Here is a 144,179-nt window from a genome sequence, read left to right as displayed (position 1 = left end):
CATTTCATAGAACCTCTAAAGAATCATACAGAACCTCTTACACTGAGTTAGTTTCATTATATAGATGTTTCTATTACCTGATTTAAAATTCAGTTGGCTTGGTACTGCTTTGCTTTTATAACTGAAAACAGAGGATTGGTTTCATTTTTATGCTCTGTTAGTTTGTAGTAACTGCCTCTGATATTTTTCTTCTTTAAATTATAACTGTAAATTTCCTAGTCATTCACCCACTTCTGTGCAGCAAATGAGTGATATATTAATTGTTCTTTACAAGCTTAAAGTACAGAGTCTCTTACAAGCAAAAAATTTTTGGCAAATTAATCTGTCTTGTTTTTTTTTTTTCTCAGAATCAAGTCTCTATAAGTCTCATGGCATAGTCTATAAAATGTGGTCTGTGCATATATTATAATCATCACAGGTAAACTATCTATGCTATATGTTTTTGCCAAATATGCATCTACTTTTCAAACTTAATTCACTCTCTAACAAGTGTCCTAAATGTCTTTGTTTGTATTTATCCACTTATTTTAAAATCTTGCACACTATCCAAAATGTATCAATGTGATGTTTTAATGTCACTTCTGTTTTGTTTTGTTTTTTTAGTTAAGTAGTGGGTAAGTATGATCTCTATAGCTTTTACTTGAAATCACAAAGTCAACCACAAATTCAAAATCCTAAAGAAAACTCTCTTCTAATATAATTCTGCAAGTTGTATCATTTATCTCAAACAATTTTAATTCAGTTGGTATCTAAAAGGACCTATTGGATGAAGCAATTATATTAAACTTGGAAATGTGGAGGTGAAATTTAGCTGTGGCCTTGGTCAAAAGAAATTTGTCGTATGGTCTGAGTAGTCTGAAATAACTGAACAAAGACCTATTTTCTCCCTTTAAAGTGGTAATATCATTAAAATGGGTTAGATCTACAAGATAAAATTATCCCCTATTCTCTGATATCCCAGTGAAAAGATAAGTTAAAATTTAAGAGAAATAAGAATATAAATTTGGAATCTCAAAGAAATGAACTGGTACAGATTTCTTAAAACCATATGTAATAAGCACTTGAAATATTTTACACAAAAAATTATGGAAGCTCCCACTATTTTTTTTTTCCAAAATATATAGTCATCTTATACTACCTTGGTTTTCCTACTTGGATAGAAGCAGAGATGTACAAAAAATATAGTTAACTCTATGATAAACAAATAAAAATATAAAAGAAGGTTAAAACAGAAGGTTGAATGTTTCTAATCACATATATAGAAAGAGAAAAAGGAGGAAAATGAGAGTAAATTTTTTTTCAAAGGAATAATAGAAAATGAAGCCAGGAGCTGAAGGAAGACAGAAGTCTTTAAACTGAAAAGTTCCACAAATGCTGAGCAAGATAAATTTTAAATACAAGCACATCATTATCCAAAACACATCATTATGAAATTTCAGAACACAAGAATAAGAGGATCCTAAAAGCTTATCAGTAATGAAAAAAAGTCTTCCCAATAAAAGAGTGAAAATAACACATATCAAATTTACCAGCAAAAGAGAAAGCTAAATGTAGCTGAGCAAGGATTTAAAGTCCTGAGGAATAATTACTTACAACTTAGATTTCCATGCCTCTCTTGCTATTTACAGTCTATTCTGCAAACAACAGAGTGAGTCTTTGAAAATCCAAGAAAGACCATGTCATTTTTTGTTTAAAATCTTCTAGTAGCTTCCCAGCTCACACAGAATGAAATCCCAACTTTATCACAGCATATAAATCCCTTCACAAGTGGCCTTTGACTAGTTTTCTACAAGACTGGAAGACTACTTTCCTTTTCTAGCCACACTGGCCTACCTTCTCATTGCTCCATAGTCAAGCCTGGCATCCTCCTGATTTGGTAACTGAAATTCTGCAAGTTGTGTCATTTATCTCAAACAATTTTAATTCAGTTAGTATCTAAAAGGACCTATTGGATGAAGCAATTATATTAAACTTGGAATGTTTGCAGAAGAGTTCTAGGGCAGAAGGTAACTCTAAGTTACCTTAGCTAACTTAGAGTTTCTTCTTCCAAATATCCAAATAAACAGCTTTCTTAAGTCCTTTGTGAATCTGCTCAACTGTTTCCATCTTAGAATGTCTTCTCTAACTGCACTGTGAAGGAATTAAGCTTTGGTCTCCTTCAATTCCACTTACCTGCTTAAGTCTTCTTCATTACACTTCTTACCACGTGATATATTACATATTTGTTTGCTCTTTCTCTTTCATTTCACTAGAATCTAAAATCACATCAGTAAGAAATTTCTAGTTTTGATCACTGCTGTACTGCCAGAACCTAAATTATATCTGCTACATACTGTGTATTCAATTAATGAATATCTGATGAATAATGGGTAAGAGCTCTGTTTTATGTCTCTTCACCCTGAGATCTAAAATTTGGAGTTTCCACCTATCTCTGCTTAGCGGGAGGAAAATATTTGGCATATAGTCTACTGGCTTTGGGGATCTTCTTCTCATACACCATGGCCTAAAGCAAGTCATGTGACCCTGTACAATTTCAAATTAGTGCAATTCTACCACATAACCAGCAAATCAAATGAAACATTAAGAATGACCTCAATTTCTTCAATATGATCCTAAAAACAATAGTTTAAAGTAAAATGGAAAGGTAGTGGCTTCCAAGAAGAATGACTGCAGAAAGGACATAACTCATCTTAAGAAATAAATAAAATGAGTAAGAACCTGGGTTATATTAGAGATATGTCTTTTATCCCAGTAATAAAAAATAAAGGCAACAGAAACTCTACCAAAAAGTTAAAAAATATTAAACAAAAAATCCATAGACAAATATAGATCAAATTAAGTATGATTTTGAATAGTGGGTGAAGCATAATGAAAGATATTACATTTAAACATAATAGCAGAAATAGTCTTCCTTAAGTGATCCCAAAATTGGTAGGATAGCACCTAAGAAAGAAATATAATCACTGTGCACTATTTACTTTATACACAATAAACCAAATTTACATAGTCACAATATGTTAAAAAAAGTTTTTAAGCAGAGAGTTAACTAGCTTATAGTTTTCAATTTTTAAAGTGATTCTAGAGATAAAGCATGTAAGATTAGATTTATATTATACAACTCAATGAAAATGTTATTAATGCAGCAGTATAAAATTCAAGGTAACTTGGACAGAAGATGAAAAAGAGAAAGGAGGGAGAAAGAAATGCCCCCCCCAAAAAAGACAAAAGGTGTCAAGATCCTTAATTTACAAATTAACCATTAAGAGTAATTTCTGATGGAACAAGAAATAAATTTTTTAAATCATTCAAGATTAGAAAGCAACAGTAGAAAAACTGTAATAGTAAAATAACTATGAAATGGGAAAGGTTTTAGGGAAGACCAAAAGTAGATAAGTAAACTAAATACTTATAAAAGAGAAAAACAAATAAAAATTTCTAACTTTCACAAAGATACAATAATAAAAATGTATTTGAAAGATATGGAGGTATCTGTAAGAAAATGGTATACTGATACATTTTTAAAACATTACCCCTAAGGAGCAACACAGAAGTGAGAATAAATTGGGAAAGAGAATTTTTGGCTTCCAATATAGACCCTTATGTAACATGTAATTAAATATGTGCTTCTATTTTCTCCATAAGAAAAAACATTTTAAAAAGCACAAAATGTATACATTAATTGGGTGTACAAGCCTTTAGCTCCTCTCATAGACTGTATCAAACAGAGGAAGTTGATTAGTTGATAATGAACCACAAGTCAGGTAATTTCAAAGGAGGGCAACCAAAATTCTAAGCGTGGGGAGTAGGTGGAATGGTGTGTTGCCTGGAACGGACACCTACGAGGTATGAAGAAGAAGGAGACTATTAGACCCAACCTATAATTTTGTATTGGGAAATCTTTGGTGAGATCAGTCAGCTGTTTTAAAAAGACTGTGGGAAATACAAACTTACTAGTTAAATTATATTAAGTAATGGAGTTAATATTTAGAGGAATGAATCCCAGGAAAACCAACTGACTATTTGTTTTTGTTTTGTTTTTAATTCCAGCATAGTTAACATACAGATTTGTATTAGTTCCCAGTATACAATATAGTGATTCAACAATTCTATACATTACTCAGGTTTCATTGTGATGAGGGTATGAATGAATGGTTTTGATCAGGGTCTGATCTACTCTATCATTCTCCAGACGTTTGAGAATTGATTAATCCAATGAATTAGAAATGAGAAAAACAGAGGAAGGTGATCTTTTAGATGAGATGACAATCCTAGAAAGGTATTTTTTAAAGAAAGAAGAAGAAAGTTATAAAATACAATTTTCTGACTCTATCTGGCATTTTTAGAGTAATGCAGTTCTCTCATCCTTACCAACATCCTTAGTTGGGCTTAATACCTTGTAAAAATCTATTCTTAAATAATGGAGCCTAGGGACGCCTGGGTGGTGCAGTTGGTTAAGCAGCTGCCTTCAGCTCAGGTCATGATCCCAGCGTTCTGGGATCGAGTCCCACATCGGGCTCCTTGCTCGGCAGGAAGCCTGCTTCTCCCTCTGCCTCTGCCTGCCATTCTGCTTGCCTATGCTCGCTCTCTCTCCCTCTCTCTCTCTGATAAATAAATAAAATCTTTAAAAATAAATGGAGTCTAGGCGTTACTTGTTGAATAAGATAATATTAACAATGCAACAATAAATTTTGTGATTATAAGCAACTATGTATGATCAAAAATTTAAAAAATAATAATGAAAACTTGCTTAGCTTAGCTTAACACTGCCTTTTGAATAGAAAAATTAATCTCAGATCTTGAAAAGATTTATCAAACAAAACATTAATTAAGATATGGTTGCTTTAGAAATTATGATATATTCTTAAAATGATGGTCTCAGTTATTGCCATTTGTGTGCAATTCACCACAATTGAATGGAATTTTCTGATTTTTTTAAAAGATTTTACTTATTTGGGAGAGAGAGAGAGCATGTGTTGAAGTGCACATGCATACACACACACACACACACACACACACACACACACACAAGCATCGGGAGGGAAGAAGGCGAAAGGCAAAGGGAGAGAGAAAATCTCAAGCAGACTCCCTCCTGAGTGCAGAGCCCAACACAGGACCAGATCCCACCACCCTGAGATCATGACTTGAACTGAAACCATGATTCAGAAGCTTAATAGACAGAGCCGCCTGGGCACCCCAGGGAATTTTCTGATTTTTAAATAATGACAATTGTACATGGGAAGTACTATTTGGAAGAGTTTGAGAATTCTTCTTTGGAGGTCTTTCAAGTTAGAGTACATGACCCATAAATTTATCTGCTTCATTTAAATTTTGTTTTTCCGTGAAGATGATATGAAGAATAATCCCTTCCTGTTCTTTAATTTTGTGTCCTACTTCTGAGACAGCTAAGACTCAACCACATAAATAGACCCCTAAAAATCTTTTGTTGGCAAGGAATTCTCAGGGGAGTGACAGTTTTCACCAGCAGCTGGCTGCTCAAGGAAGCCTCTGGTGTGTAGTAGGTGGTGTTGTACCACCTCCTATTAATATTGTATTCCTTTTTAAAGCCACATTTTCTCTTGGGAATGCCATCTTATTCACTAGAGTTCATTGAATGTCTCATCTCAGTGCAATGTAATAACAATGTGGGAGAGCGCAATAAAAGCAAATTGTGTCCTCATCCTCAAGGAGGTTAGAAGAGGGGTCCATACAGGACACATGCCACATGATTTAGCCCAAAGTCTTAAGAGAATGCCATAGAACTTTGAGTAGGAATGGGAATTCCAACATTTGAATTAGGATCCTTATAAAAACATTAAATTAGTTTTTGTCACTTTGGGTCTATTGCCTCCAGACAAGTGTTTCCCAGACTAAACTATTCATTAAAATCATCTGTGGAGGATTTTAAGTTTAAGGATTTCCATGCCTCACCTCCAGAGATTTTTATTTGATAGCTCCCAGTTGATTCTGATAATTAGTTAGCCTGGGAACAACTGCTAGAGATAATTGGGGTATTGATAGGAAAACTTGTTTGACCAGAAATAAAAAATAACCCTGTAAGGTTCAGCATACTTGGTTCTGTATAAAGCAGGGTGAAAAACCAAATCTTCATATTTATAAATTTGTACATGTCAAAATAGATTTTTAAAAATCTCTGTATCTCTCTCATTAACTCACTTGAAATTAAGTAGCTCTAATTGTAAAAAACAAATTTCCCCACCTTGATTACCTTCTTACTTTCTGACTTTTTTTTTTCTTTTCATCATATTACTATAGGCTTACAAATACTCCTTCTCAAAAATTTCCAAAGGACCAACTCTGGAAAATATTAAACCACATTTATCTATATTTATAGACATACAAACATGCAACTACCACGTATGACATATATAGCAAGGGGCAATCTGTTCCAAATCTATTTCCAGTTAATAATAAAACCTTAAGCCCATAATTCTCCTCTCCCAACAACCCAGCACAGATGCAGAAAAGGAAGGAAGAGACAGAAGAAAAGGGTAGAAAAGAGGAAGGAAAAAAAGTAGTGTTGTTAAAAGATCATGATGCATTGCTAAAAAAAGTAGTAAAGCCAGTTTATACCCAGAAAAGGAGAGTAGTCATTATAGACTAGGTATCAATATCTCCAGTTTTAAATGGTATAAAATGATGTTTTCTCCACAATAACCTGTTCTTTCTATGGTATGCATGGGTGTCAAGATGGTGAGTTTCCACAAGGACAGTTTCTTGTATTATTAAATACTGACCACTTTCTCAGACTCTGTGGATTAATATTCATTTTTATCCCCAACCCTGTCACCCTTGCTCAGCAGAGATCCTGAGGAAGCAAGTACTGTGCTGTTTAAAATTCTTCCAGGGGATCATGATGTGATACATTTCATCTTGATTTCCTCTTGCAACACTGGCCTTTGAAGTAAGCGTGCAGATAGATGAGCGTAAGTAATTGTGGAACATAGTCAAAATAATGCTTTATGAAGTTAGCATTATGCAAAGAATCATGGTAAGAGATTTTTGAGAGAGAGAATTTTGTAAAATATGAAATTAATATCTAAAAAATAAATAACATTAGATACATGAAACACAAGCCCAAATTATCACTTCATTCAACAGACCTAAAATTTGCTCAAACTGCTATAAAAGTTTTTAATCACTTACTCTCAGTTTCTGCATTTGTCCTCTCATGGAGTGCCTGGTCTGCAAACTGCACTAAAAATTTAGCATGAATTTCATCCATTGAGACCATCAGTGAAGGTTTACAAATTCAAGTCTCACATAAAACAATAGGAGGAATTATTCAACTTAGAATTGTATTAAGTCACATGTAAACACTGGATATTTTTCCTCCCAATGGACATAGATAAATATGAAACCTCTCTCTCTTTCTTTTTCCCTGGGTTCCTTTACCATCAAATTCTGCTGCTTCTCTTCCATTTCCTACACTAATCATTACTCACAATTACTGGTCACATAGCTGCCTTTTATTATTTAGATGATTTTTTGTCATTAGTAGTATAATGATTAAGATGACTTTCAATTTTTGAATATGCTTCTACTGACTTCTGTGGACACGTTTCTTCCTGGCAAAATGCTGGTTGTCTGACATAACTAGCCAATCCAAGAACAACTTCTGTCATCTGTATGTTTGCTTTTTGTACTTCCATTTCCTAACATAACCAACCTTCCTTCTGGAAGCAAGAGTTTATTCATGGCTGAGATTCAACCTGAAAAGCCCTTTCCCACCCTGCATTGAGTTTAATATAAATTCAATGCTAGTCCTTGTCTCACACTGCTAAGCCCCTTGAGGTGCACACACTTGCAAGTTCAGGGAATGTTCTAATTTAATGACATCGTGTCCAGGATCAGAAAGCTACAGCTCAATTCAGTGGAAGGAGGGATTAGAAAGTTCCTAAAAATATTTGAAAGATGGTTGCATGAAAATATTTTGAAGGTGAAATATTGCATTCATTTATCTAATGAGATTGAAACAACCATCCTCTCCCTGCATTGCTTTATGTATTTCTGTGCACCCTGCCCAGTGAGACTTTTCAAAAACTCTTATTTGTTAAAGCATTTTATTCCTGTTATACCTCATTAAAATCTAATCATTAGTAAGCACCGGGCATGTTTCTAGAAAAATATTTGTCTTTCTTCCATCTGTTAGCTTAGACAGCCCTTTAGGCAAATCCCTCTTGGAGCATGTGTATGGCTGACTGAGCTCCCTCAACTGCAGAGCTGTGCGCTGCACTGAAACCAGCCTTCTCTAATGACACTGACTCACAGTAGTTGCTTTCCTAGTCCCAGCCTGGCTTCTGCCAAAGGAGGGTGTGATTACAGTAGGAAGTGCCACATGGGTGTAATTCAATCAGCATTTGGCAAGTCCCCATCCCGTGCTGGCAATCAGCTCATGGACTCTCAGTCAGCCTTCTGGATCCCTTACTTCACTCAGGCCAAGAGTGTTTATAGTCACTCTTGAGATATACTTGGCAGCTGCACACCCAAGCACCAAGCTGTGAGATGTGTGCGGCCAGCAGCAACTGTGCCTGTCTGGCTTTGAGAACAGACATTTTCCCCTCGGGTTTTTCCCTCGCTCTGTTGGTGCTTTTATCTTATTTTGTATGGTGGACAGAGGAAGACAGACTAGAGAGAAGGGAATAAGTGAGTTGTTCCGTCGGCCACAAAGTCTTGAGCTCAGAGGGAGCATTATATGAAAATGTATCACTTTCTTCACAAAGTTTCTCCATTATGTTGGAACATAACACTTTTTGATAAATCATATTCCTTTATCATCACTTTCCTGACCTCCCTTTGTTCTTTCCTTGTTCTACTCCTGAGGTTCACGGGGTTTTTTGGTTTATTTTGTTCATTTTACCCTTAGTGTTTGGCAATCTTTACACATATATTCACCCTACTGCTTTAGATTTTTAACAGTAAAAAAAAAATCTTGCTAATTTTTAAAGACATGTCTATTACTTATTTAAATGACACTGTTGAGTTGTAGGCTTTTCATTCTACAGGTGTTTCTTTATGTCCCCTGCTAGGAAATGGTCGGAGCACCACAAGACAGGAAACACAGATAGTCAGCAAGGAAAGACTCCACCTCTTCTATCTTACTTCCCCCAACCGGTCCTCAATGCATACTTCAAACTCTAGACATCCACGTCTCCATACGTTTTCCTGACATGCTCATTCTTGCTTCCAAACTGCTGCTAATGTATTTAAATTTTGACATCCTTAACTCAAATAAATTTGCAAAGTACAAAAAGCCAAGGCTTTTCTATCGCCTTTGCCCTTTACTATGTCCATGCTCAGTGCCAGCTCATGGACCGGTACTCTGATGAAATCTTCCCTGAATCCTCTTCATCACACAATATGAATCATCCCTTAGCATCAGATTATTGATTTATTGCCTAACGATCCAAAAACATTTTTAATTTTAATTTTGATCAGAGGCAGGATTTATAATGGAAAGAACTGGGCTCTGGAGTCAGTGATTCTACCTTACCTAATAAGGTACAGATCCTGGCATAAGTCTCTGATCTGCTCTCAAACTCTTTTCACTGCTGTAAATGATGGATTTGCAGAATATTGAAGACAAAAAGATTTAAATGGAGGTTGTGAATTCTACCAAATTCCATGCATTATTGATTACTCAGTTATTCCAATCCTGTAATCTACACTATCAGTGTACACTGGATTACTGTGTGAGGCTGTGCATGGACAATCTGACTCTGCATTACGTCAGCAGACTCTTAAACTTGTATTCACGCCTGTGCCTCTGTGCACCTGTGTATACTTAGTCGTGCTACTATTTGTGCCGTAATAATGTCTGGTCTCGCTTTTCCATTTCTCCCCAGCAAGGTCTTGCCTCATACATAGAAGAGGAGCTAAAAGAAGTGTAATTACAGTGAAGGAAGCCTCCTGCTGTGTGAGCATAAATTAAGACCTCTTCAACAGACATACAATGCCAAAATGATAATACACTCCCAGAGAGAGATCCTCCTTAAAGCAATTTAGTTTGTATGTCAAAGCAGTCCTGATTAAAATAGACCCAAATAAATCAAGCTAGACATTACCTTTAGATTTGGCCTTTTGAAATAAAGCATTTGCATGTTATATGGAAAAGTGACATTGTATGCTATCAGAAAAACACACAGCATTCCTCTATTATTCAGCAGAAGAGAATAGACATATATTGTGTGTAGGATATAATAAAGCCATTCTTAAAAATTATTTCAAATATGAAAGTCTGAATACTTGTATTTAAAAATAATTTATGGGTTGCTTGGATGGCTCAGTGAGTTAAAGCCTCTGCCTTCGGCTCAGGTCATGATCCCAGGCTCCTGGGATGGAGTCCCGCATCAGGCTGTCTGCTCAACAGGAAGCCTGCTTCCTCCTCTCTGTCTCTGCCTGCCTCTCTGCTTACTTGTGATCTCTGCCAAATGAATAAATAAAATCTTTAAAAAAGTTTATGATCATCATACTGAATTAATACATAATAAAATTCTTTGAAGGAAGTATAACATTGTAATTAATATTGATTAAGCATTTCTTACATGTTAGGTCTGAAGTCCTCTGTGTATCTTAAATAACTATTATCCCTACTGGAGGACAATAAGACACAGAAAAGCTAATTAACCCAAAGTAACACAATTAATATAAATAAGAGGCCTTGCTTTTTATTTTTTTAAATATGTGTTTATTTATGGAGGGGGTGCAGAGGGTGAAGGAGAGAGAGTCCTAAGCAGATTCCATGCTAGGGGTGGAGCCCTAGCAGCTTGATCTCAGGACCAGCAGCTTGATCTCAGGACCCTGAGATCATGACCTGAGCCCAAACTGGTAGTCTGATGCTTAACTAACTGCACCACCCAGGCACCCCAGAGATCTTACTTTTTAATCCAAGCTCCAGAATCCACCCTGCTCTATGCTATATTTGTGTAAAACCATAAAGAATTATGTTACAGTCTTTCTTCTGAAACTTGCAAACTGTAGCTCTTTGTACAAGCTACTTAACCTTTGGGTGCATTGGTTTCTTCATCTCTAGAACTGGGCTGATAATGGTGATAGTGCCTATTTTCAGAGCTTGCTCTGTGAATTAAATGACAACATGTATGAAAAGCCTCCTAAACTTTGCCTTCCATTTAGATGAACTTAATAAATTATACATTTTGCCTATTTTAATATCACAAAATCCTCTGAGATAAGAAGCAGCAAACTGAAAAGAAACAGAGACAGAGTCCTCAAGTTACTCCTCTGAAAATCTTTCTAGGTTCCATGAAGAATAGATAAGCAATTTCTTCCAAGACTGACCTTAAATACATAGACTGCAGTAGGTAAACTCTCCCAGTGCCAAGCTTCTTTGAACTCTGTCTCTCGTAAACCCTGCCCTCTGAATGACCTGGCATTTTGAGTATGTGAACTCTGCCTTCAGGAAAATTATCAGCAGATATTGCCCTGTTGGTGATCTTGATTCCCTCCATCAACATGTTCCTGATTCTGTACACTTAAAGGAAGGAGTAAAATGACATTTATTAAGGAAAAGTGAATTTACCTGGAATAAAATAATAAGAAAGGAAAAAAAAATATCTGGATAGTTTAATGATAATATATTGGCCAAATAGTTCTTTTTCATATCATTTATTTCTGAAACGAAATTGTTTTTGCTCGTGACTGCAGGAAGAGGTAATGATAATGTCATTGACTTTGACATTTTGACAGGCCATAATCTATTCTTTGTTGAGTAAATCATCTTTATCCTTAAAAAAAAAAAAAAAGTTAAAAGGACTTGTCTGTTTTCTATACACTGTCTCATTATATGTTATCACATTTTTATGCTCTCATCAAAAAAGCAAACTTTTCATTACTGCAAATGGCTTAGCATTCTATAATAAAATTACTTCTTCAAAACTAACTGTCTCTCAGAATGTAGCACTACATCATAATTCATTATCAATTAGCCCCACTCTATAAAAGTAGATAACTTATAAAAAGCAAGTGCACAGCTTATAAAGAAAATATATGTACTAGAACAAAGAAAAGCAGGATTGAAGTATACATCGTGATCCACATACCAAATAACAACCAAACTATATGGAAATAAATGTTGTGAGAATTATGCAAATGAAATATGTGAAAAAGATTTAACTACTAATTCATGTCAGTGGGTTTTTGTTTTTTTTTAAATCGGGTGGTTGTGGTGTAGCAGGAAGAAAAAAATCAATGGCGATAAGATAAGCAGATGGATGACTTCTGTGTAGAAGGAAAAAGCGTTTGTCTTGACAACATAATTGGTGAGAAGTAAAATAAAAAGAGACTGGAATTTACTAAGATACGGATGACAGCTGAGATGTAACAAAATTTGTGGATTTACATGACAAGGTCCTCCAAAAACTAACTGATTATTGAAAGATCTGAAATACATGAGTGGTAGTTTAGAGGTGGTTTAGAAAGATGAAAGATGTATAACTATAATAGCAGCTGGGATGTAAGATCACTGATGATGACATGGTGTAGTCTACTTCCAGCATTTACTGGAGCACTCCATGGCCCAGAGCCTATGGACTGCATTTTTTTTTTTAATTTTTTTTACTTGATTATGAATTCACTTTTGTCAGAACTGCCTTATAATTGGGGGTGGAGGGGTGAGAAGTATCCTTTTCCTTAAAGATGTATAAGAAACATGTTTTCCCTTCTACTGTCTAGGATATTTTAAAAAGACTACATAATACAGATTCCAGGCAGGGTTCTATCTGTCAGAAGCACCTAATGTTGATGTTTCACTTGCTTATGAAGTCTCATGGGTCAAAAAAGAAAATCTAACTGAAAAGTCTAAAATTGGATACTGTGTCCTAGTCTGTTTGTTCACAGATATGCCATCCATGTGAAAAGTACTCTTTGTCAATATAAAGCATATTTCATAAGGTATTTTAAAATATATATATTTTATTTATTTATTTGAGAGAAAGGGAAAGAGAAAGAAAAAGGTTGAGTGGGAGCACCAGCGGAGGGGTTGGTGGAGGTGGAGGGACAGAGAGAGAGGGAGAAGCAGGCTCCCAGAGATTTGGGGCTGGATCCCAGAACCCGGGATCAGGACCTGAGCCTAAGGCAGACACTTAATGGACCGAGTCACCCAGGTGCCTCTCTGGTAAGGTATTAATTGATAAATCTATTTAAAACTTAATGTTAAAACTTCCAAATGAAAAAATTGAACAGTGTACTGTTAATGACTACACACTGTCAAAAGATCAGTGGAAAAGAGAGTTTTAGTGCCTATATATCAAGTTTAAAAGGCTATTCCTTACCTCACCAGGATTTCATTTTCTTCTTTGACTTTATCAGAACTTATCTTTACTTCTCTGGAAATCAAAATTAGTCATTATCAATATAAACATTTCTCTCTCTGTGGTTGCCTAGTGGCTCAGAACAACTTAAAATACATATTCTAATATTCTTAAATATATATATATATTTCTTAACAATCCTTATATAGATTTCTTTTCCTAAACCTTTCCCACTGATTCCTAAAATAAAAACAGGCCCTCAAATAATGGTATCTGAACAGATTTAGGAGCATAAAGAATGTCAAAACTTCTCAGGAATTTTATCTAAGAATTTGAGATAAAACTGATGGACAATGAATCCTTAGAGCAAGAAACTGAAAAGTTCTTTTAGGACAAAAAAAAGCCCCTAAAGAGGATTCAAAGAGGAAAACAAAGAGAGTTATTCCAATGCATATCTCTCAGCCTTTTTTAATAATGCAAACTTAACTTGACATCAACTGTAGATGTTATTTTTGTAACACATTTTAGGAATCTTTCATTTCCAACTGTTCATATCCAGTGGATCATTTTCAGCTTTTGAGGGGAGGTAATTTCCACATGCTGGAGAGAAATGTATGCATGTGGGCCTGTGTGTGTCCTTGTGAGTGATAAAAGAAGAGTAAGAAAAGCTGGCTCTCCCAGTGCCCCACTCAACACCTGAAGACCATCCAGTTAGTGACTACTTGGGGAGTAGTTACTTTCCCTGGTCCTACATGGTCAGAACTTGCTACTCTTAGGACTGTCTTGGTCTATAAAACCCATAAAACATTCTTGTATGTGTAATTTCATTTCATTTTGTGTGTGTAATACCATCAATAAAGAGTTATCTGTTATAACAGTTATCTGTTATTTAATAGACATATGCTAGAGCTTCAAATGGTAGGCTCCATGTGTGTCTGTATTTTAGGCAATGGTGATGATAGAATAAATACACCCAGAAAGAACATTTTTAAAAATCCAGTAAAGGCATTTTTAAGGGACTCATTAAGTGGTGCAATTTTGCTCTGCAGTGAAAGTCGGATTTTACGCATCACACTGCCTTTATGAGGATCCAAGGAGGACCAGACTCCTAATTCATTAGGCCGTACCCAGGATTAGATATGGCTTTCCAGATGAAACCCAAACCCTTCACAAAACATTCCTGGTTTCAGATATCACTAGAAACCACCACACTGTAGGAAGGGTCACTGAAAGGTTTCCCGAGGTTCACAGACCTTTAAGTAAACTCAAGATGATTTTTTTCCAAGGACAAATGCCAAGTCTTTAGTTAGTTAAGTTTCATGTGAACTTTACTGGCATGTCAAACCTGGACCAATTAATAATTTTGAGGAAATACTGGACAGATCTTAGTGGTTTCAACTGAAGTCCTGCTATTTTTCAGGCCTTAGATAATAAACATTATACAGATGAAAGAGGGTTTATTATAGACCCCAAAAGCGTAATAAGAAGTTTTCAGGGTTTATTTTTTTCATTTTATGTCTAGTGGGTGATATCTTTGTCAATATTTTCTAAAGATTACTAAGTATCATCTTCCCAAAAGTATGTTGGCATATAAACCGATGAAATACAGTACAATCCCATTTACTGCTCCAAAATGTATTCCTCGCCTTGTACGATAGTCATAGAGCTTCTAGATGGAGGGAGGAATCCTCAGTCCCAGCTGGGTTCAGGCAGTCTCCACAAATCCAGACATATCTCTAGGATGCGATTCACTAGGCAGAAGAGGTTCTAGGGCATGGCAGTTCACCCACATACCCTTTGTCTTCAAAAATCTAAGGGTCTCCATTAGCAGAAGTCATCAGTTTTTACAGGTCTATTGAAATTCTTGCTAAAGAAAAAAAAAATACTGATGTATCTACATTAAAAGATACATCTAGATTTTTTAAATAATCCATCGAGAACAACTTTCCAAACCAAATGGTTTTCATGATGTTATTTGGATAACCACTTCACTTCTCAAATATTTTCACATACAATGTGGTATTTAACACTTCCCAAGTACTCTTATACTTGTCTTTTTTAATTTACAATAAAATTTAATGTGGTGTCATAAAAAGAATACTCAGAATGAAAAATTAACTTTTTAGAAATCCATTGTTGTAATTCAATTACTTGGAATATTTCTACTGTCTTTCCATTAAACATTAAAATATTTATCATATATTTTCATATGTATCATCTTAAGGTTCTTATAATTTTGCATGAGTGCAGATTGTTTTCGGAAGATATTTTCTTCTATGTTAAAAATTATCTTTTATTTTCTAAATATTATTCCAAAGCTAATAAAAATATGCTTTTCACTCACCACCAAGTATAATGATTATTTGGAACTGTTTAAATTGGATTCACTTTTCTTTAGATATGGGGTCATATAAATGCCAGATTACAAAATGTATTATAATATATTAGAACCCAGGGGCCTCTGAAATCAAAGAGTTCTATTTGAAACACTTTTACAGATGATAACATAGAAGATTCTTTGTGCTTACTTGAGTTGGGGTTTCCTAATTCTTAGTATAAAACATTTTCTACCACACCAAATCATCTACATTTATTCCTTATAAACAGCTAAATGCAAAGAGTAGGAATTACATCATGCAAGTGGCTCAGTGGCTAACTTTCATGTGAATGCTCTTGTGGCATTATATATTTATGTACGTACATATATAATAAACACATTGGTTCCAATTTATATAACAATATATACTTACATGCTTATATAAACTACATATTTTATATGTATTTCTATATTTTTCCCCATTCCCATTTCTGCAAAAGGCAGACAGGTCTTTTCTCTAGTAAAATAAACACAAAATTATATTCTAAATTGGGATCCAATATCTGATGAAAAACCTCTATACTTCATTTTAATAGTGAGCCCCATGTTTCCCTAAATGGTGCAAACAGCGAGGACCAAACCAAATCTTGTCTTTCTATAGATGTTCTGCTTAAGAGACATCATAATACTCTTTAATAGCCACATACCATGTCTGACCAAGAAGCTACTAGGTTAAATACGCTGCAATGTCTTTGCAGCAAAAGAATCAGAGAAGAGTACAATAAATGCTCTATAAACTGCAGTAAAGATTCACTAAGGGGTAAGCTCTGCTCTGAGATGCTGATATTGATTGTCTAAGTGCTCTGTTACCGGTAAAGTTTCAGCTGAAATGGGTCATCAGCAGAAATGTGTCTGAAAACGATACAGAAATACCCAGGCCTTGGGTCCATGCACCTCAATGAGATCACCAAGGGTCTTCATTAAACAGTTTATTTGGAAAGATAATGTGTGACACCATCTGGTAAACTATTCTTACCTGATTTCAATTTTTTGTTATTACAAAGCCTTTTTGAAAAGTTGATTTGTTTGATTTATTCAGCACTATTTTTGCTCGCTTCTCTTCATCAATCAGACACTGGCTAGGACATATAAAATTGTTCTCATAGTTTGTCTACCTAAAATAATCAATTTGGGAATTATCAACAGGGAATTAAGCCTTTTTATAGATATAAGATGGGTGGAACTATTGTTCAAAGAGAAAGAGCTAGCAATGGTTGAATAATTGGAAAGTAAATTGGCATCTGTGCTCTTTGTCCCCACTCTTCTCAAAGAGTCAGTGGAAAAAATCTTCAGTGTTGCCACCTACTTACCTGCAGAGCCCAGGGAAGCATGTGCTTCCATTGGCCAGTTGAGAGATTGTGAAAGGCCTCTGGCCCTCCTACATGCCTAAGCCAGTGGTCTCAAGGCTGTGTGAAGTCTTAGCTTTATAAATTAGTCTTTATTAACTGGCCTAATCCTGTATTACTTATTGAAATGCAAATTAACTTAGAAAAAGAAAATCCTTAAACCCTTATCAGTGATTGGGAAGTTAGGGTGCATGACCCTGTTAAGCTCTCCCAGGTGCCAGATGGTGAAGTCTCTGTTAGTGTGCCAATCAGAGATACCCCACTTGCATACTTGTTAGGGGGAGAAAATACAAGACCCAGTCAGTGATCATTTGTCCAACCTAGGTTTTAGCCCAGTGATCAAAAGTGGGTAGCATGCACACATATTTTGGTTTATCCCTAGGAAAAATCCTGGTTATGATCCTTGCCCTGGAACTGTAACCAGCCTCTGAGACAAATTTCTTTAAGCAAATGCTACACTAGGGAATAAGATTTAATAAGGAGGTAAATAGAAACATGTCTGACAATTGGGAGCTAAATTTTGGATATTTCTGCAACAGGGACTTTAGAATAATACACCAAGAAAGATGAGTGCAAAAAACAAAACAGAGATAAAACATATTACTCCCCCAGCAGGCAAATAGCACTTGCATTTCTTTTTGTATAAATTCCCACTGGTGTCATTTGCTCATTTTCTGAGGAGGGGTCAATTTGTAAGATTTTTTTTTTCATTTAAATAATCTAAATCCTGTTTGTTTGTTTTATGAATGTTCCAATGTTGTCTCAGTTTAACTTTTTAGAAAAAGTAAGACTGTAATATATTGTCTATATAGATTCCTGACTTAGCATCATACCTCAAAAAGCCTTTCTACCTCAAAATTATAAAAATATTCTTAGGGTCTTCAAATGTCTACAATATACAGTTAGGTCATCCTCAACTTAATTTGTTCAATGTAGTAATAAAACTACTCAACACTGTTTCCTGAATATTTCATCACTTCCCATCATCTCATCTACCATATTCTTAGAATGTGGACAGTTTGTAGATTCATTATGATAAACATTAAATTTTTTAATTCTTCTACTAGAATTTAAAACTTGAGTATTTCTAAAATTCTAAAACATTCTTATTTTCTTTTTTCCCTGCTGAGTTTTTTATTTTTTAATATCTCTACCAGTTTTCTATAATAAATAGTTTCTGTGCCCACTATGGTCTGTCGTCTATTGTGACACGTTTCATTTACTTTTACAACCTAAATTTAGAAACAGCTGCATAATTAGAGCCAGCCAAGACTGACCTTGCTCTGAATTCAGGCTCTTCCACATAACTAGCAAAATGAACTTGGAAAATTATAAAATATTACTCTCAATTTCTTCATCTCTGAAACTGACCTACTCCACCTGTCTCAAGCATTTAAAAAATTAAATGATGTGGAATTGACCTTAGCACATATGAGTGGCTCAACAGGTATCAGTTTCTAACTTTCCATTTCCTCCCTTTCATTCCTCTCCTTAGGGATGTTAGCTCTGCTCTTTGTTCCTCGATGACTCTGTGTAATGAAGACAGGCTGTTCTTTAATATTTCCAAGGCCCAGGACAAGAATAGAAGTGCAGGCCCACACACCATATGTGTAAATATACTTTTTAAGAACAAATTTAAACATGCACAAAGATATGCTTTTTATATGATTGGAAGTTGACATATTATTGAGTAGTTTGAAATCAATTATTATTGTGCATGTCCGTGTGTTCTGTTGTCAGGTCTGAAGTGTTCAGGTAAGTAAAATAATAAACACTAACATAATTTGAGTCACTATGTATTTATCCCCAAAATCTTTTCTCGCTTTCGTTTTAGTTAAATCACCAATGATGATATTATTAGCAAGTTTTTTTTTTTTTACATTATTTGTATTTTATTAGCAGCATAACCAAATTAACATGTGCTGGGTTATAAGTAGGTAACTTTTTTTATTATTAATTTCACATTTTAATAAAGAACTGTTCTGCTGAAGTGATAGCAATTGGAAATACCAATAAAATCCTTAAATTGATACTTTGATTCAAGAATGAATCTTTCATTTACAGATATTATGTAAATGAGGCCCCAAGTGAAAAATTTTCATTTTCCCACATAATTTGAAAAATATTTTAATTTTACTGTATAAATTGCTATCTCTTAATATCTCCAATTTTACTATCTCTTACAACAGTATCTGGATATATAATGTATTTTTTAAGTTCTTCCTTTTCCAGAGTTGTAGATAGATAAAGTAAGAAAATAAAAACAGAAATATGCTCCTCAATCACAGCTATTCCTGGGGTCCCTCGGTGGATCAGTTGTTAAGTGTCTGCCTTCATCTCAGGTCAGGATCTCAGGGTCCTGGGATTGAGCCCCTCATCAGGCTCCTTGCTCAGCAGGGAGTCTGCTTCTCCCTCTCTCTTTCCCCTGCTTGTGCTCTCCCTGTCAAATAAATAAATAAGATCTTAAAAAAAAAAAAAAAAAAAACTATTCCTCGGGCTATATTGGTTATAAGATAATTTCTTGAAAATACTTTAGTGTTTACTTATATGAAAATCTTATCATTTCCTTGTTCTAAATTTGTTATATTTTTATGGAACATTTCCTTTGTTACATATTTTACATGTAGTCTATTTTGATTTAGGGACAAAAAAAACCTTAATCTAAAAATTTAAAATATGTAATCCCCTTAAAACAAAAATCTCTGAGTTTTCCATAGGCTTTTACTAAACTAGTAATTGTAAGTAACAGTTCACACCAAAAAGCCTGGTTAATGCATATTCAAAATTAATTTAATTTTTCAACACAAAGCATGACTTCTTTTTTTTTTTTTTAAGATTTTTTAATCTATTTATTTGACAGACAGAGATCACAAGTAGGAAGAGAGGCAGGCAGAAAGAGAGGGGGAGGCAGGCTCCCTGCTGAGCAGAGAGCCCGATTCGGGGCTCGATCCCAGGACCCTGAGATCATGACCTGAGCTGAAGGCAGAGGCTTAACCCAATGAGCCACCCAGGTGCCCACAAAGCATGACTTCTTTAGTTGAACATCTGTTGTTTCACCTGTTCTTGTGCTTCTTGCATCTAGTCTGCTGTAACATGTTGATGTCATTTCAACCATAAATCCAAAGGTAATTGTACGTTAAATTTTACATGGGCTTCAAGGCACCTGGATGGCTCAGTGGGTTAAAGCCTCTGCCTTAGGCTCAGGCCCTGGGATCAAGGCTCTCGTCCTGCTCTCTGCTCAGCAGGGAGCCTGCTTCCTCCACTTCCCCTGCCTCTCTGCCTACTTGTGATACCTATCTGTCAAATAAATAAATAAAATCTTAAAAAAAAAATCTTACAGGGGCTTCATTAAGATTTGTATCTTTGAACAAGTGTGGAAAATTTAGACTATCATCTTTGAATTGTTGTAAAAATATTATCAATCCTGGCATAGTTGAAGATACGTTTTCTAGCAAAAATTCTAACTATGTACTCTACATTGCTCAAAGAATACTCTGGCTCCTTGGCCAAATTTTTGGCTTCTGTTCAGTTTTATTAACCATGCCAGCTAGCATCATCACCATAAGCTTGCTATCAACGACCTTTTAATAGAAAGCTGAAAATTGGGCGCCTGGGTGGCTCAGTGGGTTAAGCCGCTGCCTTCAGCTCAGGTCATGATCTCAGGGTCCTGGGATCAAGTCCTGCATCGGGCTCTCTGCTCAGCAGGGAGCCTGCTTCCTCCTCTCTCTCTCTGCTTGCCTCTCTGCCTACTTGTGATCTCTGTAAATAAATAAATAAAATCTTAAAAAAAAAAAAAGAAAGCTGAAAATTACTAAATTACTTAAAATTTCTATAAGGTAAAGTTATTCTTAATTCTAACATTTAATACCTATTTGGATGCCCATGTATGGAATTGGTACCATATTCTACATTTTACATCATTATATATTTACAAATTTGGAACAAATATGAAATACTTAATAAAGCAAAGTGTACCTTGGTTGTCAGGTTGTGTTTTGAATAACATACAAATTTGTGAGGGTCTCCAGAACCATTATTTAGAATATGAGAAGAAATAAGAAACAGATATTCAGCACGATTGAGAAAAATATATTTTAATATAAATGTATATATGAGTATGTTATTTGATAGACTAGATTTGACAAATTAATTGTTTCATAGCCGTTCTTACTTAGATTATTTTGGTACCACTGCTCAAATCCTCCAGTCTTCAAAGCAGTATCTTCATTGGTGCACAATGAAAAAGTCACATTTTGCTTTAAGAACATAAGTCAAGAGATTTAGAGAAGTGTTACCATGGGGCTCACAGGGGTTCATCCTACCTGCTCTAAGCTCAGTAATGAATCTAAGAACTATTAGTTTTCTGGAAACCTTGGTGTTAAGGCACCATAGGTCTGTAATGAGGAAGAAGAGACATCACCTATATGGGAAGAGACCTCCTCCGCAATATACATCTCATTTGCTAACACTGTGTCACATGCAAGAGTGGATGGAGAAAGGTTGTCAACTCTACACACTGCCACCTTGAAAAAAATGTGATACCATTTGTAGAAAAGGAAAAGAGTGGTGGTTGATTAGGCAACTAGCAGTATCTGCTTCCCAATCATACCATAAGAAGAAACACAAACGCTTTCCTAGAATATTTCATGTCGCGCTGGCCGCGACAAGTGGCGCCTGAACAGGGACATGAGAACATTTCAAGGGAGCACGCATATACAGGTAAGTAGTTATCAAGATTCAGGTCAGAGGAGCCAGGTTGTCGGGTGACATCAGGAGTAAAATAACATGGGGCAATCTCATTCTTTGGAACACGATCTTTTTGTTACTGCATTGAGGGCCTTTTAAAGCAGAAGGGGTCTAAGGTCTCAAAGAAGGCCTTACAGCAATTTTTTGGGGTGGTGTCCGATCTTTGTCCTTGGTTCCCTAAAGAAAGAACGGTAAATTTACAAATTTGGCGTCACAAGGTCTGCTTATAGTTAAATGTGAAACTTATTACAGGAACTCGTGGGTGTTTAACTAGACACAGGTGTATTGCTTCTATTACCACTATATATATGGCCTTAGTGCTTTGAATAAACTTAGCACTGTTGGACATCCTCCTCAGTGCTCCTCCTGCCCCCATCTCTTTGCTTCTCGAGTTCTTTTCTTCATCCTCTTACCCTCACGTTCCTGGTCGATTTGTCACGCCAGCCGCGACAATTCCAGTAACTCCATATGAAATCATTTTTGTCACTTACACATCAAAAGCTATTAAAAAATTCCCTTTTTTTCATTTTTTGATTTTGTTGTTTGATTTCTATTTTTTTTAAAGATTTCATTAATTTATTTGACAGAAAGAGAGAGATCACAAGTAGGGAGAGAGACAGGCAAAGAAAGGGGGAAGCAGGCTCCTTGCTGAGCAGAGAGCCCCATGCGGGGCTTGATCCCAGAACCCTGAGATCATGTCCTGAGCTGAAGACAGAGGCTTAACCCACTGAGCCACCCAGGAACCCCTGTTGTTTGATTTCTAATTAAAATCTTTGATTCAGACATTTTTAAAAGAAAATTTAAAAATTCAAAGAAGTAAAAAGAAGGAAACTAAAAGCATCTAAAAATGTACTTATCATAATGTTGTCTTGTCAGACGTAGGGATAAAAATACGACTGTAGCACACACAAAAAAATGATTTGGCAAAAATCCAGGGAAATGTTCCCACATTAAGTAGATAAAAATAATATGCATTTAATTACTTAAGTAATTATTGTGACTTGAGAAGGTATAAAATATTCCCCAATTAATAACATAAAAATCCAATGAATAAAAGTAAAATAAGTAGCTTTCCCTTATTATCATCACTTTGTATATATGCCTCTCACTAAAAATAAATAACTTTGTTTTTTGATAACATGCAAACTAAATGTTATAAAATACTTATATTTTATACTAAATCAAATGGAGTATAAAGAAGGTTTAAAGACAAATTAAAATTTGTCAATGATTCTATCACTTAGCAATAATTACAGACACAGACAACAAAGACAACATATTCAGGGCTCCTGGGTGGCTCAGTCAGGTAAGTGTCCGACTCTTGATTTCACTTCAGGTCATGATGTTAGGGTTGAGGATCAAGCCCTGCATTGGGCTCAGAGCTCAGTACAGACTCTGCTTGAGATTCTCTCTCCCTCTCCCTCAATCCCAGGACCCTGGGATCATGACCTGAGCCAAAGGCAGAAGCTTAACCTCTGACCCACCCAGCCACTCCTACTTTTACTTTTGAGTAAGAATCCAATCAGCTGCCTCACCCAAATTCTCTTTTTTATACAATTATCTGAGAAACATATATAGAGTTTTCAGACTTTGGAGATATTAGGAGGAGTAAATATTCACTTATTTCTGTGCCTCCATGGCCCTCCTTTCAGTGAAGATCATGAATCACTGGGGTTCTTCATTAATCAGAAAAAAATGAGCCAGATCTTCCCACTCAGTGTGGCAGAATGTTATTAAATCCCTAATGAATCTGAAATAGAAAGCTTGAGAAAATATTATTGCTGTTTATAGATTGCATACAAGTCTCCTAAGGAAACATCCTTCAAGATGTTGAAAGACAAAGAAAATTAGCAGAATTGATTAAAAGGAAAGGTTTCTTGAAGTATATGTCTTCAGGGATGTGTCAATATCAGCTTTCTAAACAGACTTGAAATATGACTAAAACTAACTGGAATTTAAATGAAGACCTGAAAAAAAATTTTTTAAATGAAACTCAAATTGACTAAAGAGAATTCCTGTACATACCCTGTCCCTAACTAAATGTTTACTCCCTGTTTCCCCTATATCAAGCCCTTCTTAGAAATACCACTACTCTATTGTTTCTGTGGTTGTTTAGTTTTGTTGTTGTTGTTTGTTTGCACGTTGATTATTTAGCTCAAGACAATTTTAACACTGGAGCAAATTCTTAGCACGCATGCATGTGTGTGAGTGTGTATGTGTGTGATTCATATGAATGCTTAAATCTCCTTGGGTCAGCTATTTATATTGCTGTTTAATTTCACTTATTTCATTTATTCCTAAAAATATTTAGGAACATTAAGATACACTATGAATATTAAAATAGTCACATTGTTAAGGGTACAGGGTTTGCAGTGAGACATACCGTAACTCACATCCCAAACTCCAACCGTACTCATTCCATGGTTTTCACTCATCTAAGTCTCAATTTCATCCTGCTAAAATGTAATTAACAGTAACTTTTTTACAGAATGTTAATAAAATCAAATAAGATACTATGCATAAAGTAATTAATATAGTTACACTATAATTCAAGGTCATGATTATTATAATTATTCCTATTTCTTTAAAATAAACATTTTCTGGGGCACCTGGGTAGCTTAGTGGGTTAAAGACTTTGCCTTCAGCTCAGGTCATGATCCCAGAGTCCTGGGATCAAGCCCCGCATCGGGATCTCTACTCAGCGGGGAGCCTGCTTCCCTCTCTCTCTCTGTCTGCCTCTCTGCCTACTTGTGATCTCTGTCTGACAAATAAATAAATAAAATCTTTTAAAAAATAAAATAAAATGAACATTTTCTGGGGGCACCTGGGTAGCTCAGTCTGCTAAGCCTCTGCCTTCAGCTCAGGACATGATCTCAGTGTCCTGGAATCAAGCCCCGCATCAGCCTCCCTGCTGAGGGAAGAGTTTGCTTCTCCCTCTCTCTCTGCTGTTCCTCTGGTTGTGCTCTCTCTCTCACTCTCTCTCAAATAAATAAAATCTTTTTTAAAAAATGATCATATTCTGAAATATGCCTTGCTGGGTATATTTGAAATAAGTTAAGCACCTGTCGTTTTTTGGCAATTTACAGGACCTTACCCATCCAACAGCTCAGCTGAAGGCTTCCTCATAAAATAAAAACTGCCTCCCAAAGTAAAATTCTGAATCTTTGTGCATTAGTTTCCAGAGGTGCCATAACAAAATAGCACAGACTGAATGAACTAAGCAACAGACATTTCTTGTTTTGGAGACTGGGAGTTTAAGGTCACAGAGCCAGCAGGGCTGGTTTCATCTGAGATCTCTGTTCCTTGACAGATAGACACCTCACTGCCTCTTCACATGGTCATCCCTCTGAAGATACATCCCTGAAATTTCTCCTTCTTTAAGATCATCAGTCATTTTAGAGTAGGGCCCATCCTAATGGCCTCATTTTACCTCAGTCACCCCTTTACAGACCTTTTCTTCAAATAAAATTACAACATTAAGAGAAACTGGGTTGAGACTTCAGTATGTGGAAAATAAAATTGGGGGGGCATAATTCAGTGCATAAGAGTTAATTTCATTAATTTCCCAATTGGAATTTTATTTGGATGATTTTACTGTACTTGGGAAAAATACTTGACACATCCTTATTATTGAGTTAATAAGAATAATCAGTAACGTCCTATGAGGCTAGTTAAGTTCTGGGCCCACGCTCAGTGACTTACACACACATTTTTCATTATGACCCACTCATCTCTCAGATATAGACTTACTATTAAACTTATGTAAAAATGAGGAAATTGAGGCTTGGAGGATTTAAGTGTGTTGCCCAAAGTACCCAGATATGAAACACAGACCTGTATGTGAATTCAGTTCTCTCTGTAATGAAAGCCTGAGTGAGCCCTTCAGCTTTCTAGCACTAAAATTTATTCTTTGACAACTTGAGTGTTTCCTCTTTATTATCTATGCCCTGTTTATCATCAATCTATTAACTCACAAACTTGCCTAGTTTATGTTCTAAGTCTTTTGTCCCTTATAAATGGTTAAACTTTCCAGTGAAACTTCTTAGGTATAACTTTGGGGGATTTTTAACCCAAGGGAACTGAAGTCACATTAAATAAGAAAATATACCCTGAATATAACAAACATTTAATACTTTATAACATAAAATTATTTTTGCTTACACTATTTCATTTGATCCTCAGAAAATTCTTTTCAATATATATTTTATAGTTCTCCATTGAAGATGGAAGAAAACTCAGAATCAGAGGATATATGATTTTCTCAGTGTCATGTATCACGTAAAAGCCAGGCATGTGTACTTATCCCAATCAGCAGACCTTTATAAAGAATACCTCTAGTGATCAATTTCCCTAAACTCCTCTGGACATAACAATGTTTAATGAAAATAATGCTCAACAGACTAGAAGATTGATATGGAGTTGAGGGCATCTCTTCATGATGTAAAAGAACAGTTATTAATCTGGTGCTATGTGACAAAGTAAGGAATGTAGATGACAGGTGCTTTTCATCAGGTTCAGAAAAATTTAAAAGAGTCTGTCTTTAAAGACATTAATCCCCAGCAAAGAAATCAGTGCCTCATACCCTTTTACAAATGGGTAACATTAGTAAGGCCAAGTTCTGGCTAAGTTTTTATCGGCTGAATTTCCTTGTTAGTCCTCATTTATTTGACCCACACTCTAATGATCACATGGATTCTGATCTGAAATCCTGGTAACTGAGTCAGTAGCTGCCCCTACTAAAAAAAAAGCCCATGTTAATTGAATTGGTTTTACCATCTGTAGTTTCAGTGTCAGGAATGCAGCATCCAATGACATAACAGGAAATGTTGCTTTTAAATATTTTTGGCAAGTCAGTTTACACATTTTAGATCTCACTTTGAAGACCAGGTCACACTATAATGAAGCCATCACACTATGAAGAAGGGGAAAAAAAAAACAAACAAAACTTTTTTTTTTTTTCATTAATGCAGCCACTCTAGTATACTTGTCACAATTCCCTAAATTGTGAAGGATATAATATGTTAATAAAAGTGCTATATTCCAGTACTTAAAAAATATCTATCGTAAAAATGATATTAGTACATAAAATGATTTGATTTTTATTTATTTTTTTTTAAAGATTTTATTTATTTATTTGACAGAGAGAAATTACAAGTACATTGAGAGGCAGGCAGAGAGAGAGAAGGAAGCAGGCTCCCTGCTGAGCAGAGAGCCCGATGCGGGACTCGATCCCAGGACCCTGAGATCATGACCTGAGCCGAAGGCAGCGGCTTAACCCACTGAGCCACCCAGGCGCCCCAAAATGATTTGATTTTTAGAAAGTGGATACTTATAACTGGTCAGATAGATTTCTGAAAGGAAAACACAGAACAATTCTGTTCCTAGTGATGTCAAAGTAATGTATGTCATACTAACTCCAGTTAGAACAATTATAAGTCCTGTGTTGTTTTTTAAGATTTTATTTATTTATTTGACAGAGAAAGATGGAAAGAGCACAAGCAAGGGGAGTGGCAATCAAAGGGAGAAGGAGAAGTAAACTCCCTACTGAGCAGGGAACCTGATGTTGGGCTCAGTCCCAGGACCTGGAGATCATGACCTGAGCCAATGGTAGACATTAACCCACTGAGCCACCCAGGAGCCCCAGAAGAATGGTAAGTTGTTGTTTTGTTTTAATTTTATTTATTTGACAGAGAGAGGGAGACAACAAAAGCAGGAATACAAACAGAGGGAGTGGGAGAGGGAAAAGCAGGTTTCCCACCAAGCAGGGAGCCCAATGTGGGGTTCGATCCCAGGACCCTAAGATCATAGACGTGAATCAAAGGCAGACACCTAACAGTGAGCCACAAAGTCACCTCAGAAATGATAAGTTTTGAGCAAAATTAAATATTTGAAGGCACAAAAGAGCAAAATAACAAACAAGTAGAAATTGGAGGGACGCCTGGTGGCTCAGTGGGTTAAGCCACTGTCTTCGGCTCAGGTCATGATCCCAGGGTCCTGGGATTGAGCCCCAATCAGGCTCTCTGCTCAGCAGGGAGCCTGCTTCCTCCTCTCTCTCTGCCTGCCTCTCTGCCTGCTTGTCATCTCTCTCTGTCAAATAAATAAATAAATAAAATCTTTAAAAAAAAAAAGAAAGAAATTAGAGCAAGTTTATTTTTTTCAATTTCCATTTTTCTTAGTTTTATTGAGAAATAATTGGCATACATTACTATATAAGTCTAGGGTATCTGGTATGATGGTTTGATTTATAGAGATTGTTAAATGATTACCACAATAGGTGTAGTTAGCATCTACTCACATAGATACGTATAAAGAAAAGAAAAAAACAGGTTTTTGTTTTTTTTTTTACATGGTGAGAACTTTTAGGGCAAATTCATCTTTTGAAACAGAAAACATATTGGTAAAATTAAGACTTATGTGAGTTTTTTCCTGAGACCATATCACTGTCTACACATTTTATGAGGACTAGAACTCAAACTAAAAACCGAAGTCTCACTAGGCTTTCAGAGGTCAGAGTCTGAAATTTTAAGTTTTCCAGAAGTGGATGTGGGGACATCTAGGAGCCCCAAATCTGCATACAATTTCCCTCACATCATTGATTGCAACTTGGCTGGGCATGTGTGTGACAAGAATCCAAAAAGCCCATTAGACGATACAGGAAGAACAGATGCTGGGTGGCTCAATTAGTTAAGTGTTGGACTCTTAATTTCAGATCATGTCATGATCTCAGGATCATGAGATCTAATATCGAGGAGGGCTCAGGGCTGGGGGTAGATACTGCTTAAGATTCTCCATCTTCTTTTGTCCTTCCCACGCCCCCCCCCCAAAAAAAAAGAAGAAGAAAAGAAGAAGGAGGGGGAAGAAATTTGAAAGATCAGAGAGAAAGTCCAAAAATTGTTCATTGCTGGGGAGGTAGTATTGAAAGTTCAAGCTCTGGGGTACCTGGGTGGCTCAGTCATTAAGTGACTGCCTTTGGCTCAGGTCATGATCCTAGGGTCCTGGGATAGAGACCTACATCAAGATTCCTGCTCAGTGGAGCCTTCTTCTCCCTCTCCCACTCCTTCTGCTTGTGTTCCCTGTTCTCACTGTCTCTCTGTCAAATAAATAAATAAAACTTAAAAAAAAAAAGTTCAAGCTCTGCCAAGTAAGAGAATAAAATAGACAAAATAATATTTCTATTAAAACCCAAGAATAACTATGCCCTAGGAACAAGGTCCACATACCATGATTAAAGGGAAAACCAAAACAGACACATTATAATACAATCTAAAATCAAGACTCCATAGGTTCAGCATAATCAATAGCAATTTAACTCCCTGGTAAAACCACATTCAACACTCTTTAGAAGAAGATAACAAATTCTAAGGCTTTATAATGCATCGCTCAAATATCCTGTATTTAATAGAAAATCAATAGATATGAGAAATAGCAGGAAAATATGACTCATAAAATCAAAGAAGAGATTCTCTGATATAACATGGTTTGAAATTAATAGCAATGGACTTGATTTATGCAAAAATTTTAAAATAAACCATATGAGAAAGGGGAACCCTTTTACACTGTTGATGGGAATGCAAACTGGTACAGCCACACTGGAAGACAATATGGAGTTTCCTCAAAAATTTAAAAATAGGATTACCTATGACCCAGCAATTGCACTTCTAGGTATTTATCCAAAGGATACAAAACTAATGATTTGAAGAGGCACATGCACCCCAATGTTTATAGCAGCAATTTCTACAATAACCAAACTATGGAAAGAGCCCAGATGTCCATCAAGGGATGAATGGGCAAAGAAGAATATTACTCAGCCATCAAAAGAATGAAATCTTGTCATTTGCAATGGCATGGATGGAACTAGAAGGCATTATGCTAAATGAAATAATTCAATCTGAGAAAGACAAATAACACATGATTTCACTTATATATGGAATTTAAGAAACAAAATAGATAAACATGGGAGAAGAGGAGGAAAAATAAAATAAGATAAAAACAGAGAGAGGCAAACCATAAGAAACTCTTAACTATAGGCAATAAACTGAGAGTTTCTCGGGGGGTAGGTGGGGGGAAGAATGGGGTAACTTGGTGATGGGCACTGAGGAGGGCACGTGATGTGATGAGCACTGGGTTTATCTGCAAATGATGAATCACTAAACTCTACCTCTGAAACTAATAATACACTATATGTTAACGAAATTGAAATTAAATAAAAGTTTTTAAAAAGCTAAAACAAATCATATGAAACAATTATAACCATTTGAAAAACCTATGCAGTATCTATAAAATCTTTGGATTACATAATTACAAATGAGGAAATTAAAAGAAACGATCAGTGAATTTAAAAACAGGTCATCAGAAATTATACAAACTGAAATACAGTGGTGGAAATGGAAGAATGTTCTTTTTTAGGATGTTTTATATAAACAAAAGCCAAGAATACTTTACCAATGGATATAACCACCCTACAAAAATTTTTGAAGGAGGTTCTTCAAGCAGAAGATAAATGGTACCAGATAGATATTCAGATCTACAGGGAAAATAAAGAGCACTAAAAATTATAAATGTTTGGATAAATAAAACGACAATATCTTTTCTCTTATTGAATTATTTAAAACCAGTTAAAAACTGGTTAAAAATAAAAGTTAGTTGATTCCATAAGCAAAAATAACTATATCATGGGTTTCGTTACATTTGTGGAAATAAAATACATGATGAAAATACATAAAGGATGTTATCGTTTTCTAAGATAACCATAAAGTGTTATAATAGCATTAAAAGCAGACTGTAAGGGGCGCCTGGGTGGCTCAGTAGTTTAAAGCCTCTGCCTTCGGCTCAGGTCATGATCTGAGGGTCCTGGGATCAAGCCCCACATCGGGCTCTCTGCTCAGCGGGGAGCCTGCTTCACCCTCTCTCTGCCTGCCTCTCTGCTTGCGTCTCTGTGTACTTGTGATCTCTCTCTCTGTCAAATGAATAAATAAAATCTTTAAAAAAATAAAATAAAAGCAGACTGTGATAAACTAAGGATGATTATTATAATCCCTAAAGAAAAACCCAGGTATATGCTGTTCATCGGAGATGACCCTTAAATATAAAGATAAAGACCTGTCAAAAGTAAAAGAAGGAAATAGAAGTACCAGGCAACATTTTACACAAAAATATTGGTATTGCCATATTAATATCAGACAAAGTCAATTTCAGGACAAGGAGTATTACCAGAGATAATGAGAGACATCCCATAATGTTAAAAGAGTGAATTCATTAAGAACAGACAATAATCCTAAATGTGTATGCAGTCCTCAAAATATGTGGAAAAAAAAACTTGACATAATTAAAAGGAGAAATAAATCAATCCATAATTCAGGACTTTATTATTTCCTTTCTCAATAATTGATAGAAAAATTAGATAAAAGTTTGAAAGTATATGAAAGTTTTAAGCAGTGTTAATGCCACGACTAAGCATACGTAGAACAGTCCCTGCAGAACATACATTTGTTAAGTGCACCTGTCGTTTTCACTGAGATAGGCCATATGCTGAGCTAGAAGAACAGAGGAATGGTCATGAGCAGAAATGCCAGCAGACTTTCCTTATCGTTTTCTGAACTTCTCCTAAATACACACAGATTTCCGAACCTTCCTTATAGCTTTCTGAGTCTCCCTATAAATATCCACTTATATAAAATTGCAATTCTTTTTTTTTTTTAATATTTTATTTATTTATTTGACAGAGAGAGATCACAAGTAAGCAGAAAGGCAGGCAGAGAGAGAGAAGGGGAAGCAGGCTCCCTGCTGAGCAGTTAGCCTGATGCAGGGCTCTAACCCAGTAACCTGGGATCATGAACTGAGCTGAAAGCAGAGGCTTTAACCCACTGAGCCACCCAGGCACCCTTTAAATTGCAATTCTTAAATGCAATGTAAAAACCTCTATTATTCCACCCAAAATATCTGAAATCTCTATTTCTTGCTTTTTCCCCCCATCTTATTTAGGAGAGTGGGAAAAAAAACACATTTAATATTCATGGAGATTCTAAACCTGAGGTTTTATTTTTGTTGTTGTTGTTTTTGTTTTGTTTTTGTTTTGTTTTTGTTTTGTTTTTAAAGATTTTATTTATTTATTCGACAGAGATCACAAGTAGACAGAGAGGCAGGCAGAGAGAGAGAGAGGGAAGCAGGCTCCCTGCTGAGCAGAGAGCCTGATGCAGGCCTTGATCCCAGGACCCTGAGATCATGACCTGAGCCGAAGGCAGCGGCTTAACCCACTGAGCCACCCAGGCACCCTAAACCTGAGGTTTATAGAGAAGAATATTTGTTTTCAGTAATCATGCTCTCATGTGATAAAAGAGGAAAGACCACCAGTGAGTTTGAAGAAATCAGAGAAGATGAAATAGAAGCATAATTGTACTTTAATGAGGTTACATGAGCATAACATAGTAAAGGTAAATATATTACTTTTACCACTGACTAAAGCTGGCAAATTCCATTTAAAGAACTTTTTGTTCCTTTTTATATATGCAAAATAAATTTGTATTCTCCAAAGAAATATATAAAGAATGCACAGCTAAGGATCAAATCTGTAGAAAATTCATTTAAAACTCCTACTGTAAATTAGACCATTCCAGTCATTACCTGTTGCTTTTCATTTTCTCCACAATAGTTTTGGTTTAAAAAAAGAAACTGTGTTCTCCATGTGTTGAAGGCATTTAAGGCCATCAGGTAGCAAGCAAAAAAGAAATCACTTACCTAATGACTCAGGGTTTTTTTTTTTTTCTTTATAAGTTTCCTCATAAACAGTCTCTAGCTTTGTCCACATCATAAAATAAAAATATAAACTCGAGAAAAATTAAGCTGGATAAATCACATGGGGAAGCACCAGCTGAGAGAAAAGAAAAAGAAACGGGTAGGTTGGTGGCTTTAAAGACTCAGCAGGGAAAACTATCGTGATAATGAAAAGAATATAGTATGCCATACAAAACTTGGGAGTCTCATGACCATTCAGCAAAAACAAAAAGATACTTAAGGAGAGAAAATATTCAAATGTCATAAACACAAGGGATAGGAAATGTATGCAAAATCACTTACTGTCTCTATGTGATAACTATTATACCAACATATATAACCCCTCTCCCTTCTTTCTTGTCCCCCATCCAAATTTTAGGTCTTTTGAGTACATTCATTTTCCTCAGAAAGCTGTTCTTTATATATATATAGATAGATACGAATGGACGTGTGTGTGTGTGTGTGTACACATATATTTATCATCTATCTACCTATCTTAGTGTGAAAGGTAATGAAGCATTACCATGATTAAATATTCTTGCATTTAGGGACACTGGGATGGCTCATTCAGTTGTGTCCAAAGAACAGAGAACAGTAGGACCATTCACTTCCTACAGGAAATATTTCTGTTTCCAAATTTCCTCTTCTAACCCAATCCCTAGGAGATGGTCTGATCTCTAGAGCCTACTAAAGAGAGTGCAAAGAATAATTATTTTCCCCAAATCTAGCTTATTAAATCTTACATAGCACCAAGTATAGAAACCCCCAATAACTCAGTATATTTCAATTATTGGGGAATAAAAAACTTAACTGATGGGTTGGTGGATTTATTTATTTATTTATTTTTAAGATTTTTATTTATTTGACAGAGAGAGACACAGAAAGAGAGGAACACAAGCAGAAGGAGTGGGAGAGGGAGAAGCAGGCTTCCCGTAGAGCAGGGAGCCGATGTGGGGCTCGATCTCAGGACCCTGGGATCATGACCTGAGCCAAAGGCAGATGCTTAATGACTGAGCCACCCAGGTACCAGGGTTGGTGTATTTTAAAGCTCTGGTAGGAAGACTGACATGAGAATCATACAACATACCTATGTGACAATAGTTTTCACCAGAAGAAAAACAAAACAAAATTTAGCCTAACTGATTAGTTGCCCAGCTTAGATATTTAATTGAATCTTAAAATTTTAGTCTGAATCTTCATTCCAATGTGTAAACTATTTTGTGTTTTCTCCAAGAAAAATAAATGATGATAATGACCACTTGCTTTACTATTGTCAACCTAGAAGACCCAGCCTGGTAAATTTCCCAAAACAAAGGGTTATGTGACAAAAGTAAACAAAATTTCCATCTCCAGGAAATAAAAACTGATAGCAACCCTCAAAGGAGGTTCCCTCCAGAAACAACAATAATAGTGATGATAATGAATTTTTACCCTTCAACACCGGGCACCTGGAACATTGATAGCAACTTTTCCTTCCCTATGTTCTTATATTAAAAGCATATTTAGGCATACACACACTTTAGGAGCTATTTGAAAACATATCTTGGCCAGAGTGGGTATCCTCTGTGATGAACACGTCTCACTAAGAATCAACTAATTTTTTCCACTCAGTGTCTACTGAAGAAATCATAACGTAGGTGGGGAATCTTGTTAGTCCAAAGAAAACTGATAAAAATATCATTGGGGAAAAGGAAAGATTTTTTCTTGTTTTGGAGAAGTGGAAAATGGCATTAAATTAAAGTAAGGTCTCAGCTAATGTGTGCAAATAGAGCAGGTGCTCTTTTTACTTCTATGCTTGGAACCAGAAGGGTCAAAACTTGAAAGGGAGGAGTAATGAAGGTTTGAGAGGGGAGTGTTCCTTTGCAGGGGTTAAGTTAAAGTGAAATAAGCTCTAGTTAGAAATTGCTGGCATTGGGGCGCCTGGGTGGCTCAGTGGGTTAAAGCCTCTGCCTTCAGCTCGGGTCATGGTCCCAGGGTCCTGCGATCGAGCCCCACATAGGGTTCTCTGCTCAGCGAGGAGCCTGCTTCCTCCTCTCTCTCTCTGCCTGCCTCTCTGCCTACTTGTGATCTCTGTCTGTCAAATAAATAAGTAAAATCTTAAAAAAAAAAAAAAAAAGAAATTGCTGGCATAAAATGTATTGCTAGAGCTAGTGGAAATCATAAGCTACACATCAACCTGGTAAATCACATCAGGGATTCCTCATGAAACTAACACCGCGAGGATCCTCAGACACAGTGATACTCTGTAAATCCACATTGTTGACAAACTAACATCAGTGGTGAAAGTAATGTTTTCTAATACTGTTTGAACTACGCAGACAAAATGATGTGGTAATGAGTGACTATAATTGCTGTATGGACAGTAATACTAGCCAGACTCCCATCAGCAAAAGTCGGGTCTTTACTGAAACATTCAAGAACTTAGCTTCCTGACACATAGAAGAGTATAGTCAGGGAAGGTCACAGTTCTACCCACACAGAAACCCAGTGCTCTAAGTGATGGCAGGTTTCCCAAAACTCTAGCAAATGGGGAAGTTTTCCCTTGAGTTTTCTGAAACATTAAAAAAAAAAATGGTGTGAGACTTTTACTTTCTTCAATAAAACACCTAAAACTCTTGCATTCGAAAATGGACCTCCATCATATTTGAACATTACTGATATAGGAAGAAAAGGAAACGCATCATGTCAACAGAAGGCTAATGCCGGGACACTACCTCGAACTTTGTGCTAAAGATTCACAGAGGATTTTCCTAAGAAAGTTTGCACCTTTGTAACAAGAGCAATAATCCTCTGGGACTCTAGATACTGTAACTTCTCATTTGAAAGATGTGTAAAAGCTTTTGAATTGGTCTATTTTAATAAAGTTTCCCCCAGACACATTATCACGACCATATGCTTACACATCAGTGAGATGCTGGCAGGCCCGTGAGTGGCACAGTGGAAAGATTTTCTGAGTGTTCTGGGTGGCAGCCAAAGCCAAGAGAAATGTGACACCCCATAAAGTAACCTGGGCCTCTGTGCTTGGAACTCTCTGGCAGAGGGGTTTCCTAAATCATATTTCTAATTATAAATCGAAAGCTTTTGTCCCCTGTTAAAGGAATGTCCTAAGTTGGTGAACAGGTGTGGCAAGCAGATTTTGGAATGGGACAAGGAAGGGGGAGGAGTCGGGCCCTCTGAAATCCTACCACTCAGCAGCTGCTTGCTTCACCTAAATAGAAACCCAGCCCTTTGTGGACACTGAAAACATACTTGGGACTTATGGAGGCATGATCTCATTTTCAGTGTGAGGAAAAAACCCTCTAGAAGAGTAAGAATATTGTCAAATGATTAGTAAGGGTTTTAATAGCAACCCTGAGGAGCAGTTGTAACCAGCATGCTATTCTGAACGATAGAGAATGGACCACTGCAGGACAAAGAGAAAGTGTAGCTCACACAAACACATAAGCATGTAGGTCAGAAGTTGGGGCTGTAAGGTCTGCAGCTGGCTCCCAAATATTGGAAATCCAGCCACCATCTCTCAAGTTTAGCTCCTTACCTACCTGGAAGTAAGATGACTGGAGAACTGCTCTTTCTTTCTTTTTTTTTTTTTCCTTTCCATTGCATTACAAACCTATACATTCACTTGAACCACAGAATTAAGATAAAAATAGCTTTACTTATATTTACTCTTTACTTTTAGCCCATTTTACTTTCACTTTTACTCTATTCAAACTTAGGGCTCACTTAGCCGCTCTATAATGGTCTTCTAAAGAATAAATACACTTACTTGTCATTGCTTTTACTGAAGCCATAAGCATGAATAGCTTTTAAATAACAACAATGAAAGGACAATTAATAGGTTACTTTATAATTTTTAACTATAAACTAAAAAAAAAAAAACTGATGAGGTTTTTCTCCCTTGAAGTGTTACAGAACTAATATACTAGTATTTAGTATATTAGTAATTATAGTAATAACAATTAGTAATAATTAGTGAATTAGTAATAATAAACTAGTACTGCAATAAAAAGAAATCCAAAGGTTTATAAAATCATGCCTTGGACTGAAGTTGAATGAATGTGTCAATTTAAAATAGAAACAATTGGCCATGGGTATAAGCACTGTAAAATATTAGCTTTGTTAGATTGCAAGAATTGTTTATGATTTTTGTGTGTGTGACATATACTCCTAGGGAAGCCAGAGAGAGTTCCACCACATTCTTTTTGAAAATTGAATAGCAAATTCTGGGGTGCCTGGGTGGCTTAGTCAATTAACTGTCTGCCTTTGGCTCAGGTTGTGACTCCAGGGTCCTGGGATTGAGCCCCTCATGAGACTTCCCGCTCCCTGCTTCTCCCTCTCCATATGCTTGATGTTCCCCATTTGTGCTCTCTCTCTCTCTCTCTCTCTCTCTCTGTGTTTGTCGAATAAATAAATAAAATAAAATCTTTAAAAAAAATAAATAGCAAATGCTTCCTCCTTCCAAACCCCAATCCTTTCTTTATTAAAGATGGCAGTTGTTGACTCTTTTTTTTCCTCCACCCCAAATAATGCCGGCTCACCATTATTCTTTACTCTGTGTCATTGTCTTTCTTGTAGCAGAACAAATCCATAGCCTTAAGATAAGCATTGGTTTTCCAGGATTCTTACAATCTTGGCAGAGCGGTCAATGCCACCCGGCTGGAGATCCATTAAATATTGAAACATCATTGCTGTAGGCAGCAAAAACAATACACATCAATTGCCTTGTTTCATCTTGGAAAGAAAGAGAGTCTCTTACATGTCTTACAAAATGAATAAATTGGGTGTATTCCTCTGGATATGAGAAGACAAATTGACAGATGAAGAGCCTGATGGAAATGCACCACCACCAGCCACATTTCACTAATATTGATTCCTATGCTGAGAATGTGGCTCCTAACAGCCACTCCCAACACTGTTTCAAACATTGCACAGACCATCTCTGGCAGCTGTGTTGATACGGAGTGTTCAAGGCAAGCAAACACAAACTTTAACATCCACCCAGGAGTTGTAAATAGTACACCATTAATGCTCTAACATCTGCTTTGTAAACAACAGCACTCTTTGCAATTCACCTTAAAATGTTGCAGTGAAGAGCAGAGACCAAGTGTGTTTACATACAGAGAGACTGGGCTTGGGAACTATTTATTATTCTGCTGGGTAACTAAGCAGCTGTTGTGATTAGTGCTTGACCTTTGGAAAAGGTCTTAACCTGGGCCATTTGAGACAGTTGCTCTGAATTATCGAACCTGCTTCTCTACCACAGAGTATCCTCCTGAGAAATAAAAACCAGTTTCACCGCAGAAGAGAAGAGACCATTTCAGCTGACTGGAAGCCAGCAGAACATCAGAGCGTGACTGCAGGCGAGGACGGTGTAGGCATTTCATCAGCAGTTTGACCAAGGGGCCCACATCGTTCCTTACGGCCATAGTCAACATCTTCTTTCCTTTATTTGGCAAAAGATAGATAACCATTCCAGCAATGTCATTGATCCACATGCTTATTTAATTTCACCTTACAAAACAAAACTTTAAAAAAGCTGTTTTAGGCCAACTCAGCTTTTTCTTCTATCTCATTCACAATTTATAAACATATCAATTGGCTGCAAAAATGATGAGGAAAATATTGTGTTTTGATATAGTTTCTGATGAAAGACTTGCAAATATCTGTTGAGTATATAGTTAAATAGCAACCCTTTCATGTGACATTTTTTTTTTCTTTTCTTTTAATACATTACCTTGGAATGGATGGAATAGTTGATAGTTCAGAAATGCATATCCTATAGCCAGCCAGAAGACAAGAGAACTCTAAAATTTACTAGCTCTGACAGCTTCTGTAAATGATTTACCTTTTCTGTTCAAGACTTTCCTTCTCTATGAAATGGGAGGGATAAATGCACCTGTTTTCCAGACTGCTGTGAGGATTAAACGGGTTAGTTAATGTGAAACAATTAGATCAGTGCCCAGGACACGCCACAACACTCAATACCCAGTTAGTTGCATTAGCTTCTCTCTAGAAATAAATTGCCATCAATATACTCTTTTTAAAGAAAAGAGATCAGTGTCCAATTCACTAACCATTGCATTTAAACAGGAACAAAAAAAAATTGAATTTATAACTCTTGACTAAGCCTTCCTTTAACACAGAAGTTAATTTAATACTGAGTTGAAAGTACGCAATACCTTAAGCTCATTGACCGAAATTATACTAAATGCTAGATTATGATGTTTCTGTTAAGTGGTGTATTTAAAATGATAAAAGATGATCCTTAGGTTTTACAGCAACATGTTATAAGGTTTGGGGAAATCCCACTACGATTAAGCAGAATTGAAAAGTCAAAGAAAGCAACTGCTGGTTTCAGATGTTTTTAAACTTTGCTTTATGTATTAATGTGCATAGGTATGCATTCATATAGTATCCAATCTCACTTACCCTTTAGCTTAAAATAGCTATTCGGGAAGGATTTATTTTTTTTCAGCTCTTCTGCTTGAATAAATACTGGTGAGATTGAGAAAATACTTTTCAAATTAATTCTGCATCATAACGCATTGTGCTTAAAAGAGAAAAGCACCGGGCAGTTAATAATGTGAATCCAAAATCAGTGGAGTAAAAAAACCAAGAAGTTGATTGCTGCAACTAATTGTAGAGACCAGGGTATCATAGTTGGTTTCTGGAGTTAGAGTAAATATTGTATTTAAAAGGTAGAAATTATAAATTATATTTATTCCTTAACAATTTATTTAGATTTTCAGAATCATTCTATTAATAAAATGTTTTGGACACCAGAATAATTATGATTTTTGGGTAATCATATACTTTTACTTTGTTATTTCCAGAGTCATTAGAGACTGGTTTGTGCTCTTCTGGCTTAAAGATTATTCTACCATTGCACCTTTCAAATATTGTGAGATGCAACTGGCTAACATGCATTACTGAATGCTCATTTCTGACTAACATGCATTACTGAATGCTCATGTTCATTTTATATGTTCTTATGCTATTTTGAATTATTTTGTTTCCATCTCTTATTAACTTTAAAAACAAATGAAGACATTATAAGCATTTTACTCCACAGTTCTAAGAAAGAACATGATGTGGATTTCTTTTATGCATAGATTTGTTGATTGAATCCAAGAGTGGAAAGATCCTGAATTCATCTCATTCAACCACCTCAATTTCTAAACTCACTCCCTGATTTAAAAAGATGACTCACAAGCATGCCAATTGTTCTATCCTACCTCAAACCCATAACTCCATTCCACGCACCCTGCCACTCTGTGCCCTCCTCAGGCTGGGGCACTGCTTCGGGCTCCCATCCTGTTCAGGCATTTGGGTACCGGGTCCCTTAGTACACGGCCAGCCCTGAATTCCCCCTAGCATGGTGGGGTCTGATTTCTCAAAGCATTCCTACAAATCCCAATTCTCAGCAGCTCAACCTTTCCCCTCTAAGCACATTCCCAAAGACAAGTCTTGGTTTGCAGCAAAGCTGGCCTACACTTTTCACAATTAATTCTCAGCCTGTTCCCCCTATTTTGATTATACTTAGTAATTATACTGGACTTTGCCATGCTCCTGGGGCTCACCAGGTTCCTCTCTGACAGGAGCCAGAACAAAAGTCTGAGATGCGTCTGCTCTAGCCATTTTCTCAGACTGCACTTGTATTTCTCAGGCTGAATTCCTCTCCTTTGGATAATACTATATTGCCAGAGAATTATCACAATTTGTGATTATCCCTTCCTATCAACTGTTCCTATAGAAATGTAGACCAAGAAAAATAGAATTATCCGTATCACTTGGCCTCCTTGGCTGGGGCTTCTGGCAAATCTAGATTGGCCACCAGGCTCTTTCTGGTAGAGATCCTTAAACCTCTGTTTTTGTGTGGAGTAGAGCGGTTGTTGCCTAACAGTTCTCTCTTGCTAGCCTGAGGTCCTTCAGCTAAAGAGGGCAGGTGTTGTTGTGTAGGTTACAAGCTGCTGGAATTTAAGAGGCAAAAAGTAAAAAAGAAAAATCAAAACAGAGAACTTGCTCATGTGTTATTCCTTGGGTCTGGGGTTCCAAGTTGGTCCATTCTGCTACCTTCACTCCACTCCATTTTTCATTATTCTTATGTTTATTTTATATGCATATAAATAGTATATAAATATATAAGATAAATATAAGAATTAAAGTATATATGCTTATACTTTACATATTTATATGTATGTAAAATAAGCCTAAATATTGTATATATCCTTTTAATTGTATATTTGATTTCTCAATATAATTATTTGTTTGAATTATTTAATTATATATAATGCATAAAATTTTATCTATAGAGAACATATATATGTGTATGTGTATATATTATATGTAATATGTGTGTTATCTTCCAGGGTTTTTAGTTATATGTAATGGGAAAAATGCATCTTCTCTAATCCCTAGAAGCAGAAATCTTACCAGGGAATGTGAAAATCTTTTTTCCTGGATCTTTCTCTTGGAATTGACAGAGATTTTTTTGAATAAATAATGATGGTCCATTTATTTTTGACCAAATGATATTCAACACGAAAATGTTGAATATTTATAAAACTACCCCAAAGCAGGAAAAAAGAGATAATGGGTAAATTAGCAACGAAATGTATTTTTTTTTAAGATTTTATTTATTTTTTTAACAGACGGAGATCACAGAGAGGCAGAGAGAGAGGAGGAAGTGGGCTCCCTGCTGAGCAGAGAGCCTGATGTGGGGCTCTATCCAAGACCCTGAGATAATGACCTGAGCCGAAGGCAGAGGCTTTAACCCACTGAGCCAACCAGGTCCAACAAAATGTATTTTATAACATTTTATTATTTAACAGCAAAGGCAATTCAAAGCCCCTAAAGTAAGGAAAATTAGGGTATGGTTCTAGTACCGTCTAGTAAATTTCATCTTTTTTGGTGAAACTAGAACCAAGAGTAATTTTTCAGCCTTGTCTTCCTCAGTGTTCCCACTGAACTTTAAATGTGCCTTGAGTCGTGGAGGGACAGCCTCCAATGTCTTCTGGGGACAAGTGGAAATTGTGTGAAGCAGTAAGACAATAAGGAATGATAGAAACTCTGATGGAGTGCAATATCCACCACCCTAGAGCCCAAAGGCATTTAAAGTCAAATAAAAAATCACTAAGGACAACAACAAAAAGACTACTACTTAATGATCTCTATTTATACTTCATAAAAAAGTAACACTGACCTCAAATGACCATTTTTTAAAGATATTATGTATTTATTTATTTGAGAAAGAGAGAGAGTATGAGTGGGGGGAGAAGCAAAGGGAGAGGGATAAACAGACTCGGAGCTAAACACAGAGTCTGACATGGGGCTCCATCCCCGCAGCTGGAGATCATGACCTGAGGAGGAAGCCAAGAGCTGGACGCTCAACAAACTAAGCCACCCAGCTGCCCCACAAATGAATATTTGAGCTAAAAATGATTTCTTTATCCTCTTTTTATGTTTCTCATGACCAAGAATCACAGGAAAAGCAGAAATCCTATTCCAGAATGGAAACCAGGACTGTTACTAAAGAATGCAAAGAAATAATGTAACTTATGGCTAGGAGCTAACTTTATGTAGAAATTTTGTTAAAATGTATATGTTACCTTAGTTAGAATTTATAAATAACATGGAAATCAGCTCTTCTGCTTCTTGGGAGACAAAAAGGACTGTGGGAAAATATTGTATTCCTTTTTGTTATTATTTGGTGATTAAGATATAGATATAGAATAGCTAAAATGGTAATTCTCAAATTATTTTTCAACAAGTAAACCTCAGTTTTAGGTAAGAAATATTACTGACAGAAGTATGTTGTTTATGCATTTGGTCTATTTGTAATAATAATGTAATGGACAAAATGATAAAGAGCAAGTTACATAACTATATTTTATTCACTACTAGATTTTAAGTTTATTTCCCCCGGGTCTTTCTTGGAGATGGCATGCTAACTGATCCAATAAGGACTACAAGTCCATTTATGTCTGAGCAGGTTAAATCCTGCTCATTTAACATAAACTATGGACCTTGAAAGTTTAGTTGGTTAGACTCCCAATTGACTCTACACCCTCTGTCCAGGGTTTGAAGATTTTCCTGGTACATAAGCTAGCAAGGTAGTATCATGTGGGAAATTATTCTGAAGCAATTTCTAGCTTCCACACTACCAGGTAAGCTACCCCAGAGATCAAAGAATTGGAAAACTTATAAACCCAAATAAAATGCTCGAATCACACTGTTTATTAGCTTAATCACACAGTTTAATCACACAGCAAGAGACAAAAGAAGAGAGATGAGGTAAGGTAACACACTTAGGATAGCATGCAAATGGGATGCCTAGGTGGTGCACTTGGTTAAGCATCTGACTCTTGGTTTCTGCTCAAGTCATGATCTTGGGATTGTGGGATCAAGCCCCGGGAAACAGGGAGTCTGAGCGAGGAGTCTTCTTGAGATTCTGTCTCTCCCTTTGCCCCTTCCCTCCTCTTTTCCAAATAAGTCTCTTTAAAAAGGGTTGCGGGGGGTTGCCTGGGTGGCTCAGTCAGTTAAAAGTCTGCCTTCAGCTCAGGTCATGATCCCAGAGTTCTGGGATCAAGCCCCAAGTCGGGCTCCCTGATCAGCAGGAAGCCTGTTTCTCCCTCTCCCCCTGCTGCTCCCCCTACTTGCTTTCTTGCTCTCTCTGTCAAATAAACAAATAAAATCTTGAAGGAAGGGAGGAAGGAAGGAAGGAAGGAAGGAAGGAGATACCTTGCAAGTGGTTAAAAGTCCACACTACCTTGATCTGTTTTTACACAAATTTCCAGCCCCAGAATTCATGTTTGAGCAAGGGGCCCTCAGAGAAAGTTCCCCGGATCAGTGACACACATGCACGCTATCAGAGACGTGGGGGCAAGTATATGAGGCTGGCTACCACAGCAGCTTGTCATCAGGCTGCTGAACAGCCATGGGTTTTATTTACACTTCTTGGATAGAGCACATGTGGAGTCAGAACAGGAACATATTAGGTGTCATCAAAGGGTGGCTGATTTAGGAGTGAGATGGCTTTCATCCCAGAAATGGCAGGGCCAGTTTTTGTTCCTTCCATCTCTTTCTACCGTCAAACCTTTTTTTTTATTCTGCCATAGTCTCCACTGATTCTATTTTTGGCATGTTTCACACATTATTAACTTATTTTTTGTACTTACATCAATCCTGTTCTTATTTTAGAAGCTACTCCTTTTCTGTTCTTACGTTAGAAGTTACTAGCTTCTTTACTATGTATTTTTGCCATTTATTATACATTGTGCCTATAATTCATAAGCTACCAGCTTATATACTACGTATAATTCGTATTTCTTGTGTCTATCACAACTTGTTTTTCTTGTCTTTCTTGAAGAGCTGAATATCCTCAAACAATACAGCAAGTTAAGTGATCCTTCTGGAGCCACATCAGACAACACAATACACACCCATTCAAAGGATCACATTTTAGGGAAATCAGGAGTCCATCTAAGAATGCAAATTTAGAGACATTAACATACACATCACATAAAATGTATACAGATTTAAATATATTTCTGATTTGTACTTTATTTATTTTTTTTTACCTTTTGTACCTTAACATTTTAATATATTAACATAATGAAGTTTTCTGGGGGCATCATATAAAAGGTACAACCAAGACAAGAAATTAAAGTTAAATCTAATCCAAAAGAAATAATAGCTTAATCTTTTTGAATTGAAAAACTTATATCAGCCAATGCTCAGTTTCTTTCTTTTTTTTTTTTTTAAGATTTTTATTTATTTATTAGACAGAGATCACAAGCAGGCAGAGAGGCAGGCAGAGAGAGGAGGAAGCAGGCTCCCTGCTGAGCAGAGAGCCTGATGTGGGGTTCAATCCCAGGACCCTGAGATTGTGACTTGAGCTGAAGGCAGAGGCTTTAACCCACTGAGCCACCCAGGTGCCCCCAATGCTCAGCTTCAAAAAAAGAAAGAAAGAAAAAGAAGGAAAGGAAGAAAGAAAGAAAGAAAGAAAGAAAGAAAGAAAGAAAGAAAGAAAGAAAGAAAGAAAGAAAGAAGCAAAAAAACCTAGGTTGGCAAACAGATATATTATATTTAAAAGAAGATAACATAGAAATCCTAGAAATCAAGGTCTGTTATTGATAAGAGGTAAGAGGGGTAGAAATCTGGACTTCAATGGTGTTTGGAAATCTTATAACATGATTTTAAAATAATGATTCTCCTTTAATCTTGACTATTTAAATTTGGCTGTAAGAGTTGTCTGAATAACAGAGGCCCTACCTGATTGCATTTCAGCTTTTAATAATTGGAACATTTATGTGACATTTTAAATATTTAGCTGAACAACCATGAGTTTATTTTTAAAATGAGGTACAATTGTTCTCTTCAACCATTACCATGATTTACATAATAAGAGAAATTACTGTGGGAAAATGTTAACATAGCATTTCTTCTCTGTCTGTGACTATTTTATTTCTGTGTAAAATATGGGGCTAGGTAGTATATTAGTTAGTTATGACATCTGAAACTGTCATCCAAATGTAGAGTACATAAATTGGAATTGCAAAATTAGGAAATGCCTACTGAGAACAGAATAGCAAGCAAGAAACTTAAAAAAATATGGGAAGAAAATTTTAAGCACAAAAGAACTTCCTGAAAAATACTAAACTTTGAAAAGAATTTATAAGATATACTGTATTTCAAAACTAGCAGAATCTTATTAAGATTTCACAGAATATAGTCACATAATCTGGACAATGTACATTTTAAGGCCAACCTCAAAATTTTGTAGAACCTTATAATATGCAATGGACTTCATTTTGGTTCTTTTTGGATACCTTTTATTAGCTAAACAAAATTTACTATATAAAGGCATAGAAAGTGAAAGAACAAAGCTGTCTCTGCTGTTCTTTCCCAATACCATCCTTAAACTAAAAAAAAGTGACACCTGGGGATAAAAATGCATTATATGTTTATTAAAAAATTTAAAAACTAAAAAAAATAAAACATTTATTCCCAGGTTAAAAAAAAAAGTGACAGAGATTGTAATTAATACCCAGAAATGTTATTTCTTATATCATTAACATGCGGAAAGGGGTCAGCATATGTTTGGGTAAATTCATAAGATATACAATTTATATTTATATAAAGGAAGACAGGGTTCACTTCAGACTTCTCATATACTCATTTATTGAATTAATATTTATATTGTGCTGATTATGTGCCAAGTGCTATGCTAGGTTTTAAAGATAAAAGAGTGGGGAAAACACAGGACACGGTGCCTTGTGATTTGGACCCTTCAGCCAAATTGGGAATCTACATCAAGGTAGGGCTCTAGAACTTTTATTTGGGGTTTTTGTAGTAAAATGATGTGGTCAGAAAATGGAATCCACGTAGTGTCCAGAAGAGACCAAGGGGCCCAATAACTAACTATGTGTTACGAAGAGCAATGCAGCCCTGCCTCCCCTCTCCCATGGCACCTTCAAGGGAGACCAGGCTTCCTCTTTTTATCCCTCACAGCTGGGCCTAAGAAATTTAGAGAGGCAAGGTCTTCCCTGGTGCTGAACTGTCACACTATAAGTGACTCTCTCTATATGTATACTTCAAAATAAATAAAAAATAATATGGAATATACGTTCTAAATTTTAAAATGTACAGTTTCATTTTTATTTGCTATTGAACATGGATTTCTGGCATTTGGGTTCTGTCCTAAATTTCAAAACGAGGTTTCTGAAATTTAAAAATGAAATTGCTTTCGAGTACCAGCTAAACTTCCGTGTCATAGAAAATGAAACTGCTCTCAAGGGATGCAGTGAATATGGAACATTTACTTTAAATTGTTTGGTTATTTACCATTAAAGATATTAAATGGAAGATATCATTGATTTCAGGTCTCTACAATTTCAAAGCTCTTCATTGTTCTGTCAGTTTCTCTCTCTCTCTCTCTCTCTCTCTCACTGCTGAGCTGGAACATTGGTCTCCTCTTGCTCTTGGACTGGTACTTACACCACCAGCACTCCTGGTTCTCAGACCTTCAGACTCAGACTGAACTACATCTCCAGCCTTCCTGGGTCTCTAGCTTGCAGATGACAACTTGTGGAAATAGAAATATATTTATATATTTCTATATATTATATAGAAATATATATTTAATATAAATTATAAATAAATAAAAATAAATATAGATTATATTTATATAAATATACATTTTATATATTATAAATATATTTCTATATTAATAAACACAATGTATATTTATATATAAATATAACATATATATATCTCCTATTGATTCTCAATACACAATACCATAATTTTCAAGCATAAGCTAAACTTGACAAAATATTTCTCCTCTGTAAAAACGATCGATGTCAGGGTGCCTGGGTGGCTCAATGGGTTAAAGCCTCTACTTTCAGCTCAGGTCATAGTCCCAGGGCTCTGGGATGGAGCCCCGCATCAGGCTCTCTGCTCAGCGGGGAGCCTGCTTTCTCCTCTCTCTGCCTGCCTCTCTGCCTACTTGTGATCTCTGTCTGTCAAATAAATAAAATCTTAAAAAAAAAAAAAAAATGGTCCATGTCTCTAGAGATAATAGTATATGACCTACACATGTTCTATTTTCTAAGTGTTATTTCCATTGCCAAAAAATAGCCTTCTAAAAGTGGTAAGGATAATTCAAAAACTCATTTTTAGAGAAGAATAAAGAATAGGACTTTTATGATATATTTCAGTATATAGTACTAAAATAAAACAAACCATTTATCATGCATGGTCTTCCAGCTAGTTTCAATTCTAAAGATTTGCTGTTCAGTTGCCAATCGTCCCACTGAAACTTTTAGCCTTCTTTTGCAGAGACAGACCTCTGGTTCTAAAATTATTTTACAAATAAAAAGCTCTGTTGAATTTGATTTTTATTTTATTTATTTATTTTTTTTAAAGATTTTATTTATTTATTTTTTATTTGATAGAGATTATAAGTAGTCAGGGAGGCAGGCAGGGAGAGAGAGGAGGAAGAAGCAGGTTCCCTGCTGAGCAGAGAGCCTGATGTGGGGCTCAATCCCAGGACTCTGAGATCATGACCTGAGTGGAAGGCAGAAGCTTGAGCCACCCAGGCGCCCCTTGATTTTTATTTTTAAATAGCCTCACACAAAAATGAAAGCAAATAATATTCACCATTCAATAGCAACCAGAATGTTGTTAAATAAATGTAAATAAATACACATAAGCCCCATTTTTTAGTACTAAGTTGAGGAAATTCTCAAGGTTTAAAGTGTTTAACATTGTATAGAATGTGAATAAAGTGCTTTATACACACATCTATATTTAATTTAAATTAAAGATACAATTTAGACAGGCTCCCAAGTTTGCAGAAAGGTTGGAGAGGTGAGGTTATTAGCTAGCCTGACTGATACATCCATTGAGATATAAAAACATGCTTACATACACACGTAATCACTAAGTATCCCTTGTATATTATGCAACCCCTGCTTGCACTTTATGATTCTGCTCTGAAGATTCTCAATTGAAATTTTAAGTTACCTTAACTTACAATCCAATTGATAGCTTTAAATTCAACACAGAATTTGGAAATCTAGGCAGTCATCTGTCTCACATGTTCAATGTATATTAAATTCTTTGTCACAGAGCTATAAAGTGTGCAAAAAATATGGGCTTTTCTCTCTCTCTTAATATTCTTCTGCCTAATTTAAGATGTTCTCTAAATTTTAAATGATGAACATTGAAATGCCAAAAGAAAGATAGAGTGATAAAAAGAAACAAATTGTGTTAAAAAAGAACAGTTTAAGAATTCTCTGAGAACTTACCTAGAGTGTTGGATGTTCAAGGAAAGAAAAAAAATCTGTGAAACTAAGGAGTCTGTCCTCCTGCCTTAAATTATATGCAGTAATTCAAAAGTCAAAATCTTATGCAATTAGTAACCAGTCCTCTGGTACCAAAGCTTGGAAAACTCAACTTTTCCCAACTCAATGTAATTCAGGTAATAAATTTTACAATTCAAGGATTTATATATTCCACCAGTTGGCAATATAAATCTATTTAGCTATTACTCAGGATGCTGGATCCTTCTGTCTGTGCTAAAAGCATTGGCTTATGCAATTAAATGACACATGCTTAAGAGTCTTTAAAGTATGACATAATTAATTTTTTATTTCTACAACAACTCTATTCTCTCATTATATTTGATTTATATTTTCTCCATTAAATCATGGAACACATGCAAATTATAATTATAGTAATTAAGTTCCTATGAATAATAGTACACCTATCAATAATATTAAATCAGTCAATATAAGTTTCTCTAGTATCTCATTAATTAAACAATTAAAAGATTTCAACTAAAAAATATTGGACTTGAGGAAGGCATTTTTGTGGAGATTTGTTTTGTTCTGTTTTTCTGTTTAGAAGAGGTATGTGATGTTACTAAGAATAAACTACAAAAGGAGTGCCTGGGTGGCTCAGTTGGTTAGGCGACCTGACTCTTAATTTTGACTCAGGTCATGATCTTAGGGTTTTGAGATGGAGCCCCACATTGAGGTCCATGCTGAGCGTGGAGCCTGCTTGAAATTCTTTCTTCCCTTGCCCCCCCCCCAAAAAAGAAGAAAAAAGAATGAGCTATCAAAACAAAATAATCCAGGCTTTTTAAAAAAATCTTATTATAATTAAAAATATTTATTACATTTTAAAGAGGAAAATAGCTTTCAATGAAGAATATTTTCTATATGTATTTATTACAAAAACAAAATATCAGACCAAAGAGCATAAAAGTTATCTTTCTCTCACCTGCCCCTTCTGTTTCCATCTTCAGCAGTCCTGCTGAGTGATGTGGTCACTGTTTTTACCATTTCCTGATATGTAAGTAGCTACCATAGAACACATCCTTTCTTCTGACAGGAAGCAGCAGGATATACTTATGATAGCAACAAGGTAAGAAAGGGTGAAATTAATTTTACATTTCCCCTGAGGCCCTTCTTTGTTTATTACCAACTATGTTTCAATTGATTTTCTCTTTCTGACACAATGAAGAATTAATAGCACTGATGACCTTTCAGAAGGCAACATAAAGGATCTTTATCTATTCACGAAATATAAGGAAATTATTGGTTACTTTAATAAGATAAAGCCATATCTTCCAAACCCAATAATGTCGAGAAGTTTTCTATTTGCCACAGACCTCTTACCTCTAAGCACAATACTGGACTCACTTGGTTCATTTTCTTCTTGGCAATCTACTAATATTTTTCTGTCACCAATGTATAAGCCTCAAGGGAAATAAATTTCAATTATTTGCAGACATCTGAGATGAAGGGCAAATTTTATTAAAATTTGGTCTTTAACTTCTAAATAAACAGTAATGTACAAATTGATAATTTGACTTTCAAGATTTGATTTTCTCTAGCTTTGGCTTGTTTCAATAACTTTCCCAAACCATTAGTACTTCCTTGAAATGGAACTCAGAGGACACAGTCAAGAGACAGAAATTCTCTTTCTGGTCAGTCCATGATCCAGTTTAACAAGTTCTGGTTTCCTCTAATAGGATTTCTTTCCACCATGAGTGGTTACCACCTGGGACAACCATTAGTACAGGGCTTACCACACATTATTACATTATTACAAATTATTCTTTCTAACATTGCTTCCATGATACTGATATCTTTGTCATTTTTTGTTCTTAATTAGAAATTAAATATTTAGATTTAGGTTTTCCATAACAATATGAGGATGAAAAGACACTTAGAATAACCTTTCAGAATTAGGGCTCATAGACATTGCTATAAGTAGGAATTAATAAAATAGATGCCAATTTTCTCTAGCTTGATCATTCTATTCTACTTTACATAGATAAAGTTTCCACAGGTAATAACTTGTTAACAAAGGAATATGAGAAAATTCTTTCTTTGAAAATAGAAGAAGGGAAAATCCAGAGAAAAAATATAAGCAAACCTTCAATAACAAATTTTTGTAATGTTCTAAACTACTGAATCAGTTATCATTCAGCTCTGGACAACATGCTAAGATTGAAGTATGGTACCTTTAGGAATAAAACAATAGCTACATTTTTCAAATAGCTCTATGTTCTTCCTGAGGTTTCCTTATAAGCAGAAGAAGTTATCCTGAACATTTATGTGGAAAGTAGGCAGGAGAATAAAAAGGTAGGAGATTGAAATGAAATATTCCTATGTTGTTCATGTAGTAGAGCTCAGAAGTAATTCCTCCAAGAGAAAGACTGTGGGAATGTTTGATTTCCAGCTCTTGTGAGCAAAATGTACTAGCTGTATTAACCATGCTGCTTATTTTTAGCTGATTTCATTTCAGTAAGAACTAGGCTGTCCCATTAGGTTATAGGCTGGCACTGCATCAGATCATGTATTTCTGTTGTCCAAGAATAAGCAGTTTCTAATCTAGGCAAGAGTCAACATGGGAATAAAATTTAACATACTCAGCAGTACTGGACTTAACATTTAGAAAAAGCACCATTTTCAATGTGATCTGTGTGAATAATGGTCCCCAGAGTTACACATCACACAGCTTTGCAACTCATTACTCACATGTGCATCTATATAGAGAGTGTTAAAGAAAAAATAGATACATGTACAGAGTTCATTGTGTTATTCTTATAACTTTTCTGTAAGTTTGAAATTATTTTATGTTTTTGTTTTTGTTTTTGTTTTTAAGTATGGGGCTTGAATTTATGACCCTGAGAACAAGGCATGAGCTGAAATCAAGAGTCAGGCACTCAGCTGACTAAGTCCCAGGCTCCCCTGAATACTCTTTTTTTTTTTTTTTTTTAAATCAGCTGTATTTCTTTCTTAGATTCAAAAAATTGGGAAAAAAAAGAAGAAAGAAAGAAAGAAAGAAAGAAAGAAAGAAAGAAAGAAAGAAAGAAAGAAAGAAAGAAAGAAAGAGAATTAAATGCCCCTTAGGTCAAAGATGAGAATAGGATCACTTCTCATATTACATATGTATCCTTTTAATTTCCATTTAATTTCAAAACTTGGAAACAGGGTAAAGAGATTCTGTGTGGTTTTCAAATATCTTTAAGAACATTCTCTAACCTAATGGTCATCAGATGCTCTAAGAAAATGTAACTTTGTATGGCTTACTATTTGCTGTTCTTAAAGCCCAATTTTGTAAAGCTGGAATTTAACTTGTAGAAGATTGATAAATTGCAAATAAATGTTGACAAATAGAGATGCAGATGTTTTCTACACTGTGGGGGTGGGGGAAGATTGTGATTTTGTTGCCTTGTAAGGCATTAATCAGTTTTAAATCTGCTATAGATGACTCACTTCAGTTGTGTGTTTGTTTTTTTTTTCCTTTTACTGGCTATATATTTTAGTCTTGTGTATTCTCTTTTGAACCAGCTTTGTCATCCTGCTGTTTCCTTCATTGATTTGTGAAATAAATATTTGACATATGCTCAATATATGTTATTTTAACTTTTTTCAAAAATCATTATTTTATCCCCATAACAAGATTCTGAGAACTATAACTTGCAAGAAAATTGGCTAATGATAGCCCTTCATGTGTCACAATAGTCTGTGTACCAGAATGTGTCTGTATGTTTTCATGACTGTCAAAATTTTAAGAAATTTTGTATGGGCCAGAAAATCCATTACTCCATAGGAGGTTTAATTCAAAAAGTATTATTTATAATCTAAATACACCTGGGCAAAGGAGGGGAAACTGCCATGACTGAGCAAAAAGGGTTTAAAACGTGAGGTAGAAATCAGAGATTATACAATCTGTCCTTTTTTGTTTTGTTCTTTTTTGAGTTTTGTTGCTTTTTTTTTCTGTATCCAGTTGCATTCTAAACTGAACTAAAGTCTCCTCAAGTCATATGATAAAACAACATAAGCACTACATTGACAATATAATATTTTCAAAAGCATTACTCCAGATTTTTTGGAATGCAAATATTGTTCTTATGATAATTTATTATGTTTTAAAGATTTATTTATTTATTTGAGAGAGAGAAAGAGAGATAAAGCAGGGGAGGGGCAGAGGGAGAGAGAATCCTCAAGCAGTCTTCCTGATCAGTCCAGAGTCTGACACGGGACTCCACCTGGGGCCAGTGTTACAACCCTAAGATCATGACCCAAGACAAAAATCAAGAATCAGCTGCTCAACCAACTGAGCCACCAGGTGCCCTCTTAGGGCACTTTATAGTCTTGGTGAATCAGTGTTTTTGTAGGTTTTCTTTTTTTCTTTTTTCTTTTTTTTCCTCTAATGATATTGTGCTTAAATCTTCAAGGGCTATAATAAATAAATACTGTATTTTTTTCTCTTAAAATATTCTAGGAAAACTAGCTGAAGTTAAAGTAACCCAGCTTTCTCTAACTGTTTCAAGAATTGAAGGAATATCTTTCTGCCAAAAAGTCTGCTGTTGGGGCACCTGGGTGGCACAGTCCATTAAGCCTTAGACGCTTGAATTCAGCTCAAGTCATGATCTGAGGGTCATGACATTGGGCTTCACATCAGGATTGAGATTCTCCCTTTGCCCCCTCCTGCTTGTGTTCTCTCTTTCTCTAAAATAAATAAATAAATCATTTTTTTAAAAAAAAGTGGACCATAAGTAATATATTTGATTGTTTGCAACCTATTCAGTCACATTCACTCACTGATTCACTCCTTAGAATGAATATATTGAGTACCTCATATTTTGGGTGCAAAGGAGTAGAAAGTTAATGCAAGGATTATGAAAAAGTCTTGACTAGGAAGAGCTTTGGTCTGTTGAGGAAAATTTAAAAACAGTCACAGTATTTAACATTTAGGAAAAACAAGGGAATGAGCTGTTTTGGAAAATAAGAATTAAAGACAAAATAGTAAAATAAAAGTACCAAAACACTGCACCACAAATCATCTTTCTTTATAAGCAATTGGTGTTAAAAATCATCATCACATAACAAAAAACCAAAAAGCTACTTTTTTAGCTTTATTGATATTAATATGCAATAATGCTGTGGAGAATGAGATAAGATAAGCACAGTCATCACCTATTGACGGTAATAGGTATTAATGCAACTTTCCTGGAAATAAATTTTGTGGTATGTGTCCAGATTCTTAAATGTTTTCATCATGCTCCATTAACAAAGCTAATTTAAAATGCCTTCTGAGTAAATATTCATAAATTCATGTGCATATGTATGCATAAACATTCGTCAGAGTACTGTCTTTAACCACTTATATGTTCAACCATAAAGGAATGGTTAGGTAAATGATGAAATGATGAAACAGTCATACTGTGAAATACTATGTGATATTAAAAGAATGGTTTCACCATTTTTAATGTCACATGAAACGCTTATGTCAAAATACTAAGTTAAAATTTTATATTCAATTTGAATTAAAGATTTGTTTCTCCAACCGTCAAAAAGTCTACCGGGTAGTATTATCGAGGGTTAACAGGAGTGTTTGTTTTTTATTTTCTTAAAACCTTACCATGTGCTAGCCACCTATCTTCCACATGAAGAAAATACTAGTTTTATAATTGGGGAAATATTTCAAATATAGATTAGAAAAAAAGTAGTTTATTAAATAGTCTAAAAAAGACAAAGCTGAAGAGATCACATTCATGTTTTTCTCCAAATATGTTGAATGCATGCATAAATAGTTTCAGGAACAAATGCATCCAACAAACATAACATAGCTGTATAAGTTAATGAATATATAGAGATGAGTAACAATAACATATTCTAGCAAAGAAACAAATGTTTCTGTCTAAGTGTGCTGAAGTTTTTCTTTACACTACAAGGGAGAAAAAAAGGCTAAGAGACTTAAAAGAACACACCTGGTCATAGAGGATGGTTTTATTCAATCTAAGTAAATAAACTAGTTCAAGGACTTCAGTGTTCAAAAGCAAATGAATGTTTCAACTTTAGAGATTCCTCCTTATCTAATGACTAAAAGAGAATACCAGCAAGGATTATGCAAACAGTGAAGTGAAGGTAGACCTGACATTCAACCTTATGCACAGATAAGACCAAAACACTTGTTAAAATATTTAAGTACTTTCATTCTGGTTGCCTGGAGGCCCCATGTCCCCTGCCCCCTTTCAGTACTTTTTCTTCTCCAGGACTTTGTAGGTATCATCCTGAATAATTCAAGGATTATTGACCCTCAGAGCAGGGGACCCATGAAACCCTGCCCTGGTTATAACCAACATCTATCCTGATTAGCTGGTGCCATGTGTTACCAATTGTTAAATAATTTTAATTTTACCTTGATTTAAGATTATACCTTGAAAACACTCTACTTTTTAAAACTCTGTAAGAGTTAAGACTTTTTTTTTTCCTGTTTTAAACTAGCCTTTCTATGGTCAAATGTATATCTTTATTTGTTGTTGTTGTTGTTGTTTAAATGCTATTACCAGGATACAAATCATTTAATAGAAAAATAATAGCCATTAAACTTACTGACATCTTTCAATTCAGTATCAATTTCTATATCTTCTCTACTGAACATCCTTTTTCTTATTTTAGTTTAGTACCCCTTTCTAAGACTTTTCCAAATGTAGAAATTAGAAATAATTGCCTTCATTTCCATTACATGATACCTTTCTTTTTCGATGTAATTCTTTATGCAGTTCAAATGCATTTCAGTTTATTTCACCTCAAACCTGTCTACCAATGACTGTATTTCAACTCTCCATAAGAGATACTTCTTGAAAGAATATAATATGCTTCAATTCTGACTCATTCTGTCTTCTTAGTTTGCTTTATATCTAACCATAATTATGTACTCTCCCATTAGAACAGTATTTTTTTTTCTCTAGTTCAACTTGTAATTTTTAAAAAATTGTAGTTATTTATTTGACAGAGAGTGAGAGAGAGAACACAAGTGAGGCGGGGCTGGGGGCAGGGATGGGAGAGGGAGAAGCAGGCTTCCCGCTGAGCAGGGAGCCTGATGTGAGGGTCGATCCCAGGACCCTGGGATCATGACCTGAGCCCAAGGCAAACACTTAACGACTGAATCACCCAGGTGCTCCACAATTTGTAATTTGTGGTTAACATTGTTTAGGAAGTCATTTTAATTTGCGGCTTATGGCACATTATCAGTCAATCTAAAGACAAGTTGAGGAATATTTTAGGTAGTATTCCAAATAATTTTAACCATTCTATTAGTTAGGGTTCTCCAGAGAAACATCTAGAAGCAAAGAGGAATGGGGAGTGTTGGTCTTGAAAAGACCCACATTGTCTTGCATGGCAACTGCCTCAAGGGGAGGCCATTACAGTTTCCTCAAACAATGCAGGTTTAATCCCCTCAGAAGGATTTAGATACTTTTCACTAGTAAAGAAAACTTATCCTAATTTAGAAGTTCAGTGTTACCTGGACATTATTAGGGTGTTCTCACCTGTCCCCATTTTAGCTTTCAGGATACCATTCCTTCCCAATTACCATCCTCACTCTAACAGTAGATACCCCACAAAGCTAAGAGTTCAGTTAGTGTCGTAATTTAGCCAGTGCAAAGATAGTTCTGGTTTTGATTTTCAGTCATCTCAGTCCTGCTGCTACAGGAGACAAAGGTCTCCAAGAAAGCATGCACAGAAGCTTTCAGATCATTTATGTGGTGCCTTAGCTGGGAATCCAAATCCATGAGCTCATCCTTTTTGATGTGGGAAAGATCTTAGGGTTTGAAGCCAATGGCCAAGAATGAATTCTTGAGACATCTTTGGTGCAAAAAGGTGATTTTATTAAAGCACAGGGACAGGACCCGTAGGCAGAAGGAGCTGCACTGGGGTCATGAGGAGTGTCCCATTATGTACTTTTAATTTGGGAAGGGGTTTGGGACAGCATAAGTTTCTATGGAATTTTGGAAGCAAGGTTTCCAGGACATTGAGGGGGCCAACTGTTTTGGGGAAAAGGTCATTTATTACCATCTAATAAAACCATAGTCATGAGACCCTTCAGATGTATATCAGTTGGCCATATGTTTGCAGGGAGTGATTGCTAACATGTATCATGGGGGTGGAGGAAATTTCTAAAGGAATTTTTATATGTTAAAGTAGACTTACAGGAAGGGGGGGAAGGGGTTGGTCAGGCTACAATTGTCTTTTGCCCCTAGCAAAGTATTAACATCAAGGCTGTTGTGTTTCCAGAGGAATGTCACTCTGCCTGTTTCAAGGACTTGTCAATGGACTGTAGTAAGGAAATCTAATAAATTTTCTTCTACCTTTGTTTCCCATATTACTTTTCTTTCCTCATTTTGTATCAACATTAAGAGAAATCAGCCGATTTTACTATATTCATTAGTTTGTCAAAAATGTTTAAAGAATCATATACACAATCACCCAGATCTTTGCTTCCTGTAAGTGCTTGATTAGAAGTATCTGATTCTAAGCTTTATTTTTTTTTTTTATATTTCTATTGCCAGATCATGCCATAGACTATCAATGTTCTCTTTCCTAAAGGAAAGTCATCACTGCCCTTAATCTAATCAAATTAGAGCACCAACTCCAGAAACTCCAGAATCAATTCAGAAACATCATCCTTAAAATTGTTCCTCTAAAACCATTTCCAGTACCAAAACTGTTATTAGTCAGGCTTCTCCAGAGAAACAGAACCAAGCGAAGGTATGTTTTAGATAGGTAGTTAGATGGTAGGTAGGTAGGTAAGTAGGTAGGTAGATAGAGACACAAATACAGACAGAGATGGAGAGAAAAGAGAGAAAGAGAGAGAGACTGATTCATTATAAGGAATTGGCTCAAAAGATTATGGTGACTGAGACATCCCCAGATTGCCAATAGGCCAGTTAGAGACTCAGGAGAGCCAATGGTGTAGTTCTGGCCTAAAAGCTGACAGGCTGGTAATTTAAGAAAAGCCAATGTTTCAGTTTGGCTCTAGGGGAAGGAAAAAACCAGTGTCCCAACTCAAGGTGTCAGGCAGAAGAAGATCCCTCTTACTCACAGGAGGGTCAGCCCTTTTGTTCTGTCCAGGCCTTCAACTAATTAGGTAAGATCTAGACACACAGGAAGAGAAATCTGCTTTACTCAATTTACCAATTCAGATGTTAATCTCATTCATGAACACCCTCACAGACATTTCCACAATGTTTGACCAAATATTTGGGCATCTCTGTGGCCCAGTCTAATTGACACATTACATTAAACATCACACCTGCCAAGTTCTCTTCAAATTTTTATTATCTAAATTCATGATCAAAATAATTTTGAGCTAATTGTGAATTTGTGTTGATTCTACCTTTGTGAAACTGAAGCCTTAAATGGTCTTCCCAGACTTTGTAGTTGGTGCTTAGTTGTGCTTATTTAGTAATATGGACATGGGGCAGGAGTGAGTAGATGAATGTGAGGGTCTGAAGCAGTTTTTCTTTACATTAAAAATTGCGAAGTGAAGTTACTATATATATCATGGCAAAACACACAGACTTTCTTCTTGTAGTGGTTTTATGACTTGTACTTGATACTTTCAGAAAGATTAGAATAATATATTAAAGCTTAGTTACAGCTTTAAAAAAAAAAACTGGCAAGGGAAATAAACTCTCAAAGATCATATAACAGACATAATACTAAGCAAATACGACCACACATAGTATAGAGACTGTATGATCGTATCAAATTCAAATGCCAAAAAACAACTTTATGATGGCAGAGGTCAGAATAGTTATTTTCTGGAAATGTTGACTATGAGGAGGCTCAAGGGAGATTTTTGGAGTTATGGCTATGCCATGTATTTTGATCTGGCTGGTGGTTATTCGTAAGTGGCTTACTTAAGATTTGTACACTTCACTGTATGTGAGTTATACCTTAATTAATTTTTTTTTAAAAAATCATGATTTTTTCCTAATGAAATATTTTATAGGCAATCTGAAATATGTGCCAAGAATGGGGTAAAGTAAGCAAGCTAAGACAAATTCTAGAGAAAAGTAAATCAACATGTTTCAACCAGATAAGGTGAGTTCTGCATACTAAACAAGACTCCCTTGAGAGAAAGCCAATACTTCAATCAATATAAAGTGTTTATAGCTATCACCATACTAGTATTCATGTTGTTTTTTCTTGATTTCTCATTTGGAACATAGGCTGTTGCATTGTTTTCTCCTTAGTAAGCTTTAAGGTTTTTAGAATATGAGGCACTATATAAAAAACGTGTTTCCAGTGAAATGTACTAAATTAAGGTATAATATGACATCTTAAAAATTATTTTCATTAAAAGTATTGCTTAAGTTAAATATGAGATTTTTAAAAAATATATATATATTTTAGAGTTAAACCATTTGCTACACTAAACGAGGAAGAGAAGAAGAAGAAGAAGGAGGAGGAGGAGGAGGAGGAGGAGGTGGAGGAGGGCGAGGGGGAGGAGGGGGAGGAGAAGAAGGAGGAAAAGAAGAAAGGGGAGAAAGGAAGAAGGAAGGAAAGAAGGAAGGAAGAAGGGAAGAGAAAAGTTTCCCCAAATCTAAAAGTGTGGAATAATACAAAAAAAAAAAAAAAAAAAAGAAAGAAAAAATGAACAACTGTATTTGCAGATTCTCTACTTAAATTTTAAATTACTACACACATGTTCTCAAAAATTTACCTTAATTTACTCTGCATTTTAACCTGTGTCCTTTACTTCTCTTCCACCATTGTGATACATTGAGTAGTTTCCATTGTCAATTTATCTCTTAAACACATATTTTATGACAATTACAGGAAGAATCAGATGTCATACTTTTGAGGGAAAAGAGACAATGCCTTTTTACTGGTTTTAATAGATCAGACAGATGAAGGTGAGAGATCCCAAAAGAGCAAAACTACCCTTCAAATTCCCCAGAACAGTCTTTGAACTTGTTTACACTTCTAAAGCCTGAAAAATTTGATTTGCATCTTAAAGTGTTTGCTATTTCTTTGTAACTCTGTAAATAGAATAGCACCGAGGCTAGTGGAAGAGTCTTTAAAAGAGGGTCAGGAGATTTGACCCCAAAATTACCCATTCATTGAGAGATCTTGAGTAAGGATGAAAGCTATATATTGTCATATAAAAAGCATGATAAATTTGATGGCTGTCATAAATGCTCTACGAATATTCTCAGAATTAATTTGCTAATGAATTTACTCTCCTTACCACAGACAGTTTGCTGGACCTTACAGACCTTTCTAAACCTGAAAGGGAGATAGCTTTCCTATGGCTATGACTTGTTCTCATCTCTGTTATACTGCCTGTCCAAATAAATAATGTCATTAGTGACATCGATTTATGCCTTTCTAGTAAAAGATTCCTGTTTCTAAGTAGTCTATGCTCCACTTTCAGAGCATATGTTTTCTCAGCTATTGTGTGAGGAAACTGCTAGAATTCCGTGTTAGCTGAGTGCCCCTCAGAGGTCACATGGTTGGAGGAAGACACTTGATTTGGAATCACAACTGCCAGGCACTGGTCTGGGCTCTACCTGCAGCACAAGTCTGAAAAACATTCTCACTTCCCTACAGAGAGAAAAAAGAGACAGATTACAAGTGATTCTTTTCAGGTCCTGGGGGTGGGGAGAGGACTTCAAACACTTTCATTTTTTACTATTATGATTATTTTCTCTTGCAACTACATATCAATACGTAATCATTCTGATTTCTTGAAACCTGAGTTTAGACTAAGAAGTAAACTGGTGATCATATTTTACTTTCATGTTACTCTCATATGGCATCAATCCAGATATCCAAGAACATTTCTAGTTAAACGAAGAACATAGTTTGATGTGACTATACACATTGTAAGTAGATCAGCCCAAATCTGGAGAATGCTGCTCCATTCTCCTGTGTATGAAGAAGAGTCCTGTGTATGAAGAGACCAATGAAATTTCTTTAGAGGACCTGATGTGAACACCTAAAACATGATTAATTCTAGGAAAAAGACTGTTCTTTTCGTACTTCTTCTATAAGCTGTGAAGACTGTAAGTCTAGTACTGTGCCAGGTATATTTTGAAGCCATGGAGAGAAGTACCGAGTACTACTGTTGTCATGTGGAAAAAGATCACCACGCCTGCTTCAACTAAGCTATAAAGCAGAGAACTAGGTGGGACTGCTGAGAAAGCAACATAACAGAAACAAGTTCTATGTGTTTCTCTCACTGGAGATGATAAGAATCCTCTATCAAATAGCCAGGAATCATCTGAGAGGGTAAGAGCAGAGAAGATGTGCAACTCAACTAGTCTCATCCTCGGAGACTCATCTTTTATTAACATGAGCTTAACATTACAGTTAAAAAAGGAGAAAATGATCATTCACATTTTATTTAAATTTTCTCACATTTTTAAAGATTTTATTAATTTATTTGATAGACAGAGATCACAAGTAGGCAGAGAGGCAGGCAGAGAGAGAGGAGGAAGCAGGCTCCCCACTGAGCAGAGAGCCTGATGTGGGGCTCCATCCTAGGACCCTGGGATCATGACTTGAGTGGAAGGCATTGTTTTAACCCACTGAACCACCCAGGCGCCCCTAAAATTTCTCACATTTTGAAGTGACTGATAAAATGCTCTACCAACTTCTGTAGTAAGATTGACTTAAAGGACCAACAAATAAATTCTCAGCAAGTTTGTGTCTTTTGAAAAAAGCTACTAAGGTAATAAGCATCTTTACAAAAGTAGCATTTTTTTAAAGACAGTGGGACTTGTATCTCTGTTCTTCATACAGAACTCTTTGCCACGTTTACTTTTAAATGTGGCAAAGAGTTGCACATTGCCTCTTTTAAAGGAAATACCTTTAAAAGAGGTATTAACAGGTAACAAATGGTACTTTCCAAGTAAATTTTCTTTAGGACACAGTATTTGATTAATTACTCTGCCTAAAAACATATGTGTGGATATATGTGGGGCCTCAGGAATTATTTTGAAATACTATAAAAAGATACCTTCCTTCACTCTGTTTTTTTAATCCCTGACAGACTAACTGAGGGCTTTTATTGGCTCAAACCTGTATTTTCTTTTCTTTTTTTAAGCAACCTAATTAATATTTTTTAAGCTGATGAATGTGGAAAAAAAAAAAAATCTCAAAACTGAAACTTTTTCCCCATGATACCTAAAGTGGAATTCTGATTTTGCAAAGGGTAGAAAATGCCCCTTGAATGTTGAAGTACACCTAGGAAACAGTAAGTCTTGTTAAAGCAATTTTTCTTTCTTTCTTTTTTTAAAAATTTCACTTATTTATTTGAGAGAGAATGTGCATGCACACACTAGCCTGGGAAAGGGCAGAGGGAAAGAAAGAATCTCAAGCAGACTCCATGCTGAATGCAGAGTCCCATGTGGGGCTCAGTCTCATGACCCTGAGATCATGACCTGAACTGAAATCAAGAGTCAGTTGCTTAACTGACTCAGCCACCCAGGCACCCCTTAAAACAATTTTTCTAAAGTTTCTAAATCTTTCTAAAGTTGCTGATGACTAGGTTTACATGTTCTGAGAACCAGACTCTTGACCCTACTAGCCTTTCCCTACCCACCCTGCTTTAATTTACAACTTGAAAACTACGGAATGTTTTCTGAGTGTGCCCTAGCTTTTCCTAGTACTGGACATCTAGCTTCTATTTACTGTATGAACCAAATTCCCTTTCCCTCTGGCTTCTGGCTGGGTCTATGAAATAGGAGGCATATGTAAGTGATCAGAGGAACATAGACACATCAGATATTTATTTCTTTGGCTACTTCCCTGTTGTCCCTTTGTCAGGCACCAGTTGATTTCCTCTAACCAGAGCCACACCTCCAGCTGCACCTTCCCTCTCCTACAACCACTCTTCTCCATGGGTCTGGTAACCATTCAGCTGGTATTAGTATTAGCTTAACCAGTCAGCCTTGGTTTCCCCTGGTCCTTACCACATTTTACAAAACATTACTTTGTAACACTCTGGTCAGTTTTCCCTTCTGAGGATACCATCCAAACCTTGGCTGGTCCCTGATCAGTACATTAAAAAAGATTCCACACAGTAAAAAGCAAACTGCATAGATTTTATTGCCCAGTTAACATAAGAAAGATTATATACTATATCACAGAGTTCAGGTAATAGGACATGGGGTTTCTAATTTTCTCCTTAGTGATTTAAAATTCAGTTTCTCTCTCATCTCTTCTCTTTCTTCTCTTCCTCCTCACCTTCTCCTTTTTCTTCCTTCTCCTCCTCCTAATCCTCCTCCTTCTTCTTCTTTCTCTCTTTCTCTTTCTCTCTCTCCCTCCCTCCCTCCCTCTCTGGCTCTGTCTCTGTCTCTCTCCCTCTGGTGTTGCTAGGTAAATAATCCCTAGGCAGAATTCTCCATTTTCTCAAGTTTTACAAATTTCCCAGTTCCGTATATTAATAACAGATTTTATTAATTCTATTCTTAAGGATGGGTGGGAAGTGGTTTCATCTAATTTTATTTGCAGAATGCCTGTCACTAAATATTTATAACCACAGAACTCACTATTCTCTTTCTATTTGTGTGGTCTTCAAGTTTTTCATCCTTCTCTAATTTTAGGGCTGTAGGATTCTTCAACAACTGCTTCTGTGTTATCCTAAGATGTTGTGATGAGAAACTTTGCATCAGAAGAATAATTTTTCCAATTGAGAAACAAGCAGAAAATTATTTCCTTCCCTCCTGCACCACTCTGAAGCACATTGTAACAGCCAAATTCGAACCGCCACCTCCCACACCTGCATTCCTTGGTGAGCAACACAGATGATCTACACTCGCTTATTGCAGAATTGTGATTTCAATTTCTATACGAATCACATTTGTTTCATCTGTAGATTTTTTTTTAGTGTACTGTTTATTTTTAATATTCTGAAATAAATAGATTTTAGGTCTGCCAGAAAACAAATTTCAGCAGTTGGTACATATATGTCATGTTTCTTCCGTGTCTCAAATCTAAGGGGAACTAAAAGGATTTCTTCCTGCTCTAGCCATAATTTTGAGAAGTTGAGTTGAGTGAAAACAGGACCTTTGCTTTTTAAAACATACAATGAATCCTACATGATGAACAATATTATTTATGCTTTAGCATCATCAGCTTGTTGGAGCTGTAACCACAGAATTATTTAGATGTCAATCCTCCGATACAAGAGGTGGTTTTCATAAGATAATGGATTCTTATTTACTTCTACTTAAATAAATCATTGTTCAATTCAGAGATGTTTTAGAATAGTTCAGCCTATGGCTTCATTTATAACATAAGTGCTGAATGTATGGAATATTCAGCAAGGTTGGAAATCATGTACTCTTTGGGTAAGGATCCAAGAGCCGCATAGATTTAAACTACAATCCCTGGAACCAAAATATTCTATGTAATGTATTCATGAGAATGAAACTTCTGTCACAAAATTTGCCCATAAAAGATAATCGGAAAGCACTGTATTATGTTAGCTAAATAAGCAATTGTGTACTAGTGTGTTCATATGTACAGTAATGATATACTGTGGTAATAGATAAGGCAACTCACCAGAAATCCTTCCCACTGGTCCATAAGGAGTTATAAATAAAGTTTGTCAAGATCAGCACCAAGATGATAGACTTTCCTCCCCATTTTTAATTTTCTCATATATAATTCTATAATTTCAAGATCAAACCCTTCCTTTAGAAGTCAGGCTTCTCTTTGTAGACAGTACTTCTCAATGCAGAGATCCCAGAAGGGTGATTTGTCAGGATGCCTTGACACATTTTCAGTTCCCTTTGTTAACCAGGAAAACTGAAAGCCACTTCTTTTGCACACTAATCAAAACTAAAAAAGTTTTGCACACTGTTTGGCAGCATGTTTTCCTTATATTATACAAAACTGAGGGGAAAGTATGACTTTTCAGGGTTTTATGGCTTTACGGTTTTAAGGTTTTAAGGTGATGACTGCAGTAGGAACACCAAGAGTTGCTGCTGGGTGACCCGCCGTGACTTACTTCCAAGTGGCAGGGCACACACTGGGTGAGAGTGGAAACTGTGGAGCTGATCTGCCAAGTTTAAGTATTGCCTCTGCCGCTTCCTCACCATAGGACCTAATTAAGTTAATTAGCTGCTCTGAGTAGCAGCTCCTCTCTCTTAATTGGGGATGTTTAGAGTACCTATCCCCAAGACTGGTTATGAGTTACCATATTAAACTACTTAAAACACTAGTGCTATATAAGTGCTATGCAACCAGTAAATTCTGATTTACAAGTGTTAATTTCTCTCTTCTACATTTATAAGATTTGAGTTCTGACAAATTCTGCACAATCATCACAGCAACTAACAGTAGCCACAGTGCTTCTGCATCTAAATATCTAGGCTTTTGGGTTAGCACCAGAAAATATGACTGGTATTTCTATCATTTTGACAGAGTTTCATATTGCTTTTATGGTTCAAAATGGGGACCTTCATTAAGCAGTCAGCCAGATTCTTGACTCTCAGAGTAATTCATCTTGGCATAAATTCTTTCAGTTCCTCCCTTGGCCAAAGTGAAGTCTAAATCACGAGTATACCTGAAATATGAAATCAGTAATGTTCCTCCTCTAGGCCAGCAATATAGATTTTAGGATTATTTCAGCTATCAGAAAAACGATACTACTAAGAAAATGTGTGTGGCTCTTTTTTAATTGTTGTTGTTGTTTTAAAGATATTAAAGAAAAAAGAAAAAAAGAAAAAGGAAAATATTTTCTTTGCCCAACTGTAAGGGAAGAAAAACAGATTCCACGGTGTTCAAAATCTCCCTTTGGAAATATGTGTTTCATGGAGTTAAAATGTTCCAATGATTTTGTTTTGAGATCATTTGGCCTGTTTTTCATCCTATGTCACACACAAAGAATTCTCCCACATAGGATGAGAAATTGGCCATCAGTTTTTCAAGCATCTGCTTTCCGACACGGCTTAAGCACTTATTTCTTAAAAGTCCCCGAACAGATTCCCAGACTATGTGAAAATCAGCTAATTCTTAGAAGATTATAGAGGAGCAGAATCTGGTCTGTCTGGGTCTAACAGCATTTCAATTGTTCTGATGGCTAATTATAAACTTGTTAGGAAATTTGAAAAAAAATGCATTTACCAAGAAATTTTCACTGTTTGGAGACTATCAATAAGCAGAAACATTCTTGGAGATTATTGTATAATTTAATATTTGCAAAAACTCAAAAAATACTTAGGAATCTTACATACCTGGATCATGTATAACTTACTTGTGTTTTCGGATTTGTAGTATGTAAGACTTTCTCCTTCAGTAAAAATAATAATTCTATCAGAAATAACCTTTTCTCCAAAAGCAAAATTAATATATATTCAATCATGGGCACATTATTAAACTTTAAATAATTCAGCTTACATGGTATTGTGGTATTGTCAGCAGCATTTATTTTACCATTTCTGTGATAGTGCAGCATTTGTCAAGAATTCTGAAATCTTGATATAAAAAATGCTCTACTTTTTGATCTAATAAAAAGCTTATGAAAATAATAAGAGAAAACAGCATTGATTGCTATTTTTCACCTGAATTTTGCTAGTTCCTTTGTTAATGTAACAAAATATGTAAGAATTAGTTGCTTATTTCTTAATTAGTTCTATGCAATCAAGTTCGCATGAAGTACTTTTAGCACTATACTATTTTGCATTAAGTATTTTATATAAAGGTAACACTGTGTTTTCAAGCTTCTAATCATAGCAACACAAATCTGAAAATGCCATGGCTCAAGAAGAAAATATTCATCTTTTTAACATTTCTGAATGCAAATACAAATTCACTTTTGCAGAGCGTATTTCTGGATACTCAAAACAAAACCATGCTTGAATTATACAAGGATCAACAATTCTCAAAATTATAATGTACAATGACTACATTCCACAACACACGTATAACTTAAAATCTTTAAAGGAGCTAATAAAAAAAGATGATCTCCCAAAGCAAATTCTTATTTGTTCTTCAGATCAGGCAAAAACCACAGCTGAAAGCTGTACTCTTACAACTGAGTGAAAGGGACATGTCTAAATTATAAATTATCCATATATTTTGGCAATCACTTCTCTCCTCTATCATAATGGTAGCCATTTTTTTTTTTTAACTGAAACTCTAAAGCCTGTCATTGATAAATCAAACATTACTACAAACTTGGCATTGCTCTTTGATTTACTGAGTGTCACATAGTTGACTCACCGAAACTTTTGCTTGCTGGTCTAGTGAATATGAACTAAATCAATGGAATTAAAAAAAAAGTTTATAAATAAATCTGTATATCCAGTCCTAACGTCCCATATGAACCATAGAATTATAACAGCATTTTAATATCACTATGAGATGTCTCTCCAACCCTAAAATCTATAGTTTAATATCATCTTCTTTTGCAAACCAAATACCTTACTTGTCTCCCAGACATATGACCTTGATTCTGACTTTATTTTCTTTAACTTACCCACCTCCTAACTTTCTTATGTAGACTAGTGGAAATGTCTTGTCCATATTCCCTTTTGCCAATCACTCACAAAGTGAGTTCCCACCATCAATACCTAAATTATACACTCTATTTCACATTTAGCTTATTATAACAGTTTCTTAGTCTACTCCAATTCTAAATCATCGAAATATGACTAGTAGATTAATCGTCACTAAAAACAACTAATATTCAATGTGGCATTCTCTTCTAAAAGAACCTAAATTATTCTCCAGAGGTCAAGATTTGAATTCTTCACACTAGAACAGAAAGTTCTTCATTTACTATTGCCCCCTACTTGTCATAATTTATATCTTCCTGCTTCTCCCATGGAATTTTCCTTCCAGCTGACCTTCACCTACACACTCAAGTATACACCCTCATCTGTTTGACCATGTCAGTACACCCAACTAACACTCTACCTCTGCTCGTCTGCAGAAAAGTCTGGAACATCTTCTGCCATGATCTTCACCAATGCACAATCTACTCTCCTTTTTAAAAGTCCAGCTTCACATGCACCATGTTTCTAAGTTCGTCATGTGTTCTTAAGCACTTAATAAGTATTCAGTAAATATCTATTGTATCAGTCAGGATAAAGTTAATTTTCTGCATAATACCAAAATCTCAGTGGATTAAAATAATGCATATAGAGAGATAACTCACTTAAACTATATATCAGTTTCAAATCTACAAGAGGACCTGCTTTGCATTACCCTAATTTAGATACTACACTGGAGGACCTTCTACTATTTGTAATATACCTGTTTCCTTGGTGGAAAGAAAAGAACATGGTGGATCATATACCAGCTTTTATAAACTTCAACTTGGAATTGAAATACATTACTTCTTTTCAGATTCCAGCCCTAATTAGAAGAGAGCAAGTTTACAACATCCTACCATTTGTCCAGTGAAGAACTGGGAATATTGCTGGGTTTCCTTGTGTGCCCTGAGATTATTACAAAATGATCTTAAATGGGGGATATTTTCTTTCTAGATCTTTACTCTTCCTTGCCTGTGTAATGATACAGAGTCAGTTTCTTTCTGGCCCCCTCAACAGGAACCCTTACATTATGCTCAGATCTCATATTCATATCTTGAAGCTTTGAATCTATTATCACACAGAAGTTATCAGAGATCCAGTCATTAAACAAGTAAGCAGCCTATTATACCTGGCTCTTGACTTTTTATGCTTCTTCTTAGAACTTTGAGTAAAGAGTCTGTGGCATTCATTAGCGCAGTTTACCCTCTTTCCAGGTGCATGAAAGAACTGTACTTCCTGAGGCCACATGACTGGTATTAGCTGAAAACTTTTGATCTGAAGTGGTATGTTTCCCTACCAGACCAGACTATACAATTGCTGATGTAAGACCCTCTAGAACTCTTCTAGAACGTGACCTGGATGTCAGCACATATAAAGGTGGTGGCTTCCATGTAGCCTACATCTAGAATGAGTACAGACACCTTATTAACCTACAGTGCACATGTAGTTGAGCAGGAAATAAGCTTTCATTGTTTTAGACCCGTACAGATTGGAGCTGCTTGTCAACAGCATAATCTAGGCTACACTGACTAATACAGAGTTTATAAAAGCTATAGCTCAGAGGCACAGTCTAAAGGTTTTTCTCTTTCTCATGGAATGTTGCAACCAGGAGCTGAGTCTAGCTCTGGTCTCCTGCTGGGCATGATGAGTTTGGGATCCTGTTTCCCTAAAGAGTTAAACTCTGGCTGCCTTGTTTGCTTTTGGAGTCAGATCCCAGTAAGCCCGGGCTAGAGCTGTGTGTTTCTATTCCATTCCTGGTCCATAAAGATTCTTATCTTGTTTATGGATACTTCTTTTGATGTTTTAAACTTATTTTACCTGTCACTGCCCTGTGCTTGGCATGGAAAGGGTATGTGGTAAAACAGGCTTTCATGGTGTGCCACTTTCTCCTCCAATGATTATGACTTTTTAAAATATCAAGTCCTCATGTCAAGCCAATTATTTGTTAATACTACGATAGGAAAAATACGATTCAGGATCCAAATCATGATTTCTCAACCTAGATATCGTTAATATTTTGGATCAGATATTTCCTTGGTTTGGGGGGATGTGAGGGTGTCTTATACCTTGTGATATATTTAACAGCATCCCTGGCCTCTACTTACTAGAGTCCAGGAGCTACCCACACCCACATGAGCTGTGACAATCACAAATGTCTCCAGTCGTTGTCAAATGTTCTTTGGGGATGGGGACAAATTCACTACCAGTTGAGAACCAATGAATAAAGGCAAAAGAAGAATGAAAAAAAATGCACCAAAAAAAATTATTTGGGTAATTATTAAGGATAAAGTCTTTATAGGTAATTTTTGGAGATGTACAGATTTAGCTTACAGATCAGGTGTGTATGTGTGTATGCTTACTAAAAAATGTTATATTACCATTTCATCGAATATTTTACAAAGAGAACTATCACTAACCATTCAATGTACTGTGTGGTAGGTACCTTATGAATGCCGGAGAGAGTGCTTATGGCACGTGGATACCAGCTAGTGTCTTTCAGTCCTTTATTATGGTCGGCAACTCATCTCACTTTTGTTGAGACTTTCCTGTTTCAGCACTGACTATCCACATCCTGAGAAAGGCCTTGGTGTTGGGCCCCTAGATGGTTGGTGACCCTACAATTAGATTGAGCAACACTCTTAGTTTACACCTTGTGGCCAGCCCATGTCATACCTAAGAATTCTGCTAAATCCTAAGGAAAGGGTATTTCTCTAACCACTCCTTGCTTTTATTTCCTGTTATCCCCGAATTTTTATTTTTTTCTTTTTTGTCCTGAATCTTGAAGCTCTTCATTCATCTCCTTGCTGGCAGTTAAACAAATGTGGACTTCATATTCCTTCTTCTATTTCAAAATAAAAGACGAAGAAAACATTCCAAAAGGCCTTTTGTGTGTGACAGAATCTACCAAAGATTTCAGAGATTACCGTACCACAGAAACACTGTCCAAAATAGGATATCATCTCTTTGGGATCCTAAAATTTCCAAAACAAATCTACCATGTTGCACATCCACGTTTCTCCCATATTCTCTCACCCCCTCCACCACAACCACTCCCACACCCTTCTCTTTTCTCTCTCCTTCTCTCTGTGTATTCTTGATCAGAATAGTTTAGCTCTTGGATTTATTTCCCTAACTTTAGGATCTCATCTCTTTCTCTCAGTAATTTTATCAGTGTTGTTTCTTTCGATACAAAGATGATTATCTTTCTCAGATGAATCCTGGAAAGTATAGTAAGGTAAAGTTTCTTTGACTCCATTAAAATGGGAGACGGATCTGGAGGAGAAAGAAGAATGTGTTCTCTCTGGGAGGTGGCAGAAGACTTTTTTGCCGAGAGAGGAGACAGGAAAAGAAAAGGCATGGAAATGAAATTATAGTGGACAATTTGAGGGACCAGCAAGTAGTCAAGTATGGCTTAAGAGAAGAATTTGTAGAAGAAGGTAAATTAAGATTAGACTCGGAATACCTTAGGGAGAAGCGTAAATGCCCAGATACAGACATGAGAATTTATCCTACAGGAAGTAAAAAACTAGTAAGTGATTTTAAGCAATGAAGTGATATAATTAAAACGAAACTTTATATATTAAGTCATTAAACAAATATTTTCCCTTTTAATTATTTCAGTCCTATATTAATTTCTCATTCATTAACCTAAAATATAATCTTACTATTTAACTTAATAATCGTACAGAAGTCTCCATGTTAGAGATTGTACTCTTCCTTTTTGTCTCTTTTCATTATCTAGACGACTTTTAAACTGACAGGAAAGGCAAATTAATGATTTCCATTGAATGATTTTCATGAATTAATGTTATCAGGATACTTACTGCCCAATACATTGTTTATTTTTATTTGAAAAGTGCTGTTGTTAGACACCCTTTAAAAAATGCAATGTAACAAAAGATTTCTAAAGTGGCAAAACCACTTTAATTTTTATTTTTTCTCTGTAGATAAGCAGATATTTTCCCAGTATAAATATCCACCTAGGGGATATTTTCAAAATATCCCCTAGGATATTTTCCTAATCCCACCCAAAAGGGTGGGATATTCAGAAAACGTTATATTTTATAAACTCTTAAACTTTTGGAGGCAAAGTGACATTTTAGATTCGTCCTTGGCTATGTCAGATGGGAATTCATTCAGAAATAACTGAAACCACTTTTTGTCTATAAATTCCCAAGTGGATTGCAGAGAAGTTATTTGAAGCCTGTTGAATCATCAGTGAATAAAGGTTATTGTTCCTCTCTGATTTTAGTTCTTTGCTAGTGTTGACATGAAAATAGTTTTTGCTGATTTTTTATACCATTGTGTAAAACAGCTTCTCTGCTGTTCTTGGTGGTCCTTAGTGATGTAATAGACATCCATCCCTGAAGTCTGAGCCCTATACAGACTAGCCCATCATTATTGCTCCATTTTTTCTGTTTACCATTAAAGTTGTACATAGTTAGCAAAGTATTGCCCAAGTCGATTACCTTGGTTGAAACTTATTTCACATAGTCCCCATCGTGTAGCTGTAGCCCTACACGGTGATCAGGATCAATTATCCTTTCTAAGATGGTAAGACTCCTTTCTCATTCCTTGTCTCACAACACGAGGAGCCCAAAATGACCAGGTTGCTACTGATCTTTATAGTTAAATGGAACTCCTTTTGTATCTCCTGACTAAAGCATTTTCCTGTTGCAAACCAGTACATCTAAGTCCTCATAGTTCAGAGTTGTAGGAATGGAAGACACAAATTCCCTAATAATGTATTTTCTCTTTCCACCATTTAGGCTGGGGAGCCAAGTATTCTACCCATTGAAGATACAGAAACACAGAAAAGTCTTTTAAAGTAGGCACAGCATTCTGGAAGATGACACTGAATCCTGTCAGGTTGCCTTCTCCAAACTGAGGCTTTAGATGTGTTTTCTCCACTTTTTGCAGTCATTTTATTAGGCCAGAAACCTCTGGATAGTATAGTATATAATAGGATCAGTGAATCCCATGTTCAAGCTCACACCTGCACTTCGTTTGCTATGAAGTAGTACCCTGTGCTCTTAGATTGTATAGTCTTCAGGTTCTGGGAAAGTATTGTTGGCTAAGACTTGGTAGTCAGAAAGTACAAACCCACAATGCAAATATAAGGCTATTCTATCAAAACCAATTGCAGTTGCTTCCTGGGTGGGAAGGTGTTCCCTATTGTCACCATTTAGCTAATTGGTAACCTCAAAGTTCTGTACCCTGCTGGGGCTCATCACTGGGCTCCATCCCTGGAGTGAAGCAGTGACTCTTTCTGCAATACTCCTAGCAACCCTTTCTGCACTTTGGTCCAGGGAGCTGCTTCAAAACCATTGCCTCTGTGTGAGCAGGCATCAGATCCTCTTTGTCTTAAAATCTCCAAACTTGTCTGCTCATTTATCATCTTCTTGGAGTGTACATTGATAAAGCCTACTTTTTAATTGTCCTTCTCTCCAGTAATTACTTTTCTCTCTCTTCTTGAAGGATTTGTTTTCTCTTATTTATATATAAGGGAAGGGTAGGGAATGGGGAATAGATTTCTGGTTCATCCTAAATATACAATGTTCTGTAACCTAGTCTTTCTTTCATCTGGACCATGGTTTTTGAGTGAAAAACCAAGAATTTGATTCTTCTAAGACAGAGAAGCCTCATGTCTTTCAACCTGAATTGAGTACTTTAGTTAAAGAGATAAGACAGGTAAGAAAACATATAGTTTAATATTTCCAAAAGCGATACCTCTAAATAATGTCTATCAGAATTCAATGCTTAGTCAAGAACTCTGTTACATAATTTCTGCTTTTCTGGTGAATTTAGCCTAGCCACTTATTTTTTATCAAACGTAGTCACTCATATGTCAAATTAAAAGGCTGGTATAGATGATATCCAAAGTCCCTCTGAACATTAAAATTCTTTGCTTCTGTGATGATATATTTAAGGTTACTCAGTATTCTGAATGGCCACTTTAATGGGCACTTTAAAATGAAACAAAATGGCTTATGTTCTTGTAGTTTTTAATTTCATGACTGCCTGTGGGTTTTTATGAATACACTTTTTCTTTGTTAGAATTACAAATGATTATAATTTCATATTAGTTTCCAGGCAATTCCACTGCCCTCAAAATTTTTCATGACCTACCATTAAAAAAAAAAAAAAAAAAAAAAACCTAAAACATTATCAATGCACAAAGCTCTGAGAGATTTTTTTCTTTGAAGGAGGCCAGATAAATAAGATTCTATGTGGTCAATAATTTCAAAATCAGCTATAAAGAAGTCATATTTCAAAATAGTACCTTATTCAGTTACTTGTTTTGAATATCTTGGAGACCAGCCCTGCTTTTGTTGACAGTATTTCTGAGAATGTTGACATTCCAGCAGCAGCACCCATCAATTTGGGGGTAAGTGTTTGGAGTACGGGATAGTATAAGGATTGTAACTCACCCTCTACTAGATCTGCTAAACTGGTTTTACCTGATTCTAGTTCTTATGAAGTTTTGAAGGGAAAGCCCAAGTGTCAGCCTTGAGCAAAATGCTAGGGTTGAACTATGAAGCCTTCAAAAATACAGAATTATAATTAGTGATGATGAGTGAAATTTTAAATGGTTGAAGGCTCACTTTGTATAAGCAGGTTAAAACCTGACTTGATTTATTCCATTTCTCTTGAATATAACCAGAAAATTTTACAATGTCAAATTTCTGTTATCACGTCTACTTTTGCTGCTTGCTGGCCAGAGTTGGCAAAATCTCAATGAAAGATCTGCCTAAGTCCAAAAGTTGTCCCTGAGACCATAGTAACAAAATGCGATGAGAGGGTTGCCTGGCTGGCTCAGTCAGTTAAGCATTTGACTTTGGCGAAGGTCATGATCCCAGGATACTGGGATTGAGGCCTGAATAGGGCTCCTTGCTCAGTAGGAAGCCTGTTTCTCCCTCTGCCTCTGCCTGCATCTCCCCCTGCTTGTGCTATCTCTCTCTCTCTCTGTGTGTGTGTGTGTGTGTGTGTGTGTGTGTGTGAAATAAATTAATATAATATTTTTTAAAAAGAAAGAAAATGTAATGAGACTGTGCATTGTGTTCTTCAGAGGAAGGCAATCTAAAAATTTAAGAGTAATAACAACAAAAAGTTGACACTGTTTATTTGCTTTTATTAGTAAAAATAATGCAAACTTGTCAATTGGGCCTTAGTGTTTCCCTCACTTGAAAGCCTCATCAACTGTTATTTGACAGGCTAATATCCTGGGTTAATTACTTCTCCATGTCCTATCCACATTTGTTTTTCTGCCCAGACCCTATATACCTCCTTCTCTCCCTCATCATCTCTTTCTCTTTTCTCTATGTGATAAAGTCTCACTCATCCTTCAAGACTGGTGTGGAAATTTGCCTCTGGAAGGTGACAACTTTTTCGAACAGACTCCATCATTTTTCCCCCACTGTGTTTTCATAGTATTTTATACCTATTTTGTAAAAAGTATCAACTCATGCTATAAGATTTTTTTTTTCTTTTCTTTCTCACCAGACTGGAAATTTATTAAAGATAAAGCCATGTCATTTCCTGCTTTTCCCATTGTATCTTGAACCCAACCACCACTCAAAGTGATGAATGAGTGAATAATTCTTTCACAGGAAAGTTTGCTTGTCTGATCAAAGACTAGTTCTGCACATTTGTAGGAAAATGGTTAGTTTTGATAGAGTACTTAGTAACTATAGTAGTTCCCTGCAAAGCTTTAGGACTGGAAAAGAAGAAGGAACAGAAAAATGACAGATGTTATACTATATTTCCTTCAGTTTAAATGTATTCATGAGTGGGGGAATAGCTCAAGAGCATGATTCTTGAATTTGGTATAAACCACAACCAAAGAACACAACACAGAAATAAATCTATATAGTAAATCTATAACATTCAGTTCAATTCTTTCTTTTAGAGATAACTTTAAAGCTTATTTAATTTATTGATTTTCACACTGTTTTCCTTGGAAGACCTATGAAGATGGCTCAGGAATCTCCAGAATGGACTGAGTCTGACCATAGTATGAATATCTATGCTCCTACATACATTTCCAAAGGAGAAGTCAGCTTTTATTAATGTATTTTGAATGTTATTTTAGGCCTACCTCCCACATGAAATCTAACTAAAATTGGCCCAAGCCCACACCAAATCAAGAGATGCTGGGTCATTTAAAATCTGTTAAATATCTTTTTAAAATCCCCAGGGCCATCTCCATCACTTGGTTCTTTAGTATCTGTATGTTGTTTCTGACCTCCACGTCATAGTAACATTTGCTGATTTTTACATTTTAAAACACACACACACACACACATACACACACACACACACACACACACCACATACACACACACTTTTCTTCTTTAGTCTGAAAATAAAATAGCTCCTGCACAATAATATGTGGAGTAGTCATCATCTCTCTGATTTGTCAAAGTGAGTCTAAATTAGTTTAGGCTGGGTACAACTGGGGGATTCCGTTTCATTGGGTTTTATAGTATGTTACCACTTATAAAGTGTTCTGACCTACTTAATTCTCTTAGTAACCCCAAGAATACTAGTCCTTATCTATAGCCAATGAATAGATAAAGAAAGTGAGGCATAAAAAGACCAAGAAGATTGCCAGGGTGTGTAATGGTTAATTCTGTATGTCAACTTCACTGGGCTAAGAGATGCCCAGATAAATAGTGAACCACTTCTGAGTATATCTGTTGTGAGGGTGTTTCTGAAAGAGATTAGCCTTTGACTATGTCAATTGAGTAAAGATCACCCTCACGAACGCACTGAGCATCATTGAATCTGTTGAGGACCTAAATAGAACAAAAAGGCCAAGGAAGGACAAATTCTTTCTCTCTGCTTAAGCTCAAATACCCATCTCCTCCTGCCCAGGGTTTTAGAGAACCTGGCACTTGAGCTTTTATACTCTGACCAGGACTTATGCCATAAGCACCTGAATTTCAGGCTTTCAGACTCAGCCTGAATTATACTAGTAACTTTTCTTGATTCTCTAGCTTGCAGGTGGCAGATTGTGGGACTTTGTCTTTTCCATAAGTATGCAAGCCAATTGCTTTACAAGAAATTTCCTTTTCTACATTATCCATATCTAAATACATCCTATTGGTTCTGTTTCTCTGGATAATCCTAATACATGGTACATCTGCAATTTCAACTCCAGTCTCTTGGAACCCTCACACAAAGCCAATGATGACAGTGGGATTACTTTAACATAGAATGGTCTTTAAGGACTGGATTTACTGATATGCATTCCTTTCGTCCCTTTTAGACAAATGGTTTATTTGTTTTTCTTTCTTCTCTTACCCCTTTTTTTCTTTTTTAAGGTCGGTCACTTAAAGCATGGTGGGAGGCAAGAAGAGTAGAGGGAGAAAATCATCTGCTGAACCTCGATATTCATCTAGCTGTGAGATATGCACTAAGCAGGCTTCTAGTTGCATTATTTTGACGTATGAAAGTTAGGTGTTAGTAATACATAATGGATCCTAAAGAGGTGCCCCTAGGGGTTGACCCCAGCTAGTAGTTCCCTATGGGATATCCGTTATTGGCAGACACAACAAATGCATGATTTTCATTGTCACTAATACTACCTACAATATAAACCTATAGAAAAAAAGGACTTAGGAAGAGAAGAGTTATTTTTTTAATGTATACTGCTTAAAAAGTACTAAGGTAATGTATAAGAGTATTGTCATCTCTTTAGAATAAATTCATACAGAAAATTGATGTAGTATAATTTCTATTACTTGTTTTGAATCAAGCAGTTTTTTTTGTTGTTGTTGTTGTTGTTTTTGTTTTTGTTTTTGTTTTTGGAAGTATGTCTATTGAAGATTTGTTGAGCACAAAAGACACTGACCAAATTCAACTCAGATTCCAGTTCATTGTCCTGGTGCTCATAAGTTAGGTACTGCTTAGAGGACACATGAACTATTTTTTTTATTTCTTATTTTTATTTTTCACACAGATAATCCCTATTTAAATAAAAATAACATATGCTTATTTTAAAAATTAAAGATTTTATTTGTCAGAGAGAGAGAGAACAAGCAAGCACAAGCAGGGAGAGCAGCAGGCAGAAAGAGAGGAAGAAGCAGGCACCCCACTGAGCAAGGAGCCCGATGTGGGACTCACTTTCAGAACCCTAGGATCATGACCTGAGCCAAAGGCAGAGGCTTAACTGACTGAGCGACTCAGGCATCCCATGCTTACTTATTATTTTAAAAATCAAACTATATAGAATAATAGTAGAGGGGGAAAAAAATCAGAAGGTATGCCTACTTCTCCCCAAGTACACATTTTTTTTTTCCATATGGAAGATTTTAGTGAGAGTTCAGAAAATTTTGTAAAGTCGTGTTCTTTTTTCAAGGTTTATTCTGGGGGCAAGAAAACTGGCTCAGGGATCCCAGACTATATCATCTGTCATATCAGAATCCTCTGTTTCTTTTCTTAGGTTTGTTTTTTGAGGTGTATGGCTTTCATTTGTTCACATTTCCGTATTTATGGCTTCTTATGGAATTTCTTCCCTTTTCTTCCTCTCTTCTTTTAAAAACTATTTGTTCATTTTATTAGTAGGAGGGAGTGTGATTTTATGCTGCTGTGTAACTTAGCTAGTATTCAAAAACCCTGTGTTTGATTTATAAAGCTAAATGTGAGGTGGATTGATATTTCTGAAGAATTCTGATGCATGCTCTGTCTCTTCAGGATTTGAGATTGATATGGAATTATTAGGAGAGGAAAATAAACATTACCTTTTGTTTCAATCTAACTCCTGATTATCTGGAAGAACACAGAATTAATTAAATCAATCTTGGACTCCTTTGTCAAGTTGGAACACGATTCACTTTCAGAGTTAACCAGTACATAAAGGATATTCATGAATAGAGTTTCACATATTACTTTGTAGGGCCTATGGTGAATGTGGCAGATCCAGGATGTGAAGAAGTTCTGGCTCAGCTGCTAGGAATCCTATCATCAAGTGCCTTTGGCTTTCAACCCTTTAGGAGTTGCCTCACCTCCAGAGAAGCAGCAGAGTCATGCCTCTTTCCCGAGTGGCCATGTTCAATGATCTGGAACAGATCTAGAAGGGCAAACCCCTGGCCATTTCAATCTAACTGAGAACAACTCTAAAGAACCATTCTAGCTAGAGAACATTTAAGAGGGTTGGTGAAACCAGTCCTTGACTCTGCTGCTCTGCCCATTACTGATCTCCTTCTCCTTCCTCCACAGGTGATGATCTAAGGATGCACCCTAATATACTTCCTGAATACCAAATCCACTCTCAAGATTTGCATCCAGGGAACTCATCTGTGGTAATAGTCATCACAAGTTTTCACATCAACATCTAATCTATCCCTATCCCACGATGTTACAGCATTTCTTTTGGTGACATAACCTCAATACTCAGTGTCAAGGTGTTTATCTAAGACAGGGTATTCCTACCTAACTTGCCACAAAGGTTCGGATAATTCACAGCTAGGAAATCAGTACATTACAATTGCTTGATCATAAGGAATGACTCAGGGACAGTCCAATCAGTGTGAATTTCAGGACTTTGATACTTACAGGAAGAAATGTTGCTACTCTTCATTGATGTGAACCATATTGCTTTCAGCAGCTGCTAGTATCTCATCTTCCAACAGTCATGGAAACCACCTCAAAGATGAAGCTAACACACAAAGGAAAAAAATGAATTAGATATTGAGAAAATGATCCAGGACTGGATGGAACCATGACTGAATGTTGTCCTACAGACAGGTATGGGTGCAGATGATTCATCAGGGTGGCAGTCTTTTTCTGCTAAGAACAACCATTCAGGAACAGCAAATTAAAGGACTTGGAGGACTCGGAGATGGTAAGGATTTTAGCCTGACCATTAGTTAGTTCATGAAACAAACTTATTAGTGTTCAGGATAATGCATCATTCCCATATTACTTGAAAGTCAGTTAGATCTACATTTTAAAAACGGGGAAAAAAAAGAGATAATGGATATCTCAAGCACTTTGGCCACACGTATTTATACTTGGTCATAATTGTATTGCTTTTAGCTTGAAGCCATTGCAAATGCATGGTGATTATATTGGTGAGGTAATGGAAATATTTTAACATTCTTCCTCTTTACCTATTAAAATGAACCAGGGATTACAAAAAAAAAAAAAAAAAAGGCTTACCACACAAAAATGAACTATGAGTATATTACAGTAATGTTTGGGTGGTTTAGTGACACTAGAACAATGCAGAATGTGTCATTTTCATTCTCAATTGAACGTCACTTAAATGGAAACTTATTAATGGGTTTCTACATGGAGGAATGAGGAATATATAGACTTGGGGCCTTAGTCTACTTGTAGGTACATTTTGCAGCATTATATTTTTAACCTTATTCTGTCTCATTTATTGCAAAGAAATGTATAATACAAACAGAAAATACTGGTTGCTTAATAATATTCATCTGAAAAACTTCAGCTGACAAATAGATTTCTGGAAATCCAGCTCAAAATTTTGTATGTAAATGAACAAAGAACAGAAAAGAGACTAAAAGTAAGAAGAACATAAAAATATTTACTTATTCTTGAGTGTGTTCATGTGTATGAGAAACTAGCTTAAGATCAAAGAAATCTGAAAAAGGCAGTATAACAAGGAAACACTATTTGTTGTGGCCCAGTGACCAACAGCAGTGGTAAGAGCTATAGTTCTTCTCACGAATTTCTCAAGACTAAAAGCCCCAAGAAAGCTGAAAAAAACCCATTGGTAAATTTCATACAAAGATGTGACTCTGAGTGGTGCAAGGGGTGGGCTGTTGAAGGTGCTATGACTCTCACCTAGTTCTCCCTTTTAGAACAAAGAACTTATTCTTGCATGTTCTCAGGGTGCTTCATACAGAAACCTCTCAAATCTCAGCCTTCTTCTGGAGACGGTTTGTAAAAGAGAGCTGCTTCACCCAAGGATACAGCCTCTTCCCCAGGAACTCACATTCAAAGACAAATTAGCACAGGGGTATAAATTCCAAATCTCCCTCGACCCAACTCATGGAAACTCTGAAGGACCTTTCAAGCTTTAGATCCCCTTCTCCAGATCTGTTGAGGCTTTTGTTGAGTCTGCAGCATAGATCACTTTTTCCTCTGCCCGGTTCCGCTTTCTCCTCTACCTATCTATAGGTGTTGGTTCTGGGAGCACTCCTTAATAACTCTCCTGTGTGAAGTCCTCCATCTCAGAATTTGTTTCCAGAGAACTCAAACTCCACTAGATACTGAACTAGAGAACAGAAAAACCTAGCCACTCTCAGAAAAACAGGACAAATAAGAAAAAATGAAATACATATTTAGCAATCTACAAACAGAAGCGGATGGCATAACCACAGAAGTCGAGCAGGGAATTGTTCCTATACATTATAAAAGTCCAACATTTATACCAAGGGGGGGGTTCCATTTCAAATTTAAGACTAAAAAGCATTTTCTATCTTTTTCATTTTTGTTACATTGAATCAGAATTTATTGGTAGTGTTGGGAAAATAATGGAGTCATATCTCGCACAGGATTTCTTCTATATTCATCTATCTGGGAGTCCTTTTATAAAACAAAACAAAACACCAATTCTGTGTTGCCCCAACAGGCAAAGGAATGCACAATCCAACACTGTGGTATTAAAAAGTAATTAGAAATAGTTTCAGTTATTTTCCCTAAGCATTGTGTGTAGGATTAAAAAAAAAATCTTAACTTGAGGCATTATTAAATGTATAAACATAATAAATTTTCAAAGTTTTCTGTAAGTGAAAATAATTATAACTCTTTCCATTTGATGGAAAAGTTTCCATTTGATGGATATTAATTTCAACTAAGTAATAATGATCTGATCTGTAGATATCTGGCCATCATGCATTTTCATGAATGCTCTAAGGTTTATTTTAGATTGTATTTGGATTCCAATGAAATAAATTATAAAACATCAGTATAGAAAATTCAATTTATTTTCTTCAAGTAGTTTACTTATTTTGCAGGGGATGCCTGGGTGGCTCAGTGGGTTAAGTGTCTGCCTTTGGCTCAGGTCATTATCCCAGGGTCCTGGGATCAAGCCCCATGTAGGGTTCCCTGCTCAGCAGGTAGTCTGGCTCTCCTTCTCCCCCTGCTCCTACCTCTTGCTCTTGCTTTCTCTCTCTCCCAAATAAATAAAATCTTTAAAAAAAAATTACTTACGTTTGGTACCAAGAAATAAGCATTTTATAATTCAGCTAGTACAAAGTTTCTTTGTTATCAGCTAAAATTTAAAAAGAGATTTCTTGTCATTTGCCATTTGATATTTAAAATTAGTTCACCAATATAGTAATACTTTATTTTATTAAAAAGTTAGTCGAAGGGATGCCTTTGTGGCTCGGTCATTGAGCATCTGCCTTTGGCTTAGGTCATGATCCCAGGGTCCTAGGATCAAGCCCCACACTGGGCTCCCTATTGGGTGGGGAAACTGATTCTCCCTCTCCTACTCCCTATGCTTGCATTCCCTCTCTCACTATGTTTCTCTCTGTCAAATAAATAAATAAAATCTTTAATAAATAAATTAATAAAAAATAAAAAAGTTATTTGAAGCAGAACTTTATAAAATAATGAAGAATTCAATTAGCTTTCTATGTGCAAATCTGAGAAAAACACCATGTGAAATCTGATTGCAAATTTCCTTTGGCATGTTAAGAAATCTTACACACAAAATATATAACATTATTTAGTATGTGGGAATTCACATCCATGGTGTTCAAGTGCAGGAGGTATATCTGTACAATCCTTTATATTTCTAGTCTTCCAGGACATGATTCTTAGACTTTGGTATAGAGATATCATAAGGGTGACAAATAAAAATTGTTTTACACTATATACTTATACATCTGCAAACAATGTATAAGAATTCTTGTTGCTCCACATTTTCTGCAACATTATTTTCTTCCAAGGTTTTATTTAAATTCCAGCTAGTTTGCACACAGTACAATATTAGTCTCAGGTATAAAATTTAGTGATTCAGCATTTACATTACAACACTATTTATTGTCAGTTATAAATTTTTGCCAGTTTGGTGGGTAAAGAATCATCACCATATTTTATATTTCTTTCTTCTCATACTGAGGTTAGACATACTTTTATGTTTGTTTTCACTCATATTTCATCTTTTGTTGAACATTTTTCCTTGTATTTTCCCATTTTTCTTTTTTTAAACTTTTTAGTTACCGAATAATCGGAGTTTTTGATCTAGGCTGCTGTTATTTCTTTTCTGTTGGTTATATGTGGCTTGTCTTTACACTATTTCCTTAGCAGCATCATTTGATGGCAAGAAACATTTTATTTATTTTTTAAAGATTTATTTATTTGATAGAGAGAGAGAGAGAGTTGGGGGCAAAGGGGTAAATAGAGAGAGGAAAGAGAATGTCAAACAGATTCTACACTCATTGTGGAGCCCAACTCAGGGCTCCATCCCAGGACTTGGAGATCATGACCTGAGCTGAAACCAAGGATTGGATGCTTAACTGACTCTGCCACCCAGGTGTCCCAAGAAATATTTTATTATAAAATAATTTCAAATTTACAGAAAAGTTACAAGGATAATACACTGAACTCTCCTGTATGTTTATCTAATTTTTCTTTAGCACTCTCTGTATTGATACATATATTCTTAGTATTATTACTGCCAAAATATTTGCAACTGCAAAGCTGTATAATGCATAACAGTGGGGTTCATTATTCACCCAGATCACAGTAAAAATAGTGCCTTTTCTAGCTGTGAGATCAGTATTGCTGAGTATGTTAAATTTCCTTCCTATGTAGACTCTTGTCTAGATTAGTAACTGCTTATTCTAGTACAATAGAAAAATGAATGATCTGATGCAATGCCAGCCTGTAACCTAATAGGGAATTTGTACCTACTCACAGCCATAGATCTACTAGATACTCAGAACAGCTAGAGGCAGGATGACCATCTTAAGAAAGCATCCATGGGGCACAGGCTAAAGAAAAGAAGCAAACAGCCACTGTAGGAAAGCACAGTGCCTACATCTTTGTCTATTTCTGCTATGGAACAAAGGCCTTAAGCCGCTGGAAGAAAGTCAAAAAGACAATCCCTTAGGACCCTGTGAGAAACAATCCCAGTTATGGGAAGGAAGGAGTAAAATACTCTCAGTCCTTGGGGGAAAGGCAGGAATATATGTTGGGCCAAGCCTTGCAGCCTGAGACAGGGCAAAATCACTGAGAAGGCCAACCCTCAAGAGTATATAGTGTCTAAGACTCAAGTTAATCAGAACAGAAAACAGCTCCTCTACCACCACACATGCAAACTCTCCATCACCAACAATACAAGTTCCAAGTAACAGTGGAAAGGGGGCCAGAGTGTGGAGAGGAATTCTCTGAGGCACAGAGCCAAGAAAAGCCTGAAATCAGCGAGTGGAAGAGACAGTCAGAAAACATCTCAGGACAACAGCCCCACAGCAAGAGAAGGTAGTGCTAGAGGTATCCGAAGTGTGTGGTGCACCGAGGAAACCACAGGAACAAACAAACCAAAAGCCCAAGCGCAGTTTGACCACTAATTAGATTTCCTAAATACTCCCATAAATGTTCACAGAAGAAAAGAGGTACCCATATTTAGGCATAAAGTCTTTTATCTCCATCTCTACTGTCCTGCATGAAATGTCTGGTTACATTAAAAAATTACAAGATGGGCAAAGAAGTAAGTGATAAACAAAGCAATCTTCAGGACCAGATTCAGTTATGCCACAAATAGATAAATCCTAGATACATCAGACATGTAGTTTAAAATAACTACTATTAACATGGTAAGGCCTCTGGTAGAAAAGGTGGACAATATGGATTACCAGTGGAAAATGTCAGCAGAGAGATGGACACTGTAAGGAAGTATCAAATGAAAATGCTAGAATAAAAACAAAACAAAACAAAACAAAAAAACAGAATTAAAGATGAAGAATGCCTTTGATGTCACATTAATAGATTGGCACAGCTGGGGACTTCAATCAATAAACTTGAAAATAGATCAATAAATTACTCAAAGGGAGACACCAAAGAGGAAAAAAGAAAGTAAAATTTTACCAAAGAAGAAGAGAGGACCCGAGAACTGTGAGATAATACTAAGTGATCTAACATTCATGCTGGAATGAATGTTGGAATCCCAGAGAAGAAAAAGAAGAAATATTTGAAAGATAATGGCTATGAATTTTCCAAAAGTTAAAACAGATATTATACCACAGCTCCCAGGATCTTAAAGGATACAAATAGGATGAATATTAAAACAAACAAAAAGCTAACAAAAAGAAATCTATGTGTATCTTCTCCAAACCAAAGAAAAAGAAACAAATTTTAAAAATAGAGAAAAAACACACATCCTATATCACAGTACAGTAGATTTCAAATCAGAACCCCTGAAGCCAGAAAACAATAAGGTGATATCTTTCAAGTGCTGACAGAGAAAGAACTTTCAATGCAAAATTATATGCACAATAAAAACATACTTCAGAATCAAAGAAAAAATAAAGCTGCTCTCAGATAAACAAAAACTGAGTGAAAGTATCATCAGTACAACCCAAAGTTGATAGCACATGTCAAACCAAACTATATGGTAATAGGGAGAAATTGGGGGTAGAAATTTTCCTCAACTTACAGTGGGGTTATAATCCAATAAACCCTTCATTAAATAGAAGTATCGTAAGTTGAAAATGCATTTAATGCATTAACCCACAGAACATTCCAGTTTAATTTCTCTTAAATTCTCTTAAGTTCCCTTTAACTGCTTTTTTAAATATCCCTTACATTAGCCGATAGTTGGGGAAAATCACTAACATATAAGGCCTATTTTACAGTAACATGTTAAATATCTCACATAATTTACTGAATACTGCACAGTACTGAATGATAGTAAGAGTATCAGGTGTTCAGCCTTGTCATCAGGTGGCTGACAGGGAGCTATGGCTTTCTGCCACCATCCAGCATGAGGAGAGAGTCTCCTACACTTTGTAACCAGGTGGGAAAAGATCAAAACCAAAATCTCAGGTATGGTTTCTACTGAATGAGGATCACTTTGGCACCACCATAAAGTCAAAAAATGTTAAGTCAGACCATTCTAAGCTAGACACCATCTGCGAACTGTTTTAAGTTTCTTCTACATAGCAAACTATATAACATGATTTGAATGTATACTCAGATTAAAGATAAACATTGTAAGTCTGAGAGCAACTTCTAAAAATACTCTTTAAAGATAAATAGGGGGCGCCTGGATGGCTCAGGTCATGATCTCAGGGTCTTGGGATCAGGTTCCCTGCCCAGCGGGGAGCCTGCTTTTCCCTCTGCCTGCTGCTCCCCCTGCTTGTGTGCTCTCTCTTTCTCTCTCTCTGGCAAATAAATGAAATCTTAAAAAAAAAAGTTTAAATAAAAAAATATAAATAACAATTAGTGGAGATTAAATGGGATCCTAAAAATAACTAAAATAAATAAAAGATGACAGAAACAAAGAAGATAAAAGAAACAAAGAGATGGAACAAATAGAAAATAGCTAGCATGATTGTTTTACTTCAACTACATTAATAATAACATTAATTATAAACAATCTATACATACCAATTAAAACACTGACATCGGATTTAATGAAAAAGTAAAATATGCTGTCTACAAAGAATAATGTTAAATGTAAAGACATAAGTTAAAAGTAAAAGGGTGAAAAAAAGCATACCATGCAAGCACTAAGCATAATAAAATGGCAAGACAATACTGATATATCGCTTTATCTAAAAGAGGAAAACTACAAAATGATAAAGATTTCAATTTTCAAAGAAGATCTAACAACCCTAAATGTGTGTGAATCTAACAACAGAGCCTCTAAATTCATGAGATAAAAAAATAATGTGACTGAGTATAGGACTAGACAAATATGCAATTACAATGTAGACTTCAAAAAATCCTCTTTTAGGAATTGATGGAACGAGAAGTCAGAAATGGGTAACAGCCCAGGACCTGAACAACACGGTTGACCAAACTGATGTTATTGGCATCTTTAAACCTCCCTCAACAATGATAAAATGCACAGTAGTCTCAAGAACATTTACGAAGCTAAAAATAAAGATATATTGTGGGCTATCAAGACTCTTTAGAAAGTAGATATCACACAGAGTATTTTCTTGTACTGTAATGATATTCAACCAGAATTCAGCAATAGAAAGATATCTGGGAAATATCAAAACATTTGGAAATTAAGTTTTATACTTCTGAACAGTCCATTTGTCAAAACAGAAATCACTAAGGAAATAAAATATTTTTAATTGAATAAAAATTAAAGTAGAATTAAAATTTGTGGTTTGCAGTGAAGCAATGCTTACAGAAAAATTTATAGCACTAAAAGAGACAAATAGGAAGATGTAAAATCAGCAACCAACATTTCCAAATTGAGGAACTAGAAGAGCAAATTAAAACCAAAAGAAGCAGAAGGAAAGAAACAATGAAAATAATAACATAAATTAATGAAATTGAGAAAAACAATACAGAAAACCAGATGACATCAAAGATGATTCTTTGAAGCTAGCAATAAAATTGATAAATCCAGACTCAACAGGGAAAAAAGAGAGGAAACACAAAAAAACAAATATCAGAAAAGAAAAGGAGAATATCACTATATACCGTATAGAGATTTAAAAGATAATAAGGGAATAATATAGGCTATATATGCTATAAATTTGAGAACTTACATGAAATGGAGAAATTCCTCAAAATCATGGTAGAGACTAAACTAACTTCTACTTCAGCAAATGTGGAATTTCAAGCAAGTTGCTAAATTCAGTCAACAAACTCTTATTCTTTTTTGCTATCTTTACAGTCATTCAAGAAGAACTGATAACATGAATAAGTAGAAAGTAAATGGCAAGAAAGTTGAACTAGAGGGCTTGAAAGAATACTGCTTTAACAGCGTAACAATAAAATAAAATAAGCAAAGAAATATAATACAGATACAAAAAGAAGCAAAGCCAAATTAATGTTGTGTACTCAAAAAGGTTTATAGGTCAATAAACACACAACTAAGTGTTCAGGGGTTTGTCTCAGACCCAATCAAGCTGATACTAGATCCCAATATTTGTTTATAGTATGTCTATGTGCAGTAATTTTGAGAGATAAATTGTCATTTGGCCATACTTATACTCACTTAGTTGTTGGATTCCCAGTTATCATAAGAAAATGGAAAAAAGACAACATTGACTTTATAGCAGCATTAGTACATGGTAAATATCATTAAAAATTTTGATTTTGCTATACCCTGCTTGATGCAGGAATAATTTAAAATAAGTGTCCTTACACACATTTCACATCATTACTGACTTTGAGATGACAGGTATATGTGTTAAAAAAAAAAAAATGGACAACAGAATAAATACCCACATACAAAATTTCAATGCTTAATAAATATTTTGTACAAAAGATTAAAAAATGTTTTACAATAGGGCTTTATACTTTGGGCCAGTTACATATTATGTGCATTAATTACCTAAAAAGTAGTAAAGTAGAAGAAAGCAGGAAAAATTACTTACGCAATAATGAGGAGGGATCTATTTGAAATGTAATCTAAGAATTTTGCTAATTCTGTTTAAAATGGTTTCAAAGACACTTGGTGGTTAGAGGAATTCACCCAAGGCAGCCAGTAGCTCAATTTCCCAGTTGCATGGCCTCTTTTAAGTATTTTTTCTATCTTCTTCCAAGAAATAAGATAGGAAAATAATTAGAAAGAATAACTTTGAGGCTCACATAATGGAAAGGAGCCTCCAACCACTACAACGATAAATATTTAAGAACTTCGTTCCTCGAATAGCTACTTTAAATGGAACGTACTTGGGGTGCCTGGGTGGCTCAGTGGGTTAAAGCTTCTGCCTTCTCGGGTCATGATCTCAGGGTCCTGGGATCGAGCCTCGCATCCGGCTCTCTGCTCAGCAGGAAGCCTGCTTCGCCCCCTCTCTCTCTCTGCCTGCCTCTGTCTGCTTGTGATCTCTGTCAAATAAATAAATAAAATCTTAAAAAAAAATAATATAAATAAATAAACAAATAAACAAATAAATAAATAAATGGAACATACCAATATTTTATTGTTAGTACAATTTGTATTTCACAAATTCAGGGATAGTATGTGTTTAAATGGAGTTGACACCCAAAAATAAGAACTATTGGCATTATTTAAATACCTGAAAGTGTGGAAATGGTCATGCTGAAGTTATCTGCATCCTAAAACATTACAAATACATTAAATACTTGAAAATAACACAATACAATAATATATTATTTGTTATACTAAAGTTTAGGAAATGAGGTGAGAGAATGTTTCAAATATCATCGCACACTAATATCTCTGACTGTCAAAATCAGTCATGGCAAAGAAAAGTAATCTTCCATTTCAGTAAAAGTGGAATTCCAAGTGAATTCCAGAGTTCAGTCAATAATGTATTACTCTTCCTGCTGGTACATAAGCAGGGACACACACACACACACACACACATACACACACACATGCACACACACGCACACATACATGCACACACACAAACACACACACACCCCAGAATGTTTTGCTCTTTAAAAATCTCAAATTGTGATTCATGGCAGCTAAGTGATTTTACTCCTGAAAGCAATTCAATTTATATTTCATTTGGTGGAATTCATTTTGACATATTGAAATAAAGCAAGTTTCAGTCTGGACTGCTTCTAAGCAAAGGCAAAGAAATCACAGCTATTCGTAAAGCATATAAGATTAAGAAACAATAAACAACGCTATTTTGCAAATTTAAAGATAATCTTTTGCAAACAATCTGTAATTTTACAAATTGGTTGTATTGAAATAGCTATCATATACAGCACATGTACACTATTATTTTTTCTAATCCTGTCTATAATAATAGAGCAGAAATAGTATAATTTAACACTCTATTGGAAAGTTGCTGATGAAGTATACAAACAGTAACAATATTCTAAAGGTATCTGTGAATTAAAATCGATACATAGTCATGGGAAAAAAGTGAAAAGATTTTCTGTCATTTGTGATATCTTTATTGTCTTTAACAATGCTGAACAGGGAGCCCAACACAGGGCTCGATTCCAGGGCCTGAGCTGAAGGCAGATGCTTAACCAACTAAACCAACAAAGTGCCCCTCAATTTGGTATTAAATCTTACAGAAACACAAAGGAGTACTATAGTAAAGACCTAAACTGGAGACGGTCTAAAATACATTGTTTTCTCAGATTAGAACACTCATGCCCATTAAATAGATGAACAGATTTTTGGTCTCTAGCATTATTGACACTCATTGTCATCAAATATTATTATCCTTTGGAAAAATGAAAGCTATCAAAGATACTGAACAAGATAACATTTTATTCTCTGGAAAGCAATGCCATCAAAGGATTGTATTGGTATTTATTTCTTTATTCAACTGTAAAAAAAAATTTGCAATATTGATTTAACCATATCAATCTTGAGCACTTTCGAAAGATGTGACAATGAAAGGGATTGTTTTCATAACATACTGTTGAAGAATATAAACTCCAGGAGGATATAAAACCTTAAAACTTAGACCTAATGTCCCCAGATTCTTCCTTTCATGGCACCTGATTAGAGTCTGTAGATTTAGGAATATTGTACATTTGCCTCAGCAGACAGGGCTTTGGACATTCAAATGCTCAATGTCATACAAGATTCTGGGGCATTTTAATGTGGCAGACTAGACTTACTATTATTAAATTAATCTAATTTCCAGAATTTGTGCTTTTCCTTACACCTCCCTTGACTGAAAACATGGACTCAGGTTACTATCTCTAATGCTTCCCAAATTACTGTTAAAAAATGGCTAATGTTTCCAAAATAGATTTCTCGTTTTTCAAAGGTATGTTTGTATGTCTATAATTGCTAGCTGTTGTTTTAAGGTGTTTTTACTACTTAAAGGCATTATCAAGTACCATGTCAGCATGTATTTAATATATAGTACATGCAAAAATTATGCTTACGTGGTACTTGATAATGTCTTAAAATGTGATATATGTATATATACATAGAATTGATAAAAGACCTCTAAATTCTCTATAAAAATATGCTGAAATATAGTATAGTATAGTATATAGAAGATATAAATATATATATCTTCATTTGGATCTAGAGATTATTTCTAAAGCCCACAAATACAAGTATGTCTATTTCTAGACATATATAAGGCAAACAAAATAAATAAATAAAATAGAATACTTCTCAGCCAAAGACTCTAAACATCAATATAGAGCCCAATAAAATAAGAAACTTAAAGTTCAGTATATAAGAACAGTAGAAGACTTTTCCAGGGAATACAGTTAAATCAGTTTCTCAAATAAAATAATTCATCCTGAATTTCTTATGCAACAGTACTTAAGAACAATAGTATATTAAATATGCAACAATGAAGTCAGAGGATATTTTCTACCATTGTAGACTTACTGATAAAAGATATTTGATTACACCAAATTTAAGAATATTTGCTATTTTTTAACTAGGCTTCTGATTTATCTAGAAAATTTCATTTAATTTAAAATATAGCAAAGTACTTACTTTATCACTAGAGATAACAGACTTGATGAAACAAATGAGAATATATAATTCTATTAAGCTGCCTAACATCAAATTGAGAAACACTTGTTTCCATGGATTTTTGGTTAGGTGATAGATATGTTTCTCACTGCTCCCCTCAAAGGAAAGACAATACATACATTTATATATATACATATAAAATTTACTACAACATAAAGTGGTAAACATCCTAAAACATGCAGCAAATATTATAATAACCATTTCAAGCTCTTATGTGAAAGCATCACAATTAACAATTAGTTCATAAAATTATCTTTTCTTAATGTTCAATAACATGTTTAAAAACAAAACTACTGGGGTACCTGGGTGGCTCAATACTTTGAACATCTGACTTCGGCTAGGGTCATGATCCCAGGGTCCTGGGATCGAGCCCCACATCAGGCTCTCTGCTCAGCGGGAAGCTTGCTTCCTCCACTCTCTCTGCCTGCCTTTCTGCCTACTTGTGATCTCCGTCTGCCCAGTAAATAAAAATAAAATCTTAATAATAATAATAATAATAATAATAATAATAAATAAGCAAGTAAATAAATAAATAAATAAAAACAAAAATACTTTTTGGGATACCTAGCTGGTTCAGTCAGAACATGATGTGACTTTTCATCTCAGGGTCCTGAGTTTAAGCCCCACAATAACTACTGAGGAGGTTACTTAAAATAAATACAATTTTTTAAAATGAAAATACTTCTGGAATAAATCTAAGAATTAATTAAGCTTAATGCTTATAATTATATATGTATAATGTTGAAATTTCCCTAGTTGAAATCAGATACCTTCAGATGATCTTTTTATTAAATAAACATCAAGATGATCTCAACTCATTCTGCCTATTTAGAAGGCTAATTTTGGTTAATTGTGTTTGATTCACTTACTCTTCAGTATTTCATTCCCACTGAACTACCTTCATGGGAGAATATACTTTCCCACTCAACTGATATTGATTGAGCTAAATCATGTGCTTTGGCCCCTGAAATAAGTGACAGTGTATATGACTTGAGTGTGCCAGCTCAGAGCATTGCTTGTTTCCATTCAGCCGTATGGAAACTTCTGACTTCCACCCTAAGAAGCCTAAAACCTTGGGATCCCCTGCCCCTCCGCTGAGTGAGTGGCCCAAGCCAATACAATGCAGGAGTGGAAAATACTTACTGCTCTATGCCCTAGATATTTTTTTAGTTGTTCCTTATGTAGCAAATGGTGACCACTACACTAACCATAAAGTATAATAATAATTAAGATACTGCTCACAATAACATAATATACAGTATTTACAAAGCAACTCCTTGCTGAGAAGGGTAGACTGACATGGAGCCAGGACCCTGAGATCATGACCCAGGCCAAAATCAAGAGTTGGCTGCTCAACTGACTGAGCCATCCAGGTGACACAATTTTTTTTTTTAATGTAAGATGAAAGATGATGCTCTGAATAAATAAATAGAATTACATACTCTTGACTTAAAATTGCAAAGGTGTCAATTCATCCCAAATTAAAATGTAAATTCAATATAATCTGAAAAAATTCCAGTTGATTTTTTTGAGAAAGAAGATAAACATATTCTAAAGTTTATACAAAGAAATACCATTCTGGCAATAGCTAAATTAACCTTTAAAAAAAAAGAATAAAGAACAGAAAAAATATGTTAATGAGGGAGAACAGACTTTAGAGGTATATTGTTGTATATAACTTACTATAAGATAAGAGAACTATCACACATTGAAGGAAGGACACATTGGTTAGTAGATTTTTTTGTGGGGGGTGGGTGAAATAAGGAGAAGCCTTCCCTATATGGAAGGAAAAACAAATGAGATTCCGGTCCAACATCACATATAAGAATTCATCCAAAGCAGAAGAAATACTAAAGTGAAATAAGTAAAACTATAAAGTTATAAAAGGAGTGCAGATAAATATCTTTGTGACTTAGCAGCAGTGAAAGAATTCTTAAACTTCAAAAGTACATCTGGAAGGAAATTAACTAATTAATTAATTAGTTAATTAGTCTAATTAATTAGACTAAAATAAAAATATCTGTTCAATAGACACCATGAAGAAAATGAACACACCAATGAAGGAATAAACAAAGTTATTTGTAATGTCTAAAACAAGGGACTAAGCTATAGATACACAACCAATTGCTGAAAAACAAGAGATCAGCAAACCTAATAGTAAAAGTGCCATCAAGGGGCACCTGGGTGGCTCAGTATGTTAAGCTCTGCCTTTGGCTCAGATCATGAGCTCAGGGTCCTGGGATCCAGCCCTGCATCAGGCTCTCTGCTCAGCGGGAAGCCTGCTTCTCCCTCTGCTTGCTGTTCCCCGCGCTTGTACTCTCTTTCTGTCAGATAAATAAATAAAAATCTTAAAAAGATACTTTTAAAAAAAGGTGGCATCAAATATGAACAGGTAATTAAAAATCAAGGAACAAAGATAAACATTAAATACAATAGAATGGTGCTGTGCCAGTTATCTTTTGTCAAGTAACAAACCATGCTAAAACGTAGTGGTTAAAAACAGTCATTCATTTTGCTCTACAACTCTGTAAGTCAAGAATTCAGGCATGGCTGGAGTAGGTTACTGGTGTGTTCATGTGGTGTCCACAGAAGGTATCTAATGTTTTATACCTGGTGGCTGATGGGGTCAATAGTGTGCAAGACTTCTCTGTTCACATTTCTAAAATGTTGGTAGAAATGGTAGAAGGCTTGGCTCAGCTGGAATGCTCTCTCTCTCGTGGTACCCAGAGGGACTGTCTATGTGGTTTCTCCAGCAAGGAAGTCAAATCATAAGATCAGTACAGAAACTGCAAATACTCCCGATGAGTCCTGGAATTTACACAGCACCACTTCCTTCATAACTAGAATCATGTAATTAGTCATCGGCCAAATCAGATGCAAGGTAAGGAGGGAGGACCTCAACTTTTAATGGGAAAGCTGACAAAGGTATTCATAGTCATCCTTTAGTGGTGGTTGCCTATACAGGAAGAGAAATGTGAGAAGAGATTGGAGATAAATGTGAATATGCTCATTAATTATAGAGGGTCTAGAAAAAAAGGACATAATGGGCAGTGAACTGCGGGGTAATGTACCTGAAATTTAAAAAAAACAGATTCAGATTTTACAGGATGGAGAATCCTATAATGCTGTGACTGTCTTTTATCTAATCATTTCTTTAGGCCCATTTTTTCCTGCCTAAACATTATGACCAATATTTTTGTGATAATTGTAATGTAAGTTTTAGTAGGGATAGTATTGGTTAGGATGACATTGTTCCCTTAAATTCTCTAGGTTGGAACAAATATTTTTAAATCTTACCTTAGTTAAATCTGAATTTAGTCACCTGGGGAAAAGTTAAGTAGTAGCATTTTGAATGGATAAACAACTTCAAAATTCTGAAGGAAAAATGGTTCCTCCAATGGAAACTGCCTCTAAAACTAAAAAGAGGCACAGTTGCATCTTATAAACAAAGCAATTTGCACTCATTTCCCTCAGCTTAACATGGAATGCAAAAACAGACCATTGTTTCGGGTGTTTCTTTTTTCTTTTTTTGAAAAATAAAAACAACCCATTTTTTAGAAGAAGTTTACAGTTTATAGATAACACTCTATAAAACACGATTTCATTGCTGAATCCAGAATTTTGTGTTTAAGTGTTAAGAAATTAAAACAAAAGTCTAAGGAGATATTTGTTACAAAGACAGACATATTTTAATCAATCAAATATGTGTATCTAATACCTACTATCCTCAAGGCAAACTTAAAAAGCCTCTGGAGTTTTTAAACAACTAACAGTATGATGCTGGGGATTTACTTACCATTTCCAAGTCTTTACATATGGAGGGACTGGGCTACAAATCTTTTAAGATCTTTTCTACAAAAGTGTCCTCTCTAATAAAAAATCTTGGCAGGGCTAATGAGAAAATGAAAAGTAGTATACGATAAAGTCACAAATTAGGTCATCAGTTAATAAATACACATTATCCCAGCAGAGAGTGATGGTGAAGCAGGAGCAACATGAAAAAGGGGTCAAAACTGACCTAGAACTTGAAGAATGATGTATTTGAATAGGAGAAAAGAGAAAAGAGAAGCACTTAAAGTTAAATAAACATCATGAGAGAGGCTAAGGAAACAAGTCTAAGGAGTTGCCTAGGGCAGAGTCAATAAACCAACTTGGACTGAGCAGGCGGAGGCTGCAACTGGTGGTGGAATCCTACCCTTGGGTTTTGTTTGGCAAAAGCCGAGGAGTTTCCAAATACTTGCTAGTTGCCCACATTTGAAAAAAAGAGAGACACAGAGACTTTACCTAGCTCTCAAAGTATCTGACAAAATTGGCCTGTATGCCCACATGGCAAAAATCTGCGGACACTAAGTGGAGCTTGCCCACTCTCAGATGGAATATTCGCTCTAGAGTTGTCCACAGTTGCCACTAGTTTCCATTAAACTCAGTGGGTTTTACTTAGCTCTATTCCCCACTCAGCCTGTTCTGTCAAGAGCCTCAGAACAGGTCCATTTTTCAGAAGTGAGACGTCTTACAATTTTCAGGCTACACAATTTGAATTTCATCCTGCGATTTTACTATACACAGCTTTTAACAAACATTTATGATTTTGAAATGCGTTTTTGGAATATTAAAACTAGTTCCAGTTAAGTGACTGAAGATGCTACAATCAAAAGAGAGCCTCCTCCTCAGAAACAGGGAAAAGATAGAATCATGAGCCAAGTAAAAAGTTGATGTTAGAGGATCATTGCTTGTTTTAGAGGGCAGAGAGAACTATAAGAAAATAGATTAATTTAAAAAAAATGTTGGGCTTTGGGCTGAGATTGAACATGGAATAGGTATACTTACCTCCTCATAGCTTTAGGGTAGAGACTGGACTCTTCACTTAACATTTATGTGACTATTACATGTCACTGTCTTCTGTTGATCGCTGAAAAGGCCACCAGAAAAGCAAAGGCTATGAGACTTATTTTGGCACAGAGGTGGGGAGGTGAGAACCACACTGACAGTCCCCTAGAAGTGTCTCAATATGGAAAATTAGGACATAGCCTGTGTGATTTTTTTTTTTTTTTAAGATTTTATTTATGTATTTGACAGACAGAGATCACAAGTAGGCAGAGGCCGGCAGAGGCAGGCAGAGAGAGAGAGAGGAGGAAGCAGACTCCCTGCTGAGCAGAAAGCCGGATGTGGGGCTCGATCCCATGACCTGAGCCGAAGGCAGAGGCTTTAACCCACAGAGCCACCCAGGTGCCCCTAACCTGTGTGATTTTAAGATAAGCCTTACAAAGAGAACACTGATGGAGCTTTGGTAGATTTTATAATTTAATAGCTTAGGATGCATGGGCACAGGAAGGGCTTTAGAAGAAAATTCTGGTGACAAAGACGTTGTCTTGATACATAAAATGTTCCTTGGTTCATAGTCTTTTCTTCCAGAAGCAGATAACTCCTGGAGTAAGTCTGTAACTTACTTGGGCTTGCTGTCAACATTTTTAATGGAAAGAAAGGTATTATTTCACATACTAACAAAGAGTGTATCCAGTCCCAGTGTGTGGGTTTCAGTTCTCCTCACTCAGCCCACCAGAACTTCATTTTTGTCCTCCATAAAAAAATGCTGATAATGTCTTCAGAGAGACCCTGCCTGACCACTCCATGTAAAACAGATCTTCACTCCCTATGTCTGTTATTCTATCTTTGTGTCTATTTGTTTCCCTCATGGTAATTAGCTTTTTAACATCTTTAACTATTACTTTTTTTTTTTTTTTTTTAGTATTTAACACTTTCTTTTTCACTGAATTATAAGCACCATGAAGTCAGAGTCCATCTCTATCTTGATCACTTTTTACCAACAAACTTTAGCAATGTGTATAGCCCACAGTGGAAATTTACTGTGTTGAATTAATTGAGGGGGCACCTGGGTGTCTCAGTCAGTTAAGCATCTGCCTTCAGCCCAGGTCATGATCCCTGGGTCCTGGGATCAAGCAAGCCCCCTAGTCCTAGAGCTCCATGCTCAGCAGGGAGCCTGTTTTTTCCTCTCCCTTTGTCCCTCCCCCTGCTTGTGCTCTCACTCTCCCCCCCCCAAAAAAGAGGAGAGGAATAGTGAAAAATAGTGGAACAAAAATAACTGTTATTATTATAAGCTTTATAGAAACATTTACATTTAAAATCACTTATATATGTAACTAGTAAAATATTAAAGTCATAAAATTTAGAAAACATAGTAACTAATTATACAGATAATTTGGTCAAAAGACCTTATTGACAGGGGATAAGCCAAGTCTAATATCAAAAATTCCCTCACCCTCCATCCCACAGACCATCAGCTACAGTGAGCTTTCTTTAAACACACCTTGCTCTTTCATGATTTCATGTCGCTGCAACATGCTCTTCCTTTATGTCCTTCTGTAATTAATACACCTACTAGAGAACTCTTATTCGATCTTAAAGATCCACTTTGAAGGGCTGTTTCTTTATGAATCGCTTTCCTCCTGCTTGACAACTGCTAGGAGCACATCCTTTTTTTTTTTTTTTTAATTTAATTTTTATTTTTTCAGTGTTCCAAGATTCATTATTTATGCACCACACCCAGTGCTCCATGTAATACGTGCCCTCCTTAATACCCACCACCAGGCTCACCCATTCCCCATCTCCCTCCCCTCCTCCTCAGTTTGTTTCTCAGAGTCCACAGTCTCTCGTGGTTTGTCTCTCCCTCTGATTTCCCCTCAACTCACTTCTCCTCTCTTTCTCCCAATGTCTTCTGCCTTATTCCCTATGCTCCACAATAAGTGAAACCATATGATAATTGACTCTCTCTGCTTGAGGTATTTCACTCAGCATAATCTCCTCCAGTCCCATCCATGTTGATGAAAATGTTGGGTATTCATTCTTTCTGATGGAGGTGTAATACTCCATTGTATAAATGGACCATATCTTCTTGATCCATTCGTCTGTTGAAGGGCATCATGGCTCTTTCTACCGTTTGGCAACTGTGGCCACTGTGGCTGTGAACATTGAGGTACAGACGGCCCTTCTTTTCACTACGTCTGTATATTTGGGGTAAATAGTCACTAGTGCAATTGCAGGGTCATAGAGTAGCTCTATTTTTAATTTCTTAAGAAATCTCCACAGTTTTCCAAAGTGGCTGCACCAACTTGCATTCCTACCAACAGTGTAAGAGGTTTCCCCTTTCTCCACATCCTCTCCAACACATGTTGTTCACTGTCTTGTTAATTTTGGCCATTCTAACTGGTGTAAGGTGGTATCTCAATGTGGTTTTGATTTGAACTAGGAGCACATTCTTTGTGCACCCTGCGTACTTTGAACTCAGAGGGGAGATCAAATCTTTTTTTCCTCTACCCTCTGAGTTTCAGTTTCTGGGGTCCAAGACAAACTGAAAAAAGATTATCAAAAGAGGAAAAGTTTAACTATGTACATATGCATGGGAGTTTAAAAAAGAAATAGAAGACTCAAGGAGGAGGCCACATGATTGAGATTTTTTTACCGTCTTAGCTGCACAAGGGGAAAAAGGTTTTGGGCTGCTGGGAAGGAAGGGCAAGTTATGGGGAAGTAAGGGGAGGAAGTGTGTGGTAAATAAGGGTTATCTCGTTCACAGAATCTCTCAGGTGCTAAGGGCTGTCTCCAGAAATAGCAGTCTTCCGCTATTACAAAGACAGCTTTACAAATGGAAATTTATTTAATTAATACAAATTTCCTTTACAAAGGAGGAAATTTATACTTTATTTTTACACAGTTTATGGAGAGGTGAAGAAGAGCTTTTCTTTCATCTGTGGTTTTGAATGGCTTTTAGCTCAAAATAATTCCTATGCCAAAGTGGCATATTTTGGTTTCCTTCAAACTGTTGATGCTCTCCCTTGTCCACTAGAAGGTTTTATCCACAGCCAACAGTGGGGATGATTAAGGCAAATTCGTCACCTCTACTGGACAAACAATGCAAAGGTGTTCTTACTGAGAGATTCAAAGCATCCTTTTTACTTGTAAAAACAGTATTTGTTTTAATAGATAAAGAAACTGAGTTTTGGTTGCTGAAATTTAAGAGAATTATTCTCTTTTCTTGAATTATTGCAATTTTAAATCTATTTTTCCACCTGATTTATTTATTTATTTTTATTTTTATTTATTTATTTTTTTTCCCAAGCACTTTCTTTGATTTGTCCAAATGCAATTATCCTACTTGGAAGCACATTTGTTAAGGTTACTTAAAAAAAAAAAAAAAAGCTATTTTAAATTCAGCTATTTTCATTCTTAGTTGGCTGAGTCTGAATGTTAACGTAGTTCATTTGGCCCTTCAAATGACTTTGTTTCAGTAATGTGTTGATGACAGCTATTTGCTGATTCACATTTGAATTATATTTGCCTGGGCTATTTAAATTATAATTGGCACTGACAGCCAGTGGTCACAAAGAGACCATAGCTACAGGACATATATTCTTAGCAACAGAAAAATAATGGGGGGAAAAAGTCACTATAGCAGAAAAACCAGGAAAAGACTTAATACAGTTTGATGAACATTTAGCATATGTGTTTAACACTACAAAAATTATACTTTGTCTCAACAGCACTATTCATCAATCTCATTACTCCTACCGGTAAGAGGACAGTTAAAAACCATCCTACCAGTGATGCCTGGCTGACTTAGCATGTAGAACATGCAACTCTTGATTTTGAGGTTGTGAGTTTGAACCCCATGTTGGGTGTAGAGATTATTAAAAAAAAAAAAAAAATCCACCCTGCAATAATAACAGCAACCTCTGAAGTGTCATTCTCTTGTGACGATCTAAATATGACTTATTGCTTTGGGGCTTTTTTAATATGGTTTTGGGCAGTACTCACTAAGCACCTACATTGTTCTGAATATTTTTTCATAAAATAATTTTCAGTATTGCAATAGAAACCGTCAAGTTTTCTGTTTCCTTTCCTTTGTCAAATACACTTATACTATCCCATCTGTCATTTTAGCACTAAATATTCAGCTGCATTTTGCTACATCCAATCAGCTCTATAGATTCAAACAGCTCCCTTAACTTTTAAGTGATATAGGTACATTGAATGGACACAATACATACATATAAGATTGAGTTTAAAATCCTTTACCTATTGGGGTGCCTGGGAAGCTCAGTCATATAAGTGTCTGACTTCGGCTCAGGTCATGATGTCAGGGTCCTAGTGATGCAATTTTAGAATGGAGGTGAGGTGTAGTGGGGTGAGGTCCGGAGCCAACATTCAGAAACAACTCTTGAGATGTCTTCAGGGCAAAAAGATGGTTTTATTAAAGCGAGGGGTCAGAACCTGTGGGCAGAAAGAGCTGCTGCCCTGGGATTGGTGAGGGCTTGGCGGAGGGAGTGGGGGCACTGATTATACACTTTGGGGTTGGGGGAAGTAAAGATAAGGGAAGTTCCAAAAGGATTTTCGTATGCTAAAGAAGACTCCCTGGATATCTGAGGCCTTACTTACTATGGTCAAACTAAGGTTGTATTTCCTTCTAATGAGCATTAACATTAAGTCTGCCGGCCTCAAGTATTTGTTTATGGGCTGTAGGTAATATGAACATTTAATTTTTTAAAAAGATTTTATTTATTTATTTGACAGAGAGAGAGGTCACAAGCAGGCAGAGAGGCAGGCAGAGAGAGAGAGAAGGGGAAGCAGGCTCCCTGCTGAGCAAAGAGCCCCCGATGCAGGGCTCAATCCCAGGCAGAGGCTCAACCCATTGAGACATCCAGGTGCCCCAATGGATATTTAATTTTATCTACATTTCTTTCTGCCTTTGTTTCCCACTGGAATCCAGCTGCACTGCATCAGGCTGCCCCCTCAGGGGGGAGTCAGCTTTTCCCTCTGCCCCTCCCCACTGCTTGTGTGCATGCTCCTTCTCTCTTCCTCTCTCTCTCTTTCTCTCTCTCTCTCAAATAAATAAATAAATAAGATCTTTAATTTTTTTTTAACCTCTTGTGAATATAAAGGTAAAAAAAGATAAACTCTAATGATAAGCAGTGTTTGGGCCACAGTTCGGCCCCTTTATTACAAATTGGTGAGTAACTCTACCAGTTGCATGTGAAAAGTACTGGAATATGTCACCCCAAAATATGCCTTTTTGGCATATGGATTACTTTGAACCAAAGACCATTAAGAACCAACAGATGAGGGGCGCCTGGGTGGCTCAGTGGGTTGGGCCGCTGCCTTCGGCTCAGGTCATGATCTCAGAGTCCTGGGATCGAGTCCCGCATCGGGCTCTCTGCTCAGCAGGGAGCCTGCTTCCCCCTCTCTCTCTGACTGCCTCTCTGCCTACTTGTGATTTCTCTCTGTCAAATAAATAAATAAAATCTTTAAAAAAAAAAAAAAAGAACCAACAGATGCAGGAAAAGCTCTGAAAATAAGGCATGCTTTCCTTTTGTAAAGGAAATTTACATTTATAAAGAAAATTCAATTCATAAACCATGTATCCCTCCTTCTGCTCTATCTAAAGGCAGATTCTTAATGACTTATCCATGATGATAGCACCAGTCACCTGTGTAAGCAACCTTACTGATAAGACTTGTTTACCGCATGTTTCTTGATCACCTTCCATAACTTTCCTTTTCCACCCAGAAGTCAAAAACCCACTTTGTTTAGCCAAAGATGTTAAGCCCAGGTTCTAACCTACCCTCAGGGTTGCTGGACACTGTAAGCTCATGTATGGATGCACAATTCATTTTGTAAAAGAATTCGATAGTTTTTCCCTTGTGAATCTATCTTTTGACAGTCTAATCTACAAGATCCCAAGCAGAGAACCTAAGCTGGCTAAAGGAAAAAGCTGTTTTTCCCCCTTACATACCCATATTCCCAGTTGCTAAAACTTACCTCCCTCCAACATTTGTCTATGCCTTTACCTACCCCAGATACCAATCACACAACAATTCCAGTAAGAATTTACCTTTTCGTAATTGGATGCTGAGTGAAGACAGATATATTTTGGCAGAATAAATTTTGCAGCTCCGTATACGAAGGGAGATCTTTATCTTTACTCTAAAGGCCTAACACAATACAATAAATATCTGTTAATGACCGTGGTAGAAGTTCTCTAAAATGCTACTGTATGATGCATCACTTCAGAAGAATTTGGGGAATTATTAAAATGATATTTTGCAACTAGCTATTGACAAGGACGTTTCTAAAATTAATTTCTTGTGGAGTGAGAAAAGATACTACACTAAAGATTTTTCAATACAGGTCTACTTATAAAGCCATTTCAGTGGAAGAATAGAAGATGGGTGTTTCCAAGACACCAGCTACAAGGCCATTTCAGAAGACCAGGACCAGGAGTTCAGTCCTAATTCGACTGTGGCTCTTGGAAGTAAGGAAAAGAAGCTTGATTAAGAAAAAGGTATACCCTTCACCATTTGCTTATAAATGGAGACCCAAAGCTATCTACTGAACATTAAAGGAATTATTTTTCTTAGCTAAATTAATAGGTGAGTTTATCTTACTGTGTTTCTTTTACTTAACACTTCTAAGAACCTAAAAGCTATTGCTGTACATATAAATACCATCCTTTGATTTCTTTCTTTACATGAAATTTTAAGCAAATACGAAACTGTTTTGACATTATAAATTCACTTCCTCTTAATAATGTACTATTACTACATTTTGTTTCTGTGAAAGCATCATTAGGTTAATGTGCAATATGCATAAGGGATATGGTTCAATAACTACAATATTTCCAACTTCAATCCTTTGACATAGGCAAAATGAATAAAATAACAATAGGACAGTCTTAAATTTAGATATATTCTGAAATGCGAAGTTATAAATAAAGTAATTTAAATATAGTAAAAAATTAAAAACCATAACTTTTAGAAGTCTGGGAATATACCCAAAAAGATAATTGTCTCTCTCTCTCTCTTTCTCTCTTTCAAGATTTATTTATTTATTTATTTATTTGACACCCAGAGAGAGAGAGCACAAGCAGGTAGAGGGAGAGGGAGAAGCAGGCTCCCTGCTGAGCAAGGAGTCCAATGTAGGGCTTAATCCGTAGGGCTTAATCCCAGGACCCTGGGATCACCACCTGAACCGAAGGCAGACCCTTAGCCAACTGAGCCACCCCTACATCCCAAGATAATTGTTTCTAACAGACTAGGTTAGTGATCATGCAGTCAGAAAAATTTTAAAGGATCTATCACAATGAAAAGTTGTTTCTTCCATCTTTCTTCTTTTGCAGGCCGTTACTTTAAAATGAGCCATCCACTTTGAATTACAGGTTAGGCATTGTTTCTCTTAATTGTATACTGATGATTTAACATGGAGAAAAATGAAAGGGACAATGATGAAGCAAAGAAAGGTAAAAGAAAAAAATATGTTTCCCCATTATCTGCATTTGACTAAGGTCTTAATAAATGTTACTTATAATTAAATTAGATCAGTTTTGTTTGTTTGTTTGTTTTCTTTAAAGATTTCATTCGAGAGAAAGGGAAAGAGAATGCATGTGGGGCGGGGGAGAGGAAAGCAGAGAAGCAGGCTCCCGTCTGAGCAGGGAGCCTGACATGGGGTTCTCTCTATTCCAAGACCCTTTGCCCTGACCTGAGCTGAAGGCAGACACTTAACTCCCTCACCCACTCAGGTACCTCTCTTTTTTTTCTTTTCTTTTTTTCCCTTAAGTAAACTCTACCCCCAACATGGGGCCTCAAGCTCAAGACCTCAAGGTCAAGAGTAGCATGTTCTACAAACTGAGCCAGCCAGGTGCCTCCAGAGCCTTTATTTTAAACAAAATATAAATATAAATATTTATAAATATTTATATTATTTAAATCAGACACAAATATAAATATTTGAAGACATATTTTAATTTGTTATTTAAAAAGTCCTCATTTTGGGATGCCTGGGTGGCTCAGTCATTTAAGTGTCTGCCTTTGACTCAGGTCATGATCTGAGAGTCCTGGGATGGAGTCCCACATCCAGACTCCTTGCTCTACTTCTCCCTTTGCCTGCTGATCCCCCTGCTTGTGCTCTCTCTTTCTCTCTCTCTGACAAATAAATCAAATCTTTCAAAATAAATAAATAATAAATAAAATTTAAAAATCCTGATTTCCCTTGCCTAAAATTTTTCCCTCTCTCATATATCTCTATTGCTGTCATACACACAGCCCCAACTGTTTGAGTATTAGTTTGCCTTTCATAATGTATTTTTTAATTGGCTTTTCCTTAAAAACTGTTTTCAAAGGCATGACAGAGCTTATGTCCTATTTAAAAGAAAATCTCATAGGATCACACTGAAGCATTACTCTGGAAAATGAAGTCTCATAAGAAATTTTATTCTAATACCAAAGAACAGCTTTAAACCAATTTATATTCAGTCTCATCTGTAATCACTTAAGTCATAAGTATTATACCCTCTAGCCCCTCTTTTATCTTCCAGTGATTCTATATAACAACAGCAAGCTGTTTTCAGGAGGACAAAAGCTCATTTGAAGGGTTTCAGAATTAATGGATGCCTTTGAGAGTTTATTTCATTCACAAAATGACAAGATTACCCAGTCCTTGGATGTATCAACCACTGCCATGAAATTTTACCCTATCTCTGCAGAAGGGGAAACACACACACACACACACACACACACACACATACACACATACACATACCCCAAACTGATTTGTTTATTCATTTAATTAAGATTTATTGGGCACTTACTATGTGTCAGGTAATGTTCTAGGCAAATGAGAAGAAAATGCACCTTGTAAAATTTGGAGCCCAATACACCTAGGATTAAATGTTGATTCTGCTATTTATTGACTGAACATGTAATAAAGAATTTGGCTGACCTTTGTCTCTGGTTCCTGGGAACTAGCTTCTAAATCCTTGGAATTTCATAAGTGATAAGAGTGTTTTTGTTTTTCATGTTCAGCCTCTGGGACCACACCTGGACAGTTTATGTTAACAAGGACCTCTAGAGAGGGTATACTAATGAGATATCTCAGGATGGGGACAGGCCAGGGCAAAAAGACCAAGGGAATGATTAGATACTTGGGGGCTTTGAGCCACTGTACTATCAGCCTGAACTCCAGGGGGAATGAATGCTGAGTTCAAACACCTGGACAAAGATTCAACCAATCCTGTCTACATAAAGAAGCTTCATTGAAAATTCAAGACACTAAAGCTCAAATGAGTTTCTTGAGTTGGCAATATTCCCTGAACACACTGATGTCAGGAGGATACAGAATCCCTGATCAGTGATTTCTGTGAGTCTAGCAAACTATAGAAATTTGGGCGGTTTTGCAGAACTGCTAAATTTGAAGTTGATGTTAGAAGTCTTGGGGAGACTTGGTGATCTGGAGGACTGTGCCCTAAACCCCAAGTTTGGCTAATTCAAGTACTAAGAAATCTTCTTTGGCAAATTACTTATCTTTCTTAACTCTTAGTTTTCATATCTTCAAAATAAGTAAAATAATAGTATCTAAGTCCCTGGGTTGTTGTAAAGTTGAAATAGTTTCATGAAGTATTTATGGTATGTCTTGCACATAATAGGTTCTCACTTGTGCTTTATTATTATTGGCTAGGAATTTTTAAAATGTATTATCTTATGAATGAAAGATTCTTAATAAAAAGCTCTCTTAGAGCTCACAAAGCAAAGGATGTATCAATTTCCATGCATCCAGTCTTTGATTTGTTTATCTTGTTTGTCAGATATGAGAACTCCATCTAGAAATATCACATCACCAGGGCCAGTGACTTGAATATCATTAACAGTCTTAGGCTTATGACTAGTTCTTTCAAAGACAAAAAAAAAAAACAACAATAAAAAAAAAAATACATGAGAATTACAGGACAGAGCTCCATCACAAATTTCTAAGATTTCACAAAAGGTCAAATTACTCTGAAAAGTAGCAACTGAGAAACTACAGTGCCATAATAAATTCACTGGATCAGAAACAAAAGACTTTGCTCAGAGCCTCAATTTCGACAGGACGTCTTTACAACTTTTGGCTCTGCGGCACTGGAAGTGGTCCTTACCTACCTAAAAACGCAACTGAGATGCCTGTTATTAGAACTGAAGTGAATATTAAGTGAAGTGGTGCATACAAAAGAGCATCAGAAACTATGTTTTATTTATTGTGTGGAATCATTGATTTGGACACATAGTGATATTCTAATTTGGAGGTAAAAATACTTTTGAGCAGTGAGATGGAAACACAATTGCTTAATTTAATTAGGATAATAATATTAGGTAAAATAAAGTTGCCATTGAGAAGTAAATCCCTACAGTTGTGATTGATGTCATTTAAGGATGAATCCCAGAATATCATATTAATGAAAGAAAGAAAGAAAGAAAGAAAGAAAGAAAGAAAGAAAGAAAAGGAAAGGAAAGAAAAGAGAGGATTAAAATCAGGCTGTAAGCCTGATGTTCCCACAAAGATGTTCTAATTAGTCTACAGGGTTTAAATAAAGAAAAAATAGATAAATAAATAATACCCTTTTTATTTTCAGCTATATTTGACCCATATTTCCCAGGGACAACTATCAATTGGGGAAAAAAGGAGTCATTTTTCCACTGTTCTCACTCAGGTCCCATCTCTTCATTTCTATCACTGACCTAATACCTATAGGCATGTGCACCTCTGACTCATTTCATAGAGCTGAGTAACTTCTAGAATCAGAGTGTTTATGAATGGTAAAAACCAAGATAGACATGGACAAAGAGGACAGGAGATCAAAGAATCTGTTAAGAACAAAATGATTTACAAGTTAAGGTAAGGCAAAACAGGGAGGAGAAGGAATTAGAGTTCAAGCACCTAGAAAGCCTTGCAACATAATGCCCTCTTGGCCCCAAATTCTTGCTCTATCTGTGGAAGAATCCAATAGCTGTGAGTTTTGCCTGGCCTTCCAGGAAGAATTCCCCATAAAGGAAGCTGAAGCTGTGGTTGGGCAGGTCTTGCTTATCCCCTTCCATGCAGAACTATGACATGTAACGTATCTGATTTTACATTGGATAACCCGTCTCTCTGTAAAGACCCCTCCTCAATTCTTACTAAAATACGGGAAATAATTTCTAATTTGTGCTGATAACAGGTGCTGTGACAATCATGAAAACTTTGACAATCAGAATGAATACACTCACACCATAAAGGAGGCCAAGAAATGTGCCTTTTTATTCGGGATACTCAGTGTGAATTGAATGCCCGTTCCTACCTCAAACATATGCTCGTCCTCTGACATTTTGGGAAATTATAAGCAAGGGTTTCTACTATGATAGAGAAATTAAGACTGACTGTTTGGTGGAATAATGGTGGCTGAATGTACATGAGTGCTCTTCAACCTGACTGTTAGGATCACACTGAGACACTGAGGGAGTGGAGTGAATTCATAGCCCTCGGGTGGCAGCTCTTGTTAACAGCCACATTTCTGAGGGAGGTGACTTATATCCACAAGGTTATATTATATTGTAAGAAAAAATTAGCAGAAGCCAACATCTGAGTTCCTTCACTCATGTATTCATTAAATAATTTATCCAATGGACACCTGGGTGGCTCAGTCAGTTCAGCATCTGCCTTCAGCTCAGGTCATGGTCCCAGGGTCCTGGGATGGAGTCTTGCATCGGGCTCCCTGCTGAGCAGGGAACCTGCTTCTCCCTCTGCCTCTGCCATCCCCCCTGCTTATGCTCTCTTTGTCTCTGTCTCTGTGTCTCTCTCTGACAAATAAATAAATAAAATCTGAAATAAATAATTTATCCAGATCTATCAGTTGGTAAACTCATATGAATTCAGTGACCATTTTAAGAATTACAAACTTCAAGGAACTTAACATTCACTAAGAAAATCTATGTAAGCTTTTTATAGTTAAATATCTAAAGGGCATTATTGATAATGCCCTTTAGATATTTAACTGCTATAATATATCTATTTTTAGATATTTTAGATATTCTATCTTTAGATATTTAACTGCCATAATATATCTATCTCTTTATCTCTATAAAGAGATAATGCCCTTTAGATATTTAACAAGCTGCTCTGACTTTCCAGATGAGGAAAAGTCTGTAGTATTTTGCAGGCGTATGCTAGAGAAAGTACAACCTGAGTAATGGAGTACTTGGGTAGCCAAATGATGCAAAGGTTGTGATAACACAATCTTTTGCTTCAAACTCCTTCAAGATTTTCCATACCAAGTGGTAAGGAACCTTTTATTAAGACATACCAAACACTGAAAATCGGGTTCCAAACTCAATTCCAGCCTTATCCGTGCCTGCTCCCTGGCTATGCCAATCATTCCAGACTGTTTCCATTACCCAGACGGGATGTGTATTTGCAAACCTCCATGTCATCTTTCATGTTGTTCCTGCTGCTTTTCCCTACTCTGTATGCTTCATGAAGTCTAGCAGAGCCTTTGGGGTGCAACTCAAATACCAGGAAAATGGCAGCCTGTTTCCAGTTCCTTCTCTCTGAAGGAAGTGTCAGTTAGCCCCTTCTCTGTGCTCATGCTGGGCCGAGACTGCAGAAGTTAGGGTCATCTCCATCAATAAGCCTTAATTCTTTATGAGAACATCTGATTTCTTTTAGTTTCATTTTACTAGCTATGCAGTGACACTGCATGTTGTTGCACTGAGCATTTTAGTACAACATATGCATTAATAATATAACACTATCCTATTATATTATGAGTAGTGCTTACTTGGCTCTTCCTTTTTACATGGTGAACGCTTCTAATTCAACAAATATTTTTGAATGCTTACTTCTGTGCCAGGCAATGCACCCGAGGTAAGCAACTGCATTTTGCTTTAGATCTACGATATGGTTTATAGTCTCCAGTTGGAACCCTCAAGAACTAAAATTTTAAAAAATCCTGCATACTTTCATATAATCTAAGTCAAAAACTCTGGAGAATTATTTGCTTCCTGATAATTAACTATTTTATTTTCTACAGTTATTTCCCTTTCTTTGCTTTTTTTCTTCCTTTCTTTTTATTTTTTAAAAAGATTTTATTTATTTATTTATTTATTTGTCAGAGAGAGAGTGAGCAGAACCAGGGGAAGCAGCAGGCACAAGGAGAAGCAGGCTTCCTGCAGAGCAAGGAACCCAATGTGGGACTCTATCTCAGGACTGCAGGATCATGACCTGAGCCAAAGGCAAATGTTTAACTGACTGAGCCACCCAGGAATCCCTTGCTTTTATTTTCAATGTAAGTTTTTTATCTTCTTCTGGGTTAAAGACGCTATCCTGGATAAACAACGTTCTCATAAGTCTAAACACTGGAATAGTACTATTTCCTTGTCCTTGAGGGTTAGCAATAGGTACATCTTGGCCTATAAATTCCCCCTAAAGCCTACCTTGTTCCTGAATTTCCTTCTTCGAGATTCTAATTAGATGAAGTTATTTCAAAGTTTTTCTCCATTCAGCATGTTTAAAAATAATTTCTAATTCGATAGTACAGTACAGGCAAAGCACTAGAGAAATTAAGGGATGGGCACCTCGGTGGATCCCTGGGTTAAGCATCTGCTTTAGGCTCAGGTCAGAGATCAAGCCCCCCAGGCATTGGGCTCCTTGCTCAGCAGGGAGCCTGCTTCTCTCTCTGCCTGCAGCTCCCCCTGCTGTGTTCCCCCTTTCTGACAAATAAATAAAATAAAAATGAATAAATAAATAGATAGATAGATAAATAAAATCTTTTAAAAAAAGAATTAGGGGGAATAAAAGGGATCAAAAGGTTAAGTTGGGATTTCCTGTGAGCCTCGGGGTTTAAAACAATTCCAGCAGAACAGGGAGAAAAATAAGAAAGTAATTCCTCATAGGAAAAATAGCATGGACTTTAAGAAAAATATTTTCTAAATCAATGGAAAAATAACATGAATTCAGAACATAATTTAAAACTAGAGAATATATGACTAATTTTAGCAAGCACTACAAATTTCAAAACACACTGCTTTGCTGATTATCTAAAATATTCTAATTCGTGTAGACTTAAAATGAGTCTTTGAGTATGATTTTTTTTTAGGTTTGGATTACACAATCCCAATCAGTAACAAGAAATCATTGTTGATTAAGACTGACAGAAATAGAAGTTTGAATTATATATGTATAATATATGAGCTATGAGCTGTCATCAACTTTTACCAAATGAATGCTAAATCACTCAGAATATTTCAGAGCAGTTTTTTTGTTTTTTGTTTTTTTTTTTACATATGGTATATCATTTGCAATAAACAGACTGATATACAACTTTCCCCTGATGGCATGTGTGTGAAAATGATCCCAGTGATCCTAAAATTATTTTTCTAGAAAGGAAACTAAATACAAGAAATAGATAAATTGGCAGATGCCTACATGTTCTGACCAACAAGAAACCTGGCTTTGGACAAGTAAGAATTTTAGTTAAAATTTCAAAATGTAATTGTAATTGCTGCTCTATTTCTTCCAGCTATGCTGACTCATTGTCATCACATGTAGTTTCGAGGTTATTCTAGGATTCTCCATTTCTTATCCTGACTGTTGCTTCATTTCCTTACTTTACAATGCTTTAAAAAAAAAAAATTGCTCATATAATTAGATCATTACAAAAATTAGAATCTGAATAGTTTGCACTATAAATCTAGAATACCAGACTTTAAAATTTATTTAAGGTTCTAACTGCAATCTTCCATTATTAAAGTTTTTGTGTCAAACATATTTTAGGTCAACTTTTTACCAAAAAAAAAAAAAGGCATTTAAGCCCTATGATCTATTAATAAGTATAAGCTTGTTAATGACTCAGATATTCATTTACATTTCAAGGAGCTCACTTGGTATACTTCAAAGAACAAGAATCTTAGAAACAAAAAAGAACCGAGTTTCACTCCTGGCTCTGCCAATTACTAGCTGTGATTACTCACACAAATTATGAGTACTCTAACAACTGAGACCTGGGGCGGCGGAGGGGTGGGGGGGTGGGGGGGTGGTGGTGGTTAGGGAGAATGGAGGTAAATTCATCTTTTGTAATTAAAAGAAAAACTATTTGTAAAGCAAACGGCACATAAGGATCATTAACATAATTGGCTCACATCTAATATTAGTTTTTCTCTTTTATAAAGAAAGATTTGTTTAAGTTGTTTAATTTTTAAATAGACTGTTTTGGCATCCTATCACCCAGATTTCAAGTTGGAAATGAATGGATTTAAATTTTAAATAAGCCTAAAAAAAAATCCATATGAAAGGTAATAATACTTAACACACACATAAACACCTATTCAGTCTACCTTCAGTTATCCCGTTAGGACATTAGTCACATAATCTAATGACATTGACATTTGCAAATAACTTTGAAAATTCTCACTTAAAATTTTCTTCACAGTATTTTCTCTTGAAATTGTTCAATAGTATTAAAAATATTCCCACTTTATGATAAGTTTTTTTTAACAAGAAATATTAGAAGTAATTCAGAAAAAAAAAGCAGGAAAGAATTTGATGAAAGATAAATCATACTCATTTTGTTAAATATAAGATATATAAAATAATGAAGTTGAGCTGCATGGAGTACAAATTCAATTCACTTACTAGTTAGATAAATCTATTTTTTAACCATACAAAATCATACTAGATGTATTTGCTTTTATAAAAGGACAGATCTAATGATGTGAAGTTTATTTCACACATCATATAGTTACCTTAAGAACATCTGGGGATATGTTATATAGGTACTAATTAGAGGGATGTAAAGAATCCATGCCTTACTCTGGCATTTGGGCTTTTATTGAGAGACTCTTCAAGTCTCTGAACACCCCCTAATTTTGTATATGCCTGAGTCGTAACTATGGTTGTAGCCAAGTAAAAACAGATGATAGAAGAGGTAAAACACAGTTGTTGGGACCATATTGGGGAAAATTCTCCTTGTAAATGTAAGAGGGAATTATTTGCAGTCTCTTTCAACAAGTATTTATGGAGCATCTGCTCAGTGTTCAGAACTGTGCTATTTGGCACTGTATCTTTTTTCTAAACTTGGATATTCCAGTTAAAGATCTTTAACTGTCAAGGAGAAATATTTAGTCTTTCTTTGGGAGTGTCAAGTCATTGCCAAATTGCTTAAAATGGTATTTGAACTTAAGGACAGTTTCATTTCTGCTAAGCTTGAGTAAACCTCTATTTTACAAAGTAACCAATTATCAATTTTTAGAAGCTCTTTCTATTCTACTTATAAATCATAAATGTAGCAAATAAGTCATGAGCATGATGGTCTATAGAATAATTTTTTAAATGTTAAATTATATACTTGTTTAGATAGATGGACAGAAACTTCATCTTACTAGTACACTTAATACCTTGAACAAAACCTTGTACACACATAAAGGCATTCAATAAATATTTATTTTTTAAAAAGATTTTATTTATTTATTTGACAGAGAGATAAAGAGCACAAGTAAGCAAAGTGGCAGGCAGAGGGAGAGAGAGAAGCAGGCTCTCTGCTGAGCAGGGACCCCGAAGCGGGGTTCAATCCCAGGACCCTGGAATCATGACCTGAGCCGAAGGCAACCACTTAACCAATTAAGCCACCCAGGCATCCCTCAATCGATATTTCTTGAATTGTTCTGAACTTACCATCAGTTCAGAATGAGTTTGAAAATAAATGACAAATGTAAGAAAGCCAAATGCTGTTTCCTACAATAATATTTAAAGTCTAGGAGACAGAGGGAATAACAGAAACACCAACCACAGTTAGAGTATTGAGTATATGATGGAAAAGATCATGTATACACACAAAAAATAAAAGTTTTATTTTCCATTTGCTGTAGGAATCCTTCAAGAAAAGTCTTCTCTCTTCATCTGACTAGGTATTTACAACATATTATATATATCCTTACAGTTTGGGGAAATTTTTTTTTCTTTTCCTTTCTTTCTTTTCTTTTTTTGGGGGGGTTCTATTAAAAGCACAAGTTGAGGATGTGTTTCATAAAAAGCAAAGCAAAGTATCTCAAAAAAAAAAAGATAAGAGAAAGAAAGGAAAAGGAAAGTCACATAGACATTATTTGAAGAGAATTTGGATTGATCTATGTAACTCTTGATTTATTCAATATCTTAAAGCAAGGGAATAAATTTCAAATTTTATTTTGGTGCCATCTTGGAAGTATAATGAAGTCCAATACCCAACGCAAGTAAAGAAATTATTTTACTGGTCAGCAGATCACTAAACTCAAGAAGGGGCACTAAATTGAAGCACCAAAAAGATGACTAGGTAATTTATAGTGAAAGAATGAACACACAGTTGACCATTACTTGACCTCTGTTATCAAGCAGAAAGGACTATATTTTACCATGTGCCACAGCTTGATTCACATAGAGATTAAGCTCTCATGTAATCAACTTTGCTTTTGAGGACTTAATCACACAGTGGCATGAGACACATTCTATCTCACTACTTCAAAATGAAGGGAACACTGTTATTTCTGTTCTACATAATGGAAATGAGACTAAAGTACAAAAGACCAACAAGTCAAATGGCATTTCTGCTTTTAAAAAATAGCACATTAAAAAAAGCACTACAATGTCATTTCTTACCCACATTTTAGTTAGAACACAATTTAAAATAACTTGATCTGAATTTAGAAAAGGGTGGTGAACACTCCAAAACTAAACTGTTATGTTCAGTATAGAGTACTGCATCCTGAAGATTCAGTGTTTGTGAAAAACAATCATGAGTAGTGAATTCCTATTTTTTCAAATATAATGCATATGACATAATAGTCATAAAATGCACAAAGTAATGCAATAGTATTTTGAGATTTTTAACAGATCAGTTAAACTATTTTGTTGAGTGCTATAATAATTAGCTATCACTGTTGGTAAGCAATTGTCAATATAATTGATATATTAACAGCTATAGCGTAAATAGGAGAAGATGTAAATTATACTACATTCTTAGTTTTTATTGATTATTCTCTCAGTCTCAAGAAAGAATATTTTAAAAATTTTTAAAAAAGATTTTATTTATTTATTTGTCAGAGAGAGAGAGAAGGCACAAGCAGGGGGAGTGAAGGAAGGAGAAAGAGAAGTAGGCTCCCCGCTAAGCAAAGAGTCTGATGTGAGGCTTGATCCCAGGACATGGTGATCATGATCTGAGCCAAAGACAGATGCACAACCAACTGAGCCACCAAGATGCCCCTCAAGAAAGAACATTTAAATGAAATTAAAGGTGACATTATTTTAGGGGAAAGTCTTAAGTTGTTCTTAACTAATATCTGTAAGTAATTTAATTTCTATTAATAATATTACTTGTGACACACTTCACAGAAGATACTAATATGCAAGAGCACTATGCCATAATGGGAATGTGGAAAACCAATGCCTTTCAGTCATAAACATTTTTAATTAGATAGTAAAAAAGGTTTTCATTACATACATAAATTACATACAGCTGGGAGAAAACTGCCATTCTGTGTGTCACAATTAGTTGGTCCATGCTAAAGAAATTTGACCATCGTGTTGTGGGCTACTAGACAAATTTTTTACTTGGAAGATAATTCTATATAATATTAGTCCATATTAGCCTAAATTAGCCTGAAATTGCTTCTAAATTATTTTGAACATAAAGAAGCAGCAGATTTAACTTTTGGTTTTATGCCATCAGATACCATTTCTAATACTGAGATTTCCTTTTTGTTACCTAGGCTAATATAAGGTCAGATCAGTTAATCTTTGGTTGGTAGGATTATGGATGACTTATTTTATCTGTCATGTTTTTTGGAACTTTCCAAATTTTCTACAAGGAATAGAAATATTTATTACATAAAAAATATAATAAAATCAATTTATACATATATGTGTATAGACCTACTTGTACATATATGTGACTATACCTATTTATATATGTGTGTGTGTGTGTGTGTATATATATATATAGTAATCAGATGAAACACTAGACAAGACAATTTTTAAAACATATGTTGAATGCTGATCATTATTCTTGTTTGTTCAAGTGAAATAAGCACATTTTCTTCTTGCTTGGAGATTGAAGCTTATTGGTATTAGTGAAACTTTTGAACACAATGTAAAATCAAAGGACAAGACCAGGAAAAACTGAACAGCAATCATGTCTTTTATATCTAGATGAATGAATGCAATATATTCATTCTTTAGGTAGTTGTAATATTGGAGTTTGGAACAATTTATGAATCTTTAGATAAAATGGGAATAGCAGAAATGTCACATAACTAACTGATACATATAATAACTTATGTTGTGCAATAATTATTATAATATATAACATATAATTAAATTTAGTTATTTGTAATTTAGTATGTATTTAATTATGTATATTTACTGTACATAAAAAGAAATATTTCACAACATAAAGAAATAAATAATGAATAAATTATATACTATGATAAATATAACTAATAAATAAGACCACTTAAAATCAGGGAGACATGTGTTTCAAAGGTAAGAGAAGTGCATAAAAATTATCTTGACCAAAAAACATACTTATTTTACATGGAAAGGATTCTTACAGAGCAACTTGTTAGGAGCTACACTCTTTTCTGCTTAAGAGACTGAACACAGTAAAAATATGCTGGCTTGAATAAAATTTTTATCTAAAGGCTTAAAACATAATTAGATGAAGGCATTCCACATTATCCACTATTGTACTGCATAGGTAATGCTGATTCTGGTTGGCATTCAGTAGGCAGGCAGAAAATTGTGGCAATTATTGAAAATTATTGGGTTTTAAACACAGTGTACTCAACTCTCTCCTCTCATCCTCCCAACTTCATGCAAATTCTTTTTATTAGAAAAATAATGAATTCTGCTGCTTCAGCACCAAGGAAACTACATTTTGAAAAATCATGATTTACATTTTTTATTGCTATTTGTCCCACACAAAGAATACACATGCACTTGGGTGTTTCGTTTTTTGTTTTTTATTTTTTGGGTTTTGTGTTTTTGGTTTTTTTTTTTTTTTTTTTTTCCCAGTCTGAATCATGGCTTTCACTTTTTTTTTTTTTAAGACTTTATATATTTATTTGACAGAGAGAGAGAGATCACAAGTAGGCAGAGAGGCAGGCAGAGGGAGAGGGGGAAGCAGGTTCCCTGCTGGGGAGAGAGTCTGAAGAAGGATGGCCAGATCTCAGGACCCTGAGACAATGACCCCAGCTGAAGGCAGAGGCTTTTAACCCTCTGAGCCACCCAGGTGCCCCATGATTTTCACTTTTCATCAGTTTCTCTATGCTTCCCATACTTTCTACTGACTACCCTTACAAAAGGTTCTAACTCAGTCCAATCTCCTTCAAAAGGCTCTTTCTAATTTCACTAAGATAACATCATATTTTTCTCTGTCACATTTTCAAAGTATTTTTTGTGACCCCAACAAGGCTTTAAAGTCTTCCTGTTAATACAGTTAGGTGTGTGTAAAGTCTACCAAGGATCCTGTGAGCTCCAGTGAAACTGAAGCATATTCATCTCTGTTCCCCACACCACCCTCCTCAATCACCTGCATATTACTAAAATTCTCTGAAAAGAAAAAGATACCTTAAGCTTCATGACTCTTTCTTTTTTTTTTTAAAGCAATTATTTTTTTTTTAATTTTTAGAGACTTTATTTATTTATTTGACACAGAGAGAGAGAGAGAGAGAAAGCACAGCAGGGGCAGCAGCAGGCAGAGGGAGAGGGAAAAGCAGGCTTCCCAGTGAGTAAGGAGTCTGATATAGAACTCGAACTCAAACCCTGAAATCATGATCTGAGCTTAGGAAAAGCACTTAACCAACTGAGCCACCCGGGCTTCATGGTTCTTCAAACAATTATACTTTTTTCTCCTTATTAATTCCACAAGAAAAATTTGTCTCTCTTGCTGTTTATTTGTTTTGTTTGAGTCATATATAAGGATCTATGATTAGATGAGTAAAATATTGAACTAAAGAATATTACTATTATTTGGTTTAGGTACACTTTTATCTTTTTTCTTATTTTTGAGGACAAATTATCTTTTGAAATGACTTGGCATGTCATTTCAAAAAATAATAATTCTAAGCAAATGCCTATGAAACTTGGCTAATCATAATCATATGCTATTTGAAACATGGTACAAACTATAATAATAATACTCTTTGGGTGAAATTAGATTTTTAAAGTTCTTTAATAAATTAAAAAATAAAAGAAAAAGAATTCTGTGTTGCACGGGTTCAGAATTGTTTTTTCACAAATACCATGTTTATAATAAAGATTATTAATCCTAGAGAATACATCTTCCAATTTATGTCACTCTCTGAAAAATGGATAATTGATTACATTAAACTATTGATAATTTATCAAAGATTTTCATTACCAGTATCAGGCTCTTATTCCAGTATAATAGTTTACTGAACCCAATTTTTAGAGAGTCTCACTACTGCTACTTGAAACAGAAGAAAAGTTATTTACTCTAACTGAGCATTTGGTAACATAAAAAACAGAAAACCACTAGAATACCTTATTTGTGCAACAAACACTTGAACTTAATGTCTGAAAAGATTTCTTTCTAAATTGCCTACTAATTACTCCATAATTATAATCACATTAGCAAGACAATTGCCAGCTTTGTCCAGAGCCTATATGAGTTCAGAAATACTATAAAATAAGCTAAACATGCGTGCCTCTAGTATTTTGAATATTCTAATTGGTACCTACAATGTGTCAGGCTTTGGGCTTAGCACTGAATCAGAGATGAATAAGAGTTGAATTTTGTCCTAGGGAACACCACAATGTTAGCTAACAATATACAGATTGATGCTTCATAACTAAAATTATGTCTACTAAATTAATTAATTTCATCCTGGTTATTCTGAGAACTACAGATCAGTTTTTATAGACTCACAAACAATAGCTTCTCTAACAAAAGAAAACAAAAGAGAAAGGATAGCAACTTATCTTGTATTAACTCTAATTCTGAAAAAGGAGATGGTAGAGGCAGAGTGCTGTCTATTCAATATAAATTGAACCTGAATCTTTGCAATAAAAAATTTCAGGCAGAATTATCATTTGTGACATATATTGTATTGCAGTGTTTCCAGAAAATTCTATTTCCTGATTACATTCCATGCGATCTGAATCATATTGTTTTTGCATAAAAAGAATCTGTCAAGAATGGATATGTCATTTTGCAAAAATATTATCCCTGATGTTAATTAGGTTAAATATTATAAGCAAGGACTCATGGACCCTGATGCCAATTAATCTAGTGTTCAGTCCATTGAAGTGAGGTGCTCACTAGGTAATCTGAGTGTAGCTTAATTATTTTTTGTCATTTCAAATTGAGTCCTTTATTTCTATATTTGAGAAACGTATAGTTCCTAAACCCAAATGGATTTTTCCTGGAGAAGTTTGGATGAGGCAAAAGTGGAAAACATTATCAGATAGAGATTGGTAATTTATCACTTAGAGAAGTATGAGGCTCACTTTTATCTATACAACTAGAGCATAACAGGTTGATGTTGTGTAGCATAAAATAATTCACTATAGACCTTGGCGAAAAGACATAGTGAGTGTGAAATCTTATTTAAACTATGGAATTCTAAACAAACTGTTTTTTAATAAAACTTGAAAAACCACCTCTGAGATGGATATGATATTATGTCCACCCCTGTAAGTTTAGCACAAACTGACTAGAAGCTTTATGCTACTACTAACATGTCTTGATTATACAGAATTTATTATATAATAGCTGTTCAATGTCAAATGCTTTTAAAAACACAGAGGCAGACTACAACTATGGACATTTGTACTTGATGGTTAATTCTTTATTTGCATATCTATTATCCAGTACAAACTCTCTTGCATAAGAATTATGTTACTACTTCTCTAGATTGTAAACCATATCAGTGCTTAACTTGTGTCTGATACAAGTCACAATATATAGCAGTGTCTGGTATAAAATATGTGCTCAAGGGGAGGCTGGGTGGCTCAGTGGGTTAAGCCGCTGCCTTTGGCTCAGGTCATGATCTCAGGGTCTTGGGATCGAGTCCCGCATCGGACTCTCTGCTCAGCAGGGAGCCTGCTTCCTCCTCTCTCTCCGCCTGCTTCTCTGTCTACTTGTGATCTCTCTCTGTCAAATAAATAAATTAATAAGTAAAAAAATAAAAAGAAAAGTGGGAGAAAAAGTTTTAAAAAATATATGTGCTCGATGGATATATATATAAATAATATATATTGTTCGAAGTCTTGCTTTAAAAATTAATTATAACAATCTAAATGTGGATTTTACTCTAGTAGGATTTTTTTTTCTTTAATACTACATAATGGACATTAAAGTACTCTGTGTACAGATTATAATAGTAGCAATCAACCTTAATATATCTCTTACAAATTACACTTGAGGGTGTTTGACTCCTCTGAAAAAAAATGGTAATGTGAAAAGGAAGTCAATAAACTATTTAATATCCATTACCAGGATATGATATTTTTAATTTAGCATGTGATTTAAACAGTCTGACTCACATGATTTTATTTTCAAAGGAGAAAACTAGAGGTACTTACACTGATCCCTTTGTTGTTTAAAAATGTAATCCTCATGGTTTGTTAAGTCTTCTATATATATATAAAATAAATCATGGCACAGAAGGCCCTTCATATTAAAGGCAAGATAAAATATTCATCTTTATATTTAACTACTAAAGCAGGAAAGAAGGAAACACAATTTTTTTTTACTGGTTAGGCTATCAGATGTTGATAAGTGTCAAAAAGAAAAATAGTAATAAAAAATGTCATCAATAAAACAATGACAGCCATAAAAACAAGATGTGCAATTTTTATTTATCTTACAGTCTGAAATCCTTGACACTTAGAATATTAAGATTTTTTTCAAATATGAAAAAGTTAATATGTAGGAAAAGGAATTCTTTGTAATGAAATTTTTATTTGATTATGGTTTAGCATGCCCTTCCCAGATTCTGACTGATGTGAAATACCATCCGTTAGTCATTCCATGGAAAATTGTCATTCTGCGTAAATAACAAAGAATATAAGTTTTTCCCTTACATTTTATAGAAGGAGTATGCCATTATTATTTTCTAATGTGAATTAACCAGTTGATTATTTAATAGACCTGTAATTTCTAACTACTAATAGAAAAATCACAAACCTGACTTAGTATTTCTATTCCTAATTATGCTAGTTAATTTTCATATTTTTTAATATTAAGTCACCTTCATAATATCATTGAGATGTTGTAACCAAAATCATAGTTTATTCAAAGCATTCTAAATACATTCTGATTAGGTAAGCCATTTATAATATTTTTTACCAGTAATTCCAGGAAATGTTCAAGAAAGTTGATTCAAAAGGATTGTTCTGGGTAAAAGGTCCTGATAAATGGAAATCTCCAGAGATGCAAATTACTCATTAAGATAAAAAGACATTTACTGATCCATCTTAGTTTCTTATTGGAAAGAGGAAAAAAGTATGAATCAGTACATCCTTATCTTTGTAGCCAGTATTTCAGGGATGAATGTTTTATTCAGTCTCGTCCCTAGCAATAGACCCAAAAGTTAGAAGTGCAAAGGACACTAGAAGGGGAACTTCTAGAAGTTCCAATTATTATTTCAAAAAGGAACTAATTACTAAATTTTGATCATGAATTATGACTGCAGGGACTATGTAAATTAGACAGCTTACGTTTTACAATTTTCCAACTTGTGTTACTGTTGATGGTTGCCTTTTTTTTTTTTAATTTTAATTATTTATTTGACAGAGAGAGAGAGAGACAGGGAGAGAAGGAACATAACCAGAGGGAGTGGGAGAGGGAGAAGCAGGCCTCCTGCTGAACAGGGAGCTTGATGCAGGGCTCTATACCAGGACTCTGGAATCATGACCTGAGCTGAAGGCAGATGCTTAACAACTAGCCACCCAGGTGCCCCTGATGGTTGCCTTTTTAAAAGAAAATGATGTATGGACATCCTTTTGTAAGAGAAGTGGATGTTATCTCAGTGGGGAGAACACCAAAGAACAAGGTGGATGTAAAAGACTTTACAGGAAAAGATAAAAGCCCCCCAAAGCTGTAAGGAAATAGAGTGGAGAATAAGAGCTGGTCTGAGCCTTAGGGGTCACCTTAGGATACAGAATAGAAAATATTCTGTGACTCACTGCCAATGCAGTGTTTTGTGGTCCTAGTTATTGGCAAATTTAGTCTCTATTTTCTCAGATTCAGTCTCTCTTTTGTAGTAAGCCATTTATTTATTTATGAAACAGATAACTCTGTTATCTGTTATTCACTCTGGATCACATGCCAGCAATTTTCTTATGAGCAAGATGGACATAATCTTTTCTCTCATGGTTCATTGACTCTAGTGAGAAGAATAGACAATTAAATCAACAATTATCATGATGTATGGAAAGTATTATGACAGAAATAAATAAGAGAGGATGTCTCAAATGTCCCAGGTCAGAAACAACTTCCCAGAAATTTCAAATTTAAACCGGAATTTAAATTTATGAATAAGAATTAGCTAACAAAAGAAAGGAAAATATTAGGGAAGGAGAAGCAGCCAGAGGAGAAAATTCTAAATGTAAAGCAGAACATGTGCCAAGACTTGGAAAGGGGAAGGAAAGCTTCAAGAAGCTAAAAGAAGTTCAGCAGTCACAGAAATCTAGGTAAGGGTCAGCAAGTGAAAAGGTATCACCAAGAGTTTTGGCTTAGTCTTGAGGAAAATGAAAAGTCATTAATAAGTTTTTTTTTTCTTTTTTTGCTTAGAAGTAACCTGATCACACATTTTATGTAAAGAACATGTTTATCTGTCTAGTGCTGTATAACAAATTACCGCAAATTTAGCAGTTTAAAACAATGTACATCATTATCTTGCAGTTCTATGGCTCAAAAATCTAGGCAATGGCTTCTATAGTCCTCCACTTAGGGTCTCACAAGGCTTCAAAGTACCTCCAAAGGCTGGGTTTTCATCAGAAGCTTGGCTGGGGAAAACTTTCCCAGGTTGATGGCAAAATTCATTTCTTTGTGACTATAGGATATAGGCAACTAGCTTCAACCCTAAGATCCGTCTACCCTAATCTCACTCAGTTGCAGGGAGAAAATAATGGCATGAGTTGTATTGTTGATACTAACCTACACTAAGACAGGGGAGGTGGAAAAAATGTGTCAGATTATAGGCATTTCTACCATGTAGAATGGACAAAACATAGTGATTGAATTTGGGGATTGAAAAGAGCTAAGAATCTAGGATGATGCCTCCCAGTACACGTCAGGACAACTAGATGGGTTCTGACCATGGAGATAGGAAATACCAGGGGAGGAATAGGTTTTGCAGGTCTTTACAATGAGGTTAGTTTTTAATATTTTGAATTTTAGTTTTTAACATTGTGAACTTGAGATAACTATGAGACATCCAAGAAGTCTATAGGCAGTTGGGAATATAAAAATAATAGGTAAGGGGGAACAATTTAGTTTTTTTGTTGAAAAAAACTAATCATAGTTGTATTGTTATGCCCAAATTCCGAGACCCCCCAAAGACGACCACCAGAGTCCAGAGTCAAAGCCAAACAGCAAGGGTCGTTTATTAAGAGTTCGAACCCGGACCTCCGCGCAATCATTGCCGGTGACGCTAAGACGTCCCGAGCTCAGGATCACAACACTTTTTATACACTATTTTTGGGGAGGCAGGGACTTAGCATATATCAAAGTATCTTGTAACAAATCGCTACATACCGCGGTAAAATAAAAAAGGAACTCTATAATATGACTGGCGCGCTACAGAGTGGGAAAAGGCTGGGAACAGATTATTGGTTAGGTCAAAGGGCTGTCATTCTTCAAACTGCTTGGTTGGCACCGCTAGGGTATGTGTCACCTCAGGATTGGCCGGGGTCTCCCTGTCAAGCCGCGGGGAGCCAGATGGTCATTATCTCTTGCACCCAGAGCTGGGTGGGGGTTCCGGGAGCAGTCATTTTGTCATGTCCAATTCTGGGTGGGGTTTCTCTGGCGCCAGATGACTGTTATCTCTCGGCCCAGAGCCGGTGGGGGTCCGAGAGCAGCCACTCTGCCAGGTTCAATTCTGGGCGGGGGTTGTGTGGTTACAGAGTGCCTATAGAAAGTCTGCTGGTATTTTTCCATCTCCTCATGGGTTAGCCTGTACCTATAGAAGGTAAAGAAGCAGAAATAGCGGTAATGGTTATAATTTAGGCATCTCAGTGTATGCTTTCTAAAAGTGTGGCAATAATTTATCTCCAAAAGAGATGATTCTTTCAAAAGGCAATGTCTTGCTCTTAGTAACCAATTAAGAAAGATCAGGACCATTAGATATAGCCAAATGGGCCCCATTTAGATGGCTAATCATAATACGAAATTTAGAGTTGCCTGCTGGACCTAGAAAAGAAACAAACTTCTGGCATAGAAGATAAGAAAAAGATCCAGAAACGATGGGATCCCAATAGCATAGCTGGGGTTTGGAGCCCATGAGAAATTCCATAAGAAAAACTACATTTGGAGGATCTGTAGTATGCTTTTTTGAATTTTAATTACTTTGATTCGCTTTACCTTAAAAACTTTATTAAAGCATGGTTTATGTTAGGCTTATTTCACCACTGCTTCATGCTGGAAATGATAGAAAAGTCTTTATCTTTCATACATAGAAAACAATAATCTCAAAACCCACAAGCAAGCAGGTGAAAACTGAGAAGTTACAACAACACAAATTGAACAAAATACGTGTACTCTAAAAACAATTTATTCCCTTCCCTCTGGGAGGAAAGGGGGAGAAATGGGATTTGGAGCCATTTTCTTTTGCTGTTACAGGAAAAGGTGACTTAATAATGTAGAGGACTGAAGCTATGCAAGAAGCAGTTATTTATATACATGTAATCAATGCCAAGTGCAACACAACTGCTCTCTGCTCAATAGTTTTTTCTAGCTTTATTAAGATATAATTGACAATGACATCATGTAAGTTTAAGGTTTTACATGGGTTGATTTGATACATTTATACCTTGTAAACTGATTACCACAGCAGCATTTGTTAACATCTCCAACAGCTCAAATATTTACCCTTATTTTTTGGCAAGAACACTTAAGTCTACTTTTTTCTTTTCTTTTTTAGCAATTTGGAAGTATAAATTACAGTATTATTAATTATAATCACTATACTGTATATTAAAAAAAATTCCCATAACTTTTTCATCTTGTGACTGGAAGTTGGTAGCTTTTGGTCAGTCTCTCCCTATTTTCCCCACCCCCACCCCGGACCCTGGCAACAACCATTCCACTCTCCAATTCTGCAAGTGAAGCTTTTTGAAATTCCCTATCTCAGTGATAGCATATAATGTTTGTCTTTGTCTGACTTATTTCACTTAGCATAATGCCCTCAATTTCCATCCATGTTGTTGCAAATGGTAGTATTTGCATCTTTATCGTGGCTGTATAATATTCCTTGGTGTATATAGACACCACATTTTTATCCATTAATCCATAGCTGGGCACTTAAGTTGTTTCTTTATCTCAGTTATTGTGAATAATCTGCAATGAACTTGGGAGTGAAAACGTGTCTCAAGATCCTAATTTTATTTCCTTTTGATATTTACCCAGAAGTAGGATTGCTGGATCATATAGTACTTTTACTTTTCATTTTTTGAGAAACCTCCATGCTGTTTTCCATAATGACTATACCACCTTATGTTACCAACAGTGCAGAAAAGAGTTTTCTTTTCTCTATATTCTCACAAACAATTGTTATCAGCTATCTTTTTAATAATAGCAGTTCTAACGGGTATTATCTCACTGTGGATTTGATTTGCATTTCCCTGAAAAGTGATGTTGGGCATCTTTTTGTGTACCCAATAGCCATTTTTATGTCTTCTTTGGAAAAATATCTGCTCAGATTCTCTGCCTATTTTTTAATTGGATTGTTTATCTTTTTGGTTTATTATTGAGTTCCATGAGTTCCTTATATATTTTGGATATTAACTTCTTATGAGGAACATGATTTTTAAATGTTCCCTACTATTTTCTATTTTTTTTCATTTTGTTGATTGCTGCTTTTGTTATGCAGAAGTTTTTCATTTGATGTAGTCCCACTTACTTGCTTTTGTTGCTTATGTTCTTGGCATCATATTCAAAAAATCATTTCCAGGGCCAGGTTCAAGGGGTTTCTTCCCTACATTTTCTTCCAAGAGTTTTATGCTATCAGGTCTTCTGTTTAAGTCTTTAATACATTTTAAATTAATATTTGTGAGTAGTATAATATAATTCTTCATTCTTCTACATTCTTCATTCTTCTTCTTCTGTGATTATCCAGTTTTCCTAATTAAAAAAATTGCTTAAAGGAGATACCTTAAACAATGAGATTGAACATGTATATAAAATTTTACACATAAAACTGAGCATTAAAATTTAAAAAATACGTTGGTAAATTTGATTACTAACAATAATAAAACAGAAAATAAACATTCATACAAAGAATGAATCAGAGTATGTTTCTGTATTCATAATATTAAAATGTCTGTTCCCTTGTTAAACATTTCTCCACTTCCTATCACCATGTCACATTTTCCTCCTTCACATTCTTTTTCTTTCCTTTTCAACTCCTATGAAATTTACTGCTCAGGTAGGAAGCAAAACTGGGTTTCTTTTGGCAGTCAAGAAATGAATATAAAGGCCATGATATCTGGCTTCCTCTACTCAGGGACATAACATTCATATTTAGACTTTTGGCCTGAGTAAGAAATCTTGCCCTTGGTATAAGATAATGACACACTATCAAGGAGGTCAAGACCAAAAGCAAAAACATTAATAAACTTCTGGCCACAACAGATGAGCCTTCCCTTGTATTGCCAATGACAACACAGAGTTTAATTCTTATGCTTTATAAAAACTGGTCAATTGCTTTCCAAACAAAAGATGTTTTCTTTTCTTTTTTTTTTTTTTAACCTTACATATTTCTTAGAGTTATATGATAATGCATAGTGAGACTTCTATTTTCATTCCTTTTGAAAAAATGAGCTGAAATTGGTATGTTTAAAACTAGTATTAACCAAAGGAAAAAAACAAGGAGAATTAATGAAGTTCATTAACTATTTCAGTCTATATTGACTTTATAAATTCACCCTTGTTTATAAGGGGATTCAGTTTCAGGACAACATACTCACTTATTTATATCCCAAATTAGGAAATAAAATTGTGAACCGAACTTACAAGCTCTTTGTGACAAATTAGAATTCATTCATAATTATAATTCATTAGCTCCAGATACAAATCACTGGTCTACTGGACTAATGTTGGAATTATCTTTTTTTAAAAATTTACAAATTTATTCACTTAATTTTTAATTTTTAAGTTTTTTAAATTTATTTTTTATTGTTAAAATATAAAATATATGTATTGTTTGTTTCAGGGGTACAGATTTGGGATTTATCAGTTCTACACATTACACAGTGCTCACCACAACACAATCCTCTCTAATGTCATCACGCAGTCAAGCATCCCTCTTACCCCGCTCCACTCCAGCAATCCTCAGTTTGTTGCCTGAGATTAAGAGTCTCCTCTCCAGTTTTGTCTTGTTTCATTTTTTTTCCTTCTCTTCCCCTATGATCCTCTGCCTTGTTTCTCAAATTCCACTTATCAGTGAGATCACAAGTTAATTGTTTTTCTCTGATTAACTTATTTCACTTAGCATAATAGTCTCTAGTTCCATCCACATTGTTGCAAATGGCAAGATCTCATTTTTTGATGGCTGCATAATATGCCATTGTGTGTGTGTGTGTGTGTGTGCGCGTGTGCATGTGTGTTATTTTCTTTATCCATTCATGTGTCAATGGACATCTGGACTCTTTGCATAGTTTGGCTATTGTGGACATTGCTGTTACAAACACTGGGGTGCAGGTGCCCCTTCAGATTACTACTTTTGTATCTTTGGGGTAAATACCCAGTAGTGCAATTGCTGGGTCGTAGGGTAGCTCTGTTTTCATCTTTTTGAGGAACATCCATACTGTTTGCCAGAGTGATTGCACCAACTTTCATTCCCATCAACAGTGTAAGAGGGTTCCCCTTTCTCCACATCCTCCTCAACATCTGTTGTTCCCCGACATGTTAATTTTAGTCATTCTGATTGGTGTGAGGTGATATCTCATTGTGATTTTGATTGTTATTCGGTTGTGTATTTGTATTTCTCAACATGCCAAGCGAGGTCAAATACTTTTTCATGTGCCTGTTGGACATTTGGATGTCTTCTTTGGAGAAATGTCTGTTCATATCTTCTGCCTATTTCTTGATTGGGTTATTTGTTCTTTAGGTGTTGAGTTTGAAATTTCTTTGTAGATTTTGGATACTAGCCCTTTATCTGATACATCGTTTGAAAATATCTTCTCCCATTTCGTTGGTTGTCTTTTGGTTTTGTTGACTGTTTCCTTTGCCATGCAAAAGCTTTTTATCTTGGTGAAGTCCCAATAATTCACTTTTGCCTTTGTTTTCCTTGCCTTTGGTGATGTGTCTAGGAAGAAGTTGCTGCAGCAGAAGTCAAAGACGTTGCTACCTGTGTTCTTCTCAAGGATTTTGATGGATTCCTGTCTCACATTGAGGTCTTTCATCCATTTTGAGTCTATTTCTGTGTATAGTGTAAGGAAATGGTCCAGTTTCATTACTCTGCATGTGGCTGTCAAAGTTTCCCAAAACCATTTGTTGAAAAGACTGGTGTTCCCCACCCCCCCATTGGATGTTCCTTCCTGCTTTGTCAAAGATTAGTTGACCAAAGAGTTGACCATAAATAGAGGGTCCATTTCTGGATTTTCTATTCTGTTCCATTAATCTGTGTGTCTGTTTTTGTACCAGTACCATACTGTCTTGATGATTACAGCTTGTAATAGAGTGTGAAGTTTGGAATTGTGATGCCACAAGCTTTGGTTTTCTTTTTCAACATTCCTTTGGCTATTCAGGGTCTTTTCTGGTTCCATACAAATTTGACGATTATTTGTACCATTCTGTGAAAAAAGTTAATGGTATTTTGATAGGGATTGAGTTGAATGTGTAGATTATTCTAGATTATTCTAGGTAGCATAGACATTTTCCCAATATTTTTTCTTCTAATCCATAAGCATGGAATGCTTTTCCATTTCTTTGTGTCTTCCTCAATTTCTTTCATGAGTACTTGATAGTTTTCAGAGTACAGATTCTTTGCCTCTTTGGTTAGGTTTATTCCTAGATATCTTAAAGTTTTGGGTGTAATTGTAAGTGGGATGAACTCCTTAATTTCTCTTTCTTCTGTCTCATTGTTGGTGTATAAAAATGGAACTGATTTGTGTGCATTGTTTTTATATCCTGACACTTTAGCCTGTTCTTTAGCCTCTGAGTATTTGAGTTCTTTCCAGCTTCCATCTTGTGATTGAGTTTGAGTTTCAAAGCACTGTGGTTCAAAAATATGCAGGGAATGATCCAAATATTTTGGTATCGATTGAGACCTGATTTGTGACCCAGGATGTGATCTATTCTGGAGAATGTTCCATGTGCACTAGAGAAGAATGTGTGTTCTGTTGCTTTGGGATGGAGTGTTCTGAATATATCTATGAAGTCCATCTAGGCAGTGTGTCATTTAAAGCCTTTTATGTCCTTGTCGATCTTTTGCACTTAGATGATCTGTCCATTTCAGTGAGGGGATTATTAAAGTCCCCTACTATTATTGTACTATAGATGATGTGTTTCTTTGATTTTCTTATTCATTGGCTTGTATAATTGGTGGTTTCCATGTTAGAGGTATAAATATTTATAATTGTTAGATCTTCTTGTTGGATAGACCCTTTAATAAGTCTAATATAGTGTCTTCCTCATCTCTTATTACTTGTATTACCTTTTTTCTCCTAATATCAATGATAAGAAAACTAATATAATCCAGATTTTTAAAATTGTGATAAATGCATGTATGGTTAACATAAAGTAGAATATAGCAACAAAGTCTCCAAAGTCAGTTGTTGAAATGAACCTGGCAATGATGAGCAAACTAATAATCAGCCTGCTGTGTTGATACCAAAATATTGATAATGAAAGATCCTACCAAGTGTCACAGAAATAAAAAAAACATTTTTTTAAAGATTTTATTTATTTATTTATTTATTTGACAAAAAAGAGATCACAAGTAGGCAGAGAGGTAGGCAGAGAGAGAGAGAGGAGAAAGCAGGCTCCCCGCAGAGCAGAGAGCCCAATGTGGGGCTCCATCCTAGGACCCTGGGATCATGACCTAAGCAGAGGCTTTAACCCACTGAGCCACCCAGGTGCCCCTAAAAGAACATTTTTAAGAGCAGACTAAATTTATAGATTATTTCAATAAGATTAATCTCAAACTGATTTCAGAATGTATGGTAAAATGAAAAGTTAAGAATGAATAATTGCAATAAGTTTTATATGTGGCTGAAGTTCTGTAAGAGAGAAAGGTAGACATTCAGCTAGGAGGAACAGTTTGTGACTTTATCAGAGAACGGGTACACACACCAACAGACATTAAATCTTTGCATCATTCCCAATAGCCTTTTAGAGGGTCTGGTTCACAAGTCATGCAGATGATCCCCTCATTCTTACAATAGTTTCCTGTTAAAGAAAATCATGGTCTCCCCTATTATGTCTTCAAATTCTTTTTTTTCTTAAATACTGTTCATAATTTATCTTACAGTCATGTGTATAATATTTAAAATATTTAGTCAATTGACTGACTAGTTGCAGATCAACTCTAAAAACCCACTGATGGAAGTCAGACATCAAAAGCAACATTAAGGAAAAGAAATGTAAGTAAAGAGTTCTAATACACAAACAGAAATACAGTAGAGGCCAAATTACACTAAAAGACTAATAATAAACAGAAATGTAAAAGCCAATAATTCATTCTAACTGTTCAAAAGCTCTCCACTCAAAACATCTGACACACCCCTCATATGGCACCAAAGTGACAGCTCCATATGGACATTAGAATGACAACTTAACAATGTGCTATGTCCTCAAAGAGTTAGATGGATGGTGCAGTTATTAGCAAAGCTGGTGAGCTTTGAAAAAGAATAAAAATGCAAAGCATTCTTTTGCTTTCTTTATGTGCAAGAGCTTTTGAAGAGTACTGAAACAGTTGTAATACAACTCGTCTCTCTCAGAAAGGAGGAAAGTTCCAAAAGCTCTCAAATATATGGTACAAGGATATCAACAGCACATCTCTCACTTTTGCTATGAAATATTTACACTTCAGTGAACCTGGCCTATTACAGTGGGCAGAAATAGACTCTAGGTCAGCTAGCAAAATAATAATGAACTAGGCCTTGCTTTTGTGGATATTTTTTTAAAAGTACAAAATGCTCTGTGTATTTAAAAGAAGACATTGAATAGATTGTCCATTGGGAATTTTTGCTTTCTTGGCTTTTGTTCCAAGTCTCAATTTTAAAACCACCATTCTGTGATTTAATTCAATATGCTGAGAAATCTGACTGGATATCCATCTAAGGAGGGTGAAGTAAGCTTCATCGCTGGGCATTTTTCCTTTCCCAAAGCCTCTGAGGAGTTGGTTAAATCTTTGAATGTTAAAATAGCCACATATGGTTGGTATACACCAGATCTTATTTCATAATAGGTGAACTAATGCACACAAAGAGGTTAAATGCTATACTAGGAGATGTATAAATCCAAATTATTATTTTTCAATATTTCAAAAGTCAAATGGAAAACCTAAAAATTAAGGATTCTTAAAAATGTTAAACATGTCATTTTCTAACAAACAAAACAAAAAAGCTCCTGTTTTGCTAGTGAAAATAAGTTGATATTTGGAAAAATGTATGTCTATAAATTGGAAGATGAAAACTATAGGTAGATAATACTTTTGTAAAAAGTGGTAATATCCTATTGTCTGCCATTATTGATCAGAGTTCACATTTAATTCATTGTAAGTCAACTTAGCATGTTTCTGGAATGTCAAGCTTTGAATCCTGTATTCCATACAGCAGATGTGAGTCTTATATAGATATATATTTGTACATACAAATATATATGTATAAATATATACATGCATATATATCTCATATATAAATATATACATACATATACACATTATAAATATGTATGTGTATATTTTATATACATAAAGAGAAAAAATATATAAAGTTGACCCATGAAAAATGCAGGGCAGGGGTAGTAGGGGTGCTGACCCTCTGAGCAGTGAAAAATTCATGTATAACTTTTGATTCCCCCAAAACTTACTACCAGTAGCCTACTGTTGATCGAAAGCCTTACCAATAATATAATGTTAATCAACACAAGTTTTTTTATGCTATATTTATTTGGTATTGCATTCTTACAGTAAAGTAAGATAGAGAGAAGAAAATGTTATGGAGAAAATACATTTACAGTACCGTATTTATTGGAAAAAATCTGCATATAAGGAGACCTGTGCAGTTCTAACCACTGTTGTTCAAAAGTCAACTGTATATATATATTTCTCCCTTCTATTCTCAAATAGCAGATGTGAGCCTTCAAGAAATAGTTGTGTGTGCAGAAAACTACAGAACTTCAAGCATTTAATAAATTTTGTAACTTCTACGGGGTTCTGTTTTGGAGAATCTTTAACTTCTTGGACCTGAATTCTTTCATGGCTGGCTGTGTAATTGGCATGTGTCTGTGATTATAACTTTTTTTAATGCTAAACTATAAAATTAAATTGCCTATGAATTTTTTCACCCCTAACTTTTCATAATTTTTGTAAAAGGCAAGCAAAATTGTCATCTACTTTAATTGCCAATATAAAAATCATTATCATTTCTTTTGGAAAAAAGACAATACTGATTTAGCCTAAGAATAGTCTAATAATACAGAGACAGTAAATCCTACCATTAGTCTCTTGAAGGGAACGTCATGAAGTCAGCCTGGCTTGGGCTCATTCTGGATTTCACCACATATAACACAGTAGGAAAATTCTGTCTCCTCCACTATGAAAGGTACATATTTTTCAAACGCCTCCAAATCCAAGTTACCTTTCCAAATACAGTAATAATTTATGATGTTCCTGTTCACATTATTCTAAATATTATAATGATGGAAAATAAGTATTAGTTATGTTCTCAATTTTCTATTATTGAGGAAGCAATTCATACATGCATGAAATATTTAAAAAACACCATATAGCACCATTAACATTTTTATTTTTTATTTTTTTCCAAAGATTTTATTTATTTATTTGAAAGAGAAATATAGAGTGAGCATCAGTAGGGGAAGTGGGGCAGGGCCAAGAACAAGGGAGAGCCAGACTCTGCGCTGACCCAGGGCTTGATCCCAGCACCCTGAGATCATGACTTAAGCCAAAGGCAGACACTTAACCAACTAGGCCAGCAGGGACTGCCCCCCCCCACTAACATTTTTAAATTCAACAGGTATGGTGAGGAAATATATGACCAACCACAATGGGGAAAAAATTAAAATGAACTGGAAGTTGCTAGGAAATTCTTTTATTTATTTATTTATTTATTTATTATTTTTTTGGAAATTCTAAGTCAGCATTGGCTAGCCACTTGAGACAGCTTATTTTTCAAATCTCATCTCACCACAGACATGAATTCCTTTACTTTGGATTATTACATTAATTTTTAGTTTCCTTTTGTCCTATAAAATCTATCATAAACTCCAGAAAGCTTGAGTTTCCCCCCAACATTTCCCTGCTTAAAACCCTGATCTAGCTATCTATGCATCTAAGTTACTTTTTCTCACTCAAGCAAAACTAACAACACCCAGACCACAATTTTTGGAGATGGCCTAAACTTATAAAAACAGTTCCATTTCTAAAATGATGTAACCATCATACTCTTGGCCTTATCAGTGGTGTATGGTATCCAGCAGTATTAAAATAAAGAAGGAATATGTGCCCCCCCCCATAAGACTAGCAGGGGAAAGAAGGGACAACTAGCTTAACATCAATATCTAACTGGACATGGAAGTAATGACATTAGCTGACATAGCTCTCCATCAGTCTTGGGGCTGATCCAGTGAAAGATTACTCTCTAACATGCTTCTACCTTTTTACAGTGAAAAGTGGTTCAGTCATACAAAGAAAAATGTTTCTCATGAGCAAACACTAGATACAAATTCATCAGAAATGAGAAAGGGTGCAAAAATATACTATTATCATGTGAATTAAAATCATCACAATTTGTAAGTTGACATCGTAGACCCTAGAGGAAATACAAAGCTGAGTAAGACTCAGATCTCTATCCACATTGCGGTAAGGAGTTACAATTACAAAATAATAATTATAAGTTAAGCAACAATATGATAAAGAGTACTGGGGCATAAAAAGTGTTAAAGAGACACGATGGGAAAATAGTCATTCTTGCTTCAGGGAGAGTGAAAGGGTCTCTGTGTTAATTGCCTTCTCTTCACCTTGTCGGTAAGGAAGGGATTCCCACCCACAGGTTATGGAGATAGGCAAACACACAACCCCTCAAGTAAGATAGATAGCAGTTGATTGGTCACATACACTCACAGACTGAGAGGGGAGGAGATTGCACAGTAGAATGGGTCATATAGGAGTTACACTTGAGGACAGTAAATAACCAGGGGCTGTGGGAAGCAGGCTTTATAGTATCAAGAGGGTAAGATGTTTCATGGTCCTCACGGGAGGATGTGATTGGCTTATTGGAACAATTCCATGACCTCACAGGTAACTGAAGCCAGCTATGCAGGGACAAGCAGGGACTAGGCCTGGTCATACTGATAAGGAAGGTTGTTTGGCTAGAGGATCTTATCTTTAGGAGCAGAGCGGGGAGGAAAACTTGTAGTCATGCCATTTGAGGCTCTTTCGATTTCACCAGATGTTAAAGTAGCACATAATATTGGGCTTTCATTTTAGGCCACACATCATAATCAAGGGGGTAGAATCAAAAGAGGCTGCATTCAGGGGTTACATTTGAATTCTTAAGTTCGACCTCATGGTTGGATAGTAATTCAACAAACAGCGATGGGAGAAGGTAAGAAACTACCTTATGCAAATGCATGGAAAGTAGAAAGAGCTGGAAACGTTTGAGTAAGTTAATTTTTTTTAAAAAGATTTTATTTATTTATTTGACAGAGATCACATGTAGAGAGAGAGGCAGGCAGAGAGAAAGAGGAAGAAGGTTCCCTGCTGAGCAGAAAGCCCAATATGGGGCTAGATCCCAGGATCCTGGGATCGTGACCTGAGCCAAAGGCAGAGACTTAACCCACTGAGCCACCTGGGAGCCCCAGAAAGTTAATTTATTTTAAAGTTAATTTTTTTGTGAAAGTACATCTCATCCTTGTGCAAGGGGCCCTGATAACATCTTGTGCATTCTTCTAATTTTAGTAGATGTGCTGCTTATACAAAGATCTCCTTTTTATGAAATAATGGGATATAAGCCCATAGGACAGAGAATCATATCATGTGATTGTATGCCAACCTCTGAGCTGCAGCACAAGCCCATGGAAGGTAAAATCATTTACCTGGGAAGCTTACAATGTCTGACTTACAATATGTTAAAGATTCTTTAGCCATGTGTGTCTCTTCTAACTGAGCCCTACATCTTTATGATTATAGCAACTAACTTTGTGAATTAGACCTAAAAGCATAAAAATTTAGTGCTGGAGACCACTTTTGTTCTCATCTTCCTCTTACCAAGAGATCTTGATTTGCAGATCATTTTGGTAGCATGAAATGCACAGCTCTGAGAAATAATCCACTTCATTCTCAGATGCCCAATTTGTCCCATATGGAACTAGAATGTTTCTTTTTACAACTTCATCTGTTGGCTCAAATGTACTTTCTGAATCAATATCATCTGGCCTACATGTGACTGAGAAAATGAAAAATGGCTTAGGCAGCTAACAGCTAAATCATGATGTTCCCAACTGGAACATAAACATGATCACAGGATATAAACAACATAAACAATGACCAAACAATGCATGCTGTGACTGTGATGGAACAGGACAGAGACAGTGTCATTCAGGGAACATGTCTGAAATAAGATAGACACAAAAACTTTGCCACCACAATACTAAAGAAACACACCCTTCTTTTTACTAACATAAGTGATTACTGCTTCTTTATCAAAGACAACTCTAACTGCACTTGAGTACGCTCCCCATTTCTGGATGAAATTTACCAAGATATCTAGTTACCAAGATCTCTCTCCTTCCAGGCAGCACCCAACACATAATGGACAAAACTTCCTTTACCCCTCTTTAGAATCAGTAGTATAACCCCTAATCCTATAATAGGTCCCTCCTCACTGTCTCTGAGCATGACATCCCATAGTCCCTATGATGTACCTTCTCTCCTGCTACAGAAATTTCCTTGACTGCAGGTGTATTCTTTGTGGTCCTTGACAGTTATGTCATTTGACTTCATCATGAAAGAAAGAAGGGGCATGTTAACAGTGGTCTTGGTACATTGCTGGGAATCAAAGAGACCTGAGTTCTAGGCCAATTAATTAAATGGGATACCTTGGATAGATCTCCAAACCTCTCTAAGCCTCAGTTTTATAGACACAAAATGAGAAGGTTAGACTAGGTTGATGATTTCTGATCCTTGAAGTTTCGAATGTCAGGGACCATAAGCTATTATAAGGGGTTCTTGAGTCCACATGGACATATGAATTTCTGCAGTCAGTGTAATCAATCATTGTATATTAAAATCACAACTAGGTTTCAATTTTAAAAGAAATTTTTATATGTTGGTATTGAAAAACCACTGACTTCTTTTGGAAGTTTATACAGTTGTAAACTTCCTAGTGAACCCTGTCCCACTGATGCAGCCATCAAAAATATTCAATATCATCTTGGAAAGTAAAGAGAATATGGAAGAGCCTGCACAGTTTCTTAGTGGAGTGGAAGGGGAAGTGCCACTAGCAGTCTAAATACCTATAATAAAGCATAAAGCAACCTGAGAACAAATGATACAATGCCCCTAGGAACTTGAGAGCCTGCTATAGTGCACGCTATGTGGAACTCCACTTGTTTCCATCATGCTTGGGAATAAAAATACTGAGACTAATGGGTTGATGAGTTCCGTGATTACAAGCAAAATTCTGCCCTGGATTGTTAAGACATGGAAGTCTCCCACAGAGGAGTTACTTCAGAATAGTAATGAGTTACAACTTGTTATAGGCATTTGTTAAATCATTAAGATGTAGAAATCTAAAAATCCCCATTTTATCCTTGAATTAACCTCTATGTATAATACCCTATTTTTCCTCCAGATTCTTAAACTCACAGCCTTCATTTGTTGTGTACTATATTATGAACCTAAAAGTTGTCTCCTGAATACAGTTTTTGTGCTATATTTAGCAGAGGGATGCTTCCTGTTCTCCCTCTATAGATATTCCTCAATGAGTGCAGTTTTCACTCATTGACACATGAATAGTCTTTCTTCAAACACAGCATCAGAAAAAGCTTTCTATTCTGTTAGGAGAAGTGGAAATTTATTTGATTTATGTGAATATATAAAGAGAACTTGAATAGAAATGTCTGTCCTTGAAACCATTATGAGTTTACCCTGATTATTGTCAATCATTTAAATGCTTCTGCAATGCAAGCTATGCTGACCATAACCTGGATTTGATTAAAAGCAAACTATCTAGGATTTTAACTGTTTAAATGGAAATATTTTATGTTTGGGATTTAAAAAAATGTTCATTTACTGGTTTCATAAGAATTCAAGAGATAGGCCTATTTACTACACTGAGTAAAATTATCATTAAGGATAATAAGTTACCATTTTTTAAGAAATCCCAGCAAGAATTAGTGAATTGATATTTGCACTGTATTCTGAGTCTTCAGGGAAAATATTAGAATGTAATTTAATTGAGTATTTCAAAAAACAAATTATAAGCTTACTAGATCAAATATCATATGTAGTTATGCTGAGTATATACATATGCATAATATCATATCTATGTGTCTGCATGTGTACATGTTCATGTATGTGTAATTTTGAAGAGGAAGCACTAAACTGCAACCTGACAAGAAGCCTACCAGAAATAGTAAATAGCAACTTAACCATTAAATATGAATATGAGTTACATATTATATTACACATAATATGATTATATATGTATGTGTGCATATATATATAGATATATAGATGTGTGTGTGTGTATAAATTGGTTTTATTCTTATCTGAGACTATGCCCAGCATTATTCATGGGATTTATTAGCAGAAAAATGGATGAATAAATAAATGACGCCCCTGGTTAACATCTTTCTTTCCCTTTAACTTCTCATTTGTAGAAAGTTTATATGCACTAAATTTCCTCTAGCTTTAGGATAATTTCTCTTCTCTCATTATTTTACTAAAACTGTTTCATTCACTATCCACATTCCAGTTACCAAATTCAAAGGTCTCTTTTATCATTATTCATCATACTGTACCCCTTGGGATAGGTAGAATAATTTATCATGATTAAAAATTTTACCATGATTAAAAAAAAAATCTCTGTCTCTCAATCATGATACCAATTCTCACATAGCCTCATAAAATTTACAGACATTGCAACTATTTTCTCTTAGCTTTCTTTCTTCTGATTGTAACATTTTCTCACTCGTGTGCTTTCATTTCCTCTACTTTTTACCTTCTTTCCCTGGAAAGGGCACCTGCCATAACCTTATACCCTGAAAACTTCAGATCTATTTCTGCAACAACAATCTACATTGGAATCTTTGTCCGTTTCCTGTTGCTTGTCCATCCTATCATTTGGATGATCTTCTCATATCTCAAATTTGATTTATCCCTACTAAATTCATCATCCTCATCCTTAAATTTATAACTTCGTGACTTACATACTTTTGCCAATGACACTACATTTATTATAGTTATATTCAGGCTTAAAATTACAATTTAGACTACAAAACCAAATATCTATGCTATTATCTTCATAAAGTCTCAAAAGTTAACATGATCTATGACAAAGAGCTTCATGGTCCACTCCCAATCTCAGCTTCACACTGATAGACAATCTTCCTGCCGCTTACTCCAACCAGCCTCCCCAACCACTCAAAAGTGTTCTGTGGCTTACCTTACCACTGAGTAATATACACTCTGCATGGTTTGTCGTTTTCGACATGATCATAAACAGTTTTTTTTTTTTTAATTTCCATTATTGCTCACAACTACTATCTTTCAAAAACCTTACAGAACAACTTAGGGAGACCACTTGGTGATTTTTAAATATGTTCCATGCTTTTTTTTTTTTCATTATCTCTGTGCATTCTTTCTAATATATAAATTACTATGGGTAGAGCTAAAATTGAAAGAAATTACCTTGTACATTTTAGGCAGAAATTCTAAAAATTTAAAGCAGCTTAAACTTATTTTCCCTTCTCCTAATGTATCTAATAATTTGATTCTGTTAAATTAATTATATGCATGTTGTATTAGTTTGTGTTAAAAGGTATGTGTTAAGTAACAAATGACCACAAACTTACCAGCATAAAACAACAAAAATTTAGTATCCCCAGCTTCTGTAGGTCAGAATCTAGAACACCATGGGTGGATTCTCTGTTCAGGGTTTCCCCAGGCTGAAATCAAGGTATGGATTGGGGCTGTGGCTCACATCTGAAGCCCCAGGTCTTCTTCCAAGCTCATGGTATTTTGGCAGATTCATTTCTTTGTCGTTGTAGAAATGAAGGCCATATTTTTCCTTTTAGCTATTGACCATGGACCACTTCCTTCTCCTAGACGTCTCTTGCAATTTTTTGACATAGGACTGCCATGGCCCATCACAGTATGAATGTTTACTTTATCTTCTAGGCCATCTCAAATATGTCTGCCTTTTTCTGATGCAACCAATTAGAGAAAGCTTTCTGCTTTTACATATTTCGTGTGATTAGATCAAGCCTTTAAGAATAATCTCCCTATAATAAAATCAGCTTATACGGGACCTAAATTATATCTATAAAATCAATTAATAGCAGTACTTACATAGTGTTAACTTGAGTAACTACGAGAAGGTATGTAAACACCAAGACTCTTAGGGAGGCATTTAGAATTTGTTTGCCACACATGTCCACATATTTTTTTCAATGCTGTTGACAACAGTTTACCATTAGAAGCCAATAGTCCTTCAGAAGCAGTCAAATCTGTTGACTAATTGCTGGAAAAGGGACAGCAACAAAATTTGTTGACTTTGGTTGTATATTCTCCAAATTTCAAGTACCAACAGTAACACCAGTAATTGAAGTCAAATGTGGGTATGTATATGCCCCTACTAACTTGTTTTGATAAGATCATTACTATATGATATTCAAAAGTAAATCACTTTGGGAGCCATGCTGAAGATCTTTAATGATTGAAACTGCCAATTGATAACACCTGCTGTTAAATTATCTAGGCCAACTTCTGTCTTTTCTATGGCACAGACTTTGGGATCAAAATCAAGAATTCAAGCAGTTTCTTTGTGGGCAATATTGGACTCACAGGCACAGCCTTCTGTGCAGAATTTGGGTAGCACTTTCAGTCTGGTTGAAGTATGTGTTAATCTTGGTTAACAAAATAACAGATATAAACTATTTTCCCTTATCTTTAGTCAAACTTCTCCAGAACGTCAACATATCAGAGCTTATCAGAGATGTCAATCTCAAATTAGCTGCCTTGTGAATCCCTAGAATGCAAGGACCAGATCCAAAATATATAAATCTTTAATGCTTTAACTAATCCTAACAATAAATAAATGTTCAATTGAAATATTATATTTGAGTAAGGATTTCTAAGACCATGCTTAGCTCCTTGAAGAAATGGCTTTCTCAAGATTAAATTCTATATACTCTACATGAGAAACTCCTCTATAAAGAACATTTTTGCATTTTCTCAAACCTACATTGAAATATCTGATTTGTTACATTTACTGGCTTCCTTTACATCAGTGGCCATGCAGTATCTTTTCCTGTTCATCGCCATATGAGATATAGTTTTGGTGACAGTTCAGTTCAACAAACATGCATTTAGGGACTAAAATCCAAGACACTAGGCCAGGCCAGGAGCATACTAACCTGGAAGAATAATTAATTCCCCACCCTAAGGAGTTTAAAGATACATATGTATTTCTTTTTACAAGAATATTAAGAGAATATTAGTTACCTGACTCATCGCTCCTTTTCCCCACCTTTTTATTGCTAAGAAACACAGAACTAGATTTTATATTCTCTTCTAGTAACAGATTTTATGGGGCATTTATGCCCTTTTTTTCTTTAAATGGTCTCTGATTTTCTGCGTTCAAACTCTAAAAAATGTTTTTACTATTTATTCTTTAAAAAAAGATTTTATTTAATATTTGAGAGAGAGAGTGGGTGAGAGAGTTGGGGAGAGCACAAGCGGTGGAAGGGGCAGAAGGAGAAGGAGAAGCAGACTCCCAGATGGACAGAGAGCCCAGCACGGGCTTCAATGCCAGGACCACAGGATCATGGCCTGAGCCAAAGGCAGATGCTTAACTGACTGAGCCACCCAGGCACACTTTACTATTTATTCTTATTGTGAGCTGTTTTAATTTTTTCTTTTTGCAAGTAAGTGACATTTTTTAAAAGTACCTAAACATTTGCAATAGTTAGTATTTATAGTAATATTTTCTTTCCAAATTAATTATCAGATTAGTTTAGGCATTGAAAACATTCAGAAATATTATCACATAAAATAAAAGGCCTTTTATAAAAATTCAATTTTGTAGTTTTTAAACAAATCTTATTGTAAAAAAAAATATTTTCACTTTAAATAATATCAGAAGATCAACAGATTAGTGTTGATTTTTCTTTAATTATACAATTAGAGTTATAAAAACTCATAAAATTAAATAACTGCTTAGGAATATGCTATAAATCTTCTTTATGACATGAACATCATAAAAAGCAGTATGTCTTCTAAAATAGCATTATATGTAAGAATGAAAGGGAGAGGAAATTGAAATTTATTGTACTGTTTTTATAGACCAGATCCTGAGCTGAGCATTTTACTTATTTCATCTTATTTATCAACTCATTGGTGATTAGACAGGAGAGTAACATTTGCCTTCCACATGCCAACTACTAAGCTACACATTTTTTCATGATTTCTGAAAAGAAATATCCTGACATGTAGCTCCTAAAACCCTTGTAAGTTTCTACATAAGAAGCATAAGGGCATCTTTTGTTATATTTAGTTTTGTTTCCTATTCCTGAAATAGTTCCAGAACACAAAAGTGAAATGAGTGTCTTTTTGTTGTTTATAACAGACCCCTTTCAACCACACTGGAGTTTATGTTAATGGGGTGACTTTTGGAAAGCCTCTAAGGATGGGGGCTGGGTGCCAAGGGGGCCACCCACATGATTAGAGGGTTGGTACTTTCAGCCCCAGGCTCATTTCCCCCAACATATTTGAATACTCATAGTAGTTATTGCTTAAGCAATCCCCTAAGCTAATCACATTTCATACACAAAAAAGATGAACCTTGAGGAAGAAACTAGGTAATATTTATACAGATATAAGTAATGGGATTGAAGTGTGAATCCAGGTGCAGTATGGAGACTTCTGAGATGATCTCCATTGATCCACATCTTGTGCAATCCCATCTTCTTAAATGAGAGAGGGACCTATAACTGGCTTTTAACCAATAATGTGAAAAAGGTGATGGTAAATCACTTCTATAATTTTCTTATGTTACATGGCAAAGGTGAAAAAATTGGACAGATATAAGTGGAGTCTTTTATCAGTTGACTTTAAGTTAGTTGTAAGGGAGACAACCCTGGATGAACCTGATTTAATCAGGAGACAACTTTAAAGAGAGTCTAGAAGTAAGAGACAGGAAGAAGCAGCAACATGTAGGCTCTGGTTAGTTTTCAAGAAGCAAATGCCATGTGTGGACAGGGCCGTGTGAGAGGGAACTTCATTCTTACAACCACAAGGAGTAAAATTCTGCGAAATCCCATGAACTTGGAAGAGGACCTCGAGCTGAGGATGAACTTGCAGCCCAGTCCACGTCTTGACTTTAGCTCATGAAACCTAAGAAGACTGGTTAAGCTCTGCTCATACTTCTGATCCACAGAAACTGTGAGGTAATAAATCTATGCTGTTTAGGCTACCTTATTTGTGGCTATGCAGTGATAAAATCTTGCACACCAAGTCTGACTCATCTAGAATTAACCTATACTCTTTCCCATTGTGCTGTGATATATGTTCGTATGACACATGACCAATGTCATAGTTGCTTACCAAGAGCTATTTTCCCACAACTCCTTCTTGCTATCATAGGATTTCCCAGTTTCCCTTGCCATCAAGATACAGGAAAGTGAATAAATTAAAGTCAATAAGACATGAAAAGAAGTATCTGACAAAGATTTTTCTTATTGATCAAAGAGAAAAATATGAGAAGCACCATTTGTTTCTTTTTACCTTTAATGTGGTTGTGTGAAGAGCCAATTGTTTGGAAGTGCACTGCCAGACTGTCGCTATGAAAGTCAAGACTGACAAGAAAGGCTAACCCACAGACCTGCCATTCGTGAGCTGCTAAGCAACACATTGCATTATGAGAGAACATCCCCATGGTGTTACTTGTGATGATAACAGACATAGTAGATACTAGATGGTAAAGTGTACTTGCAGCTGAAAACATGCATATTAGTCAAGGTCCTCCAGAAAAACAGAACCAATAGGATGTGTGTGTGTATACATAGAAAGGGATTTATTTTAAGAAATTGGCAGATGAGCTTGTATAGTCTTGGTGAATGCCATATCTGATGGGGGAGGACAGCAGGCTGGAGACTCAAGGAAGAGTGGCAGTTCCTTTCCAGAGGCAGTCTGCTGTAGGACTAGGAAGAGCTGAAGTTGCAGCTGCAGTCCAAGGGCAGTCTCCTGGAGAATTCTCTCTTATTCAGGGGAGGTGATCTTTTTTGTTTCAGGCTTTCACCTGATTGGATGAAATCCACCCACATTATGGATGGCCATCTGCTTCACACCCAAGTTTATGGATTTAAATGTAAATCACATTAAAACACCTTCACAAAAACATCTAAAAAAAGATGTTTGACCAAATATCTGAGTACTATTTCCCATAAAAATCAATACATAAAATTAATCATCACAAGTCCTGATAGGAGAAAATGATATGCCTCATATGTTTCATCATGATGGTTCCTATCCCCTGCATGGGAAAATAAAATACAGCTTAAACAATAAAAATAATTATCATTTATTAAATGCTGATTTTATGTCAAGCATCGTGACAGATACTTTTATTGTGTTTAATCTACATATCAAACTTGTGAGAAATTAATTTTTTTTAGTATTTAATCAACAACTATTTACCACTTACAATGTATTAGGCTTGGTTTGGTGGCTACACACAAAACAGTAAACAAGAGAAAATCCCTGCCCTCATGAAATTTATATTCTAGTGAAATAAGACAAAGGATAGACCAATTAACAAACAATTATGAGACATAACTTTAGTTAGTGCTAAGTGCTAAGAAGAAATTTAAGCAGATAATGGATAAAGAGTGAAGGAAGTGGTAATGTATTTTAGAAAGTGGGATTTTACCAGATACAGAAATGATATGAAGGAGTGAGTTATGCAAATATCTAGGAGAAAATGGAACACATGGAAAGAAGAGGAAGGGTCCCAAAGTGAGAAGGAGCTCAAAGTGTTCAAGGAACATGAAGGAAAGTGAAGAGGCCTAGGAATTACTAGAATGGGATGAGTCAGGGTGAGTGAGTTAGGAGTTGATGGTAGATGTACCCCAAACTAAATCATACACAAACACACTCATTGGAAAGTTAGGTATTTTGTTTGTTTGTTTGTTTGCTTGTTTTAAGATTTTATTTATTTATTTGAGCAGGTTAAGGGGGAGAGAGAGAGCACAAGCAGGGGTAGGAGCAGAGGGATAGGGATGAGCAGACTCCTTGTTGAGCACAAAGCCCAAAATAGGGCTTGTTCCCATGATCATGACCTGAGCTGAAATCAAGAGTCAGACATTTAACGAACTGAGCCACCCAGGCACCTGGGAAAGTTTTGAATAGGAAACTGGTGTGATTTGATTAAAAGGTTTAAAGGTTCACTCTCTTCCTTGAGTGGAGCCAGCATGGAAAGGGGCAAGGGTGGGAGCAGGTAGGCCACCAGGGTGAAGTGATGCAGGGATTGGGGTGGTATAGGGGGCAGTGTGAGGATGATTGTTACACACAATCCCTTTCCAGGATTAAGGAACTAGGCTTGAGGAGTTTCAGAAAATTGCACCAGGCGACATAGCTAGTAAGTGGAATAGATATCCGGAAACAAAGAATTCCAGACTCCAAAACTTGGGCTACTTCTCTGTATTGTTTTCTTACTTAAAGAATTAATAAAATTTCTATTGTACAAGATTAGTGATGTTTGGGGGAAGTCGTGCTATATGTTATTATACTTTGGGGAAAAAATGACAGCAAAAAAGCTTGACAAAACAAAAATTAAAAGAGAAAAATACCCAAACAACAAAAAATCTCTCTTCAAAGCAAAATGGAATAGAAGGACGCAGACAGTTTTAGAGCTTCCTACATATCCACTTGGTAGGAGAATAGTAATGCTTTGTTTTTTCTTGGTGAAGATCATTGTAATGACTTCATTTAAGGAACAACTTAGATCTAGGTAGAGAAGGTATAATTGCTTCACATTTAAACTCTCACAATGTGTAAATAGAACATTGCTGATCACCTTATAAAACACACTGAGCCCGACTTTCACGCTCTTCCCCCTTCTACTTTAGAGACAGTCCAAACTTTCCTGAATATTATCTACAATGAGAAATATCTTTTATATTATAACCCAATAAAGACACAAACACACTCTT

This window comes from Mustela erminea, chromosome 2, assembly GCF_009829155.1.
Source record: "Mustela erminea isolate mMusErm1 chromosome 2, mMusErm1.Pri, whole genome shotgun sequence".
NCBI lineage: Eukaryota > Metazoa > Chordata > Mammalia > Carnivora > Mustelidae > Mustela > Mustela erminea.
This window is presented reverse-complemented; position numbering follows the sequence as displayed.